The 129,554-nt window shown below is 37.7% G+C and overlaps 11 protein-coding genes, 1 long non-coding RNA gene and 1 other non-coding gene across 15 annotated transcripts; 7 read left to right on the forward strand and 6 right to left on the reverse strand.

The window, feature by feature from the left end:
* Window positions 1-941: 941 nt before the first annotated feature.
* Window positions 942-9,239, reverse strand: LOC113533882 (glycoprotein endo-alpha-1,2-mannosidase-like protein). Its single transcript, XM_053227363.1, has 4 exons — window positions 8,194-9,239; window positions 7,115-7,224; window positions 2,688-2,764; window positions 942-2,487 (listed from the first exon to the last, which is right to left on the reverse strand). The coding sequence occupies exons 1-4, from the start codon at window positions 8,690-8,692 to the stop codon at window positions 1,851-1,853; spliced, it is 1,323 nt and encodes a 440-aa protein (XP_053083338.1). The 5' UTR covers window positions 8,693-9,239; the 3' UTR covers window positions 942-1,850.
* On the forward strand, window positions 2,483-11,064 carry LOC128317134 (uncharacterized). Its single transcript, XR_008300654.1, has 3 exons — window positions 2,483-7,240; window positions 9,863-10,507; window positions 10,706-11,064. It is a non-coding gene; the product is annotated as an uncharacterized LOC128317134 (long non-coding RNA).
* A 4,431-nt stretch (window positions 11,065-15,495) lies between these two features.
* lin28aa (lin-28 homolog Aa) lies at window positions 15,496-26,263 on the forward strand. 2 transcript variants are annotated; one of them, XM_026926120.3, is made up of 5 exons: window positions 15,496-15,620; window positions 15,942-16,006; window positions 17,028-17,203; window positions 21,187-21,371; window positions 24,705-26,263. In XM_026926120.3, exons 2-5 carry the CDS (start codon window positions 15,997-15,999, stop codon window positions 24,922-24,924), a joined length of 591 nt encoding a protein of 196 aa, XP_026781921.2. In that variant the 5' UTR covers window positions 15,496-15,620; window positions 15,942-15,996; the 3' UTR covers window positions 24,925-26,263. The 2 variants fall into 2 exon arrangements, with proteins under 2 accessions (XP_026781921.2, XP_026781920.2); XM_026926119.3 differs by lacking the exons at window positions 15,496-15,620; window positions 15,942-16,006 and adding an exon at window positions 16,073-16,326.
* A 7,484-nt stretch (window positions 26,264-33,747) lies between these two features.
* On the forward strand, window positions 33,748-36,966 carry mecr (mitochondrial trans-2-enoyl-CoA reductase). The gene is made up of 10 exons (XM_026926869.3): window positions 33,748-34,076; window positions 34,157-34,254; window positions 34,897-35,028; window positions 35,127-35,270; window positions 35,405-35,507; window positions 35,647-35,749; window positions 35,937-36,010; window positions 36,158-36,218; window positions 36,310-36,382; window positions 36,536-36,966. The coding sequence occupies exons 1-10, from the start codon at window positions 33,871-33,873 to the stop codon at window positions 36,697-36,699; spliced, it is 1,158 nt and encodes a 385-aa protein (XP_026782670.2). The 5' UTR covers window positions 33,748-33,870; the 3' UTR covers window positions 36,700-36,966.
* Window positions 36,967-37,002: 36 nt separating this feature from the next.
* smpdl3b (sphingomyelin phosphodiesterase acid like 3B) lies at window positions 37,003-40,312 on the reverse strand. The gene is made up of 8 exons (XM_026926868.3): window positions 40,052-40,312; window positions 39,439-39,655; window positions 39,140-39,237; window positions 38,873-39,016; window positions 38,552-38,721; window positions 38,238-38,418; window positions 37,908-38,041; window positions 37,003-37,715 (listed from the first exon to the last, which is right to left on the reverse strand). Exons 1-8 carry the CDS (start codon window positions 40,119-40,121, stop codon window positions 37,353-37,355), a joined length of 1,377 nt encoding a protein of 458 aa, XP_026782669.3. The 5' UTR covers window positions 40,122-40,312; the 3' UTR covers window positions 37,003-37,352.
* Window positions 40,313-42,621: 2,309 nt separating this feature from the next.
* Window positions 42,622-50,546, forward strand: rpa2 (replication protein A2). The gene is made up of 9 exons (XM_026926667.3): window positions 42,622-42,788; window positions 43,962-44,056; window positions 44,209-44,310; window positions 44,459-44,572; window positions 46,710-46,784; window positions 48,213-48,329; window positions 48,911-49,042; window positions 49,133-49,227; window positions 50,026-50,546. The coding sequence occupies exons 1-9, from the start codon at window positions 42,776-42,778 to the stop codon at window positions 50,111-50,113; spliced, it is 831 nt and encodes a 276-aa protein (XP_026782468.2). The 5' UTR covers window positions 42,622-42,775; the 3' UTR covers window positions 50,114-50,546.
* Window positions 50,395-54,944, reverse strand: themis2 (thymocyte selection associated family member 2). Its single transcript, XM_026926666.3, has 7 exons — window positions 54,643-54,944; window positions 54,100-54,418; window positions 53,469-53,609; window positions 52,635-53,060; window positions 51,318-52,507; window positions 50,899-51,013; window positions 50,395-50,719 (listed from the first exon to the last, which is right to left on the reverse strand). The coding sequence occupies exons 2-7, from the start codon at window positions 54,203-54,205 to the stop codon at window positions 50,637-50,639; spliced, it is 2,061 nt and encodes a 686-aa protein (XP_026782467.3). The 5' UTR covers window positions 54,206-54,418; window positions 54,643-54,944; the 3' UTR covers window positions 50,395-50,636.
* A 2,791-nt stretch (window positions 54,945-57,735) lies between these two features.
* Window positions 57,736-62,206, forward strand: ppp1r8b (protein phosphatase 1, regulatory subunit 8b). Its single transcript, XM_026926329.3, has 7 exons — window positions 57,736-57,907; window positions 58,575-58,635; window positions 59,735-59,888; window positions 60,003-60,217; window positions 60,359-60,503; window positions 60,639-60,703; window positions 61,463-62,206. Exons 1-7 carry the CDS (start codon window positions 57,855-57,857, stop codon window positions 61,796-61,798), a joined length of 1,029 nt encoding a protein of 342 aa, XP_026782130.1. The 5' UTR covers window positions 57,736-57,854; the 3' UTR covers window positions 61,799-62,206.
* Window positions 58,754-58,915, forward strand: LOC113534246 (small Cajal body-specific RNA 1). Its single transcript, XR_003403486.1, has one exon. It is a non-coding gene; the product is annotated as a small Cajal body-specific RNA 1 (non-coding RNA).
* Window positions 62,207-62,357: 151 nt separating the features above from the next.
* Window positions 62,358-77,345, reverse strand: LOC117597545 (cytochrome P450 4A12B-like). Of its 2 annotated transcripts, XM_053235814.1 has the most exons (12): window positions 77,069-77,345; window positions 76,216-76,360; window positions 75,678-75,722; window positions 67,085-67,212; window positions 66,846-66,970; window positions 66,607-66,758; window positions 66,419-66,525; window positions 65,395-65,585; window positions 65,051-65,184; window positions 63,867-63,931; window positions 63,587-63,669; window positions 62,358-62,944 (listed from the first exon to the last, which is right to left on the reverse strand). In XM_053235814.1, exons 1-12 carry the CDS (start codon window positions 77,270-77,272, stop codon window positions 62,773-62,775), a joined length of 1,551 nt encoding a protein of 516 aa, XP_053091789.1. In that variant the 5' UTR covers window positions 77,273-77,345; the 3' UTR covers window positions 62,358-62,772. The 2 variants fall into 2 exon arrangements, with proteins under 2 accessions (XP_053091789.1, XP_053091791.1); XM_053235816.1 differs by lacking the exon at window positions 76,216-76,360 and having other exon boundaries at window positions 77,069-77,292.
* Window positions 77,346-83,658: 6,313 nt separating this feature from the next.
* On the reverse strand, window positions 83,659-91,279 carry LOC113533891 (cytochrome P450 4A6). The gene is made up of 12 exons (XM_034305189.2): window positions 90,905-91,279; window positions 90,104-90,248; window positions 89,566-89,610; window positions 88,558-88,685; window positions 88,319-88,443; window positions 88,080-88,231; window positions 87,892-87,998; window positions 86,463-86,653; window positions 86,113-86,246; window positions 84,810-84,874; window positions 84,514-84,596; window positions 83,659-83,877 (listed from the first exon to the last, which is right to left on the reverse strand). Exons 1-12 carry the CDS (start codon window positions 91,262-91,264, stop codon window positions 83,700-83,702), a joined length of 1,713 nt encoding a protein of 570 aa, XP_034161080.2. The 5' UTR covers window positions 91,265-91,279; the 3' UTR covers window positions 83,659-83,699.
* A 445-nt stretch (window positions 91,280-91,724) lies between these two features.
* On the reverse strand, window positions 91,725-102,657 carry LOC113534119 (cytochrome P450 4B1). The gene is made up of 12 exons (XM_034305177.2): window positions 102,389-102,657; window positions 101,525-101,669; window positions 101,362-101,406; window positions 100,963-101,111; window positions 100,724-100,848; window positions 100,485-100,636; window positions 100,297-100,403; window positions 99,465-99,655; window positions 99,110-99,243; window positions 95,671-95,735; window positions 95,403-95,485; window positions 91,725-92,461 (listed from the first exon to the last, which is right to left on the reverse strand). Exons 1-12 carry the CDS (start codon window positions 102,587-102,589, stop codon window positions 92,284-92,286), a joined length of 1,575 nt encoding a protein of 524 aa, XP_034161068.2. The 5' UTR covers window positions 102,590-102,657; the 3' UTR covers window positions 91,725-92,283.
* A 15,887-nt stretch (window positions 102,658-118,544) lies between these two features.
* LOC117597930 (uncharacterized) lies at window positions 118,545-123,605 on the forward strand. The gene is made up of 8 exons (XM_034307184.2): window positions 118,545-118,621; window positions 118,793-118,896; window positions 120,435-120,737; window positions 120,834-121,100; window positions 121,804-122,031; window positions 122,459-122,596; window positions 122,738-122,775; window positions 122,915-123,605. Exons 2-8 carry the CDS (start codon window positions 118,833-118,835, stop codon window positions 123,023-123,025), a joined length of 1,149 nt encoding a protein of 382 aa, XP_034163075.1. The 5' UTR covers window positions 118,545-118,621; window positions 118,793-118,832; the 3' UTR covers window positions 123,026-123,605.
* The last annotated feature ends 5,949 nt before the right edge of the window (window positions 123,606-129,554 follow it).

Consider the following 129,554-nt stretch of genomic DNA (forward strand, 5'->3'; position numbering starts at 1 on the left):
AGCAGTCGCCTCATGACCTTGACCTCGCATGTTTAGCTGTAAAGCTCTCAAGGTGTGCATGAGCACACAAATTGGATAGTGCAGATTTAAAATAATTTATTTTAATATAATCATCATCTTCACCAAAACCCTGCATGAGGGATTAGAATGCTGTATCTTGGCTTCCTTGAAATCCACTTCCAGCTTTTATAGGCTACGCACTGCTAGTTCTGAAGGAAACTGCCCTGGTGTTCCAGAGCACAAGGAATAAAATCCTATGCATTCATAGGATTTCAGTCATTGCTAAAGCATATCAGTTTTACTATACTTAGCAAGTGATCTCTCTTTCAGCGTGATGGCATTGAACAGTAAACAGGCATTACCTGGAAGAATTAGTTTCCTTAAATGCTTTTGTTTGTCATTGTGTATGATGTCTATGATACTTAAACAATGCTATAATGTAAAAGTAGTAACTGGTTTGCTGAATGAGAAACATTGTATTTTCTGGCTTGCATGGTGAAATCAGTTCAGACAAAGTTATCTAGATGTAATATCTAGGTGTTCCAAACACCTATTTGGTCAGGGGTGTGCTGGACAATGGGAAGTTGGGGGATTTTCCTAGAGGGGCACTCTTATTTTCTCTGTGTAGGTGGTCTGTTTTGGGGTTTTTTGTTTTGTTTTGTTTTGGCAATTCCTTCTTTTTTCATGCACACTAGGCCACTAGAACACTACCACCCAGAGACCCTACTTACAATAGGTTCAGTCCAATCTTCCCACATGTAGACAGGGATGAAGAGAAAGTGGAAAGGTGGTGTGGAGATAGTGCAAGAAAAGAAAAGCTTTGCTGGTAGATGCAGCAAAGTATTTAAAAAAAAAAAAGAAGAATAGTTTGGAAAGCAGGTTCCATACCCTAGCTAAGTTAGCTAAATAAGGCGAAGGACTTTTTTTTAATTGGTCTTTATTTAAACTTTGTTTATGTTGTGTGTCATTCATTGTTTTGTCTCTGAAAATGTACTAAGCTTCGTAAAGGTAAATCTTGGCTAACAATAGGTGGCTAGCTGGCAAAATTAATTCTGATACTACTTCCAAGTTTAATATTAGGCTACATTTGTAACACTTCACCTCCATGGCTTCACTCTGTGCCGTATTGCAGACAGCACACACATACTGTCTATTGGTACACCAAAGATTTTGGTGTGTGCTTCTGTATATTTGTTAGTGTTGGTACTCCTAGCTTTCTGAAATGGGAGCACCAGTGCTACCTGATGAAGAATAATTTTGAGCTTTGCTTTAAAATAATTTGGCTGTGGAAAAAAATGCTTACCAATCACATCAATGCTTTATTAAAGACAATACTGAAGTACGCAAAAATTACCTAAATAGATTTGTTTCAGTGTTTTATGTTGTTTGACAGATTTATTTGGGCAAACTTTAAAGCAAAGGGCTTAAGGGGATGATTTTTTTTTTTAACCTGTCCTTCCCGACATATTGCTAAGTGCTACATGTCTTCATGCAACTAAACAGCATAGGTAATGTTCTTGATTTGTGAGCTTTGAATTATTTTTTATTATTCTTATTATGGAACATTCTGGGAAAAGACCATTTCATTTAAAGATCTCTGGGCTGTAACATGGAGATGTCACAACTCTTAAACTTGTCATGCCACTCTTTTGATCCTGTGTTCCTTTGACATTCTGAAATACTGAAGATTAGCAAAGGAAGGGCTTCTCTTTGTCTGTTCCAGATGCAAATTGAGCTTATGTGACTGATAAAAAATTTTTGAAGTCTCCCATTTATCATGCCTATATACAGCACCCTGCAATACACCAAAGCAAACAGGTCTGCTCCAAACTATTTCAAACAACTCCACATCAAACACGCCATCGCTCTTTCTCTTTGCGAAACTGCTCGACCCATGTCCTGGTTAGTTCTAGATAGAGATCTGGCTCGTGTGGCTGGTAATCCAGGTACACCCGCCTGATGGTCTTTTTAGGTACTGCCCTCTCAATCTGTGTGCCCTCATGCCACTCGTTGAAGGAAGTAATGGAAACGATCTCCGGCTGCACATTCAGTGCCGCTTGGAGACCAGTTTCGTAGTATCTGCCGTTCACTCTGTTGCGAGTGTTGTGGTTGTTCCAGGGCCGTATACTGGTGTCGATATAGCCAGGACCCACACTCGGCACAAAGAGCAAGTTGTTGCCATTGCAAAAGGCCTTGAGGCCCTTCCAGTTTTGATGAGAGGAGCCATAGGAGAATCCGTTGGAAGCAAAATATGTGTACATCCCATCAAATCCTCCAGCAAGGATGTCATGCTTGTGTTTCTCATCCACAATGAGTGCAACGAAGACACCATCATATGGGGTTCCACGCAGACTGTGAGAGCCTGTGGAGGTTAGCAACTCTGCCCAAGCCTCAGTAGGAGTCAGGTAAGAGTCGTAGATATAGAAAAGAGGCAGCACTTTCCCATTGGTGATGCTGAAGCGGTAAAAAGCCCCATGATCTCCGTACCTAAATGCACATAGTGTATTTAATTTACCCCAGTGACCAACATGAGCAAAGTGTGACATTTCATGCATTATATTTGAACAATACTTTCACTATCTGCAGCACTTCTTACGTGTCCATGGTTTCTTGCACAGAGTTAGAGTATCATGCAAACTAGGTAAATATTTATGTAAGCATTTCAAATGTCAAAATTTCAAACCAACCTGTCGATGATGTATTTGATGTTGTTATGTAAGCCATGATCAGTCCTTCCTTTATAGGCCTGGATATGAAACGCCACCTGGAAAAGTACACAGTGAACCCTGGCAAGCAAGTTCCTTTTGTAATGTATTGTAAGACCTCCTTAATCGTCTGATTAATTCTTCTTCCTTTCAATACAAAAGCAAACACAGAGCAAATGTAATATGCTGAGATGTGCAGCAGGCTTGGTGTCCTTGGTGAGTGCAGTATCATTCAAAAATCACCAAGGTAACCAAACCATGTAATGTTAAAAGACCTCACATCTGAAATGTTCAGAACTGTAGCTGTACAAAATGTTCGAATTAACAAAGAAAGATTGCTCTTTCCTTCTGACTGTGCCCAAGGTGGCCTTAACCTCTTTCAATATTTAATTGCAGGCTTTTCTTTACACCAGGCAGAAATGTTCTCATGCAGCCATACCATTAAGCTGGCTGTGTTTGTGTGTTCTCTGTGCTGAAGTGGAAAGATGCTTTAACAAGTTATAAAATCATGTTCTGGAATAATAAAGTAATAATTGAAAAGTTAAATTTTAATTCAAAGTATAATTGATGTAATTCTATATGAATACATTATTCAGACTGAACAGATAATGCCTTCTAAACAGATACGAACTATTGCTGCTGTTTTTGTTTTTAGAACGTTTACCAGAAAGGTTCACAAGGCCTAGCGGTGTGCATCAAAACTGGGATCCCATGGAAAACAAAACCAAAAAAGTTTCAGAAGATTTTTACCTTCATGTGGTTGCAAGTAAAAAAGTCAGATATAAAGCTCAAATAAAGACGTGAACATGCAGCAATCTACGGTAACTGCGTGGTCATCACCACATGGTTTAAATGAGGCCATGAGTTATTTTTGGGAATAGAACCAATTAAATTCATTAGAAAGTATTGTGGCCAGGTCCATACAAAAATATTAACGTGTGAGCAGGTTTTCAAACAGTCCCACACACATCTCTCGAGTGATACAGCTGAGGTTGTGAAACTGTCAGAGCCAGGAGTCACAGACCATGCTGACAGAGCTGGCATTTCTAACTCTGTGGGTGTTTTTTTTTTTTTTTTTTTTCGAGCGTTTTCCAGTATTTCCATGGGTATAGTGGTGAGGTTCATAATTAATTACAAAAAACCAAACAAAAAAAAAATAATCTACACCTTCTGGTTTAGGCCACGCCCACTTAAGGTTTAAATACAGATACATATATGGCTATTTGGAGCACTAAACCGATACAGATAGTGACTTTGCATTACACCACACCCTCTAGTACATATATTTCAGGCAATCTATGACTATATATGACTATTTACATTATTGTTATTTGAGCTTAAATCACCCTACTTTGTGGGCATACTTGTGCTGCTTTTATTTCTTAATGAAGATTTGGACAAAACCCAGCTATATCATATTTGATTAATGTAAGACACCATGCTGTGGTGTTGCACTTACTACCAAAGAATACCAATGAGTCAGATGAACAAATAGCATAGGTTTAGGTCCATTCATCTTTGCCTTCAATCATTGTCAGGTGTGTCTCCTGCCTGGTTGGAATAAAAGCCTGCAGCCACACTGGCCCTTTGCAGATATGATTGATGACCCCTAGTTTGATTATATACAATACAAATATATAATAAGACAGAAGCCTTGCGAAGTTTTGAACATAGCCATTAGCATGATGAACATCAATATTTCACAGGATTGGTGAAACAACAGTCCATTTAAAGAATTTTTCCTCCTCACAGTTTAATTATTCTCCCAATCTAATCCTGGCTGATTTTCCTATCTGCCAAAAATGTTTCTGTCTGAAATGGCCAAAATAGTTAATAGATTTTAAAAGTATTTTATGTCAGATAACAGATTAACCTAAAGAATCTCCCAGAGTAAAGTGTCTTTTTTTTAATGCTTTATTATCTATGCAGCTAATTTGTATGTGCTACTGGAGGATGAGTTTAAATGCAGGTAATAGATGTTCTGGGGTCATCCACACATAAGGAATGGGAGAATGATTTACAGTCCCTGTAGCTTTGCAGATTAGACATATAAAGTCCCTTATGTCATCATAAAACTGCAGCAGAGAGGGACTAATGGATTGAGGTGATGCAGGCCACAACCATTTTCAGTCTGACATGTTAAATAAATGAGTATGGCACTTAAGAGGGGGTGGAACTACACTGACTTACCTGGGGATGAATTGGTAGATAATAGCAAATGATGATATGCATTATAATTTTAAAGAAAGTCTTGCTTCATGCATATCCAGACATTTTACTCCATATTAACATGTCTTTGTGCTGTTGCAATATTCTCAATTGAATTTAATGATTGCTCAAGTCATGTTGCAAGGTCTAGGCAGAAAAGAAGCACTGTGGAAAGTAATGAAAGTATTGTTTGTGCAGATTTTCTTTTTCAGATATAAAAGAAGAACTGTAGAAGGCAATGGAAGTATTGTTTGCATAGCTTTTTTTAATCAAAATTGAATTTTCTTCAGATAATTGTACTATATTTCTGAGATAAATGCATTCTTTATGCTGAGAGTGGCCTCTGTTAAATGATTGAAAGAAAGAGACAGTGATCACAAAAATAAGATCTCATACATCATATCAATATTTGAGATATTTAAAAATAAAGGTTATCACAGAAAGATAGGGACAATTAGGTACACCATCACTATAAATATAATGGTAGTGGATAGTCGGTCACAGATAACATGACGTATTTTCTGCAGCAGAACAAGAAATACTACAAGGTAGATGTGAGGCATATAAAACAATGATGCCACAAAAATCAGCTAAATTCTGAAATTGCTGAATGCTATGTGAAGTTTGTACTTATAGTCCCCTGCGAAAGTATTGGAATGGCAAGGCCTGTAATTTTGTTTTTGCTCAAAACTATTTGGATTTGAGAAGAAGATGAATATGAGACAACAGATCAGAATTTTAGCTTTAATTTCCTGATATTTACATATAAATGTGTTAAATATTGCAAAAACAAAAGAATTGGCCTTGCCGTTCCAATACTTTCAGAGGGGTCTGTATATATCATATTCAGCAAGCATATAATGGCTAAATATATTTTATAATCATCTTATTGAATAATCAAAATGCATTCAATAGCTCAACTGATGGTTTGTATAGACTAAGCTGTCTCTATAATGCTAAGCTTACTAAGGTAGCAAGCTAACCAATAAAATTCTAAATAAAAATGTAAATAAAAAGTGAGGCAAGGCCCTGATTCTCACATTTGTAGGAAAAGGCTTGATTAACTAGAGCAGATGTGTTAAGAGTGAACAAATCTTTTAAAATTGCACAATATAAGGGCAACATTATACAGTATGTTAGAGTAAGAGTTCACTACTTATATTTTTTTAAAAATCTTTAGTTACACTAGGTGTCAATAAACATGTTTTGGTGTATTACTGGTTGGAAATTCAACTTCATTTCTGAATATTTTTAAACTAAAAATTCTCTGCTTTCTTTTGTCTTGTAGTATGTTTCTAATAAAAAAAATTTCAACATTGGACTACTGGCATGCTCACAGCCATTTCATTTCAAAATATCTCCAGGTAATAGATCAGTTGACTTCACAGTGAAAGATCGCAACACATCACAACAAGTTGACGGGGAGTGCTGAAATGAGCAGGCACTGAGCAAACACATATTGTGCATTATTGATAGGGCTTGGTTGGAGAACACTGCCCTTACACACCTCTCTCTCATCACTTACTCATAGGCCTTACTCTTAGCCTCTCCAACTGCTCATTATGAGCACATAATTACATAGCACTAACACTGCTGTCCAGATGTTTAAACACATATACCTTTGCTATTTAAGAAGTTAATCCACTCTGATAGAGCTGCTAGCTAAAATGCCCTTGAATCATCCCTTCAGCTAGGCTTAGACAATTTAGATATGGGAGAACTGCCATCATATATCTGTTTTTGCCCAATTTGAATATTTCAGTGAAATAGTAAACCTAATAATTGATGATGGACTGAACACTTTACCGTACAAGGCCATCTACCATCCACTATTTCTGAGAGCTTCTACTTCAGCCACTTTTAATTAGCAGGAGAATTCTGAAGTTACATGGGTTGGATTACGAAGGAGTGTAATCCAACCTACAGACCACACAGGGTAAAAGTTTGATGAAGGGCTTTATATAATAGCAGGAGGAAAGGGAGAACATCCGCTCACTGAAAACTGTCCCTATAACAGTCAACTGGAGCAGTTCTTCAGCCCCTATACTACTCATCATACCACTAATGCAAATACACGCACAATACACACAGCATTTTTAGTAACCTCTTGCAATACATTAGTATAGTGTGTTTTCTAATGTGTACACTATTAAGGAGTGAACAACTGAGCTATACTTGCTAATTCAAAATGACATGCTTACCTTTAAATTGTGCCTGAGTGCAGCATCCAGGATCGATGGTACCAAATCTTCAGAAGGCTCCCCATGATCATCAGCCAAACCGGGAGGATACCAGGACAGCACCACCACACCTTAGAGACAATACAGGTTCACTCTTCACAATGCATATCAACACTCATTTCAATGAAATTCCTTTAGTTAAATGTAATTCCTTTCATTAAAATCGACTCGTTTTTAATTGTGAATGTTGTTTTTAATTGTGAATGTGTCATAGGACCCACAAGTACCATCACACACACGGGCACTGAAACATTACCCATGAAGCCCATTAATTAAACAAAAGGCACTTCAATTTAATTATTACAAGCATGTCACCACACTAATAACCATATGATCATCTTAATGGGGTGGTATTAATAGTATTATTTTTAATAAATAAATAAATAAAGCATTGCAGTTTAACTGTATTTGTATCAGCAGCATGCTTTAAATAGTGCTGATGAATATTTAATCATGTGTTGTGTGACAGGTCGCAGTTGTGCTGTAAATTATACTGTAAAGTCAGAAAGTCAGGAGCATGGAGCTGTCCACTGCTCGGTGCTGAATGCTGCACGCTGCTGGAATGTTGCTTTAGTAATGAGGTGAAATGGAGCTTTATTGTTTTTAGGCGCTCTGAACTGGAAAGAATAAAGAGAAGAGCTATCTTTGCTATCTTAATTCAACTGTCAATTAAGCCTCCTGTGAACCTGTTATATCCTCAGTTGCTAGATCCTAAATTTCATTGAATGATGCATGCATTAGAAAACTTCACATAGCCTAACAGACTGCAGGCTATTGTGCAGATGAGCATGTAAAAGATTTATTTAGCAAGTCTTTGTGGAGATGTTTACTTCTTAGCAAAGTTCTGTCTATCTCTTAGAACCCTCTGTCGCTGCCTTATTAAGAAAAACACTGAACTTCCGGTATGCAGTCAACCGCATACTGCAAACATGTATAGCCTAGAGCCTAGATCATAACTCGCACTACTGTAACACAGATCTATAAGAGGCTCACACGAAGATCAGTGTGGATAAAGAGATAAGAAGCCTAATGACTGGTACCTGCTCCTGCAGTGCTAATTTGCTCCATGTGAGACTCCAGCACTTCCGGATCCCTCGAGCTGTACGGCCCCAGTTCAGGATAAAAACTCGAGCCGATGTCCTCCGGGGGCACATGTCTTCCTCTCGGATAACTGGCGGCGATTTTGGGGTCCCAGTGTGGCACCAGAATATGGTCCCAATGCAAGTATCTCTCATCCGTCTGCGGGTTCCCGTACCAGGAGTAGTAAAATATATGGACATCGTAGGATACGCCTCTGTCCGGACTCGGGTTCGAGCCGGCTGGTCTTGCGTTACCTGCTCCAGCGCCTTCCTGAGCGGCTGATGACAGGACATCACTCAAAACAGCGCGACTGTCTGCTTTCTCCCCCCTGATGCCCAGATGGTCCAGATCGGAGAATCCATCACTCGGTTTCAGGGTCCTCAGTCCCATCAGAGTCCCGAGCACGAAGAGCGCGAAGAGAAAAAGAAGCATGCAAGATCTTCTCCTTAGTCGAGCCATGCTTTCAGAAATGCGTGTGAAAGAAAAGCAGAAAAGGAGCAGGCGTCAGTTTACTCCGAGGCTGAGAACTACGCGTGAATGAGCACACCGACCTTATCAACGCACAGAAACTTGTTCAGCCGAGCAGGACTTTAACATCGGGATCAGGCTATGAGTGGACACAGCAGCACTGTAGAATGAAAACCTGTCCATGATTGCAGATTATAGTTCAGAGATTGCATTACTGCTGATCCATACCTGAGCCTAAGGAACTCCACATCTGTAACGGCTACTTCTGCAGCTAAATGTAAGGAAGAAAAAGAAGCACTGAGATGTAAACTGAGAAGGTCTCGAAGCCAAAGCACAATTTCCAAGGTTGGGTCTCCACACTTTAGTCCCATATCCAGTAAAACCTGCAGTCCAAGGATGCTTTTTGTGCTGGCTACACAGAAACAGTCACCAAAGCTGCACCACAGAGGCGTACACACAGAGCTTTCCCATCATGCATATTATCCGAGCAGTACGCCAGCACTGGCTGGACATCATTTCACTGTCGCTGCGTATTCCGTGCGCGCTCACCGCGTGCCGCTTAAGTTTCCTTACAAGCGTGCGCGCGCCTAGGGGGCAGTGTTTCCTCCGGTTCAGTTAGCCTAAGCGCAGTGGAGATGTGCACGTCAACTTGTATCCCTGACTCTATTCCATACATGGAAACCCTGTAAGATCTTGCCTAGAGGTTGAGCTGATGCTTGTCACAGCAGGGATAAGGCTGCAATGCGTAATGGCAGGATAGCCTGCTCAAAGACCAGGATTAGGAAATACTGGAAAGCAGTTCAGTTAGCAGCCCATGCATCACGACCCTGATCAGGATAGAGTGGTTACTGAAGATGAATGAATGAATGAATGAACTGTTTAGTACCCATCATTTGGAAACTAACCATAAGCAGTGCATGCTGCGTTTAAACACACACATTTCTAATTACGACATAAAAATGGTAAAACTTCGAAAAGTGTGTACCATACAGGGTGCAAGTTGAAGAGGGTACAAGGTTTGATGAACCACTAGTCTTCAAGTACTTCTGCACTGCTTTTCAAGTTGAGGATTGGTGTATTGAAATCAGGGAAACATTCAAATATGCAGTACAGAGTACACTCCAAGACCTTAATTTGGAAAAACTTTTCTATGTCTGGCAGCACAGTGGCAGAGCAGGTAGAGCTGCTGCCTCACAGCTCCAGGGTCACTGTCTGTGTCGTTTTGCATGTTCCATGTGGGTTTCCTCCAGGTTCTTTCCTTTCCTCTCATTGCCCAGAAATATGCAGGTAAGTGGATTTGCCACTCTAAATTGCTCCTAGGTGTGAACGTGTGTGTGCATGGTGCCCGCAATGGAGGGTATATATATATATATATATATATATATATATGCATCATGACCATATCCCCCATGACCCTGACCAGAATAAAGCTGTTAATGAAGATGAATGAATGAAAATGTACAATGCCTTTAAATGATTAAGCAAAACCATTGTCTTTTCTTGAATATTCTGTATCAAATTCACCATTTCAAGCTGTTTGTCACTAATGATAGTTCTACATTGCAAATGATTAAATATTTGTTGCTATTTGATAGATCATGCCATAATAAAGTCTCTGTTCCAATGCTCTCATTTGCTACACATTTCCTACTGTTTTATAATGTTTCAGCAGTATGATCCTACAGGATCATATATTATCCTCTCATATTTGTTTGAGCAGATGTAGGAAAAGCCTCCAGGGTCTGTCATCCTGCTTCATCATCTTCATTAGGCACTGCAGACGCACTGATTAACAGTAGCAGAACTGTAAGCATCATATTATGGAAAATTATTTAATTTAATACATTTACTGATGAGTTAATCATTTATCTATTAGTTATTTCTTTATTATCACTAGTTCCTTCATTATATATTATCCATTATATATAATCCTTTGTTATACTCCGTAATCACACATTTATGTGGCTAATCAGAAGTCTAGTGCATCTGCTTCTTGTTATTTAGGCTTGTGTGTGAGAAAGCACAAGGAAGTCCTTGAAGGCCTGATTTAAGACACAGAGGGAGGCCTGCTCTATCGGGACGGATTTAAGACACCTGGGGGATGTGAAATTGCGGTCATGTCTTCTTATTTATGATGAATAGAATAGGCTTTTGACCTGAAGTTGAAATGAAGTTGGAATAAAGTAATTCTCACAGTCCGTGTGTTTCATTAGATTTTCACCATACTTGTATATCCTTTCTTAATCATGTAATCATTTATGTTAATTTTATCTTTATTTGTCCAATAAGTATGAAGTTCTTTGTTTACCTGTAATCATGAAACACAGCCCTGTTCAGTGAACTATTTAATTGCATGTAACACTTTGGTTGTTGGAGCTCTTCTCCCCCGACTGTGACGAGAATAAACATATTACTCTGGAGTCAGCTGTGTCTCTGTGAGTTTAACTTTTTTGTCTTCTGAAGGTAATATTTTCTACCACATCATCACTTCAGGAAAAATAAACATGATCAACACATTAAAGATGTAACCTATAAACACAGAGTGCTTAAAAAGACCACTTATGAGAACAGGACTACATAAGGTGGATGAATTAACCTCACAGCATTATGGGAAAGGGAATGATAATCGTATAACTCAATCAAGCTCTGAATATCTTAACACACAGTGCCATAGCTATAGGCCATTAAAATGTCAGCTAAGCCATTCATCTAGCTAAGTCACTTTACTCAATGCTTGATTGACGCAGTTCTTTCCATATAGAGGAGATTTAATATAACATTATAGAGAATGCTTAACTAAGTCTCTGAGGAATGCTGTTAAGCATTTTACACAATATGGGGAAAAACCCACATGGGACCATATTTTCCTAAATGAACCCTTTTTTGAAAGTTTGAAAATTGTTTGAAACCTTTGCTGTAACAAGTGAAGTCTTCTTTATAGGTGAAAATTTCTTTATAATTTCTTTATTTCTTTATAATTTAATACCTTTTTATGCAAAAATTAGGGATGATGCATGTTTGCTCTCAAACACTCAGTCTTCACAGTATTCATTCAAAGGGAATTTTAGCAACTATTGCTGTATTTAAAAAAAAAGAATGAAACAAAGAAGAAGGCCCTCATACTGTGGCTAATGTGCATAGTTGAATAGTTGACTTTGATTTACAAGCTTGTTAGGAGAAATGTGACCATCTTGGTTCATGACAAGAGAAAAAAAATGATTCAATATTCAAGTCCTATAGCTTCAGCATTGAAATAATAGGAGATAGGTATTGCAGATAATCTTTAGGTGTAATGATAATTTATATAGTAGATTACTAATATTAGTCAATATACAGAAAGATAGGCCTATGTTATGTTCTTGAGAAAAATAAAGTTGTATGTTTAAACATTTGACAATGGCCACTAGAGTGCAATCCACATTTTCAGTGTTTACAACTACATCCATGGTTCTTCATTAAAAGCATCATGATTTATGTTGTTATAAATTTTTCTGAACTGTGCAAACGATTTTGTCCACAATGTTGGAGCACATCACAGTTGCAGTATGAAGTGTTGATGATATGCCTGTTTTGCTTCCACAAAAGATGGCATTGTGCCTATTGTTCCATTTTGGTCTCAGTAAGAGAGAAATGCATTTTCTGTAAGTACCAAATGTTTTTATAATGATACACTAAAATTTGGAAATTACATGACATGCAGATTTTATCTGCAATACTAAAAGGGACAAAGTCACTGTGGTTAAAGTTGAGGTTAGTTGTACACTCATGGGTTCTTCATCGGTTCTTCAAGGGCTTCTTTGTATATTTAAGGAGTCTTAACCTCCTAAAAGGGTAGTTTGGAAGCTGAAACCACAAAGACATTAAAACCAGTGTGTGTGTGTGTGTGTGTGTGTGTGTGTGTGTGTGTGTGCTTTAAAGCTAGGGCTTATTGATTGGGTGCTACTTCGTTGCATCACCTTGGAAACAAAGGCTTGATAAATTGACATGCAGATGAAATCAGGTTTAATATTGATGATCTGGTTGAGTTTGGAAAGGGGGAAGGGCAGTAGATGCCTGCTGCTTTCATCTACAGCTTATCATTGCTTTATAGGAAATCAAGAGGTCCTGTACACTTAAGATTAACAATACATAATCTAAAAAGGTATATATATTCATCTGTTATTTGCAGGAATTCCTGGGCATCCAAATAAATGTGACACATAATTATGAAATTGTGGACTAATATTTCTCTCATTGTTTGAATATGAGGTCAGTCTGATGCTTTGTGACTGCTATATTGTTCTTCTTTACCAACAATAATTCAGGAAGAGGTGGCATTATGGGAAATAGTATAACCGTATCAGTGAAAAAGGATAACCCCTTTTTCACTGATACAGTAAAGTGCTGACAAACCAAGTAAACGAAATTCTACTGATAAATTTGTTAAGGCATGCAGTTCCACACAAACCCAATAAATAAATATAATTATCCCTATTTTAATTATTATATTATCCTATTATGTGATTAGCTGGGATTATTATTATTATTATTATTATTATTATTATTATTATTATTATTATTATTATTATTATTGTTTTTGTTGTTGTTGTTGTTGTTGCTGTGCTAATTAATTGCCGGTAGGAAATGCCACCGCTCCTTTATTTGACTCCACACTGCAGTGTAAGTGATAGTAGCGGTGCACAGACTGTAGCTGATGCTGTATTACCCGCCATGCCACTGAAGCACCTCTGGATTTCAAAACACAAAAAATCTTTCCGACATTTCCTTTTAACAGTGTGCTACCTAGGCTTCTTGCTGCATTTAGGCATATCCGATCAGTCCCTGAAATGCGAATTTATTAAATAAGTGATAAAAATAATGAATTAATTTACCATTAAGGTCAATATGTGATCTATGAAGTGTAGCGGATCTTCACCTTCGCCTGGAGGAATAGCCGGAACTTTTCCTACAAGTAGCCTGGGCTGGTAGTAGATAAAGGTTTCGCTTCTTAAACGAATTAAATCGAATTTAATGGGCAACCGCATTAATCACAGGTAAACGGCAGATATATATTATTTATTTATTTATATATTATTATTATTATATATATATTACATATATAAACAGAAAAACAATCAGAGTTCCTGAAACTGGCTATTATATATATATATATATATATATATATATATATATATATATATATATATATATATATATATATATATATATATATATATATATATGGTCGATGATGCACTGATATGGGCCTTTTAATGAATGAAACCGAATAAATCTGATCAACAAAAAATTATGAATCTTTAATGAGTTACAGCTGATATTCATTATTCGTACATTATTAATATTAAAATATGAAATCTCTGTGTTATATGAACATTAGTTTCAATTCCATTTTAATTATTAGCAGTGTTTCTGTTTTAATCTTGATGGTGTGACTGTAGCCCTGGCCTGCAGCACAGTGGGGTTTTTTTTTTATTATGAGAGCTCATTATAGTGTATATTTTATATGTTAGGAATTTGTTTATTGATCTCAAGAGACATGTTTCTCATGTGATTGTTCGAAAATGTTTTACTGTTGAGCACATTCGACGCTGATTATGTGGCTATTTGAAAAATATAGTTGAGTCATAAACATAGATGCTGTAAAAAAATCATTTGTATTTATTGAACAGGATCAATTTATTTATTGCACCTGATCAGCACGTGCAATATCCCGCTGTAAACAATTCTCATAAGCATTAGATTCAATAATCAAAGCTCTGCTCTGCAGCCAACCTGTAACAGTGGCCCAACCCTATCCCTCCAAGTGCCTTTAAGCCTATGCATGAGTAAATAATATAAAATGTAGTCTCTGTCTTTTAAAAGAGACATGCCAAAGCGTTGGGTTATCTTTGTCTTTCCAGTATAAGCCTGGATAATTACGAATTTATGGTTTTGTGAGTCAGAAGTTACCAAACTCTCCCACAAGAGGGCGGAATCACTTACCATGCCAGGTTCCCAGCACTGGTCCTGGAAAACCTCCTGTCCTACATGCATTAATGTTTCCCTGCTCTAACACACATGATTCAGATAATCAGCTAATTCACAGCTTTGCTGAGTTGATGGGGAAATAGGAAAAGATTAAAATCAGCAGGACAGGGAGAACTCCAGGACCAGGCCTGGGAACCTGTGCTATATTATATACATTATAGGTTATATATGTGCCATTGACTTTAGATGGAAGGTGTGAATGTGGGTTTTTGTGTCTGAAAAAATCTCTTTTAAATTACAGCTGTATGGGGTTTGTCAGAAGTAATCGGGAATGCTATAACACACATGTAGTCCTGTATTATTTTACCCAAAGGAAGGCCATGCCATCATTTCCTTTCCACGACATGTTTATTTTACTGAATCCAGAGGATTTCATGCAACAATCACTGAACGGTTTCTACTCCACTTAATCAATAGTGTCAGGCTGTTGTTGTATAGGCTCCTTACACTGAGAACATGTTTTGAGTCAATCCATCTCTGTCTGTTTGATTCAGTGAAAGCATTCAGGAAACCACACCTAGGGGAAAAAAAATCACACGGATTTAGCATGGGAATGATCAAATGTGGTTTTCTCACTTATAATATCATTATTCATCTAATGCCACTTCACAAGTGCAATTTCAGGGCACATGCTGAAATCTTACAGGCTTGTTTAAGCTTATTTTTTAAAAGGCTAATGATATATAATCATTGCATTGTAGCAAACATTTCATAGTGTAGCCAGTTTTGTGAAGTCAGACACCTGATTCAGCTCACAGGTTAATTAGCAGGTTAAATGGCTGCTACAGAGCAGGAAACTCAGCAAACAGACATGAAGAGAAGAGGCTAGGGGTAGGGAAGAAAACTCCGCATAGCTGAATTCCTCAAGTCCAGCAGGACTTGTATCCACACTGTAGGTGCTCACTGCGTATTTGGCTTTGTGGTAATGCTGGAGGGGGTGTTGATCATTTTTACGCACGGACCCTGCAGTGCACTGGCCCCCATCTGTGATTGGTCCCTCCTTCGAGTAGAGGGGCCAGTCACTCATTCACTCATTCACTATGGTATGCGTTGTTTACCGCGAAGGGAAGAGGAATAGAGAGTCATGTGGACTTGACCGAAACAGCCTCGGGTCGTTAGATGCAGAGGGATTGTAAAGAGAGTGACAACAGGACCTTGGTGCAATCACCTGAAGAGACGATCTAAAAACGGTTCATCTTTTTTTTGTGTGCAGAAATCGAAGACTGAGATTCAAAGGAAAAGAAACAAGCCTGCGACTGGGAAAAGCCATGGCTGAGGGTACGTGGACATGGTGATGGGGTTAATGTGATGGAGGTCTATCAAGGTAGCGGTGCAGGATTAGGGTGGCTGGGGGTTGGGTTTGCGTACATTGTGGCAGGTTTTACGGTTTCTTCCTCAAATCTTTCGCCCTGACCCTCCCACTCTTTCACTCCTGGAGGGCGAGTAGGTGGTCAAGCCTCCCTTTGTTTTCTTCACCCTTTTGCTCAAGATAAGGTTTATCGTGAAGGGCCACGTTGGTCTGGGGGAAAAAAGGACACAAGCAACGCCAGGTTTTATTTCACTGAAGATGGGCTCGATTTCACACCACGATTTTCAAGGTGAAATTGCCATTTTTCGACCTTAGAATTAATTGTAGCTATATGTTACTTTAGAGAAAACATTACCAGTCGACAGAAACCTATAGGGGCCCAAAGCCCGACAATGCAGATCGTGTTTAACCCGCACAGTGCGTTTGCAGCATTGCCTGATGTAAAGAACTGTGTTTCATAAAAACGTGTATAACGAAATTATTTACGGGGTCTAAAAAGTTACCATGTGAACGTGTGTAACTTTTTGAACCATAAATTCAGATTGTGTATCCGTGTAGATGAGAAGTGTCCCCTGCACCTCCATTTTTCACTCTACAACACTAATTTACTCAGGAGTTCATATACTGGTCGACCAACTGCATCAAAATCTTATACAAATAGCAAAGTGTTGCATTCCAGATTTTACTAGGCTGGAATTTAACTTAAACATTACATCTATTAAAATATTTGATTTCATCTTTAATTCCTAGAACTGGCTGTATTTTTCCCAACAGGCGATTCACATATATTTTGTTCTCTGGCTTTTGGTTCTGAAATATGCCAATGAAAAATGTGAGCAGATTTGTTAGGTTAATTTAATTCAGCAATACTTTGATGAACTGCACTAATTTGTCCTTAATTTGTTTTTCTGTTGAACTAGAAATGGGTCTGTGTTTGTATTTTCTGATTTCAGTTTTCCCCCCTATTAATGGCATTATATATCATTGCAGGAGGGTGCACTAAAACCGAGGAAGAGGAAAGACAGGGCATTGAGGAAGACACACAGTCATTCCACGGTGTTGGTGTGTGCAAATGGTTCAATGTGAGAATGGGTTTCGGCTTCTTGTCCATGAACAGCCGAGAGGGAGAGCCGCTTGAAGCTCCAGTCGACGTGTTTGTCCACCAGGTAACTTTTTTTTTTCTTTCTTTTTTCAGAATTCTAACCCCCAGATCTCCCAAAAAGTCTTTTTTTCTGGTGCTTGGACAGTGTTACAACTTGTAAAGCTTGTGATAGGAAATCTTGTGGTAAAGCTTGTGATAGGATTGATGACTGTAATCATGTCAACAATATAGTGAAACCAGGATGTCCTCAAATGACCCACCCATGTTGGGGTATTTATCTTTGCTGATCAGTTTCCCATGCGAGACTGCGGCCTCCACCCCTAAGAAAATTCAGTGGTGTGGTTTCTTGTTGCACCTTTTCATCCTGGTTTCCTCTCTCCAGGTTTCTGCTGAAAAGTCATTAAGGGCTATCTGTGTATCTTTGTGAGACCCATCCCCCTGTCCCTCAAGCTACAGTATGCTAATAGCTGATAGACATAGGAGATTGTGCTTTTATTTCTCTCAAAGTCACTAAGACCCACTGCAGAGATGCCATTCTTCCTGAAGGAGCCAACTGGAATTCTAAGGCCATTGATAGGTTCTACAGCTTACATGTTCAGGATGTGTCAATGTTTTGTAGATTGTAAAAAGTCATCATATTTACAGATTTTATAAAATATAGAAGAGTATGTGTAAAATAGTGGGCAAATACATTGTGTGTATGTGTACATGTGTATATATACGCACACACACACAAACATACACATAGTATAGGCTTAATGAATTATGGTCATAGCATACAATCTGAAAAAGGTGAAAAGACTTGAAAAACATTTTTTTAAGTTACAACCTTAGCACAATAACTAGTCAGGCATAATTATCAATACAGCCAGAACACCAGCTAAAATGTAAGACCAATTAGCAGAAGGGTGGTCCACATGCTGGGCCTGTAGGAGCCACAGTTGTTGTGGACCAAAATTAGGAGCAGCGTGTCAGAGAACATTAACTGCTGGGATCTGCTAGCCTTTGTACAGGCGGACAAAGGAAGCTGTATCCCAATAAAAAGTGCTCTTCTCACCCATGACCGACCCCCACTTTATCTAGAGAGCCATCCCTCCCATTGTCCTCTGATGTCTTCCTCTAGTTCTCCCCTACTTCTCAAAGTAGCCATGTGTGACTTGGCAAAATTTATACTCCTTAAATATTAAGAAAATTAAACAAAAAAAATTTAATAACTATATAGCCAAAGATTCAGTAAAATCATTTAATCATAATAGTTTTAAAATAAAAAGTCCATTGTGGCTTTTCATTTGGAATTCCTATTTAGAAGAAATTCTTTTGTTGATGGTCAAGAGCGAATTGCTAATTAACATTTTAGTGTTTAATTTTCCAAAACTGCCAGTATGTTTTTTTTTTTTTATTCTACCTGGATGATTTGAAAAGAAAAAATGTATGTTGGTCTGCAAAGAACTGTAGCTTATACCAAAATAAGTCTTCTTAGACACACACAATAATCCTTTATTAAAAAAAAAAAAAAAACAACAGGAAGAAGAGGTTTTAGACTAAGGTTAGGATTGGGCTTTAGGACCCCTTTGAAAGTAGGTATAGTAATTAATTGATGGTTCCATACTAATGTAACAGTTCTATTAATTAGTGCAGACATTAGCCAGTTATGCATTTTGTTTTACTGGATCTTGGTGCTGCATTTGATTTATCACATGATACTGCTAGAACAGCTGCAGAACATTGTTGGTGAAACTGGCTTTGCATTGACTTGGTTCCAATATTATCCAGGTAATAGTCTAAATGTTGTCCAGGCAAAGGGGCTTGCCACCAGCTAATGAAATTTGTGTTATACAAGGTTCAGTACATGGACCACTGCTCTTTAACATTTATTTGTCAACATCTATCATTTGTATACCAATGATGTTCAAATGTATATTCCCACAAACAACATCTAAACCGCTACTGAAACCTTCAGTAACTGCCTGCAGAACTCTACATCCAGGATGCACTTACGTTTTTTAACAAATTAAACTCTGCTAAAATAGAAATCATTCTTGTAGGCCTTATACCTCTCACTGCACAACTTTTACTTACAAGTTAATTATGTCACAGTCACACCATGTCTTCGGCTTTCTCATTTGAACCTCACATCAATAAAATCAGCAGGCATATTTACTTTTATTAAATATAGCCCATATCTGGCCATACCTTACTTTCTTAGATGGCTACCTGTCGTCACAGAGTTACTCATCACTCATAAGGCCCTTCACAGTTCAGCTCAAGAATATATCTGACATTGTCCCATCATTCCTTGGGTACACTCCAGTTGTTCCAAAGACTGGGTTCCATTCTATGGATGATGGCGTTTTCTCTGTCTTTAATTCTTTGTTGTGCCATGGGTTGATGATTATTATTATTATTACTATTATTATTATTATTATTACTGAGACTTGCATATCTGGCAAGTGATGCTCTTACAAAGGAGATATTGCATTTATTGTCAAATATTTAAATTATTGGGCAGTATGAACCTATTGCAGATTGTATTCTTTTCAGGCTATTCAGGGGACAGAAAGTGGCTTATATGTTTTTGTTTAAATTGGGCAGTCAATTGAGGTTTTCCACTGAATGTTTTACTGCAGTCTGCTGGCCACAATAGATAAATAATGAGTACTTAATATTGAAAGACTTGACACCTAAAGGATTCTTTACTTTGTATAAGTAGTGTTTTATATAACTATGGAGTAAGTTCTTTGTTCAGTTGAAGTATTGACCTAACCTATGCCACATGCAGCCATTAAACATCTCATTGTCCCCAGCTTATATTAAGTTAACATTGCTCTTGACACTTTTCACTGACCCAGGGTCATAATTATCACAATATATAGTCTGTATATGTGTCCATTTTCTCCAGAATAATATCTTAACAATTACATTTAAGTACTTCTCAAGCTGAAATGTTTGTCAGGAAGAGAAACATGGCTTTAGCAATGAGCTGAAACACTATAAAACACTTCACTAACCCCTAACTTGTCCCCAATAAAAAAAAAAATCCACTTACACTGGCTCTCAGTTAAAAATCTTTTATGGTAGCACTACTTTTACTGTTCTCATTTATAAGTCGCTTTGGTTAAAAGTGTCTGCTGCATGAAAAAAATTTAAAATGTAAATGACACACACGTAAATGTAAATGAAACACATGAAATTTGGCTTTTAGAAGTTTGGTCATTTGCATTTCAGTGCCAGTCCCATCCTGCACAGTTTCAAGTTTTCTATACTCTCAACTCAGTATGCATGATCCAACTTGATGATTAGCTAATGAACTGATAGTGTAGGAAGTAGGGAAAACTTGAACCTGTGCAGGACAGTGGGGTCTCCAGGACTAGAGGTGTGAACCCCTGCTCTAGGCCACCTCTACATGCTTCTATACTGTGGAACCATTTAAGGAATTTTCCTGGGCCCCTACCCCATCCAACATAGTGGTCAGTGTCAGTGAGACAGGAATTAAGGCATTGGTGTGTGGTATTGGGGGAGGGTATGTGTGAGGGAGACTCTACTATGGGGTGTGTGGAATGCAGAATCTCCAGGAAGTACAGACATTGGGTTAACACACATTCTACCCCATCCTCTAAGTTTGTAACCCCTCTCACTACAGCAGAGAATCAGTGGTAGCTGTGGAATTCTGAACTGATGCACATTCAGTCAAACTTCTGAATTCATGCGCACATCATGCACTTACCTGTATGCAGATGACCACAAAGCCAGTAATGTATGTATAGAGTATAAATTACAATATAGCGAGGCTTAGCAGATACTTTCAGGAAAGAGGTTTTTCAGCTTGAATAAATTTTTTGTGCTTATTCATGTATATATTTTTTATGGTAGTTACTTGACTGAAGTAGAACTATCAATGCTGAATTGGAAAATAAAATCTTTTTCCTTAGAGTTTATTGTTTTAGGTGTTGATGATAAAACATCTCATTGTGTGTCTTGGACCAAGTTTTACTTCTTGTCAGGATTCACCATAGTAAATATTGATGAATAATATTAATTTCTTCTCAGAGTAAATTACACATGGAGGGGTTTAGGAGTCTGAAGGAAGGTGAGAAGGTTGAGTTCACCTTTAAAAAGTCGTCTAAGGGCCTGGAGTCTGTGCGGGTGACGGGGCCTGGAGGAGCGCACTGTATAGGCAGTGAGAAGAGACCCAAAGGCAAGAGTGTCCAGAAACGCCGCTCCAAAGGAGACAGGTGAGTAGACTAAGCATTAATCACAAACTGTGCTGTTTTACCGAAGTAGGATGCTGTTGTTGTGTAGTGGACTTTGTCTTAGCAAATGTACATGAGGGATTAACCTCACAACCTTAAATATGAAAGAGTGCATATCCTTGTTTTATTGCATTGTAAGTGGAGATCTTAACCTCTCACTTTAGTTTTATTTGTAATGTTATTTGGTCATTTCCTGTGCCCCCAATCCCTCTATCTTCAATTCGTCTCATGGTTGGGGTCAAACAGACTGGCTTGACATGTGACCTGGATCAATAACTGTTTAAAATTTCTGGCTACTAGTGCATTTCTACTCAGTAGATTTACCCTAATGTCCACCCCCCATTCCTGTGGCTGTCCTTAACATATTAGACCATTGCCTTGCATCTGTATGCAGTTTCTGGTCTAAATTTTAGAACTTGCCTTCCATTTCATGATAGAGTTAGACTCCTAACCAAGATTTAGGAATTTTACACTGTCTGTTCTCCACATCATACATGACATTGTGGACCTCTGTCTGGATTATCAATATGGACAGATGTTAAAGGTGTATCGGTGGCCTCTTGGTCAGTCAGTTCTGGTTATGGTAAAGAACAAAATGTAGTTGAATTCGAGTAGGGATTGTTACAGCCCCAAATAGTCCCAAGTGGCCTGTCTTTGATACAACTGCCTTGGACTGCATTGGTCCTTTAAGAGGTGCCACAGCTGTCTAACGTGATTACTCATCCTTGTCAATGACAAACGGTACATTTTAACAAGTTGTTTTTGTTAGAGCAGCATTGTCCATATGCTTCATCCTTGTAACATGGACATTTAGCAATATAAAAGCTATGCAGAGAAGGGTGGAAAAGGTTTTTATCCATTGGGATCTCAGTATGCTCACTGCTTTGCAGTACAAGAAATATTGTAAATATAAAAAATGAACAATCTTACATACAACACCAAAATGTAAAAGATTGCTGTTCTGTTGGATTTTTTTTGCTCAATTTTCAAAATCTTGGTTTCTTCACACAATCAGTTGAGAGTTGCAGAAACAATACATACATGCACACCTATATGCATCTTTGTTTCATATGTTACTGTTCAGGACCCATGATGCAGTGAGGAAGAAACACAGCAGCTCGTTTAATTGATAACAGATGTAGGTGCCTGAAAATGGTCAGGGGTCGGTGTTGCCATGGAAACTGCATAGGTTTAGGGCTTGGGGTGAAGTTGGAGGAGCAAGAGGTCATAGTTCATAGGTTAACATTGCATTTTTTTCTCTGACAAAAGGCTCTATAGACTTTCTGCACACGCTTTCTGTGATCGATCCACACCCCCAAGCTGCTGCAACGGTGGACCCATGTGGACTCTCAGTTCAGTGCCTATAAACCACCAGCAGCATCAGTGCACTCCCCAGTGTCCCCACATGACCTCATCTGCATACGCATCAATGCAGTAGTGACAGCATGCACCCACCACCCATCTGTCATTCACAATGTCGCGTGTGGCCATGATCTAAACCACTTTTCAAAGACAACCCCCTCTGACACTATGCAGTGGCTGCCAGTGGCTAAAATAAGGGTTTTGGTTCTTGGTCCAAAATTATGGTTAAGGTCCATGGTGGTAGATTTGATATTCACCGGTCAGGTTCTAGACCAAACATATTTGATAGAAAACAGTATACACTGAATACCCATAACATTAAAACCACCTGCCTAATATTGTGTAGGTCCCCGTTGTGCCACCAGAACAGCTCTGAGCCACAAGACCTCTGACAGTGTCTGGTATCTGGCACCAAGGCATTGGCAGCAGATCCTTTAAGTCCTGTAAGTTGCGAGGTGGGGCTTCCACGGATCGGACTTGTTGAGTTGTGCTTAACAAACACCTTGAACTCTTTGTTGTGTTCCTCAAACCATTCCTGACCAAGTTTTGCAGTGTGGCAGGGCACATTATCCTGCTGAAAGAGGCCATTGCCATTAGGGAATACCCCTATGGAGGGGTGTACTTGGTCTGCAACAATGTTTATGTAGGTGGTGCATGTCAAAGTAACATCTACATGAATGCTAGGACCCAAAGTTTCCCTGCAGAACATTGTCCAGAGCATCACACTGCCTCTGCTGGCTTACCTTCTTCCCATAGTCCATCCTGGTGCCATCTCTTCCCCAGGTATGCAACGCACATGCACCCGGCCATCCACATGATGTAAAAGAAAACATGATTCCTCAGACCAAGCCACCTTCTTCAGTTACTCCATGGTCCAGTTCTGATGCTCACGTGCCCATTCTAGGCAATTTTGGTGGTGGACAGGGGTCAGCATGGTCACTCTGACAGTCTGCAGCTAGGCAGCCCCATACGCAGCAAACTGATCACTGTGTGTTCTGACACCTTTCTATCATAGCCAGCATTAACTTTTTCAGCCATTTGTGCTACAGTAGCCCTTCTGGGGGATCGGGCCAGGCGGGCTAGCCTCACAGGCATTAATGAGCCTTCGACACCCATGACCCTGTCGCCAGTTCACTGGTTGTCCTTCCGTGGACTACTTTTGGTAGGCACTAACCAATGCATTCCGGGAACACCCCACAAGACCTGCCGTTTTGGAGATACCCCAACCCAGTTGTCTAGCCATTAAAATTTGGCCCTTGTCAAAGTTGCTCAGATCCTTACACTTTCCCATTTTTCCTGCTTCCAACCATCAGTTTTGAGAACTGAATGTTAATATAATATATCCCCTTGACAGGTGCCATTGTAATGAGATAATCAATGTTATTCATGTCACCTGTCAGTGGTTTTTAACATTCTGGCTGATCGGTGTATAGCAGTCAAACATCATGGATTACATGTAAGTGCCTTAAGCTGAATTTCAGTATTCTAAATGTTCTCCTGTGTGTCCACACGGGTTTCCTGTAGCTTCTCTGGTTTCTTCACTTTTCCCAAAAACATGCAAGTAGGTGGTTTTGCAATGCTAAATTGCCCCTGAGTGTGTGCAATCCCCTACAGCTGACTGGTGTCCCATCCAGGGTGTATACCTGCCTTGTGCCCAGTGTTCCTGGGATAGGCTCTGGATTCAGAGAATCAGAATTGACCAGTTACAGAAGATGAATGAATAAATGAAAGAATGCTCTATACAAAGGATGTATGATATTTATTAGGCCACACTGATATTGGATAGTTATGTGTCTCAGCTACTGGCTTGTAGGTTCAATATTACCCTTTTGTGAAATTACAACATGCAATATTTCTGTTTCTTTATTTGAATAGAAATATAGTTAGAGATTAGTGTCTCAGCCTTCCAGTGTCATGTTGTCTTTTAGGAATTATTTAATCTCTGTCTCTCAGGTGCTACAACTGCGGAGGTTTAGACCACCATGCAAAAGAGTGCAAGCTGCCTCCTCAGCCAAAAAAGTGCCATTTCTGCCAGAGTGTCTCGCACATGGTTGCCAACTGCCCAGCCAAAGCCCAGCAGTCCTCACCAGGCTCTCAGGAAACACCTTTCTCTTTGAAGGGAGAGGAAGAAGTACAGAAATATTCCCCTCCACTGGCAGAGATCACCAACTGAGGCAAGAGTGCACAGAAGAAGTTGGGATGGAGCTCACAAGTAAATCAAACCAATACATTGAAAAGATGAACATGGGTTCCTACTAATGCTGCTTTTGGAACTACCTCAGGTATATAAAAGAAGAATGTACCGTTTTGTCTTTGGTGTAACACTCAGGTATAGAATTGCTTCATACTCAGGAATTTTCACAGTGCATTTATTGTATCTCAGTAACAGAAGTGACTTCACTGTATCTGACTTGTGATTGTAGTTTTCTACATGCTTTGATAATGTAATAGAGAATTTTGACGTTTTGATTGTCCGACAAAGAGCAGAGGCTGTGGAGACACTACTCTGTAAAGAATGTGTATTTCAGGGATATTTATGGTGAGGTTTAGGGTTTGGAACAGAGTTGGCATGTGTTTACAATCGACAGACCTCACCACCTGGGGTAAAATTAATGTGGCTTGCCAGTGATTCTTGTTTGTTTTATCCCTGTTAAGTTATAGATTGTGATTATTTTGAAAGAATGACAACCTTAGAAATTAATTTCATTCATTGTTTTAAAATTACAGTCTGAATTCAAAATGTGAGTTGACATCAACTGCTACTTATCTGCTACTCTCTGTGCTACCAATGTTTGCCTTTTTCTTTTGACAGTTTATTTTCAAAGAGTTTATTCTTTTGATGAAGTCCATGTCTAATTCAATAAGACATTGCCTCCTTTCCTCAGTTGCCAGACTTCTTTAGGAAGAAGAGGTGCATGCAGATCTAGCCTTAATAATCTTTTAAAAAAGAAGCTAGCAGACATTCTTATACATTTAATATATACCATATATGTTAACCTATAAGAAGCCTAGTTAAAATCACTCTTAATATTTATTACTATGGCTTCTCCTCAAATACCTTTCCCTTTGCATCGATTTTTATTATACACATCCATCCTCTTCTCCCATTATTTATGAAATGTTAATGTTTAATTTACAGACTATGATAATTCTACTATGCACAATTTTGTTAGACTTGGTAGATGAGTGTTGGGAACTTTATATATGTTGATATCAGTGCAAGTCTGCACTAATCATGGAGCTTATATTTGCCTTGTTATGGTCATTTTACTGTTGTTTTTGATATTTTTTTCTGAGCAATATGTTGTTTTTTAATTACAGATTAAGCTAGCAGTAAGCTATGGTGATATTTGTCACTTAACCATGAACCTGAAAATCTCAGGGAACACACAAGATTGTCAGATGTTTATGTTGACTACATTCATTAGGAGAGTAATCTAGTGATGCATGTTAGAGAAAAATGACAATTACAGAATCACACTAGCATTATTAAACTGTACCATTAACAATCATGTTGTTTAACCTCATGTTGATACTATTTTTGTAAAAGTAATTTCTTTTGAATATATGACTACCAACAACCATGCTATTATTATAACATTTAAGTAACCAGATATATTTAGAAACAAAATATAGAACAAATTTTATCTTACAAAAGTCATTTTAGTGTTTTTTTTTTTTCTTTTTTTTAAAAGTTTTGTTTGTCATTGTCAGGCCATTTAAAGGCATGAGGGAACTTGTGTATTTGCACAAAGATGGAACATAATTTTAGCACATATCTGCCTTTGTTGGATGTTTTTCCATCTGTATTACAACTTTCCACATGCATAACACATTTCTGATCGAATTTTATACTATTTTGGCAATGATTTTGTTCTGTTCCAGTAGACATAATCTTCAGCCTTTTCTCAAAGGTCAGATGATTCAGACAAATAGATTTCAACTGTCTTAGCTAGGTTAGTACCATGAAGTTCAATCACATATAGCAAAAACACACTCAAATGTCTACCTCAGGTGTTTTGCTATCTTTTAATTTTATATATATATATATATATATATATATATATATATATATATATATATATATATAATGGTAATGATTTTATATATTTTGTAATGATTTTACTTCTATTACAGTCTATCAGTTGTCCTGTTTGGGCTAATTTGGTTAATACTTTTCTGACAATTAAATTTATATTCTTTAAAAACAATTTAAGCTTTCTGAATATTTGTCTTAAAAAGGCTGACTTGCCAATTAAAAAGTCCCTCTTATAAGGTATATTGATTCTGAAGGATGCAATTGCAGGATGGCTGGGTCTAAAAGCTATTTCAGGAAACCTCTGTTTATACTTGCTTAATAAATTCTACTCCATAAAAAAAACCCTTTAAACAGGCTGTCTATTTCTCAGCTAAAGACTTATGCTAAGAATCAGGGGCGGACTTAGCACTAGGCAAAGATAGGCAACTGCCTTGGGGCCCCAGAAGCCAAGGACCCCCTAAAAATGTAAAATATATATAGTTTTAATTATTAATGCTAAATAAGGTATGCTGAAATTTAAAATATTGATGTTAAAACACTGACACGAGGGCCCCATTCCTATATTATGCCTAGGGCCCCCAAATCACTAAATCCGCTCCTGCTAAGAATGTGTTGCTATATGCTATATGGTAACATGCTAATGTTCAGCTGGTTTTCGAAACGAGATTCAAATATTTAATGACTAATGTAGGCTACTGAATGTAATGTACATTATGGATGGCAAAGAATACGAAACACTAAGAAGAAAATTGTATTTCTGGGAGGCATTATGAAACATGCAGCATGAACAGAATAGCTTTTCTATCGCAAATATACCCAATATATTTGTATTTATATACAAATCCTTAAAAGAAAACAGTGCTGCTAACAGGCCAGGCGCCTTAAATTCTCTTAACATTTTGAGCAAAAGTCTTTTATAAAGACAATTAATATCTTTCTGCTGCCAACCAAGAGACTAGCCTAGCTAACATTAGCCTACAAATAAGCAGCGGCTATGTCTTTGTGTTTGTCCAGCAAATGACGGTTATCCGTGGACTGAATGGAAACAAGCTTCCGGAGAGGCAGCTGCTGTTCATTTTCCTTTTAGTCTACAGAATATCATTTCTTTTATTCAGGAAACTACTGGCTAACCTCGTTTCATTTTCATTTGTTCAGAATAGTTTACAGTATCTCTTGGACTAAAGCCGGTATTTGAGAATCTCTTTTGTGTAATCTACGGTTTGCCCGTTTGAATTTCGTTTCTATGGAAACCGAACCGGCACCTGATATTTCTTACTGAATTTCAGTTTTTAACATTAATATGATAAAGCTGTATTACTGAACATGAGCTGTCCGTCGCTCTGTACATCATTAGTTGGTGTTTCGTTTCAAATCCTAAAGATTGTTTACACAGAACAGTCCAGTGTTGTAGGTGTGTGCAGGAACGCTGAGCCCATGCAGGCTATCAAAACTGAGAGAGAAGTGTCTCGTGCACAGAAAAATAACCCGGAAATGGCTCAGCAGCATGACTGCGATTTCTAGCCTATCTTTATAACTAAACTGTGGATGGTCATGGGCTTATAGCTCTTATTTAAAAAAAAGAAAAAAGAAAAACCTTTATGTATCTTTTCTCTCTAGCACAGCCCAGTTGGTGGCGGTATAGCACCATAACTCTGATTTTCCACTCACCATCGTCGAAGAAAATGTATTATAAAATAATAATAATAATAATTATATATTGTTATTTATATTTAATAGTCTAATACAATATAATATAATCATGATCTAAACCGCATAGCCTTGTTCTAAGTAGTAGATCACTATATTAAGTAGTAAATGATGACCCAGCTAACAATTTTTGGTTCCCAGAACGTATATTTTTAAGGTTTGTTTTTAGTTAACCAGGAAAGTTTTCTTCACGGAAATAGAACGTTGTTTTTAGGTTATGTTCCCCTAACGTTCCCCTAACGTTCCCCTAACGTTCTCTTAACATTCGGTTAACCTCAGTTTTCATCGTTTATTTTACATATTCATACATTCATGCTTCATTAATCATAAATAATCAGTCTATATAAATAAATTATCAGGGCACAATCCATGTTTTTGTTGATCCATTGTTTCATTGTTTACATAAAATAACATTAGCATGAATCTCGGGACATTCAAAACAATAATTATCATTTAATTAAAAAAAAAACATGAAAACATTTTCAAAGATAAAAGGACACTATAATTGAAAAATAAATTGTAACTGTAAAAACTGATACATTTTTCACCTTCTGAACACCACCGCTTTCTGCAAATTTAACAAAGAAATGAAAAATGCAACGTAAGTTACATTATATTAAACAGTTTAGAAATTAGAAAATGAAATGAATAAACTTTTACTCTGTAGGCCTTTAATATCATCAGGTTTGCGCGTGGCCGAGTCTATAAATCATTATTGGATATTAAGACTTGTTTTGTGTATTTTGTCTTAAATATTCACAATGAAAAATAAAATAGACTAAAACCAGATGCAGTTTGGTTCTCAGATTAATTGATTCATTTTTAAAGATGTTTATATATTTATACTGAAATACACTGATTAAGTGCAGCGTCGCCATATTAAGTGATTTTGATACTGACTTGAGTAAAATATCAGCTATAAAGTAAAATATCAGCTATATATCAGTAATATAAATTACTTAGTTTAAAAATATATACAAAGCAGGTTGAGATTATTTAATAAAAGCAGGGTACTAAAATTAAGTATGCTAGAGTGCAATTATACCACCTAAATCTTTTTTTTTTTTTTTTTTTTTTTTTTTTTTACAGAGCCTTTCTTTTTTTTTTTTTTTACAATATTTTTACAAGTGGTAAATATTCAAAACTCTTGTCGTTCTTCCAAACCTGAGCAGGGTTGTGCTCTGTGTTTCCTTTTCCACCATAACTGTTTCAAAACACAATACTGTTGTGGCAGGTAATGATGATGTCCAAAATGGAAAATGAAAAAATAGGGTTTAATCACCAAAACAGAATGATCTATTTTCAATTTAGTCATTTAACCAATTTAATTTAATCAATTAATTCAAAAGCAATGTTTTTATTTACTTAAATTCATTTAACTATTATTATTTAATTTATTAGTTAAACTGCTATTAGATGTAAATCAACAACTCATTTAGTTTACCTATTCAGCTGGTTTGGGAATTATGTGTGGCTGCAAAGCATCAACATTTACATTTACATTTGTCCAGAGCGACTTACAAAAGTGCTTTGAAGTCTATCAAAAATACATTCTGAACATCAAAATTACATGCGATTACAAAAGCCAATGAAATGAAATGCCCATTGATGACACTGATTATGTGAAAATGTTACTCTGTGGTTATTATTATTATTATTATTATTATTATTATTATTATTATTATTATTAACATCATAATAATCATAATCATTATTATCATTAATAATAATAATAATAATAATAATAATAATAATACTTCTTATTTGTTAAAATACCACCATTTAGTAATAGTTTAATACCGTAATAATGCAGTTTTTAAAGAGTTTTTAAAGTGATCTTTCTTGGGTCGGCTTGTATTCACCGCTAGATGTCGCTGTGGAAGAGGGTATTAAAGGGGAGCTTAAGGGTATTAAGGAACAAATGTTTCGTGTTTGTAGGATATATACGTAGTTTCCTGAAGTCAAACCTTTGTTAAATCTTACAGAAAAATAAGATAAGAATACTATTGCATCAGGTACTCATAGCTGATACTCTTCTCAATATACCTTCTAATACAGTGTGGCCATCATTTTAAATTCCTGTGTGGGGCAAATTTCAGGGCCAGTGCAATGAGATCTTCCACCTCAGTCTCCTTTAGTGTCTTGAAGTTCTTTTGTGTTGCTCCTAGAAATAGAATGAAATAATCTCTGTTAAAATGGAAATAATCTCTGCATTGTAACCTGTACATTGTATATGAATTTAGGTTAAAGAATTAGAGTTAGATTTGAGGTCTGGTATTACTCAGTTGTTTTGAGTCCAGCTATATTAAATGATATCTCCAGTGTCGCTATTCTTTCTGTTATCTCCCTCAGGTAGTGCTGCAGCTGCTTGTTAAGGCTCTCTCTTATGTTAAAATGAACACACTCCATCCCTGACTTCGTTACTGTTTTGATATCTCTTGGAGTATACAGCAAGGTTCTTGGTGTTGAAGGAAGTTCTGGATGTACATTTTTTAAAGCTCCCTCAGGAGGTCATCAATGGCATTATGTGTACATTGCTAATGTTAGGGGAACGTTCTGTGTTTGTTGGACACATAGGCCACCAAAGAGCTAATACTGATCATTAAACACAATTATCAACAATCTAGCTAGGTAACCATTTTGGATCCATCAAGTAAATAACTAATATTAGGCCAAGAAAGTTTGTGAAACATAAGCACACTTAGATGAGGGGTTCCCAAACTAAGCTGTAAATTATTGTACAAATTAATATTAGAAATACTGAAGAGGGATTTTGTGTGCTAATAGTCTGAAATGACATTCAGACAAGCTAGATTTAAATGAATAGGGTGCATGTTATTTTAGTCTTTTCATTATCCTGACATGCTGCACTAGCTTAGTTCAGCAATAAAAAATGTTGATGTCCACCTACCTTTGCTAAACAAACTAGTGTTGTGTCACAAATCGCATATACTGTTCTAGAAAGTTATGTACCATCACTCATCAGTTTTCCTATTACAGTTAGTGTTTGAATTTTAAAAACCTCTCAAGTAGCCTAACGCATACCAATCTTATGGATTTTCTAGATTGGTAAATACTTCTGGATGTAAGGTGAGAGTTTTCCATTTGAGACACAGCTCATGACAATAATCACGACGATGGCAATGTTTGGGACAGGAATGTTTTGGCGCTGATGTGCCATCTAGTGAACATAGCTTTTTAAATCTTCCAGATATATGTAATATAAACAGGTGAGTGTGTAAACAATGCCAGGTATAAACCAGGCTATCCACCAGGGTATAACCAGGGTATCACACCACCAGTGTTGAATATTTTCCTAATAATGTTTCCTATAACATGTTTTTATAAAGTCTTATCATTTTAGTAAGCATAAAAATGCTAAAAGAAGCAAAAAGAAATGATTGGAGGAAATATATTTTAATATAATAGGAAGAAGTAGGGCCCCTGGAGGACTAGTGGTTAGGCGTTCTCACCGCTGGGGCCCAGGTTCGGCCCGGCCAGGGAACCAACCCCAGCCACTGGAGTTGCGTTCAACAGTGTGCTCTCAGTGCCAGTACCAAGCCCGGATAAAATTGGGGAGGGTTGTAACAGGAAGGGCATCTGGCACAAAAACTGTGCCAAATCAAATACGTGGACCAATGATCTGTGGTGGCAACCCCTAACGGGAGCAGCCCAAAGAGGAACAACAGCAACATAATAGGAAGAAGTACTCCAGTTGAAAAAGTATATGGGAAGTAATTAAAAAGATGAGTGGGTTGGAGAGAGACTGGAGTTACCCTGTCCTGGAACAATTCCTGGAAGGAACTGTAGCTGTTACTGATGTGGACAAAGCAAAAAAAAAAAAAAAGTGGAGAAAAATGTGGAGAAAACAAAAGTTTTATTCTTCTCAAGGAAGAAAATAGGAGAGGAACCGATATTAAAATTGCAGATAAATAAGCATTAAAAGCAATGAATTAATTAGATCAGTATTCGATTATGATTGCATAGCATATGGCTCAGCTGCCAAAACATTGAAAAAAGTTGGCACATGGACTTCAACCATGTTGTGGTGCTTTTATAACCACAACAATTCCGACAGGTGAAAATTAGTGAAATGCCTAAAAAAATAGCAATTACAGACTACCTGTTGGGCCAGGTTACAGGGTCATGAAAAGGATCACCCAACTGGACATGTCACAGAACCATGCTGGGAACATGGGAAAAAGTAATACAATAGTTTTGGTTGGACTGTGGAAGAGGCTGCCATGGAAATGGGCATTTTACACAGAAAATGTTGTGTGACCATTATTGTTCTACCAGTTATTCCTCCTTGGTTGCAACCACAGCCAGATGTAGATATAAGGCTACTGTCAGAAATTCAAGAACAGTATGAACAAGTGTGTGGAATAATAGCTACAGCTTATATTAACAAAATATCAAGACAACTACAAATCTATACAGATGATTCTAAATATCTAATGTCAGGAAAGGTAATCTGCTGCATTTGTGGTTCCAGATCTAGGTACAAAGCAGGCAAGATGACTAACAGACAATCTGTCAGTATTCTCAGCTAAACTAGTAGCAATAATTATGGCTCTGGAATGTGTGGAGGAGGTCAAGTTAAAAGAAAAACTTATGCTCAGATTCCTGCTCAGTGCTGATGAATCTACAATCAGGCAGATCTCAATGTAGACCAGATCTTTTATTTGAAGCATTAATGGTGTTATATGGGATTAAAGAAGTGTGTATACAGGTAAAGCTTGTATGGATTCTGAGATATGTTCGGGTGGTGGGTAATGAACTCGCAAATAAATATGCAAAGGAGGCTTTGAACTTTAATAATATGCAAATTGGTGTGGGTGCGGTGGCTTAGTGGTTAGCACGCCTGCCTCCCACCTCCACAGCTGGGGGTTTGAATCCCGTCTCCAGCTTGTGTGCATGTTCTGCCTGCGTTTCATGGGGGTACTCTGGTTTCCTCTCCAGTCCAAAGACATGTGTTGTAGGCTGATTGGCATCTCTAAATGGTCTGGTGTGTGTGAGAGAGAGAGACTGTGCCCTGTGATGGGTTGGCACCCTGGCCAGGGTGTTCCCTGTGATAACTGGTAGAGAAAACGGATGGATGGATGGATAGATGATTTCTTCCCCAACCCTTCTATGCTTTGTTATCATATTAGACTGTAAGCTGAACTAGTCCACAGTACTCCAGATCAATAGGTGGCGGTAATGCATGTAAAATTATTTGCTAACCGCCGTTAAATACTACAGAAGAAGACGAAGATTGGGTCTAGAATTGCGCAACAACATGGCTGCCTAGTGTATAACATTGTGTTGCTGAGGTGTGTGTTGACAGTTGAGAGAGATGCAGGTGATCTAGTCCTGCAGCCCTGCGCTAAGATGGAAGTGTGGCGTCTTGCGCGGGTTTTGTCCCGGAGATTGTCGCTTCAGAGTTCGGCGTGTGGAGCAGCTTTAACCAGCAGATCCCGGGTTCAGTGCAGAGGTGCGACTGGGCTACAGGGCAACACTTCTCGCTCTTACTTCTCAGCAACAGACAGCACTGCGCTAGTGTACAGGAGACATGGAGAGCCATCACAAGTTGTTCAGTAAGCACGGTGTACATAACTCAAACACCATCCCACTTCAACACACTTGCCATAAACTCTGTTGCCTTTGTCATTGGCAGGTTGGAGACTCTCAGGCTTCCTGCCCTGGAAGCTAAAAGTGCCCTTGTGAAGATGCTTGCAGCTCCCGTCAACCCCTCGGATATAAACATGATCCAAGGCAAGGACAATGCCAGCATAAGTCATTACTGAGGTTTCACTGTCAGCTTTCACATTTATTCTACTTGATTGCATGATGTGCCTGAGAAAACTCCATCCAAAATATCCATCAAGCTGTAAATGGAAACAGAAGAAATAACCTCTGCTCCAGCTTGTTCTTGCACCCAGCACCCAGCTGCTTAAACACAGGTCCAGCTGATCAAAACAGACAGACCATCTTTGCCAGCTGTTAAGTCTGGTAGAAAGCAAACCCCTACTACTGCTACATCATAGACTAGTTAATATTATTATTATTATTATTATTATTATTATTAAATAAAATAACAGAATGGTAATATAATTAGAAAATCTGAAATATTTATTGATTGGTTTAGTCAAGCAATAATGAAGCTTGATATAAATTACTAACAGGCAAAAATGGTGTACCACTTTGACCAAGCTGGATTTTTCAGCATATTTGTTAGACCTGCTCAACAGTAACTTTAAAACAATGAACACACTTTTATTAGTGTACTATATCAAACTACACTGAATATGCACAAGCAAATGGTAGATAGCCTCTTGATTTATCTAAAGTAGACATGCATCATTGACAGGGATAATTTAACTCACTGCTATTTACATGTTCTGTCTGCTTTAATAGGAACCTACCCGATACCTCTTGATCTTCCAGCTGTAGGTGGCAATGAGGGAGTGGGTCAGGTCTTAGAAGTGGGCAGCCAGGTCCAAACGGTCAAAGTGGGTGACTGGGTCATTCTTAGAGATACTGGTCTAGGTGAGTCTTTGCACCTTAATGTAGATCCTGTGTCCCTAATATGCTTAGTTTTTTTTGTTGTTTTGTTTTTTTTTTAAAATTCAAATGTTTTTGTATAGGCACATGGCGGACTGCTGCTGTTTTCAATGAGGATGATTTGGTGACAGTGCCCAGTGATATCTCCCTCCTTTCAGCAGCCACTCTAGGAGTCAACCCTTGCACTGCATTCCGAATGCTGTCTGATTTTGAGAGTCTAAGCCCTGGTAATATATGCTTTTATATTGCTGATAAAAGGTTCAGTATAATGTTGGTCTCATGGTAAAACCTAAATAGTTTTCATTCTAATGATTGAGACAGATCATGTCTCATGTGCATTTATCATAACCTGTGATTTTAGGAGACACTGTCATCCAGAATGCAGCTAACAGTGGAGTTGGACAGGCTGTGATCCAGATAGCTGCAGCAAAGGGTATCCATACAATCAATATTGTCAGAGACAGGTAAAAATAATCCTTTAATGGTTGTTATATTTTGTTGTACAGCCATCTTGGCAGCATTTTTTCAGCTCAGAATATAGTTTACAGATAAATTGGATTTATTAATTAAGTGTAAATAAATGTGTTTGATTTGCTTATCCAGGCCAGACCTGCAACAGCTGACTGACAGACTAAAAGCGATGGGAGCCACATATGTGATTAAAGAGGAGTCATTAAGAAAGCCGGAAATTAAGGACATCTTTAAGGCTGGTTTCTTCAAAAAAAAAAAAAAAAAAAAAAAATCAAGTGGAGATTTTAATTTTAGATATCTTTTTGTATTTTTTTTTTCTTATTAGAGCAACACCACAGTGCTTAGTTCATAATAAACAAGAAAATGTGTGAAAGCTGTGCCGAACATGCAGAATCTTAATACTTAATGTTTATCTGATACAGGTTTATCCTCAACCTAAACTGGCCTTTAATGGTGTGGGAGGAAAAAGTGCCACGGAGCTTCTTCGGCATTTACAGTAACCTGCACTGCTGAGAAAAGAAAATAGTTTTAGTGTTTCATAATTCTAAAATAACTGATTAATTTTTATTAAGTAAAGCAATATGGAACAAAACTTGATAAAGGAAGAGTTTTGCTGATGCAGTTGGTGCTCTGTTCTGTGCAGGACTGGGGGCACCATGGTGACATATGGAGGAATGGCCAAGCAGCCAGTTACTGTGCCTGTGGTAAGCTTAAATTTGTTAAACTGCATATATGGCATATCTGTATATGCTGTGGTTCTGTTCTCTGGTTTAACTCTGTTATTTCTCTGTTTAGAGTGCTCTCATCTTTAAGGACGTAAAAATACGAGGATTTTGGGTCACTCAGTGGAAAAGAGACAATAAGCATGGTAAGCACAAAAACTCCAAAGGAGTTAATTACCATAGGCTTTGTGAATTAACACAAATTCTCTCGATGTGTGTATGTAAAACAAATATTATTGACATATGATGTGACATGGCAGGAGGACAGCTTTCTTAAACTATATCTGTGATTTGGACAGATGGTGATGCGTTGTCCGTCATGTTGGAAGAGCTGTGTACCCTGATCCGTGCTGGAAAGCTGTCAGCCCCATTCTGCACTGAAGTGGGCATGAAGGACTTCCACAAAGCTCTGGACAATGCCATGAAGCCATACATCTCCTCTAAACAAATTCTGGTCATGTGATCCCACACAAATTCAGGTGTTAACAATAGTAATTAACAAGTAATTATTGCACTAAGACCATGTGCACAAATTATGCTTTTAACGTTAAAATCCAATAAGCACTATCCACTTGTGTAATCCTCATGAAATATTTCACATTAGTTGAAGCCTCAAATACTTTGTATTATTTAATTTTTTTGGGGAGGATGAATCATTTTTCTAATACATTGCATTGATAAATGGAGGTGTGCAGTTGGGATACAGCCCATTAAAAAGGTTTTCAAATAAGTCTTCAGTTTCTGATTTATGATAATTGCAAAGGGAGGCAATATTTAATTATTTTTATTATAAGATATACCATGTAGTTAAGAAATATCTTGTTGTCATGAAACCTAAAGCAACAGTATGAGCAGTTTTAATAGTAGTATAACACAATGCAGAGCATACAGATTTATATACAATTATAAAAGCATATATTTAAGTCTTGATTCCCATGTGATAGATGTGTAGTACATAGTGTGCAGGGATAAATAAGAGAAGGAAATTGTTTAAATTAATAATAAACAACCAAAAAAAACATTACCCTAGTTCGTCTTTACCTCTTCCACTAGATAAAATAAGAGAACACTTACAAAGGCAAAAAAGTGCTTATATCGAGAAAGGTTCTTAAATGATTAGTAGCTGGCCCACAGGCTTATAGCAAGTGCAAAAACAATGGTCAGAAGTGCTGGCATAGCAGAAGAAGCCCCCTCCTTCTCCACACAGCGCTCATAAGCCTCAAAGCCCACCTCTCTTATGGCACACACGTGGTCAATACGGCAATCTGCGTTGCATACTGACAGGTCATAGCTTACTGAGTTGAAATCATAATACTTCTGCAGGTAGCAGTTCTCATGTGCTATCCGTTCCAACACACGGTGCATGGAGGCAGGGGAGGCATCCGGCACTCTGAACGCTTCAGTCAGACGATACTCCTTCTCCCAGCGGGCATGTGCAAGGTTTGCATATGTCAAGTTCAGATAGTAGGTCACTATGTCCTAAAAGATGATGTGGAAAAGACTGGGTCATACAGATTGTCTTTAAAAATGAGAGAACAAAAAGAAAATGTTTAACATTATTGGCTTAAAGTTTTATTTTTTTTAATTAATGATTTTTTTTTTTTAGTTATTTTAATAGCGGTCAAGAAAGGAATGATCCATTGTATTTCAGGATAAATACTGATACCATACCTCAACCAAAAGTGTTTTGTTGTTATACTCAAACACCCGAATGGCAGGATTATTTGCCCCATCTTCCACTCCGGGTAGCGTTGTTTTCCAAGGTGTAACTCCTGGACTCAGGAACATTGCATTGATTGGAGATCCTGTACAAATGAAAAACAAATAGTTATTTTGTGATAGAAAATATTAAACCCAATGACTGAATACACTTCAGGCAATATTATACACTTCAAATGACAAAATTATTTGCCACTTTACCAATATTCTACTTATTCTAATTTATAACATTTTACAATCTATAACATTACATATGTTCACAATCAATATGACTGATGATACCTGATGTACTGTAGAACATCCGAAAGCTGTCAGTATGGTGATGACCAAAGAACTGGCCGATTATAATGTCATGATATTTCTGAATAAGCTCTATATAATGTTTATTGAACTGAGGCCTGAACCATGGCTTATGTCGTTTCTTCTCAAAAAATCCAGGTGGAATGTGACCGACAATGTACACCTGATTAAGGAAGAGAGCCAGTATTATTCTTATGAACATTATACAATTCAAACTCACATTATTTAGACTTTGTTCACAACTTGTGAAATTTTGTGAAACTTGTGAAATTTTTAAAATGAAACATAGATGTGACCTTTTCCTTGTTTTTGGCAGCTTCAGCGAGCACTTGGCCTGCCCATTTAAACTGGTCTGCTGGATCTTCCATGTTTTCTGTGATTTTGTTCTGGTCATAATATAGATTAGTATTTAGCACCAGAACTCTGAAGCCGGTTTGATTTAGCAGCTTTTCTGTATAATATCCTCCTGAAAACAAAACACAAAATTAATTCAGCTTAAATATAGATGTTCTTTTCTTACATTTAAAAATTTCAATCGGATCCATGGTTAAACTTGTGTTTGGGTAGGTTTCTTCATCACCTTCTGCCCAGTCGGCAAGAACGCCAGGCTGTTTTACCTTTTTTAAAAGTATCCCTCGATGCTGGATCTAGCCAGTCTTCCCATAGCTTTTGTGTTTGCTCATAAATGTTGTTTTGTGTGGGTGGCAACTGACTCTTTGGATGGTAATCATGATTGCCCAGAGCTGAGTAGACCTTTGTTTCTGATAAAACAAAAAAAGTAGCCAAAACTATTATGATCCATAATTTTAATTGTACCAGACTCACCTAAAGTCCATACATTCATATAAAATTGTAAAGAAGCATTTGTTTTTGACAGTACATACGAGGAAACAATGTCTTTATAATGTGGGTAAGATTGCCAATGATTCTCAGGACTGCCTCTTCTCCCAGATCTTCATTAGGAACATGAGGTGTATCATCTCTGTGGTGGAGGTTCAAACATTTTGCATTAAATGTCAGAAACTTATCAATGCTGGTTGTAAAACATTTTGTGGATGCCATTAATTATCAATGTAAATTTTAAAAAAAAGGGGGGAATAAGTATACATCTGGATATTTAAAATTGGCCCAAAGAAAATGTCTGGATTGTATAAAGAAAATGCTTATGAATGACAATGAATACCCGGTCCAAATAATGAAGTCTGGATCAGGCAGGATGTCTTTCATGGCATGCACCGAGGAACTGATCAGGTCCCATGGCGAATCACAAAGATAGTCTCCAAATTTACCCGCTTGTGGGGTTGGACGACTCCCACTTGAATTACACACTGAGCCGGAGTTTCCAGCTGCTAATCTGTACGTAGGATCCCAGTGGAGGTCTGTAATATGCCAAAAGCTACCTGAAATGCACAAATATAAAGCCACAGATGCAAGTTTGTATCATTTCAGTCTACATTGACACACCTAAGTCATATTTGTGCCATTAATTCTACGCCATGTCACACAATCTTATCATGCATGATAGCTCATGACTATATCTTAACTTAGCACTGCTGCCCAGGTTTATAGTTAACTCCTAACTTGGCTCAAGAGCCAATGGCTATTTTTAAAATTTGTTTTCAACTGCAGTTTAATATTCCTATAATACTATCATTCTAACAGTTTAATATTCCTATAATATCTAATTCTAACTAAACAGTAGACTATCCAGTTACATAATCTGAAAGCATTTAAAGATAATAATCCTCATTCTAAACCTATTTCATCTTTACAGATGTACATGTTTACAGACTCACCTCTCAACAGCTTGCCTTGCCCAGTGACACTTAAAACAGCAAGAACAAGAAGTTTCAAGATGCAGTCCATAGTGAGACTTAACCAACTATAGCCAAAGTGGAAAGCAGTTGGCCCGTGAATTAAATATTATCCAACAGCAAAGGCATGCAACTGGCGATAAAATGACAGATAAGATAGAGCAGCTGGAGCAAGTGGAATGACTCAGATTAATATCTCACCCCTTCTAACACAAATATCAGAAGATTTCTAATAAGTAACAAGCACTGTTGTTGATACATGTTTGTACATGTTGATAAAAAATAACTATTGGACTTCTTTGTTTCCCCAACACTGTCTTTTTGTTAAATTGTTAAAACAGCTTTTTTTTTAAATCAACTATAGTAACCCCATCCCCCCAACAGCCAAAAAGGGGAAGTGAGATGAGGACTTTGCCCATGCTATGAACGTTTACAGTAATTAGCTGACCTTAACCTTAGGCACATGTTGTTTTAACATTTAGGTTGGATACATACCTTAAGTAAATGGCAAAATAGCTTAAAGGAATAAAAACATGAACGATTTTATGTACAATATCTTTCTTTACTTTTCTAATGTGTTCCATTATCTACTGACTGACAGTTTGATACAGATTTCAGTAGTCATTTCATCAGTGTTTTCGCATCTTTGCTTCTAAATCCATATTCACATAGTACACTTGCCTACCAGCTTTAATATACATTAAGCATGAATTACTCTGTCACCTACTTTTCTAGAATTATAATCCAAATAAGTTTGTTTGTTTGTTTAGATGTTCTGTCTTAGGCAAAACCCTCAGTGTGATATTAAAAATTGATTTTTTTTTAAAACTACTACGTGGGTATCAATCATCAGCATAAAATATAACCATTATTCTTCTATCTTTTTACAGCTTGTTAGGAAAAATATTAATAAAATCCTATGTTGCATATACTCTTGGTGCTTGCTTTAAAAATGTGGCTAGCATTTAGTTTATCTACAGTTTATCGTCTTTGGAAAGTCACAGTAATGATATTCAGCAAACTGATTGGAAAAAGAAAGTGCACTGTTCAATTATTTGTCACAGTACTCCCAGTACATATAATTTATCACACAATAGATCTCATATCTGATGGCCATATAACACAACAACAGTCCCTGGCCTCTCAGCAGCCTTTTTCCTGCTTGCACTTCCACAACTACAGTGAATGATGACTTACTGTAGTTCATGTTTGAAAAGGGGAAATTATTTCCTGAACGTTATTACCTTTTTATTCAAAATGTAAACTAAGAATGTTAGACATGCAAATTTAAGTACCGCATATGCACTAATTCCGTGATAAGTTTTGCATCAGGACATGTGCTGAATGGGGTGCATGACCTGTTCAGTTTTAAACACATTTGGTGTTTTTCTCAAAGTGGAATATGGTGTGGCAAAACTCTTTAGTTCAGAATAAGAAAAATAACTTTCCAAAGCCAAAGGGGTTCGGATGCCTAAAATCAGACTTTATTGAATCAACCAACAAAGCCAAGATGTCTGCAGATCATCTGATTTACATAGTCATGGCTCCTGCTTTTATATAATTCGAAAACAATGATCTCATTAGGTGGAGTTTTCTCATATTTTCTTTTAATCCCTAAACTCTCGCCACAATTACTTTATTGGCCCCTAGCTTCATTTTAATTGTGGCATGATCTCAGTCAGTTTATTATTTTTTTTTTTAAATGTTAATATTGGCAATGTTAATATTCATCTCAGCCTTAACACTGCACTTCAGTATTCTGGTTGAGAAAGAGCACTTTCCCATGAGAAAAGACAGAGCTAGCCTGAACTGAAAAGATACAATGGAAAAATACAATACAATTATGAATGAGACTCTGTGTGCTTAGTAATTTTTTACAAACTAGGTCACATCAGTTTGCCTTAGTTTATTTGATTCACATACACAAATATTCTCTATAAAATTATTTTCCAATTGATTAGAACAATACAATACAATTAGAAATAATGTTTCAAATAAGGTCTCTTCATGATTAAAATACACCTTCTTAAAATACACTTCAAAGTCATTCTTAGGTCTTTGATGGATTAATACATTTCACCTTGATTATTTTTAACTGATGGATTACATCATATACTGATGATAGATAGATAGATAGATAGATAGATAGATAGCTTCAGCAGTATTCAGTTGTAATCAGTAACTCCACCTTCTTTATTCCCAATAGATAACATCCCAGTGTTTAATTACTGTAGATTGTAGCATGTAAGTTACTGTAAACTGTTTAAGCAAATTAGCAAAGCCAGCCTTTATCTGGTAGATACTGTATTTGCATTTAAGACAAACGAGGAGTAACATTTGACCATGATGAAATAAAATATTTTTATCCATCAAAAGCACTCTACTTTTATCAGTTGTTCCACATTTGTGTCAATAAAGTTTTTTTGTTTCAAAGTCTGGATTTCCCGGCAGTTTTGTAACGCATGCGCGAACTCAGTGGCTGATTTCCAAATTCTTCTCTACTGCCTACATAAGTGCACTGTGTACCGTTTAAAATAATGGCTTCTGCGCCCTATCTAGTGTGCTTATATGACTGATAGTGCGCCAAGTGTAATTCGGCCTCGGTGAATATTGTGCGCGCGGGGAATACAGGCATTGTGTGTGTGTGTGTAGAGACTGCTCATTTCTTTCTCATATTGTGAAGAAACACTTGTTCATAGTGATAATATGTGGAACCAAGGTATGCAGCTTTATTAACTTTAATACACGTAACTTTCTTTCCGACAGCTTGTGGGCCACTGGCTCAGCCGGCTAACAAACATGCTCTGAAGAGAAACTAGCGTGCTAGCGCTACATATTCAACCACATTGACTTGTTTACCAAACTTATTCTCTACAGACCTTTTAATACACTGCTAATAGGGTAACTGCTATGGAGAGTTTGAGTTAAACTGCTTAACTAGCTACAGTTTTAGAGATAATTGATACTGAATAAACCTTAGGAACAGTCGGGCTTTATTTTGGATAGTTTTTTTTTTTATAATCATCTGTTCTGTAGAGCATTAGCAGTTATACAGAAATATCTGAAACTAACCCAGCTACAGAACCATGATTTCGCTAATAAGAGACTGGAACAGATGTAGTAGTTGTTAAGTGTTCAGTGCACATGAGCAGTGTTGCCAGTGTATCAGGTGAAATACTAACTAATAACAAGTACATGCGCAAAAAAAGTCGCGGGAAGTCGCCGAATAATGACGTCATCAGTTAGCTTGTTAAATGGTCATTTACATGCCAAAACATTTGACATTAAGAAGAAAGACAAATAAAAGTTGTTTCAAGGTTAAAAAAATAATAATAATAAATTATAACATTGTAGTTGATTATAAGAATCAGGTAATCTTTGGTCAAGTAAAAATTTACATATTTAAAAAGTACTGTAGTGGTAGTAAGTATTTGGGATATAGATATGAAGGGAATGTTATGGATGGAATAACTCACTTTTATTACTTGTGAGTACAGCCAAAAGAGAGTTTAATGAGATGGGAAAAGACTAGCAATGGTGATGATTGAAGCTAGGACTGGTGCAGGTGCAGCTCTGTCAGGCTTTACATGCTGGTGGTGAGTGGACTGAACCTGCTCTCACTCCTCATACAAACAGCAGCTTTGATATGTGCTGGAGAGCCGTATCAAGCGGTGAATCGAATGCCAACATCTGCGTTTTTGTTTTTTTGTTTTTTTAAATAAAGTTGCTAAAGAGGTCTAAAAAGTCAACTAAGTTGAAGTCATTGGCCTGAGAACCCACCTGTCTGAGTGACTGACTGGTCCAATGAGCCAATCCCTGTGCACTTAATAATTTCAAAACATTTTGGAGGAAATATGTTTTTGTTTTTTTTTGTTTTTTTTCTTTGTATCAGGGTCTTATGGCGAGGCAAGCATGGGTGGTGGATACACTCAGTCACCTGGGGGCTTTGGCTCACCTGCTGCTTCCCAGGGAGGAGAGAAAAAAGGGGTCAGTCTTTACTTTTGTTTTATTGATTCATTTATTTTTGTTTGTTTTTTAGTGAACGCATAGACAGACCATTGCCATTTCAAATGTACATGCATCATGCATTCCTTTATTGGGTTGTAGCATCTATAATGTTTGTGTTTTTTTTTTTGTAGAGGACACGGGCACAGCAGATAGTCCCCTGTACAGTGTCGCAGCTAATGTCTGCAGCCCAGGCAGAAGATGTCTTCAGAGTAGGCGAGGTGGAGGTTGCACAAGTGAGTTTCATTTCTCATCTGTACATTCCTATCGAAGTAATCTGATTTACATTTCTCACATGACATGCTGCGCTAATTTCCAAAATGTTTCTCTCTTTTTTTTTTCTTTTTTTTTCCTAAGTGGTGCAGTGTTTTTTGTGTTTCATAGGTTACTATGGTTGGAATCATCAGAAGCACAGATAAGTCCATGACTAACATTCAGTACAAAGTGGATGACATGACGGCGGCCCCCATGGATGTGAAGCAGTGGGTAGATACAGAGGTAGGGCCAAAGCAAGGTACTTTGGTGTGGCAGATGTCAATGCATTAGAAAAATGAACAGTATTATATTATTACAGGAAATGCATACCATTGCTAGTGGTAACAGAGAACCAGAGACATTCTCGACCATGTGCAAGTACGCCATCCAAGGTTCAGTAGAGCATTGATTTCACATATGAAATCCAAGCTGCTTTTCTGTTTGCTGTGATGATGTTCATGGCCGACATTAAGAGTGATATGACAGCAATAAGACAGTCCATAGCTTAATGAATTATTTAGTTTAACGATGTTAATGTTTTAATGGTGGATAGACTGAGTTCACATTGCAAAGCATTTTGCTCAGTAAGCAAATTTATAATGTTTTTTTCCCCCCATTTCCTGTCTGTTAGATCCGAGCATGTTTCATTTAAGGATTCAGCTTCCTCTTTTTCCTCAGTAAGACTAGATGAGAACTGAGCTGGGAAGGATTCTTTCATAGTTCTTAGTTAAGTTGTACTTCCCGTTTCAGTTGTTTTATACAACAGTAAACCCTTCATGATTTCTGTGAAGGACTGTTTCAGACTCCTGTTCACAGACCTAGATTTTTACTTTGAGTTGAACTCTTTTTAAGACTTTACTTTTTGTGTCATTTAAGTCTGAGAGTTAATTTTTTTTTAAGTATGAGACTTAAATGTATGCTGTATACACACAAGTAATTTGAATATTTCTCTGCGTTAAAATATTTAAAATATGCTCTGTGTCATCGGTGCTAAATTCGTGCAGACAGAGAATCAGTTACAGTTACCACCGCGGGGACACAGGGAGGCTTTTTACATTAGGGATGCTGGACTTTTAAACAGTGTATACCGTATACAGCATTGATTACAATGATTGTACCACAGCACGGTTGAATTCTCAAATCAAAAGGTGTTGATAAATTTTCTATAACAGCACCACTCTAAATATTTGACTGTAACATAAATGATAGGTTATTATTAATTTGTCACTGTAATAACTTGTCACTATAACAGATCATTCATGGGGAAGTTTATGGTGGATGCTCCATAATCTAAGCCTAATAATAAATGGATTAAAATGTGTTGTTTAACAAAGAAAATAATCTAATTGTTGATGTATTGACATTTTCTGTTAGGAGGCATTTATTTAACATTTATGGAAGTAGTCACTTTGTAAAATCAGTTTCCTGACATGGGAGTAAGTTCCTATTTTTGCTCATGTTATAGCAGCTATATACAGTAATTTCCTCACCAGCATCTCTTTTTTTTTTTTTTTTTTTCTCCCCCTTTCTTGAAGTTGGAAACCACAGCTTGTCATCGGAAAATACAAATTCCCCTGTCTTGAAGACTCAATTCTTGCGGATGTTCCCTAATGTTAAATGTAACTAGAAACAATTAAAAAGTGTGATTTTATTCCTTAATAAATTAAATATGATATTCGTTGACAAATTGCTGTGGTATAAAAAAAAATATTATATCTGACACACACACAACTATATGTGTGTGTGTGTGTGTGTGTTCGTTCACTACTGTGTGTGTGCACTTGGATGGGTTAAATGCAGAGCACAAATTCTAAGTATGGTGGCCCACTTCACTTCAGAGCACAAATTCTAAGTATGGGCCACCACTTGGCAACACTTCACTTCATAATCCTAAAGTTGGGGGTGCTGCAGCACCCATACTTCCTGTGTCTTTACACCATGACTCATAGCATCAGTAACAAGTAGGGTTTTCTTTCTCTGTTGAACAAGAGAAGAAAAAATGATGACCTCTAGCCTACTGTGCCTATCTGGGCAAGTATGAATAAAAAAGAAATAGCCCAGATATGTACCCGTCTTTGCCTGGGTGCCCAGGCTACTGATTTATCCACCTCTGTAATGAGTTTCATCCACTGAAATTTCTGAATGCCCGACAATGTGAAAAGCATGTAAACTGCTATTATTTGTGCAATGGTATACAAACAATTTAATTAATTAAATTAAATCTTTAATTTAAAAAATCAACTTGGGGTACTTGGGATTTGGTGTTCAGTATATGGCAAGCGTTTCATAAAATTTGACCTTGGATACAAATTTTCATTTTGTTGAATCACTAAATGTAGTCACAATTTTATTATTTTTTTTTTTTTTTGGTCACTCTTAGGATCCCAGTGTGGACAGCTCAGTCATTCCTCCAGACACATATGTCAAAGTCTCTGGCAACCTGCGTTCTTTTCAGGTAAAGATCAATGCATTGCAGATGTCATTGCAGCATTTCTAACAATTTATTTCTTGCACTCAGCCCCAAGTTTCTGAATGATGAACGACTTTGTGAAGGTTATAGTGTATGTCTTTAGTTGAGGCAATGTTTTGGAGGGTCGATTAGTGCTTGTTCTCCCCATTTATTTCCTTTTGCTAAGATTTTTATCACTGGAAATTTAGATTACAGGAATCTGACAGGAAATTTAAAAAAAGCATCATTACCTTAGGCTGCTAACCTTTATGTATTTTGTATAGGAACTCTGCATTGTAACATGTTGTTTAACATGGGGACTATGCTGTTATCATTCCAAAAATATGCAAAAACAGAAATTAAAGGCAGTAAAAAGGCAGATGAGGAATTGAGGTGACTGTAGAATGATTGACATATGCACAGGTGATTTGAACTCTCTGGTATTAACTGACACCTTGGAAGCCCTGCCCCCTTCCTCCTATCTCACATTAGTCTCGTCTACCCTTGCTAGCTGTCAAGGTAAAAGGAGAATGTTTTGAGCTCATTAATGTGAAATAAAATCTAGCAATGTATGTTTGACTTAGAAAACATTTAGATTAGTATGTAGTTAATATCAGTTAACTATATTAAGGAAAAATAAATTAAAAAAGGTCTACAATGAAGTGTAAAATCTATCACCTTACACTTTGGACTTCGTTTGAAAACTGTAATGAACTTCCTGGGTACACAACTGCACTTTTTGACCACGTAATACACATTTATAGAAAGGAATTATTTATAATCACACTATCCTGTGTCAGTCAAATGTGGATGGGTTCCCTTTTGAGTCTGTTTCTTCTCAAGGTTCCTTCCTCATATCGTCTCAGGGAGTTTTTCCTTGTCACTGTCACCTCTGGCTTGGAATTTATCTCTAATGATTTATCCTTCATTAGGGATAATTTTATAAATTTAAAATTTATGTCTTGAATGTATTTATTTCTGTAAAGCTGCTTTGTGACAATGTTCATTGTTAAAAGTGCTACACAAATAAAATTGAAATTGAAGCAATTTTAGTGATAATGGTATTTCGAAAGTGATTAAAAATGCTGTTTGCTCTCTTGAGCCAGTCAGTGCGGCTGTTTTCAAACGTATACAGGATTTTAGAATAACCACCAGGCAAGTAGCAGCACTTTCCCCTCCCCGCTACTGTGCCCTGTGGTTACTGTAAAACCCTGTATATATGTGCACTACAGTTTCTACATTGAGGAAGTGATTTGTGAAAGGGCTATATTAAAAATTTATAAAATTTTTTTTTTTTTTTTTTTTTTTTTTTTTTTGACGTATTGTCTTTATTTTAATGTCCATTTTCTCTGCCTTTAATGTATTAATGTTCGAATGCAGCTTATGGATTCTGCACATAGTATGGCAGCTGAAACTGTTCTTTTTATGTAACAGAATAACAGGTCTTTGGTGGCATTCAGTGTCCGGCCATTAGAGGATATGAATGAGATCACTTCTCATATGCTTGAGGTCGTGCAGGCTCATATGCTGCTGAGCAAACCACAGACAATGGTGAGAGGTCCTCTACTCAGTCTCAAAATCCATTTTACTTGCTGCAGACCAAGGAGTTATTATTTATAGCACCAATATGTGTTAGTACTGCTGTGAACTATAAGCTATATGTTCCGAATAAATCACATAAAATTAGAATGATAGCACATTATACACTAAAAAAGCTTGTCAAAACTTTTGTCTTTTAACAGTGCGCTAAATGTAATGTGCGTGAATGGTTATTCACATAAAATTGTATTCTTACACAGACAATGGTGAGAAGTCCTCTTCTCAACCACAAAAACCATTTTACTTACTGTGCAACAGCAGAACTGCAAACTAATGAGTTCATATATATAACACAAATAGGTGTTAGGACTGCTCTAAACATGCATGCTCTATATGTACAGAATACATCACATAAAATTAGAATGATAGCACATTATACACTAAAAAAGCTTGTCAAAGCTTTGTCTTGTAACAGCGCGCTAAATGTAATGTGCGTTAATGGTTACTCAGCATGGTCAAAGTACTGGCCAAGAGGCTGGAACAAAGTGAAAGCTCTGAGTTTGTTTTCCCCTTTTTTTCTTGGTATTTTTCAGATGGGAGGAGGAGGCATGAACAGCAGCATGGTGCCTATGACCCGCCCTGGCCTGGGTGGCATGGGCATGAGTGGTGGCTACTCTGGTGCCAATTCCATGGCCAATAATGGATTAAACCCTAATCAAAATCAGGTAAAATTTATCATAAATGCGTTATATATATAAAACTAATATTACTAATAACTGTTTTTTTTTCTTTTTCTTCTGGTCTCTGTTGTGTAGGTTTTATGTCTGATAAAGAGCTGCCCAGAACCTCAGGGGATCAGCATACAGGAGTTAAAGCAAAGACTAAGTGGCATGAGCATGACTATAATCAGGTACCTGTCCCTTTCTCTGTGTTACTCTCTTTGCATACCATTTTATGCCTATTTATACACAACTAGACCTTTTTCTGTCATTGGGAATTATGGATTGGAAAATGATTGTATAGCATAAACATTACTAAGATTGGACCATCCAACATTTTAAAGGCTTTGAATACTCATTGGTGTTTCCAAATAAGTACCCGAATACTGGTTATCAAAACCACCCTTAAAAACAATAATATCTATGCTTCATAACCAAATGTATAGGAAATGCATGGTGCTGCTAATGTTATATTTTTGTGCTTTAATGAATTGTACCAGTTTTACTAGATCAGGGAAATGTTTTCTAGCCAGGAACCCCTTTAACTACAAAATAAATTCCACAGACTCCCTAAGTACAGATTGAATTCTTGAATGTTATTTAAAAAAGTGTACAGTATTTTTTTTGTCTATTTATCAGAGCCCCATGTTCTTTTCTTTTCCTGGACTTTCTACCAACAGAACATATTAGGTCCAATTTGACTTTATTTATAGTTATACTTGTTTTTAGTCATTGAGGTTTGGAATAATCTAATTTAAAGGATCATCAAACACACCAATAACTAGAAGGACTCCATAATAGTTATAACTTTGATTGGGTTGTTGTGATTTGGTGGGTTGTGATTTGCACCACTGTAAATAAAATAAAAATCACTGACCCCCTGGTGTTACTTCACAGGCTCCTGGGGGTCCCTGCTCACACTTTGAGAACCATTGCACTAGCGTAAATACACCAAACACTAGATTAAATACTCTCTATTGTATCCACAGGCAGGTTGTGGACTTTCTCAGCAATGAAGGACATATTTTCTCTACTATCGATGAGGACCACTTCAGATCAACAGATCAAGAGGCCTAAGGACCATCTATCATCTTTAAGCACTGCAACAGTAAACCATCTCTAACTGCCTGCTAATTATAAAACTAGATTCGTTTATGCTAGCAGATTATATGCACTGCCTCAGCAAGAACATGTTGCATAATCTTTGCTATGAATACGTTATGGCCAGGAAATGGTCAGCCTGATGAGTCTTGACGGAGAGAACATTCAGGATGAGAGGTTATTCATGCAGGTCTCTCAACAGTTCATGTAGTTTGTGAGGGAAACATAAAAAGCAGTAAAGAATAATAATAAAAAACTCTTTTGATAAACATTTTAATATTAATGTACACAGTGTCCTTTAAAAAATTTATTTCCTTAAATAAATGTTTAAATGTCTTTTTTTTTCTTCTTTAGATGTTACTATTTCTTTTTTTCCTACTGTCTAATAAAAAAGGAAGTTAAAACACAATCTCATTATGTACATTATACATTTCACACCACAACACTGTTTATCTCTAATGTGGTTTTTGGTGAGTGTAATTTTCAAAATTATAAAGGGCTAGTAAAACATGATATGATCAAAAGCATTTAGCATGTCTTCCACAGGTTCATAGTCATGATCGCTGTCTGAGGATTTCCTTTCTGTTTAGGTTAAAAAAAAATATAAAAAAAGGGGGGGGGGGGGGGGGGGGGGGAGAGTTTCAGAATTACTCAGAAACAATATTTCCCTTTTGACCTTAAAATAGATAGCATTGAGATTTTTTTAATTAAAACATGACTGATCAGAGTAAAGCTGTACAAATTGTCATGTGAACACTGACCTGATTTATGTGGCTTTTCATTAGGTTTCCTTGGGGACAGCACATATGTATTAAGTATGGCCAAACTCTCTGAGACAGACTTTCTAGGAACCAAAGGCGGGGGTACATCTTCTGTCTAATTTGCATAAAGGAAGCAGAAACAGCAGAATTAGAAAGTTGCTGTCATATCAGAATAATTCAGGTGGAGAAAAGGGGAAGTGTTTGTCCTTAGTAATTACAAAACTTGATTTTGGTTTCAAAGTGATATTTTGAGTAAAGCCTCTATTCACTGTTCTTTAAAATCTCAAAGAACAAACTTCAAGTAAAAAGCAAAATATGTATCAGAATGTACCAGACAACAATATACATGTTTGATTTCAAATTAATATAAGTGAAAGGGTAAAACAATGAGAGATGAGGTTCATGTGAAAAATGCTTACTTCATTTGGTGGTGGTGGAGGTGGTCTGCGTTTTGTTTGGTCCAGAGATGAACTGTCCACTTTTGCAATGGGGTGGCTACTTTTGACCTGCAGAGTGGCATCTTTATGTGTAACACACCCTTTTTGTGATTGTAAGGACAATGATTTGCGCTTAGGAGGACGTGGAGGAGGAGCCATAGGTTTTGTGGTAAGCTTATGATATTCATGATAAAAGTACTCTGTTACTTCGGTGACAGTCTGTAGGTGAACCTTTGGGTTCTTGCTCTCAGGCCAGGGTAAGGGGTCTAACACAAAGGAGAGAGACATTTGCAGCCAGCGAAGAGGCAATTCAAAGCATTGCTCTGGAGTATCAGGCAAGCTGGCAAGCACAGTGGTCTCTTCTAGAGATTCTTCCAGTCTGAGAGCTGCTAAACCTGCCAGCGGATCTTTGTCCAGTGTTTTATCGTGATTCACCACTTTGACGTCCAGAGGAAAGGAGAAGTTCTTGCACAGTTCGGCTAAACTATACTTTTTCTTGTCTGAAAGTTTCTCCACAAAGTTGGCTAGAGTGAATAGAGGGAGCCAGACCTCACTCTCTCTCTCACTCTCATCCTCATCCTCGTCGTCGTCGTCATCCTCATCCTCATCCTCAATCCTTTTGCAGATCAGGCCGTCCACACCTTGTGGATCACCTAACTCTCTTCCTGACCTGTTTGCTGTCTGCACTCTCAGAACCTCCAGCTGTTCCCCAACACTGAGAGCAGGCACTCCTTCCTCCTCAACTGCCTCACAGTGCCTTGTCACAGATACTCTCAGTCCTGGAGAGCTAGAGAATGCCACATACACTTCATACACTGAGCTAAACTCCCTTGCTCTTCTCCGTATTTGGCCACCATAGTCCTGAGAAAGCAGGAAGTACTGCTGAGTTTTTCTCCCCTTCGGGGTACATGCTAACACCATGCATGTTTTATTGCACCCATGCAGCACAAGATGCTTGCATTTTTGTAGCTCTTTGAACCAGCTGCAGCAAAAGTAGGGATTAGCCTCAGGTCCCTCCAAGATCTCTGCCATAGTAGGAAAGGCCTCCTTTGGCTGAGCAGCTACCTCAGCTAGAGATAGTGGAGTTACAAATGTTAAATGTTTACATTGCTCAGTCACGTCAATTACATCCACTTCCAGGCTGGAGGGAAACTTCACTATGTTCTTTCTCACTGTGAAAACAATAATAACCATGCTTCAAATACTGAAGATATACTAAGAATAAGAATACTTATTTACATTCACAAAATAATAATGAAAAGAAAGAAATACGAGGTGAGATGGATTGGTAATACGCACGGTGCATGATGCCTTGGATTTGATAGATTGGGCTAAAAATCAGGGGGTTGCCACATTTTTTTGGCTTTGTCCTATAGAACCGTCTCCTGCACAGCCTGGCTGAGGACATGATCTCATGAAGGGAGTAGCCACGGTCATTCTGACATTCATAGAAGTCTCCGTGATAGGAGAAGGGTATGTACACTTCTGCAGAGGCTTCCTGCTGACCCGTTAGCCTGCAGCGAGCAAAACTCTCCCCATCCTTATTGAGATCCACAGACAGAAGGGTCATCTTTGTTCCAGCCGGCACTGTGAGGTTCTCAATGGTCAGCTCATTATTGCTGAAGAAGATGAAGGAGCCTAAGGCATCCACACCAACAGGTAGCAGGCCTACCATCTCCTCTATTGTACTGTAAGGTAGATCCTCAGGAACCAGTGTGAACAGACCTGGAGACGAGCATGAACAATAAGGAAAAGGAATGACTACAGCATCTTAGTGGCCAGTGGTACCTGAAAATAAAATATTGCTGTAGTTGTGTCTTCAAATGCCTTATGTTCCCATTTTATGCAATTATTTCATCCATTACTAGGTTCTGTAACTTATTTCAGAAATTAACGTTCACCCATCACTGCATTCTAACACTCCTTAATTAACATATTAATTACAGATATTTATAACAGAGTAAGAGTATAAGAGTTGTTTGTTAGTTCTACTGGATTTACAGTAGCAAGAAAGTGTTCAGCTTAATGTTTTTTTTTTTTTCAGATTCAATTTTTCAGGCTTTTCAAATTGTACGAACCGTTTCAAATTAAGTGTGAGACCAAGTTAATTCACTTAACTATTTCAATACCTACCCGAATGGTCGAGGGGCAGCTCAAATGTGGTGTTATTGCTTATGTCCTCACAAGACACAGACAAGATCTCGAAACTCGTAACCTTCACCAAGTCGCCAGTAGACAGACACACCTCACTCCCTGAGATCTCGTACACAGAGCCTGTGAAACAATGCCGCGCTCATTACTCATTAAACAAAACAGACACAAATTATTACCTGTGAATCTTTACAGTATTGGGTGATTGGCAGACAGTAAATAAATGATGGCTAATTATTCCCAGAATGAATGATCTAATAAAATACAGGTTGATAATCAATGTGTACTTTATTAGTCAATGAAACTATTAGACCTAGGTTCATTTTAAATATTCTGATTTCTTTATTGTATATATATTAATTGTTGTAAATATTGTATATGTATAAATTAGCTTATGTGAAAAGGGGAACATCAACTTAATATTTTGAATGTCTCTCTTTCTGAAGAGAAACAAGTAGCAAATTTAAATATTCAACTATAGATGGCACTGTTATAAAACCTGCAGATTGATGGATGGATTGATGGATGGAGGGACGGATGGACGGATGGATGGATGCAGTTGTGTGATAAAGATCTAAGAAATGAAGCGAGGTGTTATCATCAGCCATCTTACCTTGGAAGTAAACTCCGGAGCAGACCTGCAGAATGCGCGGTAAGGACGATGGATCCACATTTTTGATGTAGTCCTGCAGAGCCAGAACTCCAGCACTGTCCTCCATCGCTAAAATCCCTAAACCCTCAACGCCAGAGCCTACAAGTGCAGCTTACACCCGCAGTTGTTGTCGACAAAGCATCCGAGATGTCGACTGGTTCCGCTTCAGGACAATGTGCAGTGGTCTGGCCACTTCCTCCTAACATCTGACTTTCATTTTAGCGGTCGCCAAGGAAATAAGTCAACCATTCAAGTTCTGTGAATGTGCCTGCGAACTTATCTGAAAACAACGTCAGAATTTTTTTTTAAAAAACTATTTCGCAAAAGGCTCGAATTAACAGAATTGTATCCCCGTCTGAGCGTTGTCTCAGAAACCATACAAAACCATACAAAACACCCATTGTCACCTATTGTCTCAAATGCTAATAAGTGAGAACGACGTGTGAAAACTGAAGTTACGTTCTTCACACCCACACACACACACACACGGAAAGAGACACACACCTTAAAAATGTTCACATGTATGCTCACATATTGACACATATTGACTCATAATTTTCCTCATATGTAGACTATTTTCATGCATCTAATGAATTCTAATGGTTTTCGTCACCTATTTCACGTACTCTCTCAGTCCTTAATTTCAAGTGGATAGATAGTCAGGTATGATCTAATAAAATGGCCAGATTATTACAGCCAGGTGCTGTGTATCATTTCATGACATTGCCTCAATAAGCTTATCAACTTATCATGTAGAGGTTAACCTTTCAATAAGGTTCCTAACGCTGGTAGTGCCCTTTTAGGAGACTGATAAAGAAAGGCATCTTTTTCTTGTTCTTGTTTAAAATGTAAAAATGTGTATATATATATATATATATATATATATATATATATATATATATATATATATATATATATATATATATATATATATATATATATATATATACACATACAAGGTGCCCCAAAAGTCTACATACATAGGAGTTAACACTTTTTTTAAACACATTTTAATTAACACTTTTTAGCAAAATGTCTTCCAAAAATTTACTTATACATATATATATATATATATATATATATTCAGATAGCCTTTAAGAATGCCTTTGACAAAAGAAGAACATGAAATCATTCTCACGGCTGGATCGGGAAGCTGTCGCAAGGTTGCAATGGACATGCAATTACATGCATAACACCAGATGTGTTAACACAAGTTTGTCATGAAGGGGAGAGAGAAATGGCAATCATGTAGAGGATGTTTTGTAAATAAAGTTACATTTTGCTAAAAAATGTTAATTTCACCCATGTACGGAGACTTTTGGGGCACCCTGTATATACATACATACATATATATATTGTCTAGCATGAGAAGGTCACCACAGATGATGAACTGGCACAAGTCCTGATAGCTTTTTCTACATTGATGAACTTGAATAGACTGAATTGAGTGGACGCTAAACTTGACTGAGTCCATTTGACTGATGTGTAATGTACTATCACTGGCTGGCTGAGAGAAGACGAGACCTTTGAGATATGTAACAAGTACTTTAAAGGTCTAAATAAAAATGTAAGGAGTAAACAGTTTTTTTTCTTGGAAATGTATTTAAGTAAGAATAAAAGTATTTCAGTATTTCAGTAACAACGACAACAATTTTAATAAAAGAATACATATGCCAAAATAATACTTATGTATAGTAGTATTACAATTACTCAAGTATTTCCATCCCTGGGTTTGCCTTTTCAAGAATGATAGTTTTGGGAGATGAGTATACAATATCCATCACACCCATATGTGGTTCTTCCCCAAACTGTTGCTACAAGGTTGGGAGCACACAATTGTCTACAATGTCTTTGTATACTGTAGCTTTAAGATTTCTCTTCACTGGAACTAAGGGCCCCAAACCTGTTCCAATGTGACAATGTCCCTGGGCACAAAATGAGACATGGTTTACCAAAGTGTGGAAGAACTTGAGTGGCTTGCACAGAGCCCTGACCTCAACCCCACTAAACACCTTTGGAATCAACTGAAACTCTGACTGCACCCCAGGCCTCGTCGCCTAACATCAGTAATGCTCTTGTGACAGCATTTGCAGAAATCCCCGCAACCACACTATTACACAACACTGCTCTAGTCTCGGCTGGATGCAACTTGCTACCCACTTGTTACCTATTTGCGCCACTGGGTTTTATAACTTATAAATTTCCTGGTAGATAAAGGTCTCTCTCTCTCACACACACGCACACACAAATGTGTCATTTGCATTAAGTTGCAGAAGTAGGGTGAATATAGATATAAAGGGACAGGTGTTGAATGTTCTGAAATATGCTGTTTACTATCCTTGTGTGAAGGAAAATTTTTTATATCATATTCTAAAGAAGCACAGCTTACCGTTTTGCCAAGACTGACTGAAAGACATTTTTAATGACGTTTGGTCATTTGGGACACTTGTTCTCAGTGGTATAGGTCTTTAGTTTCTTCTTCACGGACAAGTTTAATTTTTTTTTTATTTGCAGTAATAAACACAAAAAGATGGCATGTTAAAAAATGACATGATGTAGTTCGTGGCATCGACAAATCAAATTTCAGGAACAGGATTTTAAAAAATCTTCTCCAAATTCATCATCACCATATTCTAATAGTGTATGAACGTAGTAGACTAAGTACAATTATTATTAATATGTTGCCCAAGTAACATTCTACAATTCATTTCTTACAGCAATAACAACCATAGCAGGGCTTAGAAAATCTTTAATATATTGATTCATAACCAATCTTTTCTAAAGTTCAGTATAATTAAATACAGAATAAAAATTAAAAAATGATTAAAAAAAAAATAAAAGTAACAAACACTACAAAAAGCTAAGTAACATTTTATAATCTATTTCTTGCAGTTGCATCATAACGCAGGTTAAAAAAAAATCAATATCTCTAAAATTATATGAACACAGTACATTAAGTACAAACCTGAGTAACATTCTAGATTTCCCAGTCTACCTCATTCCCCTGCTTTTTGAGATGTTTCATAAAAATACCACTTAAGGCACATAAAATCCATGTAGTCTAATAATAATAATGATCAATAACAGTAATCTATTGTATCATATGTCCCAATTTACCTGACATCTGCACATGTGCATCTGACATGTGCACATGACAATAAACGCTTTGAATCTTGAATCTTGAAAATGATTCATTATATACATCTTACGTCTCTCTCTCTCTCTCTCTCTCTCTCACACACACACACTCACTCTCTCTCTCTCTCTCTCTCTCTCTCACACACACACACTCACTCTCTCTCTCTCTCTCTCTCTCTCTCACACACACTCTCTCTCCCTCTCACACACACACCCACACACACACTCTCTCTCTCTCACACACACACACACACACACACACTCTCTCTCTCTCTCTCACACACACACACACACACACACACACTCTCTCTCTCTCTCTCTCACATACACACACACACACTCTCTCTCTCTCTCTCTCTCTCTCTCTCTCACACACACACACACACACACACACACACACACACTCTCTCTCTCTCTCTCTCACACACACACACACACACACAAACACAGACTAAATGCACGTCAGGGGGCGCTACAGCCGCTCAAGCTAACAATCCGCTCGGAATTCAACCGAAGAAGAAGCAGCAGCAGCTCTGGTGGGAGCCTCTACCCATAGTGCCATGCAGCTTTAGGAATGAATGATGGCAAAAAATACACCAGCAAACATTCCAAATTTTGATTGTCCCTCGTGGTAAAGAGTGTTATTCTTATTATTTTGAAAAGATTTTCATTTGCTGCCTTGACAGTGTTGTTCATTGTTTACTATTTTTGTCAAAAGGTTACTTTAGCATGTTAGCTCTCGAAGTGTTTTGCATATCTAGCTAGCATGATGCTAGTAAAGGTTAGCTAGCTAGCAAGGGAGATGTGTAAGTTCGTAAGTCATTTTAAAGGCACTGAGTATTATTAAGAAGCCTCGGGACAAACTGTTATGCGTGGTTAATAATAATGCTTGAGATTGCAAACATGATGAGTTTTCTGAAAGCTTCTGTTTAATTAGCAGAGCGGCTAGCTGGCTCGCTAATTAACGGTGATAATGTTGCTCTGTTTATAAGACACAAGGTTGTTACTGTGATTGTTGAGCTAATTTAAAAAAAGTATAAAACTGGCTCAACAGAAACAAACAGTTTAATTTTTATTGATATATCACCAGTGCTGCAACGTTGGATATATGCTATTACAACAACACAAAGAAAACAACAACAACACAGCTTTACTTTAACTATATATCACAACTTCCTGATTACACGCTTGGGCACTTTTAATATCTAGGTTTATCAGATTTCCTTTGCAGTGTTCAGGACTGGAGCTAAACTTTGCAGAAGGATCATTTACGGTTGTGTGTGTGTGTGTGTGTGTAGGGCAGGTAAACCTCCACCAGGGCTGCATTTGGACGTGGTAAAAGGAGACAAACTGATTGAGGTGGGCAATCCTATTTATCTTAATGGAGTTTTAATTTGTACCTGCATCCCTTTTTATGAAAGAGTTCACTGTACCATTTGTGCATTTTGCATTTCTTCAGAGCATAAAGCTGATATGTATGCACTAGATACTAACCTGACTGTCTGCTGCCCAGTAGTTTTTGTGCTGGTGCACTTCGTGGCTGTCGGGTCCAGAATGGTGCTATAAAAACATGCGCCCTGAGATTTAAGCACTGAGAGGGAAGTCACTACCTCAGCTGTTATTACTCAGGGACACACACACATGCGAATTTGTATTTGATTATTTGATTTAAATGAGTGATCTTCAAAATGGGGTCTGTGATTTAAAAAAAAAATTTTTTAATTTAAATTTTGTTTAAGTGCTGGGAACCACAGCCCACCAACATCGAAGTTATTATATTTATTATTAGGTTCTTACAGTTATTAGCCCATTTGACTTGAATTGAATGAATTTATTCCAAACCTCAGTAACTGAAAAAGCAAGGAGGCCTACAAATAATGTCAAATTGAATGCTGGAAATTTGAGGAGTAAAAGATTTCTGGCTCTGAAAAATATCCACAATATCCAGAATAATATAAATAATAAGCGTAATATTTGAATAGTTGGATTATATTCAGAGGAGTCTGTGAAATTTACTTTACAGTTAAAGGGGTCCCTGACTGAAAAAAATTGGAGAGCCACTGGTTTAAACTATATCAGTAATATTCCAAAATATGCCAAGCAGTGATATTTTCAAGAACATTGTCATGTTTAAGGATGTGCTGATGTAAAAAGCCAGAATGGATCAGATTGAACTCATTTTCTGATCCATTCCACTGATGCACTTTGAAGTGATGGTGACACGGATCATGCACATGAACAGATAAGACATATTAAAATTTAAGCCACCATCATGTTTGTAATATTTACAGAAGGTTGCAGAGAGTTAGCTCTATTACACAGAAGATGTCAGTATTGGATAGTAGTCATGCTATATATTGGTTGTTTTAATGCATCATCCATTTAGTGTGGAGCTTATTAATTTGTCACAAAGTGAATGCTTGAAAACATGCTACTTACAGATTTGGTGTCTTTGCAGAAACTGATCATCGATGAAAAAAAGTTCTACTTGTTTGGGAGAAACCCAGACCTTTGTGACTTCACCATTGATCATCAGTCATGTTCTCGTGTCCATGCTGCACTTGTCTACCACAAACACCTAAAGAGGCTTTTTCTCATTGACCTCAACAGCAGTAAGTCTTCACAGGCTACTGAAGCAAGTAGTAGTGACACCATGGCCTGACTTCAAATGGCATGAAATTGTAGTAATATACATACGATGCGTCTTTTGTCTACACACCCAACAGCACATGGCACGTTTCTTGGACACATTCGCCTTGAGCCCCATAAGCCTCAGCAGGTTCCTATTGACTCCACTATGTCTTTTGGTGCCTCCACACGTGTCTACACCATCCGGGAGAAACCTCAAAGCCAGGCTAATGTGAGTGCGGGAGACAAAGCGGGAGACGATGAGGAACTGAAAGGACTGCTGGGTCTTCCTGAGGAGGAGACTGAGCTGGAGGTGTGTATACTGAAGTGTCTTTTTTCCCGCCTTTTTAAAAAGCATGGTATACAGTTTGTCTTCAGATGTTTTATTTCAGTGTAATCAATAGCATTCTCTTTCATATTCATGTGTCCTCTGTACTTCCACGGATCATGGAAGAACTTGACTGAGTTCAACACTGCACACAACAAGCGCATCTCAACTCTGACCATAGAGGAGGGAAATCTGGATATCCAAAGGCCCAAGAGGAGAAGGAAAAGTTCCAGAGTGAGCTTCAATGAAGAAGAGGAGATTATCAATCCAGGCAAGCATAATTTTTCCTTAAGTATTCCTATTATTCCTGTTACTTGTTTACTTGAAATATGTTACCCTTTGGTTTTCTGTGCTTAAAAAATCACCACATTCTTTTATACTTTTTTTTTTTCATTTTCCTCCACAGAGGATGTTGACCCATCTGTTGGACGCTTCCGAAACATGGTACAGACTGCTGTTGTTCCTTTAAAGGTAAAGGTGGCTCTGTATTTTGCCTGTTGTGGCTTGTTCAATGATATGTCAGGAATAAAACATGACAGAGCATGCTGTAATAGGATAATAGTCAATGTAAGGATGGTGTGATGCCTGATGTGAAGGAGCATTATTGTTATCAACCTGTAGATGATTATTTTCCAATCACAGCATGTCCTGAAGTGTTTTATTCCTTTTACACCACAGCAATTTGCCAACGATTACAATTTTTAAATTTATCATATGGCATACTTTTTTTAACCATTTATACTTATTTCATGTTCTGGAACTTCAGCAAAACAAGTCAGATCCTGTTATCATTTATGTTATAGCAGCTATAAACAGCTGTTTCCATTATTAAATTTATGAGACAAAAAAATCCTGATGATGCCACAGTCATCTATGGCTGGGAGTCCAGGAGAGTGAGGGGTGGCATACTCTCACCTGTCAATCACAGTGATTCAATCACGCCAATCACGGGTGTCTGTGAGCTCAAGCATGCTGTCTTCATGTGCCTCGGAAGAATAGAGGATTAAGGGGAAAGCTGGGTGGGTGTTAATGATGGGTGGGATTTGGCCATGACTAAAAAAAATTAGGGAGAAAATCGTTATATTTTGAAAAACATTACATATTGTAAAGTTACTGAGAAGCTGGAAGCGCAAAGTCCAGAAAGCATAGCCATGCTTTGGTATAAGTTAATTATAAAAGAAACCCATTGCATCTGTCTAACTTCATTTTTCCCTCTTGCTCCATTAACAGAAGAAAAAAATGGAGAGTGGCAGTGTTTTAGGGATTGAGGACACTGTTGCACATCATGTACACAGTTTCCCCTTGAAAGGCGGGCTCTATGGAGATCTCCCACCCGCTGGCCATGAGGCTCATGCTGCAGGGGGCACCATGCTGGGTGGACTCCCTCTACCAAACCCTGCTCCAGAGGTGGACTTGGCCCCAGAGCCTCCTCTACCACCTGTTACACTCAATCCCACTCCTGTCTCAGGCCCATATGCTCCAGAGGGGCTCAGTGAACCCCGCAAGAAGAAGTATGCCAAGGAGGCATGGCCTGGCAAAAAGCCAACTCCATCTTTACTTCTCTAGCTGCTGGTTAACCTGGACAATGACAGTCTCTGGACAGTGGAGCTACTCATGATTTTATGGATAGATTGTGATTTTTACTTGTATTTTCCTCTTTATATCAGTGGATTAAAAGACATTCCGTTGAAGCAAGGCTCTAGAAAGTAAAAACAATTGGAAGGTCTGAGATATGAAATGATTATTCAAACTCTGTAATGCTCAAGTTTAGTCACTAGATGGCAGAAGGACCGTATGAGACAAAGCATTTCGGTTCTTAAGAGCTTTCCAGTAAGGTCCCTCCAGCTAAATATGTCAAAAACATTTTTACAAGAACCTTGCAGAGATATCCTTTGTTTTACTTATGTAATGTTTTCTGGTATATTTTTGCTTTTGTATGTCAAAAACAGTCAGTAAACCTTAAAATTATTTTTATCTTGTGTTCATGATTTTTCCTGATGTGCAGCATAAAACAAAGCATGTTGCACATTTTACACCCATGTATTAAAAATAACAATGATACCCTGCTGTCTAATACTTGAAACCACATGTTTTGCTAATTCTGACAAGCATCTCATAACAGGACGGATCTTATTAATGACTGTCCGTTTCACAAGGATGCTACGATTAATTAAACTATGTCCAGGATTACACCTTAACAGAGTGAAGCAAATAGTAAAACAAAGTATGAGGTGTGTTCAGAAAAAGTGAATGCAAGTTAATACAGATCACACAAAGTATAAACAATAAATGAAGAAATTTGGTGTACTGTGGCTTTCAAAATAGCATTACAATTTGTAAACAATCATTATGTATACATCTTCCTTATTAGGTAATTTAATTAAAAGATTTGATTAGTAGCTGATGAACATTGTTTATTTCTAATAGGCAATATAGTTGGCGGAGTTGAACATAGTCTTAAGAATATTAAGAGTTAGTTATATAATTAAATTCATGATTGTCAATTAAAACAGTAGTATTTATATTATTTGTATATCTTTTCAATTTTCCACTAATTTGATCTTGAGGTGTATACCATTGAGAGATTTGAGCACTAGTCGAGAGATCATCTTTGGAGTATGATCTGGATCTTTGATGAGAACATACTTCCTCAGCGTCAGAGCCACGACCACTTTCATCTCGTTCAAAGCAAAGTTCTGGCCAATGCAGTTCCTGCAGATAATATCATAAAAAGAATGTAATCAACAAATGTCGATGGAAGTGGCAATAAATCTGTTATTATTGAGAAAGTAGCTTATTAAATGTGGGATTTTTTTTGGATTACACATGAATATGTTCACCTTATTAAACATGACTACTGATAAATTACGATTATTATTATTATTATTATTGCTACAATTCAATACTAATATCATTATTGTGCTTTGCCTTCATATTTCAACATTATATTTATTGTTTAAGATTTAATCCTATGATTAACTCCTACTCCTCACTAAAAGATGCTCTCAGAACTTTTATAACACATTTTTACTCCCAGCTTTGAATGATTTTTAAGACTTTTTCAATTTTAAGTGGACTTCTATGACTATTAGGACTACTTTACAAAAGCTTTATACATACTGAACTAAAATAAATTGGTAAAAGAAAAGCAGTGTAGATTGTTTAAGATATTAAAAAATCCAAAATGTGTATATCTCTTTCAACATGTCATGAATGAAAACTCAGTTTTGCCATCCTCCTGGTATCCTCCCCTATTTAAATACTGTAAATAGCTTTCTGTGGATAAAATTTAAATCAGTGGTTCCTCCCTCTTTAACAGCGCCTATTTTGCAACGATATCATGTGGATACAAACCTTGGTCCAGCTGAAAAAGGCACAAAGGCATGGGGTGATCTCTTAGCAGTGTTCTCTGGCAGAAATCTCAGTGGGTCAAAAACCTGTAAAAATAACACAATACTCTTAACACAACAATACAATTAGTCGTTACCCTTTATATGCAGAAAATATCACACTTTTGATTCTATGTGGTAAAGTAATAATGACTTAAATAATTTATCTAGGCTTACAGATGGGAAAACAAGCTAACAATAAAAGCTGAACGTAAAGATATAGAAGTAAGGCTATGGGTTTATACCATTGGATTCTCCCAAACTGTAGAGTTGTGATGAATTCCATAAATACTGATTCTAATACGCAGACCTATGGGGGAAAAAAAAAATTATGGTTCAGCTAGTACATTCTCTGGGATTATGTCTTTATAACTGTTTTTATGCTATTCTCATAGTGTATGCAGCAGGTTACAGTAAAACAAACAACTTGGCTAATGTTTCACCAGATTACCACTAAGATAAAGGTCATACAGAGTGATACTGTGAGCCTTTATTGCTTAATTAAAGTCTCCATTCAGTGTAATAATGTAGCATAAAATTTGTTGAGCTGGACCAAGATCAATTAGGCAGTAATAACAAGTGACAAATTATGATGGCTAAATTGCAGCAGAAGTGCAACTGTAACGTTTTCTACTTTAAATAAAATTTGATTCTTTGTAGAAAATATACACTTACTGTACAATTAATAGGAACAGCTGTACACCTGCGCATTTATGCAGTTATCTGATCAGCCAATCGCGTGGCAGCAGCACACAGATACATACGTCATACAGATACAGGTGAAGAGCTTCAGTTAATGTTCACCTCAAACAACAGAATGAAGAAAAAGTGTGATCTCTGTGACTGTAACTGTGTTATGGTTGTTGGTGCCAGATGGGCTGGTTTGAGTATCTCAGAAACTGCTGATCTCCTGGGATTTTCACACACAACAGTCTCTAGAGTTTAACAGAATGGTGCAACAAACAAGAAACACTGAGTGAGCGACAGTTCTGTGTGTGGAAACGACTTGTTGATGAATGAGAATGATGAATGAGAATGACCAGACTGATCTGAGCTGACAGGAATTAACTCAAAAATCCTAGGAGATCAGCAGTTTCTGAAATACTCTTGACCTGTGTCTGCATGATTTATGCTTTGTGCTGCTGCCATGTGATTGGTTGATTGGATATCTACATAAATGAGCAGGTATACACATGTTCCTATTAAAGTGGATGGTGAGTGTACAGTACGTATTATCAATATGCTTACTTCCTTATGTTTTGAGTGTAGAGCAATGACAATCCTGAAGTAATATTATTATATGACGCTAGATCATAGCCACTTGCAAACTCATTCTAATCTGTTAAAATGTCTACAAGGCCACAGTTCCCTAGTTTTAGAATTACTTTAGCTCTAGGAGGCCGTACTATCATGAAGAGAGAAAACGTACCTGCAGGAACTGTTCTTCCATCAAAAAAAGTAATTGGCTGGGACAACTTCCGTCCCATTCCTGGAACAGGAGGGTACATACGCAGGGATTCCTTAATGCACATTGTGGTGTATGGTATTTTACTGAGGTCCTCCCTAAAATACACACAGTTGGTTAGAGACTCAAATAAACACACAGGAAAAAAAGAAATGGGTGCTACATCAATAGAAATCTAGTAGAATGTGGTCTGTCTGGGACTGATGAAGTTGGCAACAGGAACAGATAATCTATAAATATAAGCATTTTGCTTATAGTAATTGGCTATCTGATTACGAACATCACAATCATAATGATAATGACTGTACCACTCGATAGTATCCTTTCCCATCAGCACTTGCTGGATCTCCTCTCTGCACTTCTGCTGATGCTCAGGATTGCAGGCCATGCTGTAGAAGATCCAGGAGATACCACTGGCAGTAGTGTCGTGTCCCTCAAACATAAAAGTGTCCACTTCTGCTTGGATGGCTTCATCTGACAAGCCCTGCTCCTGCTCATCCTACACATCAAGAAAAACCCCATTTTGTCTCCAGGTTGTTGTTGTTGCTATTGTTGTTGTTACTATTACTCTTATTGTCATAAAGTGCTTTGTATATAAAATATTAGAAGTATTCATGATAAGGCACATTAATGAAACACTCTACAATCAGTAATAAATAAACTATAAATATATGAATTGCTACAAATCATGAAAACTATATTTAAGATAAAATGGCCCAAAACTAGTATGTTTTTTTTCTATTTAATCATGATTTTCAACAAAAGACACCAGCGCTTTTCTAAACACAGACGGTAAAACATTTTTCTGCAGTACTTCTTTCACTGTGACAGTAGTTTTTAGTATAGTTAAAGCGCTTACTTTAACTTATTTAAATCAGTTATACTATGAACAACTGACACTGAGAGTAAAATGAGTAAATTTTTAAATATTCCATATAAAGAGTAATCAACATAAAACAGTACCCTGCTTGAAAACTCCTAAGCTCAAGCTACAAATTTGTTAATCGATCCAAATATTTTAGAAGGAGTAGAGGCAAGAAATCGCTTTGGCTCTAAACAGTGGCCCACTCCTAACCATTGGAGAATATCTATAGCAGTATGTGTGTGAATGAGTACGAGGCTTGAGTGTCACATTACATGGCCCAGAACATGATCCCTTTCAGTGACAGTTATAGAATTACTGTGTTTTCAGAGTCAGTCACTGGCTCAACAAAACAGAACAGCAGTCAACACCCCCGTGTTGAATGTAGCCAAGTAACTTTTGTAGCACACAGTATGGCTTATTCATCAGTGATAATAAAAGAGAAAAAGAAGGCAGTGGTAATAACATACACGAGCACATAGAAGAATATCCAGAAAATCTAAATATCTCTTCTCCTGAGCCTCATCGTGTTTCTTCTTCTCACTTAAAGCTTCTCTTCTCTGTCGTATGACTTCATCTGCAAAGACAAAAGGCCAGATTTTAATAGGTTACATTGACAGCGGCCTCCAACAGTCTGAACAATTGCATTCACATATACCTGTATGGGTGTGTGCAATCTTGCATGCTTTTCTGAATATGTAGCCATGTGGACTCAAGTGAAAGATGATGTCATTGTGATATGGAAAGACGCGAAACCGTACGTTCACCAGGTTGCACAGTTCATACACTGCCTTTATGTATGGGTTGGACCTGTTGAAAGGAGACTGGTGTGATTATTACTACTTGACTTACATTCATATAAGGTATGCTCAGCCAGGTTTTCTGCATTTAACCCACCTCTCTGTCTGACAGTTGCTTTGGCAGCTAAATGCACACTTCATTATGCTGTCCAATGTCATCAGACTAACATGCTGAAAAAGTTCAAAGGTCTGCCCTGTTCTTGTGTACACTTCCCACTTGTCCTTTGGGAGAGAATGATTATTAGAAAACACACTGGTTGCACAAATTAACCAGGTAAAAGTCTAAATTTCATGTCACAAATTAACTCACAGCTATCAAATCAAAGATTAACTCACCAGCATCACGTTGGCTGAATCTGCCATTAGCTTCACATAAGGCTTTAATATATCATAATGGAAGCCTGGTGTGAGGAGACGTCTGTGGCGAAACCATTTCTCTCCAGCATTAACAAGTAAACCTTCTCCTGAAGAGACAGAATAGCTGTCTGAAGTACAGACACCACTTTTCAGAACTGCTCTATTATAATATTATGTGTCCATGGTGTGGAGGCATTGCGTTTTTAGGTTGTCTGTCTGTGCGTCCGTCTGGATACATGTTAGTGCGATATCTCAAGAACGAGTGGTTGAACATTTGTAGGATTTATATAGAATTATCGTTGTAACCAGCAGATGAACTGATTTAAATTGATCCAAACAAAGTCAAGGTCACAGCAAAGTCAAATGTCTGAAACTGGTTTTCTTCAATAGTTTCCTTCCTGTTTGTCATACAGATATGTTACTTACACGTTCGTGTTCAGGAACTCAAGGCCCATTTTCTGTATGTTTTTATCTACAGTTTTTGCCACTGGTCCATCCATGTGTCTATCCGTCCCTCTGTCCAAGATTCTCATTAATGCGATATCTCAAGAAGTGGTTGAGTGGTCGAATAGGATTTATATGGAATTCTCATTGTAACCAGCAAATGAACTTATTAGTTTTTGGAATTGATCCAAACTGGGTCAAGGTCACAGAAAGGTCAAATTTCTGAAATAGTTTTTCTTCAATAGCTTCCTGTTTTGAAGTATATTTTAGGGATAATTCAAGCATACAAATTAATAACAGGAAGGACTAGACTTGTTTGCGGTCATAGGCATCCCAAATGACGCCACTAGCATTGGGTCAACGTTGTATTAAAGTAACAGTACTTTACTTCAGCAATGTTAATGGGTGCTCTACCCACCACTGTTCACTACTAGCAGTGAATTACCTAGTAATCCAATTATTGAGTAACTCCTGTAGACTCCACCAATTTCCACCATTATTAATTTATGTAGTGTTGTGAGTTTTGTATGGCTACTCCAGCAAACTTTAGTTGTACATCATTTTTGTAAGGGTTCGCAGTAATTAATTTTGTAATGTCATATATATCATGCTGATTCTTTATTTTCTTTACATGATACAGAAAAAAAATATGTAGTTTAAGTTTGACCTCTGTGTGACGTCATTCCTAGTCGCCCAGTTGCATCAGGCTCTCAGTTCAGCATGTGACTAGTCTGTGTAACAAACGTGCATCAAATGTGTGTAGTTTTTATTCTGACCATAAATTGTATGTATTTAGCCATATTTGAGACCCATATATTTGCAGTTATTATGTTATTGTGTTAATGGGGGACAGGGATTAATTTTTCTCTCATGCATCCCTTAGCTGACAGACCGTTGATCTGAGGGTGTGTGTGAGCGTCCCTTGTCCTGTGTTTTAATAAACTGCAGGTATGTTAAAAAAAAAAAAAAAACACTATACGATCACATAACTGAAACATATTGGCTGGATTGTATTATTTTATTTCTGTTAAATTTAATGTTGATGTGTATAAATGCATCTTTGTGAGATATATTAAGTGAGACACAAAAATCAGTTCAGCATGTGACTAGAGAGAGTCAGCTGACAGACCGTTGATCTGAGGGTGTGTGTGAACGTCCCTTGTCCTGTGTTTTAATAAACTGCAAACACAGTCCACCAAAGAGCCTGGAGTCGGTGGTTCATTTGTGGCGCTGAGTGAAATCCGCTACAAATTTGGTGCCGTGACCCGGATTTCAGCTGTCGCAGATCGCCGGGAGAAACTTTTGCAGACACTTTCTTCAGCAAGATGGAGAGGAGATAAGCAGTAAAATTTAGACATGGACAATCACAGTTTTACACACACCAGATTACAGGAAACCTTGCCAGATGCAAATGTTGAAAATGTTGTTACCCCTGTGAATGTTGGTCCAAGTTTACCAAGGGTTTCCACTGGGTTGGGGTGGGGGGGGGGCTCTGTTGAATAGTATGTTAGAGCATGATATATCTACCCCATTAGACTCACCGTTCAGCAAAAATGCAAATCAGTAAGGTCAGGTTAGGTCAAGATGTGATTCACCAGCCTCTCATAGTGAAAGACATGGTGCTGCAGGAGGTGACCAACCAAATCAGTGGCAAACCATGGCAGACCTAATGAAGCAGCTAGGTAGTGAGATAGGTAACCAGATAGCTACCAGCTTGTCATCAGCAGGGAAAAATGTCCAGAGAAATAATTCAAATGTGCAGCACTCTTCAGCACAACCTCCTGACTGGTCAAATCTCAACCTAATTATCAGACACCAAGATGTCAAAGAACTTCCAACATTCAGAGGTGACAAAACAGACAGATGCACCATTGGTGAATGGGGGGACCTGATGCAGACATATCTGAACAGAAAGGGATTTGATGTGTCAGAACAAGGCCAGGAGATTCTTGATAGACTGATGGGCCGTGCTAAAGATGTTGTAAGGACCTGCATTCGCAATAATCCCCTGATTAATGTGAGTAGAGACCCACATGTTATCTTCTCTATACTGAGACAGCATTTTGGGGATGCAGTTTCTTCTACTACTCCTCTGAGTGACTTTTATGAGACATTACCCAGGCGCTCAGAGAGTGGCTTAGATTATTGGATCAGACTTAATAAGGCTGTAGACCTTGCAGATGAGTGGTTAAAGAGACAAGGAAAAAGAGTCGAAGAGGCTGGTCATGAAGTAACAATGATGTTTGTTAGGCACTGTCCAGAGCCTACCTTGTATGCGGCCCTTCTGGGTAAACCACTGGAGACCTGTACTGCTAGTGAGGTACAAGCACTGATAGTCATCACAGAGATAAGCAATCAGCCAATGTGGAAAGAAGTGTGCAGAAGGTTGACGAAAAGCCTCCTGTTGCCTTGTGTATGACACAGCAGCAGGTTCCCAACAGTAGTCAGCCCAGTGGTCTTGATCCTGCTCTCCTTGGTAGAGCAGTGTCTCTTCTAGAGCAGATCCTCATCTCGCAGAAGGGACAAGATCCGAAAACAGAGCAAGCGAAATCTTCGTATGGAGAGGCGAGTGTACATTCTGATTTCTGTAGGGTTTGTAAGGCTTGTGATCACACAACAAAGACACACTGCTTTAAAGAGGGACTGTGTTTCAGATGTTGCAAGACTGGGCACAGAGGCTTTGAATGCCCCAACCGAAAGCCATTGAAACAAGAAGCAACCAGAGGGTCCCCTGAATCTGAGTGTCCTTTAAACTAGAAAGCCCACACTGTAAGGGCAACAGTGTGGGCACCAGCCAACTAAAGCCCCTGGAGAATTCAGTTAATGTTCAATTCAAGATAGTTGACAGTCTGACTCAAAAAGCTAGCAGTGAAATTGAAGCGAGTACCTGTGAGAATAGTTGTTCACGTTTCCCTCAAGAACTGATTTATAAGAAAATTAATGATGTGGATGATCTTTTCCGAGCTCCAGCATTAGTTGAGGGACAAGAAGAACTCTTAGCCCTTATAGACAGTGGATCTGTAACCTGTACCTGAGTGAATCAGCTGAGCGTATACTTCAGGACCACAATATCATCTGTGATAATGTGAGTAAACCCCTCAAAAAAGGACTCACTGGATGTGGAGGCAAGCAGGCAAAGCCAAAATGCACCTGCTTGGATGGAAAATGACAGTCAATTTTTTTAGTTGTTCGAGGCCAAGATGATGATATGATTGTAGGCTCTAATGTTTTGAGTGTGACAAAGCAAGCCAAGAAAATGAGCTGGTATTGGGAGAGTATTTCTCAATCTGTCAAGGAAGGCAATCATAACCACCTTCTCAGTCTGCTTTCTAATGTTGACCGTTGGCAAGGAGATAAGATGCCAAAGAGAGTTGGCACTGTATTGTTGAGACAATGTGTGACGCTGGAGCCACAACATGAGCATCTGGTCTGGGGAAGGTTGAAGGAAGAGGTCCCTCTGTCTGTTGGGAGTACTGTAATGGTAGAGCCTTCAGCTTCTCGATCTGTGTATCCGTGTCTTGCTCTCGAAGAGATAGAGTTAACAGAGGGCATGAATCATGAATCGAGAGGGGTCCTTCAGAATGCTCACAAAGGAAGTGAAATATTTCAAACAGACCACACAGTTAAGTTGAGACAGTTGGGACTGACTGAGATTGATACTGACTCTTGTGAAGTCAGTGACTTCTGGAAAAAACAACTGTCAGATCTTATCGTGCGATATGAGAGCACTTTCTCTCGTGATAAGCTAGATTGTGGAGAGGTTAAGAACATTGTCCATAGGATACACCTAAAGGATGAAAGACTTTTCCATCTACCTTATAGAAGGGTCCCGCCGTCTCACTACCAGAAATTGAGACAGACACTGGATGAAATGGAGGTATCATCCGGAAGTCTAACAGTGAGTGGGCCTCACCTTTAGTCCTAGTCTGGAAGCCCTCTGGAGAATTGCGAGTGTGCACAGACTTCAGGTGGCTCAACCAAAGGACCGAGAAAGACACATACACACTGCCCCATCAAGCTGATGCTCTTGCGTCCTTGGGTGGAAACTATTATTTCAGTAACCATGGATTTAACATCAGGGTTCTATAATATCCCAATCCGTGAGGTGGATAGTAAATATACAGCATGTCCCACTCCAGTGGGACTCTATGAATATAATAGGATGGATCAGGGCTTATGCAACAGCCCAGCATCTCTCGGATGATGACTGCAATCTTTGGAGACCAGAACTACGTATCCCTCCTTTGTTATCTGGATGATTTACTGATGTTTGAAAAGACTGAGAAGGAGGCACTCGACCGCCTTGAGATGGTATTTTCTCAGCTTAGAGATCACAACTTCAAACTGTCCCAAAAGAAATGTTACTTTTTGAGGAAGGCTGTTAAGTTTCTGGGACATATTGTATCAGAGAATGGTGTCACAGCTGATCCAGCAAAAGTGTCAGCAATCAGTGAGTTCAGGGTGGTGGATCTGATGGAGGAAGATGGAAAGACCCCATCACCAAGAAAAATCAAGTCTTTTCTTGGAATGGAAAACTATTATTCCCATTTCATAGAGAGTTTTTCAGTGTTAGCCAAACCACTATATAAACTGACTGCAGAACAAAGGATTAGGAGAAAAGGTGGAAAAGTTGGCCCCAGTGCTGTCAAACCCAAGCGTTTAAGCCCTGAGGACTGGACTTCAGAGTGTGACCCAGCTGTGGAAAAGATCAAACATGCACTTGTTAACACTGTTGTTTTGGCTCACCCAGACTTTAAGAAACCCTTCCTCTTGTCCACTGACGCATCGATGGATGGATTAGGTGCAGTTCTTAGTCAGACACCAGAGGGGGAGAAAAAGCCAAGACCAGACTTTGCGAGCAAGTCCCTGTCAAGGGCTCAGTCCTGTTACCCAGCTCATAGATTAGAGTTTTACACTTTAAAGTCTTTTCAATAGGGGAAATACAGATGAAACAAAGAGCAGATCCTACTATTGCACATGTAGTATTCTTTGTTGACAGGAGAAAGAGACCATCATGAAGAGAGAGGGATAACGAGACAGCACCAGTATGTGAGACTGCTGAAACACTGGGAAAAGCTAGAAGTCAAAGGCAGTGTTCTGTACCGCAGATCCAAGGATACCAGGTATCAGCTTGTGCTTCCTCATTCGCTGAGAGCTGCGCTCTGAAAGGAACTCATGATGATGCCAGTAAAGTAGGGCAAAGGGGACTCTTCACTTGGTGCTCGAGAGGTTTTTCTGGTCTGGCATGGACACAGATGTCAAAAGATATGTTTCGCACTGCAAACGCTGTGTGGTTGGAAAGACCCAGGAACCTGAGGCCAGAGCACCGCTAGAATCCATCAAAACAAGTGCACCACTAGAACTTGTATGTATCGATTTCTGGTCTGCATAAGGCAAACATGGGGAAAATATTGATGTTCTTGTAATAACAGACCATTTTTCAGAGTTAGCCCATGTGTTCCCATGCCCAAATCAAACAGCCAAAGTGGTGGCTCAGAAGCTGTGGAATCAGTTTTTTTGTATATATGGTTTTCCACAGAGAATACATTCGGACAAAGGAACCAATTTTGAAAGCAAATTGATTGCTTAGTTACTGCTGGTGTCTGGTGTCCGTAAGTCCCATATTACGCCCTACCACCCGATGGGTAATGGGCAAACAGAAAGATTCAATCGCACACCTGGTAATATGATCCGTAATACAACCACAGTGAACGTTACAGTGATGGCTGTGTAGGAACTCCAAGATTATCAAACTGAAGAAATTGACTGTCTCTCCAACCACACACAGGACAAAGACATTCCTTTACAACAAACAGGCCTAAGATGGCTCCAGCCCATCTAGGTTAAATGACTGATAGTCAAACATTAGGGGATGCTAATGGTCATCAGAATTCAGGAACACCCCAATAAAAGGGTGTAAATTACCCCTCAGTGGAGCTGGAACCGGAACAGAGCTGGAACGGGAAGAGACCTTGCACCAGAAGACCCCAAGGCTTTCCTTGCTGAACATCGCCTGACTCGACCCTTCGCCCAACCTCCCAGACTCCATCCTCCCTCTCCGGCAACGATCAGCAGCTTCTCCAAGATCCTCCAACTCCAGTCCGACTAGAACCTGCTGACCACCAGCCACTACTTCCATTCACCACCCAAGCAAAGTAAGTATTGATACCGCCCAACTTCATTAAGCTGGTGCAGTAACACTAAGAGTTCTCTAACCAATTCACAAGTTAATGCCGACACACTGATGGTTCACTCAGATCAGGGTCTAGTGACTTCTCATACTTTTGTCTAAGAACTGAACCTTCTGATTGTTATCACTGGTTCTACTCATGCCATATTCCTACGTGTATGAGTGTGTATGTCTGTGTGTGTGTTAGTTGTATGTAGTAGTCTATGTGTGTAGTAATTTAGTGTAATAAAGTCTCATCAATGTTCAGGGTGATGTGCTGTGTTTTCTTGCTCACCATCTAAGTTCCTAAGGTGCCTGATCTTAGTACCCTGCTCTAGAAAGGTCATCATCTGAGGAAGTATTACTCCCGGTAGCCACGGTAGTGATAACTTACCAGAGTTGGTAAGTTACGCCTCACTATACATTTTGGTGGACGAAATGAGCAGTTAATGGCGTAAATTAATTCTGATAGAATTTCCCCAAGATAATCAATATTGCTGTTGCATTAATGACCTTTACTCCCATAATAAATGAAAGATTAAACTAAGACAACATCTAAGTGAGCTAAATTCCTTACAGTTGTGATATGGATGATGTCAGTCTAACTGATCAGAGTACAGGTGATCGGAGCAGTGCTTCCAAGTCAGACCCAGCTGGAATGGGTATAGATGATGAAGAAATGTTAGGAGAGTCCATCAGCAATCATAGTGTTCAAGCAGAACTTGTTGCCATGCAAAGCGAAGATAGATTTGAGCGATCAGATAGTTGTTCCAGGTTGCAAGTCCCAAGTCGTAAAACCAGAATCACACCAAAACTGTCCCCGACAAAAGTAACTGTACCAGACACTGTCCTGAAGCCAAATGAAGGAATTGTGAGAACCAGGTCAGGCAGATTAGTAAAGCCTGTCAAAAGCCTGTCAAAAGACTGTAAGCAGAGGAAACTTTAAGCGGTTTCAGAAGTACTTTATTGGGGGATGGATGGTTATATGTCTAAGGGCATATTTCTTCCAAGCAAGGTCTTTTGCTATTCACTTGAATGACTGAAGTCTGGGCGTCCTCCTTTTTAAGGAAATTATGTCACCTCTATAGCCTTAAAGTTTGCTGAAATTTAGGAGGGGAGAGTGTAGTGTTGTGACTTTTGTATGGCTATTCCAGCAAACTTTAGTTTTATTTCATTTTGTAAGGGTTCGCTGGAATTAATTTTGTAATGTTTATATATCATGCTGATTCTTTATTTTCTTTACATGATACAGAAAAAAAATATGTAGTTTAAGTTTGACATCTGTGTGACGTCATTCCTAGTCACCCAGTTGCATCAGGCTCTCAGTTCGGCATGTGACTAGAGAGAGTCAGGTATATTTTTTTGCATCTCTCTGTGATATCGAGTAAAAATGTGTTACAATGAGTGAAAATATGACTCAATATTGATTACAGAAGTGTTATAAAGCTGGAATAAGTTCAAATATGTACTTTTCAGTTAATAGCAAAGCGGATATTTAGAGATATATTAGTGAACAGTGTGTGTTTGATGTTGCCGCCTGCGCGCCAATTTAGAGTTTTCCCGGTTAATATAAGTTTTATATATATAATTTTGGTGGATTGACTCTGTGAAAGTGTTAGTCTGTGTAACAAACGTGCATCAAATGTGTGTAGTTTTTATTTTGACCATAAATTGTATGTATTTAGCCATATTTGAGACCCAGTTTAATGTTGACGTGTATAAATGCATCTTTGTGAGATATGTTAAGTGAGACACAAAAATCAGTTCGGCATGTGACTAGAGAGAGTCAGCTGACAGACCGTTGATCTGAGGGTGTGTGTGAGCGTCCCTTGTCCTGTGTTTTAATAAACTGCAGACACAGTCCACCAAAGAGCCTGGAGTCTGTGGTTCTGTGGCACTGAGTGAAATCCGCTACATTTAGTTTGTAGATATAAATGTAAATCTCTTGTACAACATCACCTATCCAAGGGATGAGAAATCTATATGCAAAGTCGTCCTTTGGTCCTGTGAAACAAAAAAGCAAAACAGAATGAATACATGAAGTCAATCAAATGACCATAGATAATAATTTAATTAAGCAATATCGCACAAGCAAGAGTACTGTTATACTGAATACGGGCATGGCTGTGATTCAGCTGCAGATATTCCGTATAACAGCATGATCGTCAGTGTGATATTGCTTTTCTTGCAGTTCTCTAATTATAAGAATAGCTTAGCTGGATAAAGCGTTGCGTATGTTGCCATGCCAACACACAGACTGATGTACAGCCTATAGTAAGTGTGGTAATGGTCTGAATGTAACGAACTATTGCTTGAATTTGAATTTTAGATTGTGAACACAGACAAGTGGAGTGATACAAACAGTGAAATCTCCGAGTGCTTTTATACTAAATATCAGCACTCATTGAACACAGCTTGTCCAATCAAATTAGTTGAATGGAACTAACTGTTAAAACATGTATAGCTTGTTATAATTATATGCAAACAAGATTTTCACCTGTTGATGCCAGAAGGGGCTTGACATAGGTTGGATGATGGACAAACAGATGTATACTATCTGGTCTAAACTGCATTGGGAAAGCAAAGGGATATTGTTCTCCCCATTTGGGTATCTTCTGTAAATCTGTTCCATCTTGCCGAAACTGCAAAACACAGTCAACCTTGAACAGATATCGATAGCAAGAAAACTAAAGCACAGCGTCTACCTATCCTCTGATAAATAAAAAAGGATTTGGGGGATCTACTTGGAACCTTCTATTAAATGCAACATTCTTGTACATAGACTTCTTCATAGACCCTTTAAGGATTTTTTCTTAAAGAGCGACAAACAGAAGAATAGTCTAGTGCACTAGATTTCTTTCTAAGAATGTATGCACTGCAACTTATTCCCAGTGTCCTAGTATATTCATAAATCTGCAGTATGGCATGTATAACAATGCCAAAGCCTAGGATTCAGTTTATGACACAATGTGTTTCTGTGACAGCACAATCATTTAGACTAAATGTAAGTCAATAACCTGAATAGACAAAGGGTTGGATTTGTAGCCCTGAGACAAGAGCAGTAGGTGAGGGATTAAGTTCTGTAATACTGGTTTATAGGCCACTGTGTGGTTTTTATGTTTGTAAACTATTCAGCTGAAGTGAAAGAATGTGTAATATTCTATATTATATACAGTGAGTCTACATATCCTGTAGTCCACGGCTATATTATCAGGCGCATGTCTGAATCTGGACATATTATTAATAGTGGTTTAAGCTGTACTCTGTGTGCCAAACTGTCATTAAATGTATTTTATCAGCAGAAGTGAAACATTTGAGTGGGAATGGAAGCACTTTATCTTCACTCCTACCTCTGTAACGTGTCCGAGAAGCCAGTGACCAGGAGGTCCAGGAAACTGCTCTAAAGCTCGCATCCACCGCTTTCTCTTTATCGACCATTTAATCAGTACCGCTGAAATGTAGATTATGAACACGACTGCCAAGACATGATAGAAGCGAAATGCTTCCAAGTTAAACTGTGTGAGTTTCAGGAAATAGCTGCTGATCTCCATCATTAACCACCGCCGCAGTTTACTAACTAACAGCCCACTGCTGCTGTTGTTGCTAGTGTGTGTGTGTGTGTGTGTGTGTGTGAGAGAGAGAGAGAGAGACACACACACACACACACAGAGTGAGAGAGAGAGAGAGAGAGAGAGACACACACACACAAACACATACACAGAGTGAGAGAGAGACACACACACACACACAGATAGAGAGAGAGAGACAGCTGTTCACCCAAACCAACCTTTGTGGAAGACACTCTGGAGGGTTTTTGGCTTGTCCCTCTGAGGAACACTAAAAGCATACATCAGATGCTTTTTTCCAATCAGAGATGGTTCCAAGTAGAAGACCTTTAGGGAGTAAAGAACATCTAACAATCCAAAGAACCCCAGATGAACCGTTTCTTTACGAGCATAGGAACATTTAACAAAGCTTATTATTTGTGAATGAGTATGTCTTCTTTAAAGGACATCACTAGTGGGGTGAAAGGTGGCAATTATAGAAGCCCATTAAAAAAAAAACCTACAGACTTGTTGTGACTAAACTGTCTACACAATAAGCTAAACAATACTAACTGAAACATAATTATAACAAAACTACAAAATCATGCAATATTGATGAAATAGGTTTCAGTTTCCCAACCAATAGACCCCCCCCCCCCCCCCCCCCCCCCCCCAAAAAAAAAAAAAAAAACCAAACAACAATGTGTGTATATATATTCAGTCAGGTCCATAAGTATTTGGACAGTGACAGTTTTGGTAATTTTGCCTCTGTACACCACCACAGTGGATTTGAAATGAAGCAGTCAAGATGTTACTGAAGCATAGACTTTCAGCTTTAATTCAAGGGGTTTAACAAAAATATTGCATTAACCGTTTAGGAATTACAGCAATTTTTTACAGAGTCTCTCCATTTTCACAGGCTCAAAAGTAATGGGACAATTGACTGATAAGCAGTTTCATGGCCAGCTGTGGCCTGTTTCCTCCTTATATCATGATAAATTAAGGAGATAAAAGGTCTGGAGCTGATTCCAAGTGTTGAATTTGCATTTGGTAGCTGTTCATGGGAACTCTCAATATGCCGTCCAAAGAGGTGTTGATGCAAGTGAACGAGGCCATCATTAGGCTGAAAAACCAAAGCAGACCTATCAGAGAGATAGCAGAAATTTTAGGAGGGCCAAATCAACAATTTGGTACATTCTTAAAAAGAAGGAATGCACTGGCGAGCTCAGCAACACCAAAAGGCCTGGGAGACCGCAGAAAACAACTAAAGTGGATGATTGCAGAATTCTTTTCTTACTGAACAACAACCCCTTCACAACATCTAGCCAAGTCAGGAACACTCTTGAGGAGGTAGGCCTATCATTGTCAAAGTCTACAATCAAGAGCCACCTTCATGAATGTAAATACAGACGGTTTACCTCAAGATGCAAACCGCTGGTAACACTCAAGAACACAAAGGCCAGATTAGACTTTGCTAAAAAACCTCTAAAAAAAAGCCTGACCAGTTCTGATGCAAGATTAACTTGTACCAGAATGATGGGAAGAGAAAAGTATGGAGAAGGAAAGGAAGGGCTCATGATCCAAAGCATACCACATCATCCGTCAAACATGTGGAGGCAGTGTTATGGCATGGGCATGTTTGGCTGCCAATGGAACTGGGTCACTGGGGTTTATTGATAATGTGACTGTTGATAGAAGTAGCAGGATGAATTCTGAAGTGTACAGAGCTATACTTTCTGCTCAGATTCAGTCAAATGCTGCAAAACTGATAGGACAGCGCTTCACAGTACAGATGGATAACAACCCAAAACATACTGTGAAAGCAGCCCAAGAGCTTGGAAATTAAATGTTCTTAAATGGCCGAGTCAGTCACCTGACCTCAACCCAAATGAGCTGCTTTTCATTTACTGAAGACAAATCTGAAGGCAGAATGACCCACAAACAAGCAGCAACTGAAGATGGCTGCAGTTAAAGACCTGGCAAATCATCTCAAGGGAGGAAACTCAGCATTTGGTGAAGTCCATGGGGTCCAGACTTCAGGTAGTCATTGACTGCAAAGTATTTACCTCCAAGTAATAAAAATAATCCTAATATTTATGATTATATTAGTTTGTCCCATTACTTTTGAGCCTGTGAAAATGGAGGAACTCTGTAAAAAATGGCTGTAATTCCTAAACGGTTAATGCAATATTTTTGTTAAACCCCTTGAATTAAAGCTGAAAGTCTACGCTTCAGTCACATCTTGACTGCTTCATTTCAAATCCACTGTGGTGGTGTACAGAGGCAAAATTACCAAAACTGTGTCACTGTCCCAATATTTATGGACCTGACTGTATATACATATGTAAATCTAGTTTAGTCCACTGCCCATGATTTGTGTGATTGAGTCCAGCTGAGTCGCCACTTTACAAGAAAATGTCCTGGAAAAAAAAAAAATCAGGATTTCAAAATCAGCAGCGAAAAAGGAGGGTGGTAGTGAATGGGCCAAGAAGATAACCACTTTCAACCAACTTAGACAACTAAGTTAGCTAGGTCATTTTAGCTACTAGGTATGCTTACGCTAAGTACGCTGGTTGTCTACTATGCTTAAGAAGCTCTTCAAAATGTATTGGGTTTGATGCATTTGTTGGCACAAATACAGAGGAACAAAAAACTGAAATGAGTAATAATGAAGTGAATGAGTAAGTGAACAAGTAAATGAATGAGTAATGATATAAAGTTCCATCATCATTTGTGTCTCTCTGGACTTATCTAAACACTATAGATGTTAATTTAGTGCTGGACAATATACTGTGGGAAGACAGAACATGATGAGATCCAAATCCAAAGTACATAATCTGTGCTGTTTCCAGTAATGGCCACCTCCGAGTAAAACTGAATTCAACAGCAGTGGAACTGCTACAAATGCACTAACCAGTCAATTTAGTTAGTACTAGTCAGTTTAGTTGAGTACTATCCAAGTTCAGTGAACCTTGGCCCATATCACATTATTGTTACTAATCATTGCACTACTGATTTGGCAGTGTATGATTAGTGCTCTTGGATTATCTGTTTATAATAGGAACCAACTATTTTTCATTTTAACCCATCTTTGCAGAAACTGATCAATGATGAAAAAAGTACTACTTGTTTGGAGAAATCCAGACATTTGCCAGCATTGTACATCATGAAGTTTTTATTTCATTATACTCATCAGCAGCATTCTTTTTCAGGTTTTGTCGTTGTGTGTACTTTTTGGATCATGAAAATCTGGACAGAGTTCAATACTGCACACAAGAGGAGAAAGAAAAGTTCCCACCCAGAACATAATTTTCCCTAAAATATTTATATTATTCCTGTTATTTGTTTACATTTTGTGTGTTTCTTTCCATTGTTTAAAAAGAATCACTGCATATTCTTTGTTTTATACTGACTATGTTGACCCTCTCTGTGGTGCAGACTTATGAGGCCATTTTAATACCATTAATCTGTGAATTTGTGGAAGTAATTCATACTTGCGAAGATTTAAAAAAAAAAACATACTTCTTTTTACACTCAATCCCGCTCCTGTCTCAGGCCCCTACGCTTCTAGAGGCGCGCAGCGAACGCTGCAAGAAGAACTATGCCAAGGCAAAAAGCCCACTCCAGCTTTACATATCATGATTTCTATTTCTATTTTCCTATGAATGGCATAAAAGATATTCAGTTGAGGCAAGGCTCTGGAAAGAAGATAATGACTGGATCATATGAGAGAAATGATTATTCAAGGCATGAAATGATATGCCTTTAATACTTGACTTTAGTCACTAGATGGCAGCAGGACGTATGACACGATGCATTATGGTTCTTAAGAGCTTTACAATAACGTCCCCTCCAGCTGAACATGTCAAACATTTTTATAAGAACCTTGCAGAGATATCCTTTGTTTTACTTATGTAATGTTTTCTAGTATATTTTTGCTTTTTTATCACAATAAAACACAGTAAATTTTATTTTGTGTTCCTGATTTTGTATCTGAATGTACAGACTGGAATGTATTGAGTAGAAGCAAACAGCATGGACATTGACAGACAGGTTGGCTGCTTCACTGATTACATCAACTTCTGTAGAGACACTATTATACCTACAAAGTCTGTGCAATGTTTCCCAAATAACAAACCCTGGATCACTGGTGACATCAAGGCTATCCTTAACCAGAAAAAGGTGGAAAAAAGGTTTAAAGATGGAGACAAAGAAAGGCTCAAACATGTCCAATATGAGCTGAAGAGGAAAGTGAAGCAGGCTAAGGAGGACTACAAAAACAAAATAGAGAAAGACCTACAGCAGAATAACATCAGAGAGGTGTGGAGGGGAATTAACAATTTGACTGGCTACAAAAAAAAGAACAACCAGGCACCAGTGGGTGATGTGGCAGAGCCAGTGAACTCAACAAGCTCTTCAACAGGTTTGACACTGTTACAAATGCAGCCTGTACACGCACAACCCCTCATTCTTCCTCTATGTCTCCTCCTCCATCTACTTCAACTCCTTTGCCTACACCTGTATGCATCTCCACCCCTGCAGCTTTGCCCGCTCCTTCACCTGAGCATGCTCCACCTTCTGTCACAGTAACAGGAGTGAGGCTGCAGTTACAAAGACTATGCCGTGGGAAGGCAGCTTGCCCTGATGGTGTTTGTCCTAGACTGCTTAAGGACTGTGCTGCTCAGTTGTGTGAGCCTCTGCAGAGGATCTTCAACCTGAGTTGGGGAGGGTCCCGGCTCTGTGGAAAACATCTTGTAAAGTTCCAGTACCTAAAGTAAAGTGTCCAGCTGAACTAAATGACTATAGGTCGGTGGCTCTCACATCCCACGTTATGAAGGCTCTGGAGAGGATGATTCTGCGCCTACTAAGACTCGAGGTTAAACACGCATTGGATCCCGTGCAGTTTGCTTACAGAGAGCACATTGGTGTGGATGATGCTGTCCTCTACATGTGTCACTGTGTTTTGTCTCATTTGGAAGAACCTGCAGGTTACGTGAGGATTATGTTATTTGATTTTTCGAGTGCATTCAATACCATCCAACCAATCATCCTTAGAGACAAACTGAAAGGGTTGGGGGTTGACCTCTCATTTGTTTCCTGGATCACTGATTACCTGACAGAAAGGCCACAGTTTTTCAGGCTGGGGAACTGCATCTCTGGTAAAGTTCTAAGCAGCACAGGGGCTCCACAGGGGACTGTTTTGGCTCCATTCCTGTTCACACTGTACACAGCAGGCTTCACCTACAATTCTGAGTGTTGCCACATTCAGAAGTATTCTGATGATACTGCGATTGTTGCATGTATCAGGAATGGTCAGGAAGAGGAGTACAGAGCCCTGATAAAATCCTTCAGTGACTGCAGTCACAAAAACTGCCTCCTAGTAAACACCTCTAAAACCAAGGGAATGGTAGTGGATTTTCAAAGGGCTAAACCCCCTCCTTATCCAGTCAGCATCTATGGTGCGGACATTGAAGTGGTGCCAGCCTACAAATATCTAGGTGTGCACCTGGACAATAAGTTGGACTGGTCACTTCACACAGATGTACAATATAAAAAAGGGCAGAGACGGCTTTTCCTCCTAAGACGGCTTAGGTCCTTCAACATCTGCAGGAAGATGCTACATATGTTTTACCAAACTACAGTAGCAAGTGTGCTGTTTTATGCTGTAGTCTGCTGGGGAGGCAGCATAAAGCAGAAGGATGCAAGGCGGGTGGACAAACTGGTGCAAAAAGCTTCTTCAGTGACTGGAATGAGGTTTGAATCACTGGAGGCCGTGGTGAAGAGATGCACACAGAAAAAGCTAGAGGCCATTCTGGAATACCCTGACCATCCCCTACACAACACCCTGATGGACCAGAGAAGCAGCTGCAGTGGACGACTCACCTCACTGCGCTGCAGGACTGAACGATACAGGAGATCCTTCATCCCCACTGCCATCAGGCTCTACAACACCTTAGCCAATGGCAGATGACTAATCACTACTCTCATTACTTTACTACGTCACTACTTTACTACTCTCTCTAATTTCTACTACTCTCACTACTTTTTACTACTCTTACTACGTTCTTTCTTACTTATCTACAAGACTACCTGAATTTCCCTTCGGGGATTAATAAAGTTTATCTTATCTTATCTTAAAAAATATTTTGCATATTTTATATCCATGTATTTAAAATAGCAATACACCATGCTTTGATATTTCAGACTCATGAAGTACTTTCAAAATGAAGTGTTAGAAATGATGATTTTATTATTATTTTATTACATCCTTCTCATTAAATAGCCTATTTTACTAAAAAGGAGTTATAAGAATCAATATTGCTTACTATTTGTACCTTGAATTTTTACATGCACCTTAATTATGAAATTAAATTCATGAAACAATTTAGCAAATATCATTATAATACTATATTTATTGCATACTATTTATATTTTCTCAAGGTGCATTTTCCACCAATTTGATCTTGAGGTGTATACCATTGAGAGATTTGAGCACTAGTCGAGGGATCATCTTTGGAGTATGATCTGGATCTTTGATGAGAACATACTTCCTCAGCGTCAGAGCCACGACCACTTTCATCTCGTTCAAAGCAAAGTTCTGGCCAATGCAGTTCCTGCAGATAATATCATAAAAAGAATGTAATCAACAAATGTCCATGATGGAAGTGGCAATAAATCTGTTATTATTGAGAAAGTAGCTTATTAAATATGGGATTTTTTTTTTGGATTACACATGAATATGTTCACCTTATTAAACAGGATAATTTTAATTTAATAAATTAAATGATAAATGATGATTATTATTATTATTGCCACAATTCAATACTAGTATCATTATTGTGCTTTGCCTTCATATTTCAAGATTATATTTATTGTTTAAGATTTAATCCTATGATTAACTCCTACTCCTCACTAAAAGATGCTCTCAGAACTTTCAATGATTTTTAAGACTTTTTTTCAATTTTAAGTGGACTTCTAGGACTATTAGGACTACTTTACAAAAGCTTTATACATACTGAACTAAAATAATTTGGTAAAAGAAAAGCAGTGTAGATTGTTTAAGATATTAAAAAATCCAAAATGTGTATATCTCCTTCAACATGTCATGAATGAAAACTCAGTTTTGCCATCCTCCTGGTATCCTCCCCTATTTAAATACTGTAAATAGCTTTCTGTGGATAAAGTTTAAATCAATGGTTCCTCCCTCTTTAACAGTGCCTATTTTGCAACGATATCATGTGGATACAAACCTTGGTCCAGCTGAAAAAGGCACAAAGGCATGGGGTGATCTCTTAGCAGTGTTCTCTGGCAGAAATCTCAGTGGGTCAAAAACCTGTAAAAATAACACAATACTCTTAACACAACAATACAATTAGTCGTTACCCTTTATATGCAGAAAATGTCACACTTTTGATTCTATGTGGTAAAGTAATAATGACTTAAATAATTTATCTAGGCTTACAGATGGGAAAAAAAGCTAACAATAAAAACTGAATGTAAAGATTGCTTGTGCAGATTCTATAGAAGTAAGGCTATGGGTTTATACCATTGGATTCTCCCAAACTGTAGAGTTGTGATGAATTCCATAAATACTGATTCCAATAAGCAGACCTATGGGGGAAAAAACAAAACGAAAACATTTTATGGTTCAGCTAGTACATTCTCTGGGATTATGTCTTTATAACTGTTTTTATGCTATTTTCATAGTGTATGCAGCAGGTTACAGTAAAACAAACAACTTGGCTAATGTTTCACCAGATTACCACTAAGATAAAGGTCATACAGAGTGATACTGTGAGCCTTTATTGCTTAATTAAAGTCTCCATTCAGTGTAATAATGTAGCATAAAATTTGTTGAGCTGGACCAAGATCAATTAGGCAGTAATAACAAGTGACAAATTATGATGGCTAAATTGCAGCTGAAGTGCAACTGTAACCTTTTCTACTTTAAATAAAATTTGATTCTTTGTAGAAAATATACACTTACTGTACAATTAATAGGAACAACTGTACACCTGCGCATTTATGCAGTTATCTGATCAGCCAATCGCGTGGCAGCAGCACACAGATACATACATCATACAGATACAGGTGAAGAGCTTCAGTTAATGTTCACCTCAAACAACAGAATGAAGAAAAAGTGTGATCTCTGTGACTGTAACTGTGTTATGGTTGTTGGTGCCAGATGGGCTGGTTTGAGTATCTCAGAAACTGCTGATCTCCTGGGATTTTCACACACAACAGTCTCTAGAGTTTAACAGAATGGTGCGACAAACAAGAAACACTGAATGAACGACAGTTCTGTGTGTGGAAACGACTTGTTGATGAATGAGAATGATGAATGAGAATGACCAGACTGATCTGAGCTGACAGGAGGTCAATAGTAACTCAAAAATCCCAGGAAATCAGCAGTTTCTGAAATACTCGAACCAGCCCGTCTGGCACTAACAATTATGCCACGGTTAAAGTCACAGAGATCAAACTTTTTCCCCATTCTGAAGTTTGATGTGAATATTAACTAAAGCTCTTGACCTGTATCTGCATGTTTTATGCTTTGTGCTGCTGCCATGTGATTGGTTGATTGGATATCTACATAAATGAGCAGGTGTACAGGTGTTCCTATTAAAGTGGATGGTGAGTGTACAGTATGTATTATCAATATGCTTACTTCCTTATGTTTTGAGTGTAGAGCAATGACAATCCTGAAGTAATATTATTATATGACGCTAGATCATAGCCACTTGCAAACTCATTCTAATCTGTTAAAATGTCTACAAGGCCACAGTTCCCTAGTTTTAGAATTACTTTAGCTCTAGGAGGCCGTACTATCATGAAGAGAGAAAAGGTACCTGCAGGAACTGTTCTTCCATCAAAAAAAGTAATTGGCTGGGACAACTTCCGTCCCATTCCTGGAACAGGAGGGTACATACGTAGGGATTCCTTAATGCACATTGTGGTGTATGGTATTTTACTGAGGTCCTCCCTAAAATCCACACAGTTGGTTAGAGACTCAAATAAACACACAGGAAAAAAAGAAATGGGTGCTACGTCAATAGAAATGGAGTAGAATGTGGTCTGTCTGGGACTGATGAAGTTGGCAACAGGAACAGATAATCTATAAATATAAGCATTTTGCTTATAGTAATTGGCTATCTGATGTATCATCCGAACATCACAATCATAATGATAATAACTGTACCACTCGATAGTATCCTTTCCCATCAGCACTTGCTGGATCTCCTCTCTGCACTTCTGCTGATGCTCAGGATTGCAGGCCATGCTGTAGAAGATCCAGGAGATACCACTGGCAGTAGTGTCGTGTCCCTCAAACATAAAAGTGTCCACTTCTGCTCGGATGGCTTCATCTGACAAGCCCTGCTCCTGCTCATCCTACACATCAAGAAAAACCCCATTTTGTCTCTAGGTTGTTGTTTGTTGTTGTTGCTATTGTTATTGTTACTATTACTCTTATTGTCATAAAGTGCTTTGTATATAAAATATAAGAAGTATTCACGATAAGATAAGTGAAGTGAAGTGTGGCCAAGTATGGTGACCCATACTAGGAATTTGTGCTCTGCATTTAACCCATCCAAGTGCACACACACACACAGTAGTGATCACACACACACACCGTGAACACACACCCGGAGCAGTGGGCAGCCTTTTTTGCTGCGGCACCCGGGGAGCAGTTGGGAGTTTGGTGCCTTGCTCAAGGGTCTCACCTCAGTCGTGGTATTGAAGGTGGGAGAGAGCGCTGGTCATTCACTCCCCCCACCTACAATCCCTGCCAGACCCGAGACTCGAACCCACAACCGTCAGGTTCACCTTCGGGTTGCAAGTCCGACTCTCTATCCATTAAGCCACGACTGCCCCCATAAGGCACAATAAGGCACAATAAGGCACAATAATGAAACAATCTACAATCACTAATAAATAAACTATAAATATAAGAATTGCTACAAATCATGAAAACTATATTTAAGATAAAATGGCCCAAAACTAGTATGTTTTTTTTTTCTTCTATTTAACCATGATTTTCAACAAAAGACATGTATACGCCATCACCAGCGCTTTTCTAAACACAGAAGGTAAAACATTTTTCTGCAGTACTTCTTTCACTGTGACAGTAGTTTTTAGTATAGTTAAAGCGCTTACTTTAACTTATTTAAATCAGTTATACTATGAACAACTGACACTGAGAGTAAAATGAGTAAATTTTTAAATATTCCATATAAAGAGTAATCAACATAAAACAGTACCCTGCCTGAAAACTCCTAAGCTCAAGCTACAAATTTGTTAATCGATCCAAATATTTTAGAAGGAGTAGAGGCAAGAAATCGCTTTGGCTCTAAACAGTGGCCCACTCCTAACCATTGGAGAATATCTATAGCAGTATGTGTGTGAATGAGTACGAGGCTTGAGTGTCACATTACATGGCCCAGAACATGAACTCTTTCAGTGACAGTTATAGAATTACTGTGTTTTCAGAGTCAGTCACTGGCTCAACAAAACAGAACAGCAGTCAACACCCCCGTGTTGAATGTAGCCAAGTAACTTTTGTAGCACACAGTATGGCTTATTCATCAGTGATAATAAAAGAGAAAAAGAAGGCAGTGGTAATAACATACACGAGCACATAGAAGGATATCCAGAAAATCTAAATATCTCTTCTCCTGAGCCTCATCGTGTTTCTTCTTCTCACTTAAAGCTTCTCTTCTCTGTCGTATGACTTCATCTGCAAAGACAAAAGGCCAGATTTTAATAGGTTACATTGACAGCGGCCTCCAACAGTCTGAACAATTGAATTCACATATACCTGTATGGGTGTGTGCAATCTTGCATGCTTTTCTGAATATGTAGCCATGTGGACTCAAGTGAAAGATGATGTCATTGTGATATGGAAAGACGCGAAACCGTACGTTCACCAGGTTGCACAGTTCATACACTGCCTTTATGTATGGGTTGGACCTGTTAAAAGGAGACTGGTGTGATTATTACTACTTGACTTACATTCATATAAAGTATGCTCAGCCAGGTTTTCTGCATTTAACCCACCTCTCTGTCTGACAGTTGCTTTGGCAGCTAAATGCACACTTCATTATGCTGTCCAATGTCATCAGACTAACATGCTGAAAAAGTTCAAAGGTCTGCCCTGTTCTTGTGTACACTTCCCACTTGTCCTTTGGGAGAGAATGATTATTAGAAAACACACTGGTTGCACAAATTAACCAGGTAAAAGTCTAAATTTCATGTCACAAATTAACTCACAGCTATCAAATCAAAGATTAACTCACCAGCATCACGTTGGCTGAATCTGCCATTAGCTTCACATAAGGCTTTAATATATCGTAATGGAAGCCTGGTGTGAGGAGACGTCTGTGGCGAAACCATTTCTGTCCAGCGTTAACAAGTAAACCTTCTCCTGAAGAGACAGAATAGCTGTCTGAAGTACAGACACCACTTTTCAGAACTGCTCTATTATAATATTATGTGTCCATGGTGTGGAGGCATTATGTTTTTAGGTTGTCTGTCTGTGCGTCCGTCTGGATACATGTTAGTGCGATATCTCAAGAATGAGCGGTTGAACATTTGTAGGATTTATATGGAATTATCATTGTAGCCAGCAGATGAACTGATTCAAATTGATCCAAACAAGGTCAAGGTCACAGCAATGTCAAATGTCTGAAACTGTTTTTTCTTCAATAGTTTCCTTCCTGTTTGTCATACAGATATGTTACTTACACGTTCGTGTTCAGGAACTCAAGGCCCATTTTCTGTACATTTTTATCTACAGTTTTTGCCATTGGTCCATCCATGTGTCTATCCGTCCCTCTGTCCAAGATTCTGATTAATGCGATATCTCAAGAAGTGGTTGAGTGGTTGAATAGGATTTATATGGAATTCTCATTGTAACCAGCAAATGAACTTATTAGTTTTTGGAATTGATCCAAACTGGGTCAAGGTCACAGAAAGGTCAAATTTCTGAAATAGTTTTTCTTCAATAGCTTCCTGTTTTGAAGTATATTTTAGGGGTAATTCAAGCATACAAATTAATAACAGGAAGGACTAGACTCGTTTGCGGTCATAGGCATCCCAAATGACGCCACTAGCATTGGGTCAATGTTGTATTAAAGTAACAGTACTTTACTTCAGCAATGTTAATGGGTGCTCTACCCACCACTGTTCACTACTAGCAGTGAATTACCTAGTAATCCAATTATTGAGTAACTCCTGTAGACTCCACCAATTTCCACCATTATTTAGTTTGTAGATATAAATGTAAATCTCTTGTACAACATTACCTATCCAAGGGATGAGAAATCTATATGCAAAGTCGTCCTTTGGTCCTGTGAAACAAGAAAGCAAAACAGAATGAATACATGAAGTCAATCAAATGACCATAGATAATAATTTAAATAAGCAATATCGCACAAGCAAGAGTACTGTTATACTGAATACGGGCATGGCTGTGATTCAGCTGCAGATATTCCGTATAACAGCATGATCGTCAGTGTGATATTGCTTTTCTTGCAGTTCTCTAATTATAAGAATAGCTTAGCTGGATAAAGCGTTGCGTATGTTGCCATGCCAACACACAGACTGATGTACAGCCTATAGTAAGTGTGGTAATGGTCTGAATGTAACGAACTATTGCTTGAATTTGAATTTTAGATTGCCAACACAGACAAATGGAGTGATACAAACAGTGAAATGTCCCAGTGCTTTTATACTAAATATCAGCACTCATTGAACACAGCTTGTCCAATCAAATTAGTGGAATGGAACTAACTGTTAAAACATGTATAGCTTGTTATAATTATATGCAAACAAGATTTTCACCTGTTGATGCCAGAAGGGGCTTGACATAAGATGGATGATGGACAAACAGATGTATACTATCTGGACTAAACTGCATTGGGAAAGCAAAGGGATACTGTTCTCCCCATTTGGGTATCTTCTGTAAATCTGTTCCATCTTGCCGAAACTGCAAAACACAGTCAACCTTGAACAGATATCGACAGCAAGAAAACTAAAGCACAGCGTCTACCTATCCTCTGATATATAGACTTCTACATAGACCCTTTAAGGATTTTTTCTTAAAGAGGGACAAACAGAAGAATAGTCTAGTGCACTAGATTTCTTTCTAAGAATGTATGCACTGCAACTTATTCCCAGTGTCCTAGTATATTCATAAATCTGCAGTATGGCATGTATAACAATGCCAAAGCCTAGGATTCAGTTTATGACACAATGTGTTTCTGTGACAGCATAATCATTTAGACTAAATGCTTGCAGTAAGTCAATAACCTGAATAGACAAAGGCTTGGATTTGTAGCCCTGAGACAAGAGCAGTAGGTGAGGGATTAAGTTCTGTAATACTGGTTTATAGGCCACTGTGTGGTTTTTATGTTTGTAAACTATTCAGCTGAAGTGAAAGAATGTGTAATATTCTATATTATATACAGTGAGTCTACATATCCTGTAGTCCACGGCTATATTATCAGGCGCATGTCTGAATCTGGACATATTATTAATAGTGGTTTAAGCTGTACTCTGTGTGCCAAACTGTCATTAAATGTATTTTATCAGCAGAAGTGAAACATTTGAGTGGGAATGGAAGCACTTTATCTTCACTCCTACCTCTGTAACGTGTCCGAGAAGCCAGTGACCAGGAGGTCCAGGAAACTGCTCTAAAGCTCGCATCCACCGCTTTCTCTTTATCGACCATTTAATCAGAACCGCTGAAATGTAGATTATGAACACGACTGCCAAGACATGATAGAAGCGAAATGCTTCCAAGTTAAACTGTGTGAGTTTCATGAAATAGCTGCTGATCTCCTTCTTTAACCACCGCCGCAGTTTACTAACTAACAGCCCACTGCTGCTGTTGTTGCTAGTGTGTGTGTGTGTGTGTGAGAGAGAGAGAGAGAGAGAGAGAGAGAGACACACACACCCACACACACACACAGAGAGAGAGAGAGAGAGAGAGAGAGAGAGCATAATTTCCCCTCAAATATTTATATTATTCCTGTTATTTGTTTACATTTTGTGTGTTTCTTTCCATTGTTTAAAAAGAATCACTGCATATTCTTTGTTTTATACTGACTATGTTGACCCTCTCTGTGGTGCAGACTTATGAGGTCATTTTAACACCATTAATCTGTGAATTTGTGGAAATAATTCATACCTGTCAAGTTTATTAAAACAAACAAACAAAAAAACCATACTTCTTTTTACACTCAATCCCGCTCCTGTCTCAGGCCCCTACGCTCCTAGAGGCGAAGAAGTATGCCAAGGCAAAAAGCCCACTCCAGCTTTACTTCTCTAGCTGCTGGTTAACTCATATCATGATTTCTATTTCTAAATTCCTATGAAAGGCATAAAAGACATTCAGACGAGGCAAGGCACTGGAAAGAAGATAATGACTGGATCATATGAGACAGAAATGGCACAAAATCTATTCAAGGCACGAAATGATATGCCTTTAATACTTGACTTTAGTCACTAGATGGCAGCAGGACGTATGACACAATGCATTATGGTTCTTAAGAGCTGTACAATAACGTCCCCTCCAGCTGAACATGTCAAACATTTTTACAAGAACCTTGCAGAGATATCCTTTGTTTTACTTATGTAATGTTTTCTAGTACATTTTTGCTTTTTATCACAATAAAACACAGTAAATTTTATTTTGTGTTCCTGATTTTGTGTCTGATGTGCAGCATAAATATGTTGCATATTTTACATCCATGTATTAAAAATAGCAATACACCACACACTGATATTTCAGACAAGTACTTTCAAAATGAAGTGTTAGAAATGATAAACAATTATTATATTACATCTTTCTCATTAAATAGCCTATTTTACTAAAAAGGAGTTATCAGAATCATTAATACTGCTTACTATTTGTACCTTGAGTTCTTACATGCACTTTAATTATGAAATTAAATTCATGAATCAATTTAGCAAATATCATTAAAATACTAGTATATTTATTGCATACTATTTATATTTTCTCAAGGTGCATTTTCCACCAATTTGATCTTGAGGTGTATACCATTGAGAGATTTGAGCACTAGTCGAGGGATCATCTTTGGAGTATGATCTGGATCTTTGATGAGAACATACTTCCTCAGCGTCAGAGCCACGACCACTTTCATCTCATTCAAAGCAAAGTTCTGGCCAATGCAGTTTCTACATTGAATAAAGATGATATCAAAAACAGAATATAATTGATGAAAATAAACAGTTTACTGATCAGGACAGGTATAAATATAAAGCCGCTTAAGAGTACTCTTAAATGGACTAGTGTTTAGAAGTGTTTCAGAGGCATTTCAAACTGTAAAGAGTAGTTTGTAAAAATGTGGCAGTACTGAGACAGGCATGACATGTTCCAACATGCTTCCTTGTTGGGAACTATTTACTGCTACATTTGATTATGACATAAAGGTTATAAGGGCATACCAGATCAATCAAAGGTTCTATTTTGTCTTTTGGAACCGCCAGAGGTGGTTTTAACACCTTCTCTTGCGTGGACCATGCCGAGACCATCAACAAAGTTACAAGGTACCAGTGATGTAGTATTTGCTATAGATACCTTCAAGTTTCTTCTTCAAATAACTTCATCCCCTTTTCTCTACTTGCCTTTGTATATGCCAGACCAGATGTATATTCTGAGCTGCCCTGTGCAGCTTGTGACCACCACCACAGCTATAGTTTGTCTGTCCTCCCAAGCAGTGATAGACTCCAGTTTTCTCTTCTGTTTTCCTCTGCCTTCTTCTTTCACTACTGTGAGTGGACCATTGGCATTCTCTGTCTCTGAGTGTTGGCTGTGACTTGGTATACTGAATTGCTAATTTCTAGTTTAGCTTGTTAACCTACACTCCATGTGTCTATCCTCCAATTCTGTTGTACCACCTACTGGACATCCATTTGGCCACTCTGGCTCATCGGATAGGAGTGTGTGTATCCCTTCATATCCCTCATGCAATCAGAGCTAATGACATTAATAGGCTGGAGTGTCCCTGTCCCTCCATGCTTAACAGTGCCAGCCACATTGTTGCTGAGCCAGACAATATTTAACTGCCACCCCTGAACTGTGGACTTGAGGCTAATATGTCAGGCACTGACAGTTTCAGCTTAAACCACATTCTCTCTGTGGCTCCTGCATCACAACACTGGTAGTTTCACCAGATGAAACCAATGGCTAGCTGACGAGAGCTCATGACATTACAGTGTATCTGACATGCATGGGCAATTACATGGTGATTTTCTAAATAGAGCAGCTACTGCAAAAGGTAGCGGTCAGTTCCTACACTACGGAGCTGATTGAGTCCTTGCTCCTAACAGCAGGGCACATGGCTAAGTGATGGTGAAACTCTCTGCCAGTTAGGCCAAATCACAACATCAGGTGTGGCTGGCACAGTCCACACTGTCAGAAGTATGAAAAATGACCCTGCAAGGTCTGTCCTACATACCTGGGCTAATCTTTGGGCAAAGAGGTCCTAGAGAGGAGAGCACAGGCTTTTGAATCACAAAGCCAATATAACAGTGGAGACCAGCCAAGGAGCCCCATTAGACTGGCCAAGATCATGCCAGTGCTCCAATGGTTGCAGAAGGCCCATAGTAACCACACACCTAGGGCCTTAACAAAAGCCAGAGTGTACCTGAGCTACCTCGTGGGTTGGGCCTTAAGTGATGCCCACACCCCCCACCCCACATTGAGAAAATGCATGGAGCCCACCAGTGAACATCTGATGGCTGAAAACCTTGGACAGTGACTACATTAGATCAGTGGGTCCTGATGACCCCTGTTTTTCAGAATAAAGAGTTCTACTCAATGTATGTTCTTGTTTAGAAAAAGGATTGCAGTTTCTGTCCTTTTCTTGATCTGAGAGGATTGAATTGGTTCCTGGAAGTCATCCCCTTCACATGGTAAAGTTGTCAGATTTGTTCGTATTGTGCAACCATGAGACAGGGTCACGTCTGTGGACCTGCGCAATGTATACTTTCACGTACACCCCACAAAGCAGGTGTTCTTTGAGGTTCGCTTTCCTGGGACAGACGTAACAAACTTTGGTTAATCATTAGCACCAAGGGTCACGGGTGTTCTTGAGATACATGCAGGCTTCCCTTGTCACCTCTGATGGCCAGAGGTGTCAGGATCCTTGGATACCTCCCATACTCCCAACTGGCTCCACCGTGCCCCCACCAGAGAACAGGCTGTACTCACACACATCTCAAAGCTTGGTCTCGGGGTAAAGTCACAGAAGAAGTGACTTGTCGTAAGGTGTTTACAGAAAATACTACATCACTCTCATTTTATGATTTTATGTCTCAGCAAACAACATCGTATCATCTTATTTAGGTATTTGCTGCATGCAATCATCTGGCTACTCTGTTTATTTGATCTCAAGAGTAAAGCAGCACAATTTAATAGCCTTTCTGCATTGTAAATATAGGTGATATAAATGAACATTTTTTTCAAATGCTGCATTCTGCACAAAATAATACTAGGAATAAATTGTCTCTACCATCTCCAAGCAAACTGTTTTCTTATCCTGGCTAATCAATTTAAAGCCAATCTAGTCCTCATACTGTCTTTACTTCCACCAAATTGGATAATCAGCTAACGGGTTTATGTTTGGGTGCAGTGGAATTTGAACAATTAATCAATTACTAACTGTAGGTTAGTAATTTTATTTCACATGAATATATTTGCCTTTTGAAACATGACTATTCATGTTGGTGATGATGATGACGATGATTATTATTATTGTTGTTTTATAAACATACAACATATAAGCTAGAATTTATCTCTGGTATAATTTTACTTTGGCAACCTCTTGTTCAGTTCTGTTGGCTCGTACTACAGAAATTGGGTATGGTGTAACTTCATGTGAGGTGTCGTAATTCATGTTAAAGTTTTATGCCTAAAATAAACCCCTACTCTTTGCTAAAGATGTTTTGGAACTTAAGTAGACTTTATTATTAGAATCTTAAATTATGATAATTTAAAAAGACAAAAAGTGCATACATTTTAGATGTAAAAAATTCAAACTGTTAAAAATGTTAAAAATGAAATATCAGTGTCTACTGCAACAAGACAACAATGAAAACTCCTGTAGATACAAACCTTGGTCCAGCTGAGAAAGGCACAAAGGCATGGGGTGATCTCTTAGCAGTGTTCTCTGGCAGAAATCTCAGCGGATCAAACACCTGTAAAACACAGAAAAATACACACCCTTGATTCTGTGGTAAAGTAGTGAAGACTGAAATAGTTTATCTAGGTTTACAGATGGAAAAATGTTACCAGTAAAAGCTGAACATTAAGGCTAGAGCAGTTTCTAATGCCCTGCTCGTGCACAGGAAGGTTCTACAGAGGTCAGGCTGTGATTTTATACCTTTGGATTCTCCCAAACTGTAGGGTTGTGATGAATTCCATAAATACTGATTCCAATAAGACAACCTATGGAAAAGATAAAGCAACTAAATGTTATGGGTCCGCTAGTACTTTCTCAAGGATTATACCTTTATGACAGAACCATGCTCACGTTGCATGCAGCTTGCATGCAGCTGGTCAAAAACAAACAACCTGGTTAATGTTTTACCACATTACCTCTTAGATAAAGGTCATATAAAGTCACACTAAATTAAAGAGATTACGAAAATCTGTTGGGCAACTGAAAAAAAAATGGAGGAAAACTAAGCTGACAGTTCACTAAGATATATACAAAGAACCATGATTGCCTACTTCTTCAATAACAAAATAACTTCAATTAGAGCTATTATGGATACTGATGTAAACATACATGACCTCAGCAAACCCTGGGAAAATTCAAAACCTGTATTACATTAACTAAGCTTTACAAGTCAGTGTACCACCCTTACCTCATGTATTGACCCTTTACCCACAGCATTTTTTTTAAGCGTATGTTTGATAGTGTTTCAAGTTATGGTCTGAAGACTATAAATACATCTCTTCAAACTGGCATCTTCCCAGATGCCTTTAAAACAGCTGTTGTAAAACCCTTACTGAAGAAGCCCAACCTAGACACTAATGCTCTGACCAGCTATAGACTGATATCCAACTTTCCATTCATTAGTAAGATATCTGAAAAGATAGTTTCTGTGCAAATAAATTCTTTTCTTAAAGAAAAAATATCCTGCAGGAATTTCAGTCAGGCTTTAGAATATATCACAGCACTGAAACTGCTTTTACTAAAATAATCAGCGACCTCAGACTAAACTCTCAGTTCTTGTCCTTTTAGACCGTTTGATACGATTTATTGATATCCTAATCAACTGTCTTGTTGGTGGGTCTTTCTGACTGTGTGTTAAACTGGTTTAAAACATATATAAAAACATAGATCTATGTCAGTCTAAAACATACATCTATGTCAGTCTTGAAGGTCATGCGTCCAAGAAACATGACACCTGCTTTGGGGCTGCACAAGGGACCTGCCTTGGTCCATTATTATTTTCACTATACATGCTATCACTTGGTGATATTATTAGAAAACACAATATAGGGGGCAGTAGTGGCCTAATGGTTAGAGTCTCGGACTTGTAACCCGAAGGTGAACCTCAAGGTCCGGCAGGGATTGTAGGTGGGGGGAGTGAATGACCAGCGCTTTCTTCCACCCTCAATACCATGATTGAGGTGAGACCCGTGAGCATGGCACCAAACCCCCAACTGCTCCCCAGGCGCCGCAGCAAAAAAGGCTGCCCACTGCTCTGGGTATGTGTTCACGGTGTGTGTGTGTGTGTGTTCACTACTGTGTGTGTGTGTACTTGGATGGGTTAAATGCAGAGCACAAATTCTGACTATGGTTCACCATACTTGGCTACACGTCACTTCATATATGTTTCCATAATTATGTGGATGACATACAACTGCACATTTCTGCTGAACCAAATGATACTGTTAACGTTAAATGAGGACAAAACTGATATTCTACTAGTCGGCCCTAAAACAAAAAAGAGAAAGTCTGTTTTATAACCTGGCAAAATTAAGATCAGGGATGGAAACATCATTTTTCCACCTCAGAAACAGATCTAAGGTACGACCATTTATAAATCAAGAAGATGCTGAAAAACTGATTCATGTCTTTGTAAGCCGACTCGATTACTGCAATGCACTTTTTACTGGCCTCCCGAAAAAACAACTGAGAGACTTCAACTCATTCAAAACTCTGCAGCTCGGCTATTAACCAGAACTAAGAGGAGAGAGCACATTATTCCGGTTTTAGCTGCGCTGCACTGGCTTCGTGTAACATTTAGAATTGAATTTTAATGTCCTCCTCTTTAAAGGACTAGGATCAAGCTACATTGCTAACTCCCTTGTTAATTCCCTTTCTTAACTCCCTTGGTAACAATGTGCCTTCAAGAACACTGAGATCATCTGTTGCTGGTTTATTGGAGGTTCCCAGCAACAGCCAAATGAAAATCGAAAATACAGCTTTTGTCAATTACGCCCCAAAGCTATGGAACACACTACCTATAGATATTATGGAAACCAGGTCACTAAATATTTTTAAAAGAAAACTAAAAACGTATCTCTTCACTCTGAACATTTTTTCTGAGTGAAAGTTGTGACAGTTCTTGATCACAAGGTAGCACAGTCACAAAACTTCTTGGGTACATACAGGGCGTGGCCCTGAAGATATTTATCAAGTTTTGTGATGATACATAGATGCATTGCTGAGATACACCCTCACGTCCTGATTTTTTGCATTTGCCAGAGCATTACAGGCGAAAGGTTTTGAATATCAAATTACCTTTGAATATCAAATTTACCTTTTGTTCAAAAAGGTCTGAAGATAATATGAGCCAAATTTGGTGAAGATTGGACAAAATTTGTTGGACTTGCAAAAATGGCATTTTTAGCATGTTATTATAGGTTTTGACCAGTAGGTGGCACTGGCATGAAATTTGTGCATAGTCTCAGGTAATGGTCCTGAAGATGCCTACCAATTTTGTGTCAGTGTGCAAAGTCGTTGCTGAGATACAGCTTCACTTGTTGTTGGGCGCTTTGCTTTTCAGATTCGTTGGCCCATTATGGGCAAACCATTTAGAGTATTCAAATTCTTTTGATAACATTTGTGAGGATTACACTAACATTTGTCCAGGTTGGTCTGAAGATGATGTATGCCAAAGTTGGTGATGATTGGACAAAATTTGTAGGAAGAGTAGGGAAAAAACTATTTTTGACAAAATCCAAGATGGCGGAAAATCTAACAAGGCAGAAATTGACGCCATGGTGTGAGTTGATCTCGTTTTGACTCAGGGAATCCAGGGATGCCTGGCTTTTAGAAACACAGTTCAAAGTTATGACCATAAAGGTACTTCCAAATTAGGCCCAAATTTAACCTGATGGTGGTGCTAGACCGTTGGCAGCATTTGGCCCAACTTTGTTACTTAGACCCTCCCCAATCAGTGTACCAAATTTCACAACTTTTTACCAGACAGTTCTATAGGCTGCCCTAGACACCCTAGCCAGAACAAGAAGAAAAAAAGAAGAAGCAGAAAAGGTACTTTTGGTGCTTGGCCCTGTAATTATGATGGCTAAATTGCAGCAGAAGAGCAACTACACGAATTAAAAAATATTTTCACTTTAAATATAATTTCAACAACTGTATATATATTATCAATATGCTCACTTTCTTAAGTTCTAAGTGTGGAGCAATGACAATCCTGAAGTAATATTATTATATGACGCTAGATCATAGCCACTTGCAAACTCATTCTACTCTGTTAAAATGTCTACGAGGCTACAGTTCCCTAGTTTTAGAATTACTTTAGCTCTAGGAGGCCGTACTATCATGAAGAGAGAAAACGTACCTGCAGGAACTGTTCTTCCATCAAAAAAAGTGATTGGTTTGCTTGACATTCGTCCAATTTCTGGAACAGGAGGGTACATACGCAGGGATTCCTTAATGCACATTGTGGTGTATGGTATTTTACTGAGGTCCTCCCTAAAATACACACAGTTGGTTAGAGACTCAAATAAACACACAGATGAAAAAACAGAAACGAATCAGTATGCTAAATGTGGACTGTCTGAGACTGATCAGCTCAGTAAGAGGAACAAGTGATACAGACTACTATGAACAGATCTATAAATACAATCATTTTGTTACAATAATTCCCTGTCTAATATAGCTTATTATCATTATCATAATGATAATAACTGTACCACTCAATAGTATCCTTTCCCATCAGCACTTGCTGGATCTCCTCTCTGCACTTCTGCTGATGCTCAGGATTGCAGGCCATGCTGTAGAAGATCCAGGAGATACCACTGGCAGTAGTGTCATGTCCCTCAAACATAAAAGTGTCCACTTCTGCTCGGATGGCTTCATCTGACAAGCCCTGCTCCTGCTCATCCTACACATCAAGAAAAACCCCAGTAACATTCCCTATCCCAGATGATGATAATAATAATAATAATAATAATAATAGTCATTCTTCTTCTTTTTATTATTATTATTATTATTAGTAGTAGTAGTAGTACAACACTTTTTATTTTGGTTTAAAAATCTGGTTTAAAAAAGTGCTTTACATATATTATAATATATTAACTATTTCTGATAAAGCACATGAATAAAATCAACAATTATTAACCACAAATATGAAACCACAAATATGAGAATTGATATAAATCATAAAAGTACTGTGCTGTATTTAGCAAATCAAAGAGGAAGAAGAAGAAGAAGAAAACAATCACTTTGGCTCCAACTGCATATAAAGAGTGGCCCAGTCTTATCCCTGGGATCATATCTGTTGCTGTGTGTGTGTGTGTGAGTGTTACATTACATGGACCACATTGCAGTAACATCAGCCAAGATAAAAAAAAAATTAATGTGTTTACTGTTACTGTTGTTTGCCCAGCAACAACAGCAGCCCAGTGTTTTACATTACGTAGCACTGTGTCCACTATAGCCAATTAACTTTTGTAGCACACAGTATGGCTTACTCATCAGTGATAATAAAAAAGAAAAAAAAAAAAGACAGTGATAATAACATACACGAGCACATAAGAGGATATCCAGAAAATCTAAATATCTCTTCTCCTGAGCCTCATCCTTCTTCTTCTTATCACTTAAAGCTTCTCTTCTCTGTCGTATGACTTCATCTGCAAAGACAAAAGGCCAGATTTTAATAGGTTACATTGACAGCGGCCTCCAACAGTCTGAACAATTGAATTCACATATACCTGTATGGGTGTGTGCAATCTTGCATGCTTTTCTGAATATGTAGCCATGTGGACTCAAGTGAAAGATGATGTCATTGTGATATGGAAAGACGCGAAACCGTACGTTCACCAGGTTGCACAGTTCATACACTGCCTTTATGTATGGGTTGGACCTGTTAAAAGGAGACTGGTGTGATTATTACTACTTGACTTACATTCATATAAAGTATGCTCAGCCAGGTTTTCTGCATTTAACCCACCTCTCTGTCTGACAGTTGCTTTGGCAGCTAAATGCACACTTCATTATGCTGTCCAATGTCATCAGACTAACATGCTGAAAAAGTTCAAAGGTCTGCCCTGTTCTTGTGTACACTTCCCACTTGTCCTTTGGGAGAGAATGATTATTAGAAAACACACTGGTTGCACAAATTAACCAGGTAAAAGTCTAAATTTCATGTCATAAATTAACTCACAGCTATCAAATCAAAGATTAACTCACCAGCATCACGTTGGCTGAATCTGCCATTAGCTTCACATAAGGCTTTAATATATCGTAATGGAAGCCTGGTGTGAGGAGACGTCTGTGGCGAAACCATTTCTCTCCAGCATTAACAAGTAAACCTTCTCCTGAAGAGACAGAATAGCTGTCTGAAGTACAGACACCACTTTTCAGAACTGCTCTATTATAATATTATGGCTATGTTAATATTATAAAGTTTAACTGGCACAAAAATGTGAAGCAGGTCTGACTGTGCCAGAGCTCTGTGAAAACAGTTATGCTAAAATGGTTACATAAAAATACTCCAGCATGTAGTAGGGCAGAATCTGAAACGCTGTGATGAAACACTAATGAACCATTAGTTTACTTTGTACATGTAAATCTCTTGTACAACATTACCTATCCAAGGGATGAGAAATCTATATGCAAAGTCATCCTTTGGTCCTGTGAAACAAGAAAGCAAAACAGAAGGTCTCTGTGAACATGATGTCAATCAAATGACTAATTAAATAAATCATATAGGCTATAGATTGATTTAATTATAGACAAACAACATTTTCACCTGCTGATGCCAGAATGGGCTTGACATAAGATGGATGATGGACATACAGAAATATATTATCTGGACTAAACTGCATTGGGAAAGCAAAGGGATATTGTTCTCCCCATTTGGGTATCTTCTGTAAATCTGTTCCATCTTGCTTAAACTGCAAAACAAGGTCAATCTTGAAGAGATATCGATAGCAATTTAAAGTACACTCTTAATAAAAAAGATTCCTCAAGGGTTCTTTCTCAAAGGGATGAACTTTGTGGATTACTGGGTACTGCATGGAAAATTCCCTGAAACAACAATGTTGTAGAGTTCTACACAGGAATTTTAAGGATTTCCTAGACAAAGAGAGAATAAAATGTGCCAGATTTTTTTTTCTAAGAATGTATGCAATGCAATTCACAATTTTCTTGTTTATTCATAAGGCTGTAGAGTATGGCATGCTTACGAATAACATTCAGTTTATCATCTAAACAATGTTTTAATTGTTATTATTATTATTATTTTGTAACAACCTAATCATTTTAGCAGTAACTTAATAAACTTAACAGATAAAAGTTTAGATTTGTAGCCCTGAGACAAGAGCAGTAGGTGAGGGATTAAGTTCTGTAATACTGGTTTATAGGCCACTGTGTGGTTTTTAAGTTTGTAAACTATTCAGCTGAAGTGAAAGAATGTGTAATATTCTATATTATATACAGTGAGTCTACATATCCTGTAGTCCACGGCTATATTATCAGGCGCATGTCTGAATCTGGACATATTATTAATAGTGGTTTAAGCTGTACTCTGTGTGCCAAACTGTCATTAAATGTATTTTATCAGCAGAAGTGAAACATTTGAGTGGGAATGGAAGCACTTTATCTTCACTCCTACCTCTGTAACGTGTCCGAGAAGCCAGTGACCAGGAGGTCCAGGAAACTGCTCTAAAGCTCGCATCCACCGCTTTCTCTTTATCGACCATTTAATCAGAACCGCTGAAATGTAGATTATGAACACGACTGCCAAGACATGATAGAAGCGAAATGCTTCCAAGTTAAACTGTGTGAGTTTCATGAAATAGCTGCTGATCTCCATCTTTAACCACCGCCGCAGTTTACTAACTAACAGCTCACTGCTGCTGTTGTTGTTGTTGCTGTTAATATGAGAGCGCAAAACACAGTACGGTGGCCCAGAAGGGCAAAGTACCTAAAAAAAAGGTCAACTTTCATAATAATGAAGTCAACTTTAAATAAAAGCTGCCAACAATTTTTTTTATATATATACTTAAATAAAACAATCACAAAGCGTGTAAACAATAGGTGAAAACTACTGTATTCTGTATGAGGGCACAGGCTTCAGTACAGGATTACACGTTATTGCACTCTGTATGAGGTTATACAGTACAGGATTACACGTTATTGCACTCTGTATGAGGCTTGTACAGTACAGGATTACACGTTATTGCACTCTGTATGAGGTTATACAGTACAGGATTACACGTTATTGCACTCTGTATGAGGTTATACAGTACAGGATTACATGTTATTGCACTCTGTATGAGGTTATACAGTACAGGATTACACGTTATTGCACTCTGTATGAGGTTATACAGTACAGGATTACACGTTATTGCACTCTGTATGAGGCTTGTACAGTACAGGATTACACGTTATTGCACTCTGTATGAGGCTTGTACAGTACAGGATTACACGTTATTGCACTCTGTATGAGGCTTATACAGTACAGGATTACACGTTATTGCACTCTGTATGAGCTTATACAGTATAGGATTACACGTTATTGCACTCTGTATGAGGCTTGTACAGTACAGGATTACACGTTATTGCACTCTGTATGAGGTTATACAGTACAGGATTACATGTTATTGCACTCTGTATGAGGTTATACAGTACAGGATTACACGTTATTGCACTCTGTATGAGGCTTGTACAGTACAGGATTACACGTTATTGCACTCTGTATGAGGCTTGTACAGTACAGGATTACACGTTATTGCACTCTGTATGAGGCTTATACAGTACAGGATTACACGTTATTGCACTCTGTATGAGCTTATACAGTATAGGATTACACGTTATTGCACTCTGTATGAGGCTTATACAGTACAGGATTACACGTTATTGTACTCTGTATGAGGCTTATACAGTACAGGATTACACGTTATTGCACTCTGTATGAGGTTATACAGTACAGGATTACACGTTATTGCACTCTGTATGAGGCTTGTACAGTACAGGATTACACGTTATTGCACTCTGTATGAGGTTATACAGTACAGGATTACACGTTATTGCACTCTGTATGAGGCTTATACAGTACAGGATTACACGTTATTGCACTCTGTATGAGGCTTATACAGTACAGGATTACACGTTATTGCACTCTGTATGAGGCTTATACAGTACAGGATTACACGTTATTGCACTCTGTATGAGGTTATACAGTACAGGATTACACGTTATTGCACTCTGTATGAGGCTTGTACAGTACAGGATTACACGTTATTGCACTCTGTATGAGGTTATACAGTACAGGATTACACGTTATTGCACTCTGTATGAGGCTTGTACAGTACAGGATTACACGTTATTGCACTCTGTATGAGGCTTGTACAGTACAGGATTACATGTTATTGCACTCTGTATGAGGCTTGTACAGTACAGGATTACACGTTATTGCACTCTGTATGAGGTTATACAGTACAGGATTACACGTTATTGCACTCTGTATGAGGCTTGTACAGTACAGGATTACACGTTATTGCACTCTGTATGAGGCTTGTACAGTACAGGATTACATGTTATTGCACTCTGTATGAGGTTATACAGTACAGGATTACACGTTATTGCACTCTGTATGGGGCTTGTACAGTACAGGATTACACTTTATTGCACTCTGTATGAGGTTATACAGTACAGGATTACACGTTATTGCACTCTGTATGAGGGCACAGGGTTCAGTACAGGATTACACGTTATTGCACTCTGTATGAGGCTTATACAGTACAGGATTACACGTTATTGCACTCTGTATGAGGCTTATACAGTACAGGATTACACGTTATTGCACTCTGTATGAGGCTTATACAGTACAGGATTACACGTTATTGCACTCTGTATGAGGTTGTACAGTACAGGATTACACGTTATTGCACTCTGTATGAGGCTTGTACAGTACAGGATTACACGTTATTGCACTCTGTATGAGGTTATACAGTACAGGATTACACGTTATTGCACTCTGTATGAGGCTTGTACAGTACAGGATTACACGTTATTGCACTCTGTATGAGGGCACAGGGTTCAGTACAGGATTACACGTTATTGCACTCTGTATGAGGCTTATACAGTACAGGATTACACGTTATTGTACTCTGTATGAGGCTTGTACAGTACAGGATTACACGTTATTGCACTCTGTATGAGGCTTGTACAGTACAGGATTACACGTTATTGCACTCTGTATGAGGCTTATACAGTACAGGATTACATGTTATTGCACTCTGTATGAGGCTTGTACAGTACAGGATTACACGTTATTGCACTCTGTATGAGGCTTGTTCAGTACAGGATTACACGTTATTGCACTCTGTATGAGGGCACAGGGTTCAGTACAGGATTACACGTTATTGCACTCTGTATGAGGCTTATACAGTACAGGATTACACGTTATTGCACTCTGTATGAGGCTTATACAGTACAGGATTACACGTTATTGCACTCTGTATGAGGTTATACAGTACAGGATTACACGTTATTGCACTCTGTATGAGGCTTGTACAGTACAGGATTACACGTTATTGCACTCTGTATGAGGTTATACAGTACAGGATTACACGTTATTGCACTCTGTATGAGGCTTGTACAGTACAGGATTACACGTTATTGCACTCTGTATGAGGCTTGTACAGTACAGGATTACATGTTATTGCACTCTGTATGAGGCTTGTACAGTACAGGATTACACGTTATTGCACTCTGTATGAGGTTATACAGTACAGGATTACACGTTATTGCACTCTGTATGAGGCTTGTACAGTACAGGATTACACGTTATTGCACTCTGTATGAGGCTTGTACAGTACAGGATTACACGTTATTGCACTCTGTATGGGGCTTGTACAGTACAGGATTACACTTTATTGCACTCTGTATGAGGGCACAGGGTTCAGTACAGGATTACACGTTATTGCACTCTGTATGAGGCTTATACAGTACAGGATTACACGTTATTGTACTCTGTATGAGGCTTATACAGTACAGGATTACACGTTATTGCACTCTGTATGAGGGCACAGGCTTCAGTACAGGATTACACGTTATTGCACTCTGTATGAGGCTTATACAGTACAGGATTACACGTTATTGCACTCTGTATGAGGCTTATACAGTACAGGATTACACGTTATTGCACTCTGTATGAGGCTTATACAGTACAGGATTACACGTTATTGCACTCTGTATGAGGTTGTACAGTACAGGATTACACGTTATTGCACTCTGTATGAGGCTTGTACAGTACAGGATTACACGTTATTGCACTCTGTATGAGGTTATACAGTACAGGATTACACGTTATTGCACTCTGTATGAGGCTTGTACAGTACAGGATTACACGTTATTGCACTCTGTATGAGGCTTATACAGTACAGGATTACACGTTATTGCACTCTGTATGAGGCTTGTACAGTACAGGATTACACGTTATTGCACTCTGTATGAGGGCACAGGGTTCAGTACAGGATTACACGTTATTGCACTCTGTATGAGGTTATACAGTACAGGATTACACGTTATTGCACTCTGTATGAGGCTTGTACAGTACAGGATTACACGTTATTGCACTCTGTATGAGGGCACAGGGTTCAGTACAGGATTACACGTTATTGCACTCTGTATGAGGCTTATACAGTACAGGATTACACGTTATTGTACTCTGTATGAGGCTTGTACAGTACAGGATTACACGTTATTGCACTCTGTATGAGGCTTGTACAGTACAGGATTACACGTTATTGCACTCTGTATGAGGCTTATACAGTACAGGATTACATGTTATTGCACTCTGTATGAGGCTTGTACAGTACAGGATTACACGTTATTGCACTCTGTATGAGGCTTGTTCAGTACAGGATTACACGTTATTGCACTCTGTATGAGGGCACAGGGTTCAGTACAGGATTACACGTTATTGCACTCTGTATGAGGGCACAGGCTTCAGTACAGGATTACACGTTATTGCACTCTGTATGAGGCTTATACAGTACAGGATTACACGTTATTGCACTCTGTATGAGGGCACAGGGTTCAGTACAGGATTACACGTTATTGCACTCTGTATGAGGGCACAGGCTTCAGTACAGGATTACACGTTATTGCACTCTGTATGAGGCTTATACAGTACAGGATTACATGTTATTGCACTCTGTATGAGGCTTATACAGTACAGGATTACACGTTATTGCACTCTGTATGAGGCTTATACAGTACAGGATTACACGTTATTGCACTCTGTATGAGGCTTGTACAGTACAGGATTACACGTTATTGCACTCTGTATGAGGCTTGTACAGTACAGGATTACACGTTATTGCACTCTGTATGAGGCTTGTACAGTACAGGATTACACGTTATTGCACTCTGTATGAGGGCACAGGGTTCAGTACAGCATTACACGTTATTGCACTCTGTATGAGGGCACAGGCTTCAGTACAGGATTACACGTTATTGCACTCTGTATGAGGCTTATACAGTACAGGATTACACGTTATTGCACTCTGTATGAGGTTATACAGTAGAGGATTACACGTTATTGCACTCTGTATGAGGTTATACAGTACAGGATTACATGTTATTGCACTCTGTATGAGGTTATACAGTACAGGATTACACGTTATTGCACTCTGTATGAGGCTTGTACAGTACAGGATTACACGTTATTGCACTCTGTATGAGGCTTGTACAGTACAGGATTACACGTTATTGCACTCTGTATGAGGTTATACAGTACAGGATTACACGTTATTGCACTCTGTATGAGGCTTGTACAGTAAAGGATTACACGTTATTGCACTCTGTATGAGGCTTGTACAGTACAGGATTACACGTTATTGCACTCTGTATGAGGCTTATACAGTACAGGATTACACATTATTGCACTCTGTATGAGGCTTGTACAGTACAGGATTACAAGTTATTGCACTCTGTATGAGGCTTGTACAGTACAGGATTACACGTTATTGCACTCTGTATGAGGGCACAGGGTTCAGTACAGGATTACACGTTATTGCACTCTGTATGAGGGCACAGGCTTCAGTACAGGATTACACGTTATTGCACTCTGTATGAGGCTTGTACAGTACAGGATTACACGTTATTGCACTCTGTATGAGGCTTGTACAGTACAGGATTACACGTTATTGCACTCTGTATGAGTTTATACAGTACAGGATTACACGTTATTGCACTCTGTATGAGGTTATACAGTACAGGATTACATGTTATTGCACTCTGTATGAGGTTATACAGTACAGGATTACACGTTATTGCACTCTGTATGAGGTTATACAGTACAGGATTACACGTTATTGCACTCTGTATGAGGCTTGTACAGTAAAGGATTACACGTTATTGCACTCTGTATGAGGCTTGTACAGTACAGGATTACACGTTATTGCACTCTGTATGAGGTTATACAGTACAGGATTACACGTTATTGCACTCTGTATGAGGCTTATACAGTACAGGATTACACGTTATTGCACTCTGTATGAGGCTTGTACAGTAAAGGATTACACGTTATTGCACTCTGTATGAGGCTTGTACAGTACAGGATTACACGTTATTGCACTCTGTATGAGGCTTGTTCAGTACAGGATTACACGTTATTGCACTCTGTATGAGGGCACAGGGTTCAGTACAGGATTACACGTTATTGCACTCTGTATGAGGGCACAGGCTTCAGTACAGGATTACACGTTATTGCACTCTGTATGAGGCTTATACAGTACAGGATTACACGTTATTGCACTCTGTATGAGGGCACAGGGTTCAGTACAGGATTACACGTTATTGCACTCTGTATGAGGGCACAGGCTTCAGTACAGGATTACACGTTATTGCACTCTGTATGAGGCTTATACAGTACAGGATTACATGTTATTGCACTCTGTATGAGGCTTATACAGTACAGGATTACACGTTATTGCACTCTGTATGAGGCTTATACAGTACAGGATTACACGTTATTGCACTCTGTATGAGGCTTGTACAGTACAGGATTACACGTTATTGCACTCTGTATGAGGCTTGTACAGTACAGGATTACACGTTATTGCACTCTGTATGAGGCTTGTACAGTACAGGATTACACGTTATTGCACTCTGTATGAGGGCACAGGGTTCAGTACAGCATTACACGTTATTGCACTCTGTATGAGGGCACAGGCTTCAGTACAGGATTACACGTTATTGCACTCTGTATGAGGCTTATACAGTACAGGATTACACGTTATTGCACTCTGTATGAGGTTATACAGTAGAGGATTACACGTTATTGCACTCTGTATGAGGTTATACAGTACAGGATTACATGTTATTGCACTCTGTATGAGGTTATACAGTACAGGATTACACGTTATTGCACTCTGTATGAGGCTTGTACAGTACAGGATTACACGTTATTGCACTCTGTATGAGGCTTGTACAGTACAGGATTACACGTTATTGCACTCTGTATGAGGTTATACAGTACAGGATTACACGTTATTGCACTCTGTATGAGGCTTGTACAGTAAAGGATTACACGTTATTGCACTCTGTATGAGGCTTGTACAGTACAGGATTACACGTTATTGCACTCTGTATGAGGCTTATACAGTACAGGATTACACATTATTGCACTCTGTATGAGGCTTGTACAGTACAGGATTACAAGTTATTGCACTCTGTATGAGGCTTGTACAGTACAGGATTACACGTTATTGCACTCTGTATGAGGGCACAGGGTTCAGTACAGGATTACACGTTATTGCACTCTGTATGAGGGCACAGGCTTCAGTACAGGATTACACGTTATTGCACTCTGTATGAGGCTTGTACAGTACAGGATTACACGTTATTGCACTCTGTATGAGGCTTGTACAGTACAGGATTACACGTTATTGCACTCTGTATGAGTTTATACAGTACAGGATTACACGTTATTGCACTCTGTATGAGGTTATACAGTACAGGATTACATGTTATTGCACTCTGTATGAGGTTATACAGTACAGGATTACACGTTATTGCACTCTGTATGAGGTTATACAGTACAGGATTACACGTTATTGCACTCTGTATGAGGCTTGTACAGTAAAGGATTACACGTTATTGCACTCTGTATGAGGCTTGTACAGTACAGGATTACACGTTATTGCACTCTGTATGAGGTTATACAGTACAGGATTACACGTTATTGCACTCTGTATGAGGCTTATACAGTACAGGATTACACGTTATTGCACTCTGTATGAGGCTTGTACAGTAAAGGATTACACGTTATTGCACTCTGTATGAGGCTTGTTCAGTACAGGATTACACGTTATTGCACTCTGTATGAGGCTTATACAGTACAGGATTACACGTTATTGCACTCTGTATGAGGTTATACAGTAGAGGATTACACGTTATTGCACTCTGTATGAGGTTATACAGTACAGGATTACACGTTATTGCACTCTGTATGAGGTTATACAGTACAGGATTACACGTTATTGCACTCTGTATGAGGCTTGTACAGTACAGGATTACACTTTATTGCACTCTGTATGAGGTTATACAGTACAGGATTACACGTTATTGCACTCTGTATGAGGCTTATACAGTACAGGATTACACGTTATTGCACTCTGTATGAGGCTTGTACAGTACAGGATTACACGTTATTGCACTCTGTATGAGGCTTGTACAGTACAGGATTACACGTCATTGCACTCTGTATGAGGCTTGTACAGTACAGGATTACACGTTATTGCACTCTGTATGAGGCTTGTACAGTACAGGATTACACGTCATTGCACTCTGTATGAGGCTTATACAGTACAGGATTACACGTTATTGCACTCTGTATGAGGCTTGTACAGTACAGGATTACACGTTATTGCACTCTGTATGAGGCTTGTACAGTACAGGATTACACGTTATTGCACTCTGTATGAGGCTTATACAGTACAGGATTACATGTTATTGCACTCTGTATGAGGTTATACAGTACAGGATTACACGTTATTGCACTCTGTATGAGGCTTGTACAGTACAGGATCACATGTTATTGTCGTCTGTACAAGGGCACAGGCTTATACAGTACAGGATTACACGTCATTGCACTCTGTATGAGGCTTGTACAGTACAGGATTACACGTTATTGCACTCTGTATGAGGCTTGTACAGTACAGGATTACACGTCATTGCACTCTGTATGAGGCTTATACAGTACAGGATTACACGTTATTACACTCTGTATGAGGCTTGTACAGTACAGGATTACACGTTATTGCACTCTGTATGAGGCTTGTACAGTACAGGATTACATGTTATTGCACTCTGTATGAGGCTTATACAGTACAGGATTACATGTTATTGCACTCTGTATGAGGCTTGTACAGTACAGGATCACATGTTATTGTCGTCTGTACAAGGGCACAGGCTTATACAGTACAGGATTACACGTTATTGCACTCTGTGTGAGGCTTATACAGTACAGGATTACATGTTATTGCATTCTGTGTGAGGTTATACAGTAGAGGATCACATGTTATTCTGGTGATATCTGGTGATATTAGTGACAGCACTGTGTCAATCTTTACAACATACTGCAAAACACATTAAAAATACATTAATACCAGTTGTTCAATAGTTAAAGCAGAAGTTCAAATGTTTTGCAAGAAGGGACCCTTTTAACTGTAAAATAAACTCCACAAACCGCCCAGCACACATTTATTTATTTCAAATATTACACTCATCATTCATATGTCTACAGTAATACTCTGGCTATTTACTGAAGCCATAGGGCTTTTATTCTTGAACTTTCCATTCACAGTACAGGTTAGGTGCAGGCTGATGTAGCCTTGATAAGGCTACATGTTTTTGAGTTGTTGCGGTTTGGATTAACCCCATTTGAGTGAGCTGTTAAACAGGATGCCCTGGTTATGGTTTGCAGATCTCACTTTGAGAATCACTGAGGTAACGCATCACCTTTCATGGTTTTAGACCTAATATAAATAACAATATTAGTAAATCAGTTTGATACACATATGATTTTAAAATGGGAGGATGAGAGAGAAGCAGTATAAGGATCAGATCACTGCCTATACAAAAGCAGTCATCCTTTAAATAATTTGAGTTCTATTATTCTAATATTCTGTCTTCATATTCTAATCTCAACACTTTTTAAGACTGAAGTTTGTGACACTGTTGAAAACTAATATTAACTCTGAATGTGATAAACATCAACTGGTAAGTCTAATATGCTTACATTGCATTTGGTTGTGATAGAGTGTTTTCAATTGCTATTTTCAATTACATTCTTATGTAAAGCATTTCCACACCTCATATCTTTATTTTATTTATTATCATTCACACTGTTGGGGCTTTATGTCACACAACATGCTTTAAAGACAATATTTTTAAAAATAGTTTTATATACTGAAATAGGAGCTTACTGGGAAAAAGAAGGAAAAACAGGGGCCGTATTCACTAAGACTTTTACCGTACCACTAAAAATGGCACTAAAATTTTTCTTCTTAAAATCTATTACACTGAGAGTAACTTTTACTGAGGAATTCTTAAGCTAGGAGTAAGGGGTGGGCTTGACACCATGGAAAAAAGGATGGCATATTTCATGAATGAATACTGACAGTAATTGGCTGATGAGGTATCAGGGCACAATAAACTCACAAAATTGCTTAATAATGTCATTAAAGAATTTAATGAAAATTAAAATGTTGCCACTTACCTACTATTCTCACGTCAAATACATTTGCAGCAAACTCAGCATACCTTACATGCCTGTATAATGGCAAAATTTGTATTTTAATGTACATTTGATTAGAGTATTGATTTACATACTTCTTATGTGGACTAACAGACTACTACATTGTGTATTAAAGGCCCTCAATTAAAATGTCTGAATACAAAGTGAAGGGAAATCTTAATACTACAGCATACATAGACATTCTAGGCAACTATGCACTTTAAACTTTGTGGCCCACACATGGGTGTGATGGTCAGGTGTCCATACACTTTTGGCCATATAGTTTTTAATACATGAGGTGTTGAAATATTTTTCTTGAGAATGTAATTAAAAATGTCAGCAATTGGAAACACTCGATAATAAGCACTTGTAACTTAACCATATTAGACTTATTGTTTCATCATGTTTATCACATTCAGAGTAAATATTTCCAATACAATTTCACAAAATTCACCTGTTACCTGATTTGTGTATCTAATAATCCGCCACATGAAACCTTTTTCTGAACCTAATATCAATATCAATTTATATGAAAGGGCTTCAGAATAATTTTTTTCTGCAGTTTTCTTGCACAACGCATTAACTCTTTAGGTTTCAAAAAGCTGCTGAAGTCACAAGCCACAAGTACTACTGCCCATGTCCTCCACATTGTTTTTAAAGGCCACAAAAAAAAAATTAGGGGTGTGTGTGAGTCTCCACTTGACTCGTCTCACAACAGTAGAGATTAAAATATGGTCATATGGTTTGAGAACCTCTGCTTTAACTATTGGACAACTAGTATTAATCTGTTGGTAATAAATGTTTTGCAGTATGTTGTACATATTGACCCAGTGCATTCATTAATATCACCAAGGCAGCAACGCTCAGTAAGGAAAAAAAAAAAACAGTAATGATCTTATAAATGGACTAATGGAATAAATGAGACTAAAGTTTTTTTAAAATCTTGACCTTATTGCTGCTTTTGATACCATTGATCATGCTATTCTCCTTGATAGACTAGAAAATCTAGTAGGCATTAAGGGAACAGCCCTTTCCTGGCTCAGGTCTTATTTGACTGATCGTTATCAGTTTGTAAACGTAAATGGTGACTTCTCTTCTCATACTAAGGTAAAGTTTGGTGTCCCGCAAGGCTCTGTTTTAGGCCCACTGCTCTTTTCTCTATATATGCTACCTCTGGGCAAAATTATCCATAATCATGGTATTAGTTTCCACTGTTACGCTGATGACACACAGTTGTATGTTTCAGCTAAGCCAGATGACAGACACCAGTTTAATAAAGTTGAAGAATGTGTAAAAGACATTAGAAACTGGATGCTTATTAACTTTCTCTTACTTAATTCTGACAAGACAGAAGTACTTGTACTAGGACCACATGCAGTTAGAAGTAAGCTTTCTGATTACACTGTAACTCTGGATGGCCTTTCTGTTTCATCATGTGCAGCAGTAAAAGACCTTGGTGTGATTATCGACTCTAGTCTTTCTTTTGAAGCTCATGTAGATAATATCACTAGGATCGCTTTCTTTCATCTCAGAAATATTGCTAAAATAAGAAATATATTGTCACTACACGATGCAGAAAAATTTGTTCATGCTTTTGTTACCTCTAGGTTGGAATATTGTAATGCCTTACTGTCTGGATTTTCCAGTAGGTGCATAAACAAGCTCCAGTTAGTCCAGAATGCATCAGCAAGAGACCTTACTAGAACCAGAAGATATGACCACATCACCCCTATCTTATCTACCCTGCACTGGCACCCAATCAAATTTCGTATTGATTATAAAATACTACTATTGACCTATAAAGCACTAAATGGTCTTGCGCCACAGTACCTGAGCGAACTTTTGGTCTTTTATGATCCGCCACGCCTACTTAGATCAAAAGGTGCAGGCTATTTGTTGGTACCTCAAATAGTGCGGGCTACAACTGGGGGTAGAGCTTTCTCTTACAAAGCCCCACAGTAATGGAACAGCCTTCCACTTAGTGTTCGGGGCTCAGACACAGTCTCAGTGTTTAAGTCTAGGTTGGAAACATATTTGTTTAGTCAAGCCTTTTGTGAATAGTTTTTTCTTAGGTACAGGGGCAGGTCTGGAGGGTTCACAGGCATAGAGTGTTGTGGTGAACTGGGATTTTTGGATGCTGTCGCCCCCCCCACTCTCACACGTTCACTCAGGTTTGTCGACGTTGGAGTGGCCGGCTGCTTTATGCCCCAGGGTGCCCTCATGTCTATGTTAGCTCCTGGCTCTCCCTTTTAGTTATGCTGTCATAGCTAGTCTTGCCGGAGTCCCTGCTTGCACTCTGCATGCAAAGTACATTGTGCTTAACCATTAGAGGACAAAAGCTCACCTAACAATCTCCCTCACTCTCTGTCAAGCTACACATGCTACTACTGAGATGCCAGTGATCCTGACTCCTTCTGCTCCTCCTCGCTGCCTGACCCATCCTGATGCCCCTTCTGCTCCTCCTCACTGCTTGACCCATCCTGATGCCCTACTTCTGGTTGGAGTTCTCATCGGTTGAGTTCACTCGCTGCTGCTGGGGGTGGCCCCATATGGACAGCCTGAAGAACTGTTTGGATTGCTGGGGATGGTGCCACCTGGGGGCTGTGGAGATGGCTTGGGGATCACATATGGGGAGCTGTACTGTAATGGCTTGGGACTGCGATTGCTGTAGTGGCTTTGGGGCTGCGGTTGCCACAAGCAGCTTCGTACTCAGGACTCCATCAGTGGACAGTAGATAGATTTTAACCAGCCGGACTTCTTGCGAAAACTGTAATGAATTTATTGGTTGCACAATTGCACTATTTGTCCTTATAGTACACAATAATAGAAGGGATTTATTTATAATTGCACTATCCGTTGCACCCAGATGAGGATGGGTTCCCTTTTGAGCCTGGTTCCTCTCAAGGTTTCTTCCTCATATCATCTCAGGGAGTTTTTCCTTGCCACCGTTGCCACAGGCTTGCTCATTAGGGATAAATTCACAGTGATAAATTCAAATATTTACAATATATTTTTGTGAATCCATTTATTTCAGTAAAGCGGCTTTGTGACAATGTCCATTGTTAAAAGTGCTATACAAATAAAATTGAATTGAATTAAATGACTGCCATTTACACTCTGCATTTTCCACATATACCCCAATAGCGTTAGCATTTTAAATGTCTAGTACGGAAATAGTAAGACCTGATTCACACATTATGCCTTTAACATATATAAATAATATTTACCTGATAACTGTATCCACTTGCATATTTAGTGAAAATTGTAAAATAATCATGTCATAATTCACTGTAGATTACATGCTAGACCCGCGGCTAATGGCTGTGCACAAAGCGAGGACTATGAAGACATGGTTTGCCAAGGTTGGTGTGGAAGAGCTCAAGTGGGCTGCACAGAGCCCTGACCTTAACCCAACTGAACACTTTTCGCTTGAATTGGAACTCTGACTGCAGGCCAGGCCTCTTCGTCCAACAACATCAGTGCCTGGCCTCACTAATTATCTTGTAGCTAGATGGGCAAATCCCCACAGCCACACTCTAAAATCTAGTGGAAAGCTTTCCCAGAAGAGTGGAGGTTATTATCAGAGCAAAGGGGGAATAAATCTACAATGGGATATTCAACAAGCACATATGGGTATGATTAATCAGGTGTCCACAATCCTTTGGCAATATAGTTTATATGTATGGCATTGGGCTTCAAGAAGTGTTTAGTATCTTTATTTTGGTAGCAGTTTTGTGACCTTTTGGCTTCTCCATAATCAGATGACTGACTCATTTATTATTATTATCTCTCATTTTCTCTTAATCTATTAATCAGTTTCATTTGTTTATGAAGTAAAACCTCTATAACACTTAATTAGCAAACATTGTGGACATATCAACAAATTATGTTTTTTTTTTTCATGTGTGCAGAGAAGAGCTCTTGTATTTCTTGAATGTTTGCCCCAACAGAGTCTTGAGGAACTCATTAGAATCATTATAGTGGCACATAAGCAGACACCAGATTGCTTAATATCAATTTTTTGGTTTATGGGTCACACCTTGTCTCAGTATTTACTATCATTAAATGCTATTCAAGAAGTTATTAAAGGAGAGTCATGGAAATAATCAAGGAGTGTCATGATGCTGATGTCATCAATCATCCCAAACACCACACTCATTTAAAATAATTTACTTTCTAACTGAGCAACAATCAGCAGATAAGATCTACACTGTTGACTTTAGTTAGCTAGTGAATGCTTAGATTTTGTTTCTTTGACCTCATTTAAATGGCGAGTCAACAAAAACTATTCAATGACTATAAAGAAGAAATTTGTAAAGTATTTTTTTAAAATGTTTTTAATTGTTTTTCAGCCAGAGTAATAATTTCAAGTGAATGGATTACTAATGTACAAAGCTGTAGTGAGAAAATTACTAACAGGCTTTGTCATCGTCATTGTCAGACATGATGTGAATCACAAATAAAACCTGACTAGAGAGTAAAGTTGATTGTGCAAAGTGGGTTGAGGAAAATATTTCAAGCTGTGGGTTGTAGAACATATTTACGCATCCTTCCACTTCACCCCCAGAGGAAACTGATGAGCTGATGATTTCTTAGAACATACAAATATAATTACGATGTCTGTATTTGCTCTTTACCAAAAATGAAATTCAGTCAGAGACTATGGACTTTGAGGATACAAGAGGATACGCTGTAAGCCTTTTACATTGAATAAATAAATTAGACAGTATATGGATCTAAGTTGAAAGCAATAGATCTTAGAATGAATATAATGATAGTAAACCTCATGAAAGACGCCTAGATGGTTTCCATAGCTCAACTAAGCCATTCAACTATTCAGTTTCACAATATGTAATTCATGCTGTCTAGAGGACATGTGGAAAATGCATTTGTTGACCATATTGTGTATTTCAGTCAGTTAATTTAACTTAACTAGCTTGTACATTTCATACTTCTTCAGAAGGAAATGTATGTTTGCAGTTGTTCACTGTTAACAATTAATGATAATGTATCAAAACTACACCAGAAATTCTTTCAGGTTACTGTCTAGTTTATGAATTTGGTGCAGAGAAATATATTTTCAATGTGTTCTTTTCATTTTACAGCTAAATAGCAACTGCTTGGTTCTTTGACGATAGTATAACAAAAAATAATTAGCAATTCCTGCCTAATAATGATAAACATCTTTGATATATTTTTTAACAGGTTTAAACTTTGGATAATTAGAATAAAGTCAACCATGCATATGTTTTAATACATTTTTTATGACAGTGTAAAAATTTTAATATTAAAATTAGTATCTTTTTTAAAAAATTGTATATAAAAAAATTTAAAGGAATAATAAAATATGTATTGCCTCATTCTGTGAAGTAAATAATTATTACAAGTTGTGTTGCCATAGCATGATTAAACTGTTATAGTATATCAATTCAATTGATGATGTCTAATGATAGAATATTAAATATATCCTCCTTCAAGTTTTTGTGCATTTAGTGTACCCCTAAAAAAACCCCTATTCTTTACATGGAACCCTCTAGATTTAATCTTTTTTTCCCCTGAGTATGGCTATGATTCATTTTAGTAGTGTAATTCCATTTTTAGAAAGCATGAAAGTATGTGAGTGGCATGGTGGCATAGTTGATGAACTCAGAGCTCTCAGGTCTTGGGCTCTCTCCTGAGCTCGGGAGGATGTTTGTGTGGAGTTGTGCATGTTCTCCCTGTGTTCTGTTCTCTGGTTTCCTCCCACTGTCGAAAAACATGTAGGTCGGCGGACTGACTACTTGAATTAAGTATATTACACCCTTATATTTAATGCAATAATTAAATACACAAATAAACACTATCATTTGTGCAAAGTCCCATTTCTGGGATTATATGTGTAGCTCCTTTATCACATTGTATTTTCCTCTTTGCATCACTTTTTTTTTTCTACAAACTGTAGCCAGTACACTTTGTGGTGACTGGTTCAGCTCTATATAAACAAATGTCAATCAAACAAGAGGTATTACAGTATGAAACTCAGCTTACGTGTGGTCTTATAGCATTGACCTTTGAAAAACCCACTCATAGCTATAGTCACAGTTCATGAAAAAAGTGAGACCTACATTCCTATCTAATTTAAATAGTATGATTTACTTAATTGTCTATTAAAATTGCCTACCTTTTTTTTTTAACTTGCTAAATCCTTAATTTAAAATCATTTTTAAATATTCTAATAATAGGTTGGTTCATATTGACCTGCTCACTATTTATTTTCTGTTTCAGCTGTGCTTTGTGTCTGCATGTGAAACACGCTTCTTTCAACATGAGAAGAATTCTTTGTGTTATCTTGGGCTTATGTATTATTAGTTTGGCTATTTCAACTCATGGTAAGTAACACTTCATCATTGTAGCAATGACCATTTTATGTTTTCATGATATTACAAACAGATGCAAACTGACAATGCATTGCAAAGGACTTGGAACAGGACTAAAGGGTTTTGAACAAGACATAATTTTTCTATCACTTCATTTAATATAATTTGTATATATGTTCAGTGTATAACCATAAAATTGTTATATCTGTATGTCTATGCACATGATTTAAATTTGTTAATAAATCACTTAAAATTAATTACATTTAATTAAAATTAATTAAATTAATTTATTTCAATTATTTTTAATAACTTAATTAATTTATTTTTTAATTTTTAAATTATTTTTTAATTTATTTTTTAATTTTTAAATTATCAAGTCTACTAGCAAAATTGTAATTATAAACCTTTCACTATAGGCTTATATCTAGTTTAACAGTTACAGTAAAGCCAATAAATAAGTGTGCATTAAGCTATATTTCATTTAACACACACTGAATTAGTAAAGGTATTTACTGTAGAGGATCATTATAGTGTTAAGCAACAAAAGAAATCATTTTATAATGAAGAAATCCTTTTTAGATGGATATAAAGTTATTACTTAATTAATAATAAATGTAATTAATAAATTACGTTTATTAATATTATTACATAATTAATAAATTACTTAATAGGTATTAGGTTATTAAAGATGGTCAGTGCAACTGTATAATTTAATATTTTTTAAATTTTATATAATGTATAAATATATAATTTATTTTATATAATAAGTAGCTTTATAAATTCTGTATAAACAGAATTAAATTAAAACTTCCAAATATTAACTACAGTATTTAAATACATGGGCCAATGGCAGGAAAGATTAGATTATAAAAATAGTTTTCAGAATTTTTCTGAGTTTGTTTTTGACTTCTTGTTTTTTGTTTCACTTTGTCCTTTAAACATTATGAGCATTTAGTAAACTTTTACAAAATTTAGTAATATGATCTTATGGTTTTTGCATGCCTGATGGGCTATTAATGTTCGGCTTGTTCCGATGTCTAGTTTTATTGAATTGTACCTCATTTGGAAGAGTAACATTTTGTAGGTAATAACAATGATTTAACTATTTTAATTTCTTGGACCAGAGTTTGTGTCTTATGAATTTTAAGGTTTTTAAATATTTTACACTCAGTAATTGGTTTAACAATTGTACTTTTGCAGTACAATTTTGTGTAGAGGCACAATTTAATTAATGGCAGCAGAACATTATTTCTGCTAGGTTTTGATTCTAAGCTTATGAGTACATACTTCATAGAAAGTGTTACTATGTGTTTTTGTGACTGCACTTATAAGCCTTTGTAATTTGAAACGAAGTTTTAAAATAAATTTTAATAGTGCCTCATAAAGTAAAAACACTTCAGTGAAAAACATGAAAAACACATTCATGGATGTGTGATTTCAACCTACTGAATATTCCTTCTCAATCCTAGAAAGTTTTCTTCTATTTTCTTAATCACAGTGCACATTTCAACTATCACTAATTGCTCCTGTTTTACTTCACGGTCTGGTAGGTCCTGTCCAGTACGTGCCACTGGGCAACAGAGTTACGATGCCATGTGATGGTTATGGTGATCGCAGAACTGCCAAGTGGTTGCACAAAAAAGATGACAATAAGTTTAAGACTATTTTTCATGAAAGTTTTGGCTACACTTTCCAAAACAAGTCTCTGTCAGCCAGGAAAAAGACTACCAGGAACTTTTCTTTAGTAATCAGTCCTTTCTCTGAGCTGGACAAGGGGACATATGTTTGTCAAGTGTGCACAACTACAGGCATATGTACCGATGGCAAACCAATAACCTTATTACCCCAGTTTGGTAAGTGGAAGTCCACCCTCATGTTATATAGTTACACAATATTGTCATTTTAAAATATGTTACAGGAAACAATGGCCATACTCTTTCTGTTTGCAGACACATTTTCTACAGCATTAAGGACACTGTTTGTTATAGAAGGTGATCAATTCAATTATAGCTGTCTCCACAACTTTACCCTGAAAGCGTACTGGAGATTTGAAGCACTTGGAGAAAATACTGCCATTTCTATAAACCGTTTAAATAAAAATGTATTGTTTATTTCGGATGTTCAGCCAGCTAATGCAGGCAAGTACAGCTACTGGGGTGAGACATCAACTGGACAACAGCAGAGAATGTGTTCTGTGACTCTGTGTGTACTTAGAGGTAAGTTTATTTGAAGCAATCAATTTTCAAATACTTAAAATATTTCAGATATTCCCATGTACATGAAATCCATGCAATACTCAAGAAATGAAATCAATATGGATAAAAGGCTTTACAGAAAAAAGGTCTCTTTTACAATAGCTAAATTATTTGCATATATTGCTTCCAGGAAAATTCGACTATTGTGGCAATGGCATTTACTAGAATATTCAAAGTTATCTAAATAAATAAATAAATAAATAAAATAAAATAAAAACATCAACAAAATGTTTATCAATCTCAGTTAGTCTGACATGACAAGACTGTCAGTATCGGTATTAATGATTCTGTATTATTTTTAATTTAAAATGATTTAATAGTGAATTAATTCTAGTTTTTTTTTTAAAACATTTAATGAACTGCAGAAACATTTTACAGAGCTGCAACAAGTGAAATCATTACTAGTGAATACAATATACAGTATTTTTTTTTCTAAAAGTAATAAACAAATAATTTTCTGTGAAACACAGAACTTTAGTTCAGCAGATGTCTGTAGTGATAACTGGTTTTGTTATTGTGCTACTAAACTCTATACATGTACGGTATGTTACAGTTATCTAATATACAATATGCAATGACTGCAGTGTGATTTAATAAACTAACAGAATGGTTCCGGTGTGCAGTGTGAAAATCTGATCATTTCTTTATGTTCACACTTTCACAGTCAGAACTGTAAAGCTGACTGATTCTCCACAGAGCTGTACCCTGTACTGTGATGAAGATGTGGATACAGATGAAGAAGGCTCGGCTGTTTTAGGAACAGATAAATGGAATATCTCTATTACTGGAAGAGTGAATAAGCCGCAGAGCTTTTTGAGCTGTAGGCTGCTGAGAAGCGGTGTGGAAACACACACATTCAGCCTTGAGGATACCACTGCTACTGCTCAGTCAAGTAAATAGTCTTGGAAATTAAAATATTACATTTTATAATCAAAATATCTAATGCCTAATGGGAGCAATCTGAAAAGACTAACATACTAATAATATTTGCAGCTCAGGTGGAAGACTGCAATACTTCTTTAGGTGGTTTTAAAATGTTCATGTTTAACTGAATCTATTCATAGTCTTCTGTTGGCTGATTTGTTAAATCATGTTAAATATAATTTGATTTGTAGTAATTTCGTGAATATTTTGTTAAAATATGTTGTTTAAACTTCATTTGTATGTAAAGCACTTTGAAAATTTAAAATATATCAATTTTTGAATATTTAAAAAGAGATTAATTTTATATTATTATTATTATATTATTTTATTGTTATTAATGGTTTAAAGGAAAGTGATCATGAATTCTAAAATTTTGTTTATTCAAACATTTTCAGATGCCATTTCATCCACTACAGACAACTTGTACAGCAGCCGCCCCAAAGTAGCTGCATTAATAAGCACGTCTGCAGCTCTTCTTTTCATCGTCATCGTAGCTCTTTTTATATTTTTATGTGTTTTACGACAGAGGGCAGGTAAGAAGCAAAATATTTTGCATAAATGAGATCACATATATATGTGTGTGTGTGTGTGTGTGTGTGTGTGTGTACAATGTATCACATATATGTATATATGTAATGTATAATTAATGTTCCACATTTTTTTTTATCATGCAGTCAGAAACTCTAGTAGAAGTGCGAATGGACAACCAGAGGTAACTGTCACAACAGACCCTGCATCATTTTATTTTTCTGCACCTTTTGTATCCAAATGAATGGCTATTATCACACTACACTGTTCTTTTACACTTAAAGCTAACATAGTTGTGATTGTTTTGTTTTCCATCTCTAAAGGAGGAAAATGAGCCTCAGGTGATTTATTCTACTCTTCAAATTGGTAGACATCAACAACAGAATGTCATCACATTGGACACTGAGTGTGTGTACAGTCAGATTAAAGTGTAGAAGAAACAGCAGATTGTTGTGCTTTTAAACACATTATTGTCACTGATAGTATTTGATTGTTATGGTTTGGGCCTGAATTAATAATATTTATTGCAACACAAATTACTCTTTGGTACTATGTTGATGTTAGTTGTTTTCAGTATCATGTTCACTATCTGCTGAAGAGGTATCTGTAAAATGGTGTGTCCTTGCTTGCTTTAGAACACAGAAAAAAAAGACTTTTAAATGATTTTTGAATCACATATATTTATTTTAATAAATATCTATATGTTAAGTGTTGAATTAACTACATGCATATGTACATGCCAGTGCTGAAATGTGGCAGATTACATTAATTTCAGTACTACTGTTGCAAACATGTCTGAGACAAAACAATCCTGTTTATGGTGGATCACAACCATTCAACTGTGACACTGGCCTGGACTATTGTCATGTTTACTGGATTATATTTACTCTGATTATTTGTATAGAAACCCTAAACTTTACATTAAACCATGCGCTGTATACAATTGCTTTTTAACTGCATCAGAATAGGTATGTGCATAAATGTGTGTGTGTGTGTGTGTGTAAAATGACACTGAATGGCAATTAAATAAGGAACTCTAAATCTTTGTGGAAATTATTAACTGCTTGCTCTCAGAACCTAATGGGACTATAAATGAGTGATTTATTAAAAGCAGGGGGTAAGAATGTGAAGCCTACCGATAAAAGACTCTGCTGTGCTACAAGTGCCGTTAGAGCTATAAAGATTGTGGTCAGGCAGCACAGTGGCACAGCTTATAGAGCTGTTGCCTCACAGCTTCAGGGTCCCCTGGTTCAATCCTGAGCTCAGGTTATTGACTGTGTGGACTTTCTGTGCATGTTCTCCCTGTTTCCCCATGGGTTTTCTCTGGGTTCTCCAGTTTCCTCCCCAAAAACATTCCAGTAGCCAGTATTACATGAATAATATCAAGTAGGTGGATTGGCTACACTAAATTGCCCCTAGCTGTCAGTGTGTGTGCACGGTGCTCCCAGTTCTCCTGGGATGGGCTCTGGACCCACCACGACTCTGACCAGGATAAAGTGATTACTGAGGATGATGAAGATTTTGGCCTTATCTTATTAGATTTGATTTAGGCTGTTTCAATAAAATATTGTCATTTTTATCACTTCACTAAACATTTAATAATAATGTAATAATAATTTCCAACCTATTCTAAGTATACCTGTTTCAAGGTACAAAAACAGGACAAACTGAACAAAATCAGCTATTCAAACAAAGGGTGTGTGAAGCTGTAGGAGATGATTTAGTTATATTGTTATATACTGAGGCTTTCCCTCCACATATGTTTTGCTGCTGCATCCCTGGTAGGAGTAATACTACAATCCTGTTATTAATCACATCATGTGCAGTCATGACATTGCACAGCGTGGGTTGGGTGTGTTACAGCACTTTAAATCTAGTGTTGATATTATTCACATACTCTCTGGAATGGACTGAAACAGTGAGAAAATTGAGTAAAGAATCTATAGCACATGATTATTGGAAATCCCCCCACCTCACGCCTCACACCTCCCCATGTCACTTACTGTTTATGAGCCATAAAGTGCAATGTAAAGTGTGTCAGATACTGTACCTACTTTATTATTATTGCTATTAACTTTTTACAGAAAAGTTCTATATTTGAATAAGATTTGCTTATTCAAATTGAATTCATTTTCAGATGCCATTTCATTTTCATTTTCAGATGCCATTACTGCAGACAACTTGTATAGCAGCCATCATAAGCATGTCTGCAGCTCTTCTTTTCATCATAATCATAGCTCTTTTTATACTTTTATGTGTTTTTGACAGACAGGTGAGAAGCAAAAAATATGACTTAAACAAGATAATTGAGAGGATTTTGTGTGTGTGTGTGTGTGTGTGTGTGTATGTGTGTGTGTGTGTGTGTGGGGGGGGGGGGGGGGGGGGTAGTTGTGTATAATAACACTGCCATATTTATTTTATTGTACAGACAGAAACCCTAAAAGTGCAAAAAGGTGTTCAGAGGTAACTGTCATCACAGACCTTGCATCATTTTATTTTTCTGCACCTTTTTTAGCCAAATGAATGGCTATTAGCACATTACATTGTTATTCTACATTTAAAACTAACTTAGGTGTAATTATGTTCTTTATTTCCATCTCTAAAAGGTGAAAATGAGTCTCAGGTGTTTTGATCGTTATGCTATGGGCCTGAATTAATAATATTTATTGCAACACAGCTTAATCTGTTTTAATGTCCGTTGTTTATCAGATAATGTTCACTATCTTCTGAAGAGGTGTCTGTAACAAGGTGTGTCCTTGCTTGCTTTAGAACACAAAAGAAAGACTATTAAATTATTTTTAGATCACATACTGTATACTTATTTTCATAAATAGATGAAGATAGTTGAAATGTTACAAACATGTCTGAGAAAAAAAAACTGTGTACATTAAACACTGCCCTATATAAAACCTTTTGTTGTACTGTGCCCTGTTTTAATTACTCACTTTTTATAATAACAGAACAGATGTGTATATAAATTTATGTGTGTGTGTGTGTGTGTGTGTGAAATGATGTCTGCATGGGTTTCTCCTCTGGGTTCTCCAGTTTCCTTGCCAAAAACACACTAGTAGGTGGATCTGCTACACTAAATTGCCCCTAGCTGCATGTGTGTGTGTGAATGGTGCGCTCCTATGGAGTGGTGTCCCATCCAGCACATGTCCCCACTTCGCTCCCAGTGTTCCCTGACCCTGACCAGGCTTACTGAAGATTATGAAGATTTTGGTCTTTTCCGATTAGATTGTTTAAAATAAAATATAGTCTTTTATATCACTTCACAACCATTTAATAATAAACATATCTCAACTCACTAATACCTGTTCTATGTTTTGATCTATTCTAAGTATACCTAAGTTTCAAAGAAACAGGACAATTTGAACAAAATCAACTATTCTAGAAAAGGGTATGTGAAGCTGTAGGAGGTGGTTTAGTTGTATTTTAACATAATGAGGTATTCTCTCTCTCAACCTTTTGCTGCAACATTCCTGGTGGGAGTAATACTACAGTCCTCTTATTAGATTACATTAGATTTAACTTTATTGTCATTGAGCAAGTACAAAGCAAATGGAATGTAGTTACCATCTAAACAGAAGTGCAAAACAGCAAGTAACATTAAGTGTGGAGTGCAAAAAGAGACAATGAGGTAGGATGGTGGTAAAGTGCAACGTGATGTGCACATAGCAAGGTATCAAAACAATGCATCATGTGCAGTCTTGACATTGCACAGCGTGGGGTGAAGGTGTTACAGTACTTTAAATGTAGCATTGATATTATTCATGTATTTCACACCTTGCACTCAAGAGGGCTTGAAGAGTAAAAAAAAAATCAATAACAGCATGTGATTTTGGGCAATCCCCCCAACACCTCACGCCTTACACCTCCCACATGTCTCTTACTGTTTGTGCGCTGCTCGGTGATCTAAGTGTGTCAGGTACCGTGGCCACTTTCCACTCAAAAACCACACTGCTTTTTGACCCTCTCTAGACGCATTAGTCACATGCAGGGAAACTTCAGCTATGTATTACTACACTGATCAGTGGAAAATTCTTAAAATGATGTCACACTAACAATATTGTTTGTATTATGTTGATTTTACTTAGTTATAGGTTATTAGAAAATACCCTGTATATTATATAAATTGTAATTTACTTGTAATACTGTTGTGCTTGAATCCACTTCCATAAGACAACACAAGCAGCATGTTACATATCAAGTGTTTTTGCTGAAAATAGAACATAAACTTTTTAAGGGGCCAAGCACTAAAGGTGTGTAGGCACCATTTAGTGATTGTAGGTTTTCTTCTTATTATTATTACACTTCCTATGGGAATCTATTGCTTTGAGGCATAGAACGGTTTGTACACTTTTTTTTTTTTTAATGAAATTTGGCATAGTGATAGAAGGCAGTCTCAGCTACCTTCGCAGCAATTTTGGCATATGCCACTCAAGCCCTCTAGTGCCACCAACAGGGCAAATTTGGACATACATTTACAGTAGTAACTCTGCAACGGAATGTCATAGAAATGCGATTCTACTAACCTCTGATTCTTTGGGTCAAACCAGTGGACACCATTATGTTAATTTCCACCATATTGGATATTCTGCCATTTTGAATTTTTTCTTCTTCTTCTCCTACAAATTTCCAATCATCAAGAAATCATGTGAATCATAGCATTGTGAGACCAGTCTATATATATATATATATATATATATATATATATATATATATATATATATATATATATATATATATGTATTTCTTGGATTTGTGATAACTAATATACTTAGCAACATGATCTGAAGTTAAGAAACAAAATTTGACATCATTTGCAAGTTGAGCGGCCTACCAAAAAAAGGAAGCGAGGCGATATCTCAGCAATTTTTTGCCTTCATATTTAGTACATCTCCTTCAGAGCAATAGCTGATGGTCCCAGTGGCTTCTGGGCGTCCTCCGTTGCTAAAAGGGTGACAGAAAATGCTTGGGCCCCTTAAAAGCTTCTTTTTCATTTATATTTATTTTATCATGTTGCACTTCAAATAAGCATAAAAAGTAATATTTGAAAAAAGACTGCACACAAACCTATTAGTCTGTTAGGGTGTTGTAGTGCGGGAACTGAAATAAATTTTGTATGACTTTCAGTGCACTGGAAACATGCTGTATAAAGGGGCGGGTAATATGACAAAAATAGCATATTAGACAATTATATGATACACAATATGCATCACAATATATAAGCTTGCTAAGAAACTGCAAAGCAGTAATTACATTTAAAAAATAACTGCAAAAACTGACTTTGATAATACTCATTTAATGTGCACAAAAAGAAATTATATAAATACATAAATTATAGAAATACATTAAAAATGCTGTGCAAAATTTTACCAGTTTATAACTTTGGTGCAGTGGAATTTTTTTTACCTATTGTTTATCCCCTTTCTTACTAACAGTATTATTCTGTATCTGCATTATGTATTTCCACTTTGATTTCTGTTTTGAATCATGTTTGTACTTGTTGATCCTCTACACACATACTTACTTTATGATCTAGTATGTTCTTTTCTGTCATATTTTTGGTGTTGCATTTACCTAGGATGCGATGCAATCTTTCCTTTTGCACATCTCAAAAGTTTTAATTTCTCATTTCCCAACTGGAAAGAAGAATCCAGTTTGAGCCAGTTTTAATGTGTACCTGTAGTCTATTAACCTTACATAACCTTATAATTTATGTCTTTACTTCTGCTTCCTTAGACTGATGTGATCATTTAATGTTATCATTTCAAGTATAGATCCTCCTTCTTTCCATAACAATCATAACATAACATATAGAATTATGCAGTATATGAAGTGATGTATCTGTGATTTTAATTCAGTCTATTACTTGAACTGCTCTTGTAGCAGATTCACTGAGAGGGTACTCTCTCTCTTCTATGGTGTAATAAACGCTGGACTAATAAACTTCTGGACTTTAAAGATTAATTAAAGATTTATTAAAGAATTAAAGATTCTCCAACAAAATTTAAAGATTCACTATGTAATGTATTGTAACTTAAAAGTTGTTTTGAATGTCACTGTATCTTATATTAATAGGCTGGGGAAGGGGTGTTACATTTAATGTTTTTTTTTTCTTTTTTTTTTTTTTCTTTTTTGTAAATTTTTGGGCATATAAGAAAATTAATACTAGAACTTGTGATTATTTTAAGGTTATTCGATGACTGAATAAAAAACTTATTTGAAAAAAAAATTAGGTACAATTTTTAAAAACATTTTAAAAAATTTAACAATTCTGTAAAACATTTTAACATTTTGCAATTTTAAAGATTAAGTAGGAAATGTTAACATTTTACAACCTTATAATCATAGTTTAAAATCACTACAAAAAATACTAAAATAAAATACTACAAAAAATAAAGTTATTACAAAAAATACTACAAAAATAAAATTACTACAAAAAGACTACAAAAAATAAATTTATTACAAAAAATACTAATGGGTATTATATGTAAGGGTCTTCTCCCATGGCCACTTGCCAGCAGTGAAAGGTTAGAGCTGTCATTGGTGTTTGCAGCCCAAAAACTGACTGAAAGGATAAAAATAATAAGTTATTTTCTGTACAGGTCGCTAGATCTAGAATTCTGCTCGCTGTAAATCATACACAGAGATAAAGTAGTGCGGGAAGATTACATTTTTTTAATGAAAATTATAATAAATAGTTATTGTAGAGAGAGAGAGAGAGAGAGAGAGAGAGAGAGAGAGATTGTGTGTGAATTATCTGCGTCTGTGCCGCGTCTCTACTAATAATGAAGCTGTGAGTTTAACTACTGTATGTAACTGTAACTGTATGTTACTATGGTTACAGTTGTTTATAGGCAGCGCATTCATTTAGAACGGTGATTAAACTGACTGGAACTACCTGTGCATCCAACAGAATGATTATATATATACATACACACATACATACGTACATAT

Source organism: Pangasianodon hypophthalmus, chromosome 1 (assembly GCF_027358585.1).
Source record: "Pangasianodon hypophthalmus isolate fPanHyp1 chromosome 1, fPanHyp1.pri, whole genome shotgun sequence".
In the NCBI taxonomy this organism is placed as follows: domain Eukaryota; kingdom Metazoa; phylum Chordata; class Actinopteri; order Siluriformes; family Pangasiidae; genus Pangasianodon; species Pangasianodon hypophthalmus.

Excerpts from the sequence above, each read along its gene's own strand:
- LOC113533882 (XM_053227363.1), bottom strand. The coding sequence starts at position 8,692 with ATGGCTCGACTAAGGAGAAGATCTTGCATGCTTCTTTTTCTCTTCGCG. Across the intron at positions 2,765-7,114 it reads CACTCAGGCACAATTTAAAG|GTGGCGTTTCATATCCAGGC; the intron begins GTAAGCATGTCA and ends GTACTTTTCCAG. Across the intron at positions 2,488-2,687 it reads ATCAAATACATCATCGACAG|GTACGGAGATCATGGGGCTT; the intron begins GTTGGTTTGAAA and ends ATGTGCATTTAG.
- lin28aa (XM_026926119.3), top strand. The coding sequence starts at position 16,296 with ATGGGCTCGATTTCACACCACGATTTTCAAG. Across the intron at positions 16,327-17,027 it reads TTCACACCACGATTTTCAAG|GAGGGTGCACTAAAACCGAG; the intron begins GTGAAATTGCCA and ends ATATCATTGCAG. Across the intron at positions 21,372-24,704 it reads CGCCGCTCCAAAGGAGACAG|GTGCTACAACTGCGGAGGTT; the intron begins GTGAGTAGACTA and ends TCTGTCTCTCAG.
- mecr (XM_026926869.3), top strand. The coding sequence starts at position 33,871 with ATGGAAGTGTGGCGTCTTGCGCGGGTTTTGTCCCGGAGATTGTCGCTT. Across the intron at positions 35,029-35,126 it reads TCTTAGAGATACTGGTCTAG|GCACATGGCGGACTGCTGCT; the intron begins GTGAGTCTTTGC and ends GTTTTTGTATAG. Across the intron at positions 35,271-35,404 it reads TTTTGAGAGTCTAAGCCCTG|GAGACACTGTCATCCAGAAT; the intron begins GTAATATATGCT and ends CTGTGATTTTAG.
- smpdl3b (XM_026926868.3), bottom strand. The coding sequence starts at position 40,121 with ATGGACTGCATCTTGAAACTTCTTGTTCTTGCTGTTTTAAGTGTCACT. Across the intron at positions 38,722-38,872 it reads GAGGGATACTTTTAAAAAAG|GAGGATATTATACAGAAAAG; the intron begins GTAAAACAGCCT and ends TTTTGTTTTCAG. Across the intron at positions 37,716-37,907 it reads ACAAAACACTTTTGGTTGAG|GACATAGTGACCTACTATCT; the intron begins GTATGGTATCAG and ends ATCATCTTTTAG.
- rpa2 (XM_026926667.3), top strand. Across the intron at positions 44,311-44,458 it reads GCGAGGTGGAGGTTGCACAA|GTTACTATGGTTGGAATCAT; the intron begins GTGAGTTTCATT and ends TGTGTTTCATAG. Across the intron at positions 49,228-50,025 it reads ATGAGCATGACTATAATCAG|GCAGGTTGTGGACTTTCTCA; the intron begins GTACCTGTCCCT and ends TTGTATCCACAG.
- themis2 (XM_026926666.3), bottom strand. The coding sequence starts at position 54,205 with ATGGAGGACAGTGCTGGAGTTCTGGCTCTGCAGGACTACATCAAAAAT. Across the intron at positions 52,508-52,634 it reads AATCCAAGGCATCATGCACC|TGAGAAAGAACATAGTGAAG; the intron begins GTGCGTATTACC and ends TTGTTTTCACAG. Across the intron at positions 51,014-51,317 it reads CTCCACCACCACCAAATGAA|ACAGAAGATGTACCCCCGCC; the intron begins GTAAGCATTTTT and ends TATGCAAATTAG.
- ppp1r8b (XM_026926329.3), top strand. The coding sequence starts at position 57,855 with ATGATGGCAAAAAATACACCAGCAAACATTCCAAATTTTGATTGTCCC. Across the intron at positions 59,889-60,002 it reads TCTCATTGACCTCAACAGCA|CACATGGCACGTTTCTTGGA; the intron begins GTAAGTCTTCAC and ends CACACCCAACAG. Across the intron at positions 60,218-60,358 it reads AGGAGGAGACTGAGCTGGAG|AACTTGACTGAGTTCAACAC; the intron begins GTGTGTATACTG and ends GGATCATGGAAG.
- LOC117597545 (XM_053235814.1), bottom strand. The coding sequence starts at position 77,272 with ATGATGGAGATCAGCAGCTATTTCCTGAAACTCACACAGTTTAACTTG. Across the intron at positions 67,213-75,677 it reads ATTTCTCATCCCTTGGATAG|GAGAAGGTTTACTTGTTAAT; the intron begins GTGATGTTGTAC and ends CTGTCTCTTCAG. Across the intron at positions 66,971-67,084 it reads ATTCAGCCAACGTGATGCTG|GACAAGTGGGAAGTGTACAC; the intron begins GTGAGTTAATCT and ends TCTCTCCCAAAG.
- LOC113533891 (XM_034305189.2), bottom strand. The coding sequence starts at position 91,264 with ATGCTCTCTCTCTCTCTCTCTCTCTCTCTCTCTGTGTGTGTGTGTGGG. Across the intron at positions 89,611-90,103 it reads GCCCCTTCTGGCATCAACAG|GACCAAAGGACGACTTTGCA; the intron begins GTGAAAATCTTG and ends CTTGTTTCACAG. Across the intron at positions 84,597-84,809 it reads CAGTTTGGGAGAATCCAATG|GTTTTTGACCCACTGAGATT; the intron begins GTATAAACCCAT and ends TTATTTTTACAG.
- LOC113534119 (XM_034305177.2), bottom strand. The coding sequence starts at position 102,589 with ATGGAGATCAGCAGCTATTTCATGAAACTCACACAGTTTAACTTGGAA. Across the intron at positions 101,670-102,388 it reads TTCTCGGACACGTTACAGAG|TTTAAGCAAGATGGAACAGA; the intron begins GTAGGAGTGAAG and ends CTTGTTTTGCAG. Across the intron at positions 100,404-100,484 it reads GATTGCACACACCCATACAG|ATGAAGTCATACGACAGAGA; the intron begins GTATATGTGAAT and ends TTGTCTTTGCAG.
- LOC117597930 (XM_034307184.2), top strand. The coding sequence starts at position 118,833 with ATGAGAAGAATTCTTTGTGTTATCTTGGGCTTATGTATTATTAGTTTG. Across the intron at positions 120,738-120,833 it reads AACCTTATTACCCCAGTTTG|ACACATTTTCTACAGCATTA; the intron begins GTAAGTGGAAGT and ends TTCTGTTTGCAG. Across the intron at positions 122,597-122,737 it reads TGTTTTACGACAGAGGGCAG|TCAGAAACTCTAGTAGAAGT; the intron begins GTAAGAAGCAAA and ends TTTATCATGCAG.